Raw genomic sequence first — 121,896 nt, 5'->3', positions numbered from 1 at the left:
AATGTGTTTTACTCGCAACTGGGTTGTCACCTACTGCAGCAGCTGGACATATGTTAAATGGCACTGACTCAAGTGGACTCTTCTGTGTGTCTCTGCCCCTAGGCACAAAGCTTCTGCCCTACAAGGGGAAGATATGTTTCTTCACCACCTATCCCTAGTGGTGAAGAAAGTGGTATTTCAGGCTATGAGATGCAATATCATCTCACTGAAGTTATGGAGTGGTGGGAAAAATATCTGACACAGGTTAAAATTAATGTTTTTTTTTTTAATTTTCTTTATAAAGTTAACACATCTATCAAACTTAACTGGTAACAAAAAACAGTTACAAGACATCGCTAGTGTGCTGTCAGTAGAAAATAGGGTAAAAGCCAATGAGGTCACAAGCACAACAGCAGAGCAACAACACTGTCCTGATGAGTTATTTCCGCAAATATATACTCTTACTAATATATACATTTATTCATAAAATAAATAATCATAAAAAAATCATCAGACTTAACAAAATACTGAGAAAGAAAAAAAGGTGACAATCCTACTTTGTACAATAGCTTTGGAATTTCAGGTTGTATCATACATGCATTCTGTACAAAGGGGTATTCAGGTGGGGTGAGGGCAGGGACAGGCTGGGGAAGGGTTACAGACAGTGACGTAGCTTTGAACAAGGTGAAGTCATCAGGCAGAAAGCATGTGGGAAGGGAAGACAAGGGTGAAAAACCCACCCACAAGAAGATGCTTGTCCTTGACAGCTGGACAAGCATGTTTTGCCTCATGGGGGATTCCCTGGGGTTTTATGCGGCTGATTTTTATCCTTTCCATGCTGCTGGTGGGCTTGTCAGATAGTCCAAAGCAACGAGAGGTCCTGTTTGGGCAGGCCATGGTCTGGGAGCGACAGAAAGCAATGTCGTAAGACAGATCGAGTGAGGCTTCACCAAGAATAAGAGGTGAAAAGTTGAACTGTGATAAGTTGGGGACAGTCTGGTAGTGGAGTAACCAGGTCTGGAGGCATGCATGTCAGTGGGAACCAAGGTTTCACTGGGGAGGATTTCATCACATACGGAGGCTTTGGGACTCTGCCTTGGAAAGGTTTGGGCCTCTTGTGTTTCCAAGTGGTAGCAGCGGGTGACAAGAGTATGTTGGGAAGGAGCCCTGGCAAAGTGGTGCCTTCTCTGAAAAACATGGATGATAACTCGGCTGCTTGCTAGCCTATGTCTGTAGCAGATGTGCCTTCAGGCTTTTTGGTGGAGAGGAGTGAGTGGTAAGAAATAAATAAATACTAATAAATAAGGAGAAGAAACTTGGAAAAAGAAAGGAAAATGAGGAAAGCATCTCCTCACACCTCTCCCACTCTCCACTTTCACTTGGGGCTGTCCAACACCTTCCCTGATCCACAGAACTTGAATAAAGAGAGAAAAGTCTAGAGAGATAGAGCAGGGGACAAAGTCAGGTGGAAAAGACCTTGTGACTGTTGTGCCTCAGGAGATCTCTCTATCTGTATGGCATCTTCATAACAGCAGGATTTTGCCTGTGGATGAGCATGGTGGGACTTGTCCATTTTCATTATGTGCTCCAGTATCTGATGGAAAACTAGTCAACATAGTCAGTAGGGCCCAGAGTTTGGTTCAGCTTGCTCTATAGCACACACCTACATCTGGCCCCCTGAATTTCTCTCTAGCCTCCACTCCCTATTGACCAGCAGCTTGACTAAGATGTTCATGCACAGGCATTTAGTGCCACTTTGTGTGGGGCTGGCAGATATAGGGAACCCACTGACTTCCAGAGCAGCTACTAGAAGCCAGTGGGGTAACCTGGCGCATCGCAAATGGATATAGACACTTATGTTCGCTAATTCAATTCAGCCCTAGACACTATGTCTAGGCAAAGGGAGCCCATCGTCACTGATGGTATGGGAGTTTAGGCACATAGCTCACATGTAGATATCTACATTTAAGTGTCTCAGCCTGTGTCCTGAATCTCACCCTCAGGTACCACCGCTTGACTTCTCATTTATGCTTTAGAAAAATCTCCCCCTCCAAAGTGGAGATGCTGCAAGACAGTGGGAGTAAACTGTCTTGCCCAAGTTTATGCAGTCACCAGCAGCGTCAGGAACTAGGACCAAACACCCCTCTCCCCAAATGAAGGCCAAAGAGCCTCTGTTTCCAGTGAAATGGAAACACGTGCACCCTGCAGTGGCTAACAAAAGCTCCAGGCAGCAGACATGTCCCTTTGCCTGGCAAAGACAAAGCACAGATAAGTAGCTGGAGCATATGAGAGAGGGCAGGAAACATGAGCGTCGAGGGCTGAGCTATAAAGAAAATAACTCAGCAAGAAGCTAGCCAGATCCCACTGCTGCTGCCCAGGTAGAAAAAGGAAATCTAGATGAGATGTTCTCTAGTACTAAGAAGTGTCTACTATAAAAGCCAAGATTTAGCCTAGAGGGAGGTAGTGAATGAGAGAAATGCAGCTCAGCAGAGCAGAAAGGGCATCGTCCCACCCAACCCACCATCTCACCTTTGTCTAATGCTCTCTCTATAGCTCCTCTCACAGACAGCCACTTGGCTTTATAACCAAAGGATCTCAGTGAACCTCTTGTCTCCCTCACTACTGCACTGACTGAAGAGCATTGCCTTCTTGGCAGCCTCAGCTCTAGGGGTGTCTGGAAGAGCCAGGCATCATTTTCCTATAGGCAGCTGATAACTGCTTATCAGTTTTTTTGGGGGGTGCAATGGCTGGTGTCTGCAGGTCATTTTGACTTGGTGCTTTCTGGTGGCCCCTGTTTTTAATTCCTGAAGCATATCATTAAGGCATCAAGAGAAGCCCAGAGAAATTTTTATAGCACAAAAGCCAGGACAGCTTCTGCAGAGTGCTCATGCCATAATCTGAATATCCCCAGGAGCACCAAGTTCCAGGTTGTTAGTACTGAAAGCTCTCCTTGAAGCTAAAAATGTGACCTGCAGCTGATAAGATGAGTAAGTTGTTTTCCTGTATATGAATTGAAGGATGGGGACATGACAAGCATATGAGCACACGTGAAAAAGATATTGTACTCCATGGACATTTCTGTGGAATACGCAATGCACCAGCTGATAACTACATCTAGATCTGAATGAACTGTGCAGCACCAAAAAGACTTTAGATAGTGTGCCAAAGAAATTGCTCTTGGAGGATAACAGAGAAGTCCTGCAATGCACAGCTAAGACTATGGCACTTCTTTCTGCAGAGCTAATGTTGTTGGTGATATCAGTGACAGGAATTTCTGGTCAGGGATTTCTGCTTCATATTGCATTTTGTGATGTGGATGTCACTGCAGTCTCCTTCTGACTGTTGTAATTCTGCATATGAAGCTCCGTGTCAGGAGTGGAAACAATTCTGGAGACTTTAAAATGCTTTGGAGAGAACTCTCAGTGTGTGGCATAATACTCTCTGTTAAAAGAGGTACATTAGGGATCAAGTAATAGGAAATGTTAAGCATTTCCTTCCCTGTGTTTTTCTTTTTTTCTTAAAAATAAAAAACTCCAAATCCTAAAACTAAACCAAACCAACAATAAGAAACTCCTAACTTTCAATTTCTTTCACAGAAAGAAAAGAGATAGGGCCAAATTCGCCGCTTGCATATATCTCCACTGGCTTTAATGGGGTTGGATGTGGAAATGATGGGGCCCATCAAACACATGGTTCAGCTAAAGGAAAGGCTGGATAGCAGCATGTAAGAGGCAAGAAATTATATTCTTTCCTTCCTTATTTTCCTTTTTACATTTGTGTTGGCTGGATGATACCTTCTTCTTTCTCCTTGGTACTGCCAACCATGTGATACAAATCATCTGCCTGAGGACAATTCTAGTTGCAAGTGAAGACTCAAGTGGAGGGCATCAATGGCTCTTGGAGGTTGATAAACTGTGTCCCATTTATAGGAACTAGATGATCTTGTGTCTTTTTAGTAGAGAGTGATGCATTACTCAGCTAAACTGAGCTAGAGGGAAAGTTTTACAGCAAACCATTTCTAGACAGGGAGTGAACAATTCAACTGTCTACATACAAGCGTCTTGTGCCATTTTGGACACCCTACAGTCTCTGACATATCTGCCAGATTTAGTATGTCCGACACAGAATCTCTGGGAGCCCTAAGTCCTTGAAACAACAGCTAGATTCAAAAGGATATTATAGGTCAACTAAAAAGTCACTAGATACCTGCATGACTGAGTCAAATCCTAAGCAATGAATGTGTTCTCTCTGTGAAAAAGGTATTATTTTCACAGATTTGGAGAATCTGAGGCAGAGAAACGTTTTGGATTGTATTTAGACCACCTCCTAAATGATATGTAGGCATCATGATGTGTAGGGAGGGACAGCACCTTACTTGTCACCAACTTGATCTTTGATACCACTGTATTTGCAACCTTTCAGTGAGACACCTAGAGTAAGCATTGGAGTGGGTGGGACTCTAGTTTTCCACATACACTTCCTGATATCATGTTGATTAGTGATGGCCCAAGTGCCTTATCCAAAGCAATGGAGTCAGACTAAAGGCTCACACGTGCACTCAGGAGTCCTTTGCTCCCAGACCTCTAGCAGGATATCCTTCTCCTCTCCAGATGGATAGGAAGATCAGATGCAGGACTAGGACCCTCAGATACACTTGGTGTGAGTAACAGAATTCACACAGGTATTTTTCATTACCTTTAGTAGTAGTTGCTCAGCCCCTCACACTATATCATCATGGTGGATGACTAATTACATAACAATACCAACAAAGATGCATAGGCATCCTTTAAAGTCCCTTGAATGGGGTCTACCCAAGCAATGAGCTGTTTCAAATCTCACTCCAGCATTGAAGGAATATGGCTTCTAGCCCATCTTATCTGATGATCAGATTCTAGCTTCACCTCCTTGACTCATGGGAGACTTCACATCATCCAAGCGCACCCATCTAAAAGCTCAGCATCTAGTATGAACTCATCAGCAAAGGTCAGAGGAAACAGAACTACATCCAGAGGGTAGCTAAGATACCATCCTAGGCTACAATGAATCACCTTCTGGAGCTGCTTCTTTCTTGTAGTTGATCTTAGCAGAAAAAAATCAGATAAATAGACTAGATGCCTAACTTTGGCATAGTCAGGTGAAATAAGTTCCACTACTGCAGTCAAAATCTGTTCACCTTAATAAGCCATTGCTCAGCAAATGCCTTTTTTTTCCCTACTTTCTGAAAAATCACCTAGTAGTGATGTTGGCATTGATGCTGGTACAAAAGAAGAAATTGTTGATGCTAGCGAGCTGTGGAGTGGGCTGGGGCAAGAATCCGGCTTGCATGAAAGGAAGCCAAACCTTCAAATCATTTCTTTATATCATTGGTATGATATAAAAGAAGGAGTTTGAAACAACCTTGCTTAAAAGTATTAGGTTAAAACCAGTCGTAGGTGTGACCTTGCTGAAATCAAGGGGTCGATAGACAATGTGTCTTGTAAAGGTTTGCATCCTTACTGATGGGTCCATGCTGGGACTCATCTCACAGCTGGTGCTGTAACTGCTGGCACAGAATCATATTAAATAAAGTGGACTTATTTTCCCTTGTCCTGCCTTTTGCAATATATCAATGCCTTCCACCTCATATGTGGCTTTCTTCAGTGTTCTCTTTCTTAACAGCTTGTGATTGAATATTGGTTACTGAGGCAATTTCCCCCTGTAGTGGCTTCCTTCTCTATTTGCCAAAACGACCAAGTTTTCCCCTTCCCCTAGACTGTATTACAAAAATAGCTGTGAATCCACCCATTGGTGCATCTTCCTTTCAATTTTTAGTAATCTACTACTTTCTGGGTGGAGTTGTGTGTGTGGCCATTTATTGGGTGCAATGATAACACGTACAGATACTATTGTTTTTCTCCCCATTTCTTTCTTTTTCTCCCTTGGTCTCTCCCTCTCTCCTTCTTTCCCTTCTGTGTCTCTTCTCTCCTCTCATTACAGCCGTTTTGTAGAGTGTTGATAGAAGTGTCTCCATCAATAAGCAAAATTTGCTTGCACCCTTGGGCACAGCCCTGAGACAAATGATGATGCAGAGAGTGCACCAGTCTAGGAGTAGTCCTGGGAGACGCTGTGACTCAGAGTCAGCCCTTGGAGGCATCATTTCCTCCTGTTTTCTTGCTGATGAGATTAAGCTCTGGTTGTTCCCTGCCTCTTCTGCATACTCTTTCCTTTGGTTTCAGGGAATAAGATGACATGGACAAAAGAGCACTCTTATTTCTCCGCATTGATGTCCATATCAGTGCTAACACTGGCCCTGATCACATTGCCCTGCCACTCATGAAAGGACTCTTATGGGTTACTGGAGTTATATCATGCCCCCTTTCCCTTTCTGTGCTGAAGAGAAACAAAAAATGTCTATCCGTTATCCTAAGCAGATAATTGGGTTTCTGAGATGGGAACTCAAGGATATGGATCTGGCAAGGAGGACAAGAGGCAAGTGTGTCAGAGACTGGACAGGCTGAGACTCCATGCTGGAGTCACTACTCCTTTATGCCTGTATCATTCAGGAGTAACTCAAGCAAAGAGTAGCATTACAGTGCTGTAAATATCGAAGGAGACGGGCTGAGGTTCAGGCCTGGACACCCGTATAGCTGAAGGAAGCCCTAATTCCCACAGAGGAACTAAGATGTGTAAACTGGCAATCCTGATTTGAAATTGGAAGTAGAGCTGCATGCAAAGAAGGGGAGATAGAGGTGAACCGCAGATATGGGGCTGCACTGCAAAGTTGGGGTTTGGCTCTGTATCCAAACTCGCCTAAACTCAGCTGAGACAGCGTGTGGATTTTTGTGTATTTAAATCTGGGCCACTTTTATAGACTGGAATGGTTGTAGAAATTAGATGTGGATCCAAGTTGGACTAGAGTCTGAAACTGTTCCAACTTACGGGGGGGGGGAGGGGGGGCGGGGAGAGAGGTTGGTTCAAGGTCGTGTAAATTAATGGGTGACAGACAAACAGTCCTTCAGAGTCATATTCCTGTCAGACTTGTGGTCTAAGGGTTTTGCTAAGTGCCCAAGGGGAAGCCTGCATGAGGTGCAGAGAGCAGATGGAGTGGACTAAGTGCACTTTCCACTGTTAGTTTTGGTGTTCTCCAATGAGATGGGAGGGGTGGGCACTTTCCCTTTCCTCCTTTGCTGGAATGAGCTGGGATGCTGAGAAGCCAGGTGTCCTACTCCAAGCAGCGAGCGTTCATCTCCAGGAGACTTGTTTTGCACTGCATGTTTCAGAGGAAGGCTCATGGGCTGAGTCACCTACTGAGCCACAGCTGGAGCAATGTCTCTTGTCACGGGACTGTCTCCTTCTCATTGCATATGCTGAGTCCTCTTCACTTCACGTTATCAGGCATAGACCTTTTCGGTAGTGTGCACATCACTTGTGTGCCAATAGGTCATCTGCAGGAAGCCACCAGAACTTCTCTCTCTCCCTCTCCTTCTCTCTCCCTCCATTTCTACAGGTGTCACTGCATTTTATATCAAATCTGGCAGAAATTACTATGCTAAAAAGTTCATGCGAAAAGTCTGCCCACTCTACAGCTCTAGATTGTATCTGTAGACTTCTCTGGTTCCAGGGCAAAAGCAAAGGAGGATTTGTCATTTAAAAAAATTAATTTATCTGCTTGTATTTCTTTTGTTGTTGTTGCTCATATTATACACAGAATCTGGCCATTTGGGTATGTAGATAGATCTAAGAAAGCTTAGTGCTGTCATCCAACAAAACCTTTCCCTAGCTGAGGAAAAAGGAGATTTTAGGAAGATGCAAGTCTTTCAAAGGACACTTAATCACATGAGTCACTTCAGGTGGGTGAGAGCAGAGCAAATCCACACTCTTGCTGATGCTCTTCTTTCCAGTTCTGCATCGTCGACTAGTTAAAGAAACTGCTGTCTCCTTCAGGAGGCATAATTGGGGCATACCTTTATGACTGCCAGATGTACCTTGGGATAGACCAGAAGTCATTAGACCTATTCTATCCAACCAGTTTTAGCCTTTAATTTTTTTTTTATTCTTTAATATCAAAAATGTAGACTTCTCTCATGTCTGCAACCTCAGAGGAAGTAGGCTCAAATCTATTTCTCCACTTGGAGCCCAGGGAAGGATTTTGCCTGCTTTATTTGCATGTATGGACATCATAGACTCGTATGCATTCCTGGCAGCGGACGTAGCAGCACCAGTGGAAGATACAGTGGCACTTCTCTTTCCTTTTCTCAGTCCTTGTGTTGTGTCCACGGCCGCAGCACAAAAGGTCGCAACCATCAATCCCATGGGAAGTGACGTTACAGATCCTGTCACGGGTCCCAAAAGAACCTGTCTCAGGGTTGGGCTCACAAAAGTTTGGTGAGTTCTCATAGTAAACCAGGTCTTTCTCAGTTGGAGCCTTGAAGAAGTTGTATTTGGGCCTCAGGGTCTCAACCCAGCCACGGGATTCCCGGTGTTTTTCCACTACCATTTCAGAAGCGCTATCATACTTGTCCTTGAGGTAGTCACCGATGACCCGGAAGTCTGGCTGAGACCACCAGCAGGTCTTCACTTCGCAGCTGCCCGAGAGGCCATGACATTTGCACTTAAGGTGCATGAGTTCAATAATGGACTGAAAAAAAGGAGAGGAAAGGCAAAGAAGAACGAAATATTAGCCTGTAATCAAAACATATTTAATTCTGCTATTTACCAAAGATTTCCTGAAGAACGGTAGTGTTTTTATAGATATATTCACATAGCTATGAACAATAGCCAATGCACTACATGGATGCTGGGTCTGAGGCAGATATAAACTTCAGTAGCGTTGTTGTTTTCAGTGACTATTTCTTACTCCCACCCCAAGCTTAAGCATCTATAAGGTTTCACTGAGGGCTGAAGTGATTTCTATACATATTATTTTTTATCTTATCAATGCTCATGTGTGAATATTGCAGTATTTTCACCCAACAATGGCAATTCTGACACATCTAGGTAGAGAAGCAAAGAACAGAAAACCCAGCTAAAACAATGACAAAACTATAATAAGTGGAATATACAGCTATTCCATTGCAAATGAAAGAAATAAGAAATGTCCTAACCATCTAGCCCAGTATTCTATCCTTGACATATGTTTTCATGTTTATTTAAGCAAAGTTTTAGCATTGCTGGTGGCCCTGCTCAGAAGACAGAAAAATAGTGTATTTGTATTTTTAAGCCAAATTTACAATTTTTCTAAAATCGTTTCAAAGAAAAATTTAGAAGTTCAACTTTTAATTTTAAAAGGCTTAGGCTCCAAGATAAAATTCTGTCTTAGAATAAATGGAAACATGATAATTGATTCCAAAAGATGACTATTTGCTTTCACCTCTTGTTAAATTAGTCCGAAGTTTTCTGGAAGGGTTGCCCTCCAGTATTCTGAGATGGGAGACAGCCTTATGCAACTTACTCAATAATCTGCTTTTTCAGACTGATCAGCAAATTTTTGAGTACGTGAACAGACTAGTGCCAGCCTGAGTCCAAAAGATTTGCCATGAATCAGCACCTTGGTGTTCACCAGGTGCTTTCCTGTGTTATTTACGGAGTATCACACGCCGCAAAGGAGGTTGTAATTAACAATGAGAGAGAACCACAAAATGGTTGGTTCATGTAATCATGCTGAACTTAATCAAAGTTTCTGGCCTGGTGGTAGGATTTGAGTTCATATAGGAACTAATATGCAACATTGCCTGTGGCTTAGGGTTAGCTGGAAGCACTTGAGTATGGAGGCCTGAAACACCTGCCCCATGAGTACTGGCATGGGGAGAATGGAAAATACCACTATGTAAAACAGTAGGATTTCAGATAATGCTGTGACATTTATTCTCTAATCTTTGACATCTGCAAAATGTCCAAAAATAACTCAGTGCTAAGTGACAAGATTTGCAGCAAAAGGACCTCTGCAAGACTGACATCTCAGGGATGTTTACTCGCAGCTTGATTTTTCCAGGGAGTCTCAATCGAAGGCAAATCCTTCCTTCACACTTTATTCAGCTTCCCCACAGTACTCTTTATCTCAGCAGTCTTGCCCAGTAACTGCAACCAGAAATACAGAATACCCTGTGGGACCTGGGACAACATGGGCAAGTGTTTTAGGAAATCACATTATTTCTTGCATTTATCTTCATTGCAGACACTTCTTGTTTCTGGTGGTTTTTCATTTCAAAGGTTGGTATCCCCCCTTTCAGACCAGCTCTCCAGAGGTGTGAGATGGAAAAATTCCGTGGGGTTTTGACCATGCCCATCTGAGGAGCTCATGCTTAAATCCTAGCCTGTCTGTGGACAGTGGTCTCCCACACGGTTGCACTGTGCTGGCTTTGGTATGGCTCACTGCATAGTCATGTGTCCTCTTAGGCACATGTAAGGCCTGCTCCCAATGGAGTGAGACCATTTTAATCTCTTTTGATTGCAGTGAGGTACCTTTCTTTCACTGAGGGATAAAACATCTCTAGTTTACCACTGGCGAAAAAATGTTGTTATCTCACAGGAGCTGCAGCATGGTCTTCATTAGCAGGAGTTTTGTGATTGAATTTCACAAATTGTTTCCCAGCGAGTACATTCTGCTGGCATTTCTGGGCTATTCTTGTGAGTAAAATTCAATTTCCACCCCCTTATATGGATTATTCCACTTTACAGAAAAGATTCACTGTCTTATGAGGCAGTCATCATGATGCAGGTAAGGCTTTGTATTTTCAGTTCTTGCTTAAAGAGCTCTTTATCTATTTTGTCAAATGGTTGAAGTGAAAATACATTAACTAGCTTTAGGGCACGGATTTGAACCCAGGTTTAATCAGAAGGCACCAGACGCATTCCCTTTCATTTTCTTTAAATACACCCTGGGAATGGTGTCAAGAAGAGGAGTGGGAAATGTTCTCCTGCTCTTCATCACCTTTGAGCCTACAGAGCAGAGTGGTGTTTCACGGGGGATGGACCCCAGTCCACCAGGCTCTAAGGACAAGGGCAAGGCTGCAAGGCTGGCTATCGTATCATACTCTTCAGACACCACAACCTTCTCCATTCTGCACAGCCTCTCTGGACAACACGTAGCCAGAGAGTGATATGGACACCTAGGGACTTCTGAGGTAAAAGCTGAGAGGAACGCAGACTGTATGGGTTTATGGAACTAAGCAAGTAGACTGCAGCTGTACATGTGGGTACTTAAGTCCCACTTCAAGTAGCCAAGTCCTTCTATAGGTCTGGGCCCATGTCTCCTGCCTAGAGTCACAGAATCAGTAAGGTTGAAAGGAACCTCTGGAGATCATCTAGTCCAACCTCCCTGCTCAGCAGGGTCACCTAGAGCGTGTTAGAAGTTGCAGGAAACTCAAAGTAGGACTCAATTGCGCAAGGACAGGCATCCAGTGACATTTGTGAGCTCCAGGGGTGTCCAAGACTTCAGCTCACGGTTGGCAGAGTATCTACAGGAGACCCCTTTAGCAGCTGGAGGGCAGACTGGATACTTTAGGATACCTCATATTACACTATATACCTGTGTTGAAACTGCTGAATCTTGTCCATAAACGCCAGTCCAACTCTTTTAACTTCAGATGTCTACAGCACAGACATCTCTGGCTGTACGACTCACCTCCTTCTTACAGCCAAGGGAGAAGAACAGGCTCAGTTAGGGCTTCAGTCAACTGAGCTATTTCAAATGTCTACTTTAAGGTGAGATGAAACTCCACCCTACCACTGTCTGTTTTGATATATTTACTATAAAGGGGGCTGGGCAACTGACTCAGAGATATCCTTTTGCATCTGGGTGGGTGGATTTACTTTCAGGCTCCTTAGATCAGGCACAAAGAACCACTGATGGCCTCCCTGTCAAGAACTATCATAAAGCACATAACATATTGTTTTGTGATAGAAAACAGTCCAGATTTAGGTTTGGTTATTCACCTCAGGTCCCTCCCACTACTCATTACAAGTTTCTAAAGTGTCAGGGAGCAAATGAGTAAGAGGAGATTGAGTTAGGTAAAACTAAATGGCCTTACGGTCCTTCCAGCTTCGTTGTTGTGCCTGTTCATGGCTGATCGAGCATCTGGTCTGTTCTCCCGGGCATCAGCAAACTCCCGAGACACCATGCTCCCAAACTCCACATCCTCGCTGCAGCCTCCCCATTTCCAGCCTTCTCCGGGAGAGCCCTTGTGGCGTGTATCACAGCCACAGATGGTGGCCGAGCCCTCAGCACAGGACCTGGTCACCGCGAAAGCCACTCCAGCAGAGGCAATGGCATGGACAAAGGCTGATTCCCTGGTAGCTGTAAAAGAGAGAAACCATGAACAGCTGTCAGTGAAGGGACCATGTGTGGCTACAGTCAGCACTGTGAACATCTCTCAAGGACATGGCAGGAGGCCAGGAGACTCTTCTTCTTTGTGGTTTGACCCTCAATTATTTCAGGGACATTTTCTTATACTATGAAATAAGGCTTGAGTCAAGCCTACTGAGGTCAGCCAAGAAGTTTTGATTAAAGTCTTAGGATGAGGCCATGGCAAAACAAAAAACAGTGGAGAACTGGGTTCCATAGCGTTTATAGGTCGATGGTATATGGTACTTCGTAGGCAATCAGGACCTTGTCCTGGTTTTACCAAGCCATCCAGAAATAACGTAATCAAATCAAAATGGTGCTGAGATCAGCTGACTGCATCTTGCAGAGAGTCAGAGATTAATAGTTTGGGACAGCTAAGATTACACAGCCCCTAGGTAGGGTTACCTTCTGTCCAGCTGACTAGGCAGAAGGCAGCATCTGCATTTGCCTGAAATGCACCACTTAGCCGTTCCTAGAGTTGAAGTCTTTGCTTCAGATAACAGAAACTGGGCCACATTCATGTAACTTGGAAAGTGTAGATCTCCAGTGAATGCCAGTCTCCACCCTTGTTTGTATGACTGGCACCAGATAAAACACTTACTCCTCCTTGACTGGGAGAACTGCTGATGGCTGGAGGGTGGGAAAGTGTTAAGATGGCCATACACTCCCTGGTCCTCACTATGTAAAATAAACTTTGACCCCATCATCCATCCTAAAGCCACCTTCTTTTTCCTAGGCTGACTCACCTGGAGATAGTGTTCAATATATGGCATCCTGCATGTGCTTGGTTTGCTTGCCTGATTAAGGCCTCTGCCAAGGGGATTCAAAGCAAATTTTTCTTTTCTGCCGACTGCCCCGGAAGACTGGATAGGATCAGCCAAAAGATTTCATGATTAGGGAGTGAGACGGCTTCATTTCTGTGGAGACTCTCTTTCACACCCTTTCATCCTAGCTCAACCTTGGTAGGGAAGCACAGCTCCCTACCTGGTTTCCTGTGCTCTTTCTGCACAGTATTGAAATGAAACCAAACCTTTGAAAACACTCTGCAGATGGGAAATATATGAAAGCATCAGGCTTTTGTTTTCTGTTTCAGTCTCATTCTGTTTCTTCACTCACTGGAAATGGCTGCAGCATTCAACATCGTACTTCAGAAAGCACCAGCGTAATGCTTTTTGGGCTCAGCCAAATGGCATTTTTGTGACGAAAAGGGCTATTCTCAACCCCTAGAGGCATCTCTAAGAAGACAGAATGATTCTGATAACCTGCCTGCCTAAACCTCCTATTCCCTTCCCTTCACAAGCTCCCTTCTTGTCCATTTAGCTAAGAAAGCATGCTGTCTCTTTTGGCAATTGGGCTAGAACAGTGTACATGAACATTAGTCCACATAAAATGGAGCCATGAAGGTAGAGGGTCAGTTCTTCAGTTGATGCGACTTCATTGACTTCAGCTGAGCTTTGCATCAGCTCATGAAGTGACTCCACAAATCCTCTCAAACATTCTCTGCACTATATTTTGCTGATCTTAGCTTTCCCTGGGCATTTTGGCTTAATATTTACTTTCTAGATGCTTCCAGCTTTTGCTAACATGAAGAGAGTTTAATATGCCAAGCCAAAAAGCCGACACTGTCGTCACGGACAAATCAAAACTGCATGCTTGCAGAGCAGTCCTGGCTGGATTGAAGGTTTAAGCAAGAACTTGTGCCGCACAGCTTCATTTTGGGAAGACTACCAAATACAACAATATGCAAATCTAATAATGTGCATGAACTTACAAGCCGAAGGTATGAGCAATGTCCTGGAACACGATGTCAATGTGCATCGTGAGGTTAGTAAGTTACTGAGGGCTACAACCAAAAAAGGAAAATGTAAGAACCCTCCGTTCCACGACGTGATTTTGAAAAACCCTTGTTCAGCATCTGACCAGCCTGGAGGAACCCAGCTTCCTGCAACTGGTGACCATACAGTTCCTGAGTTTCCTGAAAGCTCAGCTTTTGAGCATGACCAGATATGCCCCAATTCTGAAAGAACTGGGGAGTTGGCACCTTGCTCTTGCTCAGGTGGGATCCACAATTGGTGATTTGGTACAGTGTTGTCCAAGGACATCTATGATCAGTCCTGGAGACTGTAAAAGGTGAAGGCTTTTCACAGAAACCAGTCAGGTAAGATGACGGGATGAATCACTTTGCCCTCTGTAGGGAGGTGGAGGGTATAGAGCCTACACAGGGAATTAGTGATTTGACATGAACCATTTGACATGGCTCTTTGTCATGAACAGGAGAGGAAGACAATGCTTCTTCCTCCTCCTCCCTCTTCTACCCAACAGCTGTGGTGGCTAACCCACATTGCTTGGGTAAGTTAGCTCCCATCACTGGGGTATCGTCCCCTCAAGAGGAGAGACCTGATCCCAGGCTACCTGGGTAGGTGTTGTAGCCACCGAAGCCCGTTTGCCAAGGCCAGGGAGAGCCTCAGTGCCTTGCCATGCTGTGAATGAAAAGAAAGCAGCTGCATCTACTGTGTTTTACAGAAACCCTTGTCCTGCGTGTGCATGAGAAAGGTGGCTCTGGGTTAGGATCCCCTTGGGCTTCAGCAAGACCCAGGAGTTCATGGTGGAGGTGTTTCAGCACTGAATCCCAGGGAGCTTTAGGGCTCTCAGCCAGAGGGTCTGCAGAATTTCAGTTTCCAGGACTTGGTAACAGCTGAACAGAGGATTACAGGATCACAGCTTGGCACATAGGTACCCAATTTCTCCCTAACTCCCAAGTCTGTTACTCAAATTCTCTACTGGCACTAGCCCACAGTGACAGCCTTAAGCTCCAGGAGGATTTTGATATGATTTTCCTTAAGAAGCACCGATTATACTTGGCGCTCTTCTTCCCAGAAAGAGCCCAATGGCTTTTACAGCCTGTATATGCAGTAATCACTCCACTTTTGAAATGCAGCCACCCCTGGGGTGGAGTGCAGCCACCACTTAACAGCACACAACAGGAAGCAAATAGCACTGTATCTGATTTTAACTACCTGGGGAATGCAGGCAGGCAGAGCGAAGCTGAAATCTGGCCTGCGGCACCGAGGTTAGGAGTTTGTCTCTTGAGAAAGTTGCCGCCGATCTCTTAATGACTTCATGAAATTAGGGCACTGGGTTTACATCTCCTACCCCTAACTTACGGCACCGAGTTCAATATTGACGCAGATGGAAGAGCGCCATCGCGTGAATCACGTCCTGCCACCGACTAAGTTATAGGACTGTCCTCTGATTACTAAGCAGACCTGACCCTGTTGAGCTCTGGAGTGCTCCCCAGGTTGTAGCTGGAGGCGGTGTGGCTGCAGGAATGGAGAAGGAGTGTATAGAGATACAGATAAGCAGAAGGAAAGCATGCACTTGTAATGGAAATGAGGGGTTATTAAGGTGCCATATAAAAATGCAAGAGACTTAGCAAAGATAACAGGAAAGTGCAGTATATTTGTCAGTTCACCTCATTCCTCTCTGGGTGGTTCTGGTAGCAGGAGACAAGCAGCTCATTACAACTTGAAGAGACCTTCTGGAAAGTCATCTGGCAAGAGAAGGTTAATGGAGACTAATACCTCATGGGGATGTTGACTTAAGAGCATTTTAACCACTTTGTTTTTAGTGCAGCACAAGGTCACCAAAACTCCGGCTTCAGCTTGTCTAATGCCTGCCTGCTCCCAAGTTTCCCTTAAGGCCTAGAGACCTGGGTAGCTGGCACTCTGAGGTATGCAATTTTGTACCCTTTTAGTGGGGTTGACTATCAGTGAAAAGGATGCTGAGATTTAAAGAGGGCCTTCTTCAATGCTTCGCAGATGTCCCCACAAGGAGATGTCTCCAAGTCACTAGTCACTTCTGGAAACTGGGAGTGTAGCTTCCTAAGCACCTGGTCTGCAAAGCTGGGAGCATGAACATCTCATGCAGAGCACCTCTATCCACCCTGTCTCAGCAGCAGAAACATCTCAGGATGTGCAAAAGCATGGCTGGGCAGTACCACAATGAGAATTTAGAGGCCAGAGCATGAGGCCCTAAAGTTTGAGTTCCTGTTTTTACAGAGATTTCTTATGTTACTTTGGGCAAATCTTTTAATCAGTCTATGCCTCTACTTCCTTATCCATATACCTGAAGACAATCCTGCTTATCTGCCCAGGAGTCTGCAATGCTAAATTCAGTGATGTCTTCAGAATTGTGGCTAGAAGGTGTTGGAGCAGAACAGTGGGTCATCAAGATGTGGAATGAGGAAGGCAAATGAGTAACTACATAAATACCTGGACTGTATAATATGCGAAATCTGTCTTCGTGGGTTCTGCAGCTCAGACAGTGACTTATTTTTCTTGACTCTTTCCCTGAATGACTAACCCTAGGTCAGATAGATGTCCTAAATACGAGGGAGGAAGGGCAATGGTGATGCAGAAGGATGAACATAATGGTATATTTTGGTATTAAAAACCTACAGTCCTTTTCTTACCACCTTTGTACCTTAGTTCTTAGTGCTATTCTCCCCACTCTTGGCCGCCAAAATCTTGCCTCTCTGCGCAGTGGCCTGGTGGTTACAACAGGCTCCTGGGACAGGGCAATGCAACCCACTCTCAGATGCATTGGGAGCTGAAGTTGTGGGTCTTTCATCCTGGACTGCAGCTCCAAGCACTAAGCAATTTTTTAGAAAGGGGTCACCACCGTTTCCACTGACCACACTTTAAAAGGAAGCAGCAAGAGCTGTGCTGTTTTAGAAAGAAAGGTGTCTTGCTTGAGGTGGTCTTGGGCTGTGGATCTTGCACGGAAATAAGCAGATCTCAGCAGCCTAGAGAACACACAGCCAAGGAGCATAGATGGGCTTTGCTCTAATGATTTCCCACTGGCCACAGAGCCAAATCTCTGATGCCAGCTACACTCCCAAACTGGCTAGAGCCTATATGGGCAGCCCTAATTTTCTTGATTTTGGTGGAACTCAGACTCCTATATGATATATAAGACTGGAGATTTTGACCTCTAGTCTTAAATTAAGGACTTCACCCATGGGAGAACCTGCCATGCCCCTTCAGTGGGTAAACATGGCTCTGCTAGCAATTTTCTTCTCCTCACATGGTTTTTGTTGATTACTTTGGTTTATCATTATCCTTTTTAAAACATGGCGCTTGGAGTGAAACACTGAGTTGGGGCCTTTTTGGGCTGGATGATGTATAAACACCATGAAAAAGAAAAGAATTGGCCCAGACTGTTTCTGGGGATGTGCGACAGTGAAGGAAAGAGTGAGAAAACAACTCATCATTGAATCCTCAGATCTTAACCACTCCACCTTGCCTTCATTAGCATCTTTAGTCTGAATAAAAGACCCACTCCTAGGCCTACAATAGGAAAGATACTGCAGTGGGATGACTGCAAGCCACCACAGAGGCTCTGTATTGAAAAAAACAGAAAAAGACACAAAAATAAATAAATTTTAAGAGGCAAGAAACTGGAAGCAAAGCTGGGGACAGACTATTGCTTGTGGTTCTGGAGTATCTGGCGGCAGTATGGCGTCCCAAACTCTAGATCTGTCCTAATGGCTCATTTCCCTCCTTATTAATGTGATCAGGGGTCCTTCTCGCAGGTTAGAGATCAGAGAGGAGCATTGTCTAGCAGAAGAAGACAATGAGGAATTAGCGAAGTGAGATTTGAGAGCCTGAGAAACAGAGTAACTCAAGCCAAGTCATTTCCTCGTGGGGAGCCCCACACATAAACACCTCCATGATAAAAACTAAATCAGAAGAGCCTGAATGAAAGGCCATGTTGCATCACTTTGGATGGAAAAAGAGGGTTCCAGGAGGGGTGAATACCAAATGCCCCTGACCATGGATGCAGGAGCTGAAGTACTGACGGATGTAAAAAAGTCGGTGACGCTTTTTCCTTGCAGCTGCACTGAACAAGGCTGAAGGAAAATCTCAGCTCTGGAGGACACCTTTCAGAGGTACCTTCAGCCAGATTCTCATTGGGAGTTCAGTAGACTGTGATACCCTGGTGAAGCAGGGTTTCTTTAGGCCCACACTGACAGCCTTGGAGGTGCAGATACTTTCTGAATGGCAGAAGTGAAATCCAGCAGGGCTGGTGAGTCAGAGATCACAGGAGCTGCAAAAATACACACAGCGATGGATATTGGCTTGCACTAACATGAACAGAATTGCCTGATGACCCCAGATTTTGTGTGCAGGATAGACAGATCTCATGTGCAGCAATGCAGCTTTGCTTGTCCCAGATATCGGGAGAAAGAGGATACTCTGGTCCTCCATCTCAGCTGGCTTCTTTGCTAAACCTGCCAACACACCTTTCCCTCAGAAGCAAGAATCAGGGATTCAGGACATAGGAATGATGTTCTGAATTATGGTGCTTTCACTAGGCCAATTCCCTCAGGAAAACCTGACAAAGAATGAAATTAGGGGTCATATCTCAGAGCGTAGGACATATTTCTCCTCGGGGAAGGGAGGAGGGATGGAGGAAAAAATGTTAAAGGCCTTTTTATGATCACAAAGAAGCAAATCATTTGCCAATCAGAACTATTAAACATTGGCACGGCACCAGGAAAAGATGGAGAACAGCCCAGAATGCTGTAGCAGACAGGGAACCCCTTGGTACATGCTGGCTGACAGATCCATCCATGCTACAGAGGCAGTGCCCAAGCGCTGGAGGGGAACAAGAGTCATTCCCATCATAAAAGAGGAGGAGGAGGATCACAAAGGTGTCACGGCTGCTGTGAGACTGACATTGCTCGTGGGGAAAATACTGGGAACGTTGGAAACAAAATATTGGCTCTTGCAGTCTTGGAGGCAGGCAAGCTTCAGTTTCACTACATTCCTCTGGATTGTAGCAACAGAGGATCCTATCTCAAATAAACCAACTGAAAGAGTTTTACATAAGCTGGCTGGCTCAGCTTCAACCTTACTTTAGCTCCACTCCAAAGACACTCTTATTTCCGGAGTTCATACTTCCCCTGACCTAGCTTTGCCAATGTGGACATGTTGGCCTCAGCGTCTCCTGTCCTGGCACCAAAGGATCCTCAAAATCCTTGGGGAGTTAAATTGGGGATTTTTGAGTAGGGCCTGTTCTTCATTTTTAAAGATGTACCTTCCAGCCACTAGAGAAGATGGACAGAAGGGACCTGTGGCCTTGAACATGTTCCACAGAAGGGCTACAGAAAGCAGGGGACAGGTCAGGCTTCCTGGTGCGAGGGTAAATACTGACTATAAAATTCTTCCCAGAGTGACAGTGGTAGGAAGAGAACATGAGCTTATTATGAACTTTCACTTTTTACTTGGTATCCCTCTAAGTCTAAACACAAAGTAGCTGAGTGCCCTGGCTCTGATTTTCTGCTCAGTCACAGCAGTGTCACTCAGGAAGGCGGCTAGTGAAGAGTGAGATGGTTCTGGGGGACTTAGGAAGTCTTTGGGAAGTGGCAACAGCCACTCTGCAAAGATATAGGCAACTCTGCAACTTTGCCTCAGTTTCCCACTTTGCAAAAATGCACTAAATTCATACAGCACGGAAAACTCATGGGTTCATTCAAATGGCAATTGCTGTAGGCTTTTCAGGCTCACAGTTCATCTACATCACTACTGGCTCACACCACAGACCAGAGTGGGCATACAGGAAAGAGGGAGAAAGTTCAATTTACTACCTATAGCCTGAGCTTTGAGTTTCCTTTCAGTCTACAACATTAAAAAGGAGGAGGACAAAGGGGAGGACATTTCTCTTCACCCAGTAGAGCATGGTGCCTTATTACCCCAGGAGTGATGCTCACTTTTGCTGAGTGAACCTTCCAGGAGAGTATCAGTACTTAAAATCTGCCTGCATGCTGTGCTATGTGCATAGGGTTATCGTCTTATCAGCTCCTCCTCTGGGACGATAGCCACGGCAGGTCTTGGCAGTAGGTCCAGGAGTTTCCAGAGTAGCTCTGCATTGCACATGGAAGATGTGCCCAGAGCTATGTAAGCACCCATTAGTCTCCTTCATATTAGTAAATGGTTGCACAGGATCCCTTGAGTGCAGAAAGAGCACTGAGTCTGTTCCACTAAGATTCCTTTGTAAGACTGAAATTTCTGCATAGTCTTACAGACTATGACTTGAATGTCTTGGAGTCATGCGCTGGTGAAACCCAAATACCTGCAACCTTTGTCTGGCAGGTACACTTGTCTCAGGTCCATCCCTTCACCTTTAGCAGCGTTCCTCAAGTGGGTTTATAAATCTGGGGAAGCCTGCTTTGCAAAACCCCAAGCCCTGCGGGCTGCAGGTAGTTGAAACTTTCAGGTCTAACCATGAAATGGGGTGGTGGAGGCTCTGAAGCAGTGGTAGTGGTGGTAGCGGTGGGGGGAGAAATAGTTCCCCCACGTTAGGATTCAGCACATATACACTGCAGCAAGTGATGTCAGCTGGGAGCTCCCCCAAAACCCCATGTCTGGCTGAGTGATACCGCAGTCTCTGTCCTCCTTAACCAAGAGCATTGCCAATTCCATGCCCAGCTGATTCTGTGCTCTTTCTCATCAAAATCCAGCTCCAGGGTTTGTGTGACTTTTTTATCCTTTTAAAAATCAGACCCGAAAATGCAAAGACTTATGCAAATGCAGAACATCATAACAAGAAGCTAACCACACTTTTGCATATCTTAAAGCAAAGGTTAGCTTTGGGTCCCATGTGTATTTTGAATGAAATTCTGATTGACTTCTTGTTTCCTCTAAACCAGCGTGCTAGTGTCAACACATCCCTGGGAAGATGAAAGACTCTGAAAAGACATTTGATCAGATTAGCTGTGATTCAGATCATCGGAGGGAAATTATTAAGTGGGCAATTCCTGTCAGGGAACATGAAGGCAATACAGATAAGAGGGAATGTTGGATTGAAGGAGGTTGGATTAGTATGGCTTATAAAATCCTGAAGGCCAAGTTCCCCTAAAACATCTGAGCAGCGAGTTTTCTGTTGTTGGAGGTAGTGGTGGTTGCTCGTTGCTTATTGCTATTGTTGCATGGAGTAGCTGTGCTGCAAACTCCAGCATGACACGGGCTCTTCCAAGCGTTCATGGCCCCCAGAACAGGTAGAGCCAGATTGTTCAACAGCCCGAGAGGAGCAGCCCGAGAGTCTAGTGTGCAGCGCTGGGAGCAGGACTTGGTGCGCGCAGCCGTGCAGCAAGCCGGCAGGGCCTGGCGGAGGCAGGGTGGGTTGAGGGATGGAATGCTCTCGCTAATTAGCTACTGTCAAAATAACCCCAGGTGATCGTAGGTAACCAGACACCTAAGATAGGCAAATCAGGAGGGACAGTCTGGTATCAGCAACCCAGGTCTGATACCTGCAAAGCAAACATTCTCACTCTCTATCACCCTATCTCTCTGTCTATCTGCTCATCACCATGTATGTCTCCTTACCTACCCTGCTTAATGCAAGCACGTTTTATCTGTCTTTCTGCTGGTTTGGTCGTGTGTGAAACACTCTCTGCCTGACCCCCCACTCTTCCTTCGGTGCCTTATTCTGAATATTGTGTCTCTGCCCCGAGTCCCGAAACAGTTCAGCTCTCTAAGCCCATCAAACTTCCCTGAATTATCCCGACCCCTGGTCTCCCCAATGGCCTGATGTCCCTGGAAGGCTTTAGACAAAAGGAAGCTGTGTGCCAATTGGAGGTTATTAGCCGAGATACAGCGTGCTCATTGTGGCAGACCCGATTCCTTAATGAAAGGGGAAGGCGGAAAAGGAGCGGGGAAGGACTGGGGTGAAATTCTCTGGGGCGTGTTCCAGAGGCGATCAGGTTAAAGGATCATCAGGGTCCCTTCTGCCTGTTAAAAAAAAGGCATTGGAAAGAAAAAGGCAAGTGCCAAAGACCGCTATGCAAAACAGCCCTGCCGGTCAATAGGATACGGGTAAGAAAAAAATAATTGTATTCTGTTATCAGAAGCAACATCGTCGAACAAAAGGATCGCCTTCGCCCACCTGAGAAAGGAATGCGAGGCTCCATTTCGCTGCTCTGATCGTATTTGACAGCCCCCCTCGAGACTGCCTGGTTGGTATGGCAAATCGTCCTTATTACCTGCTGGGGTGAATGAATCCCCCTTTGTGCTGGCACTGTCACGCTGCATTAGGTTGACAATGGCCCGAGATATTTTATATGAAATTTGCCCTCACTTGTGATTAGCCAGCACCAACTAAGTCATAGCAACCTAGAACTATGCATTGGTCGGGCCCCGTTGTCGGCCGAAAGGGAAATCCCTATTCAAATGGTTTAATAAAACAATCTAAAGGGCGTGTGAATCGTGAAAAGCATTTTCACTTTTCTCTTTAGCTTAATCTCATGGTCGCTGGGATATTGTGCTCTGAGCAGACCCCAGCAGGGTGTGGGCTAAGGTCCCCCATCAACTTCTTTTACAGCCTCCTTTTCTGCGAGTTAATGATATACCGGTGTGATTGCCTCCCGCAGCAAGAAGAAACACGCATTTGATGAAAAGGATGGACCTCCTAACACATCCTAAATGGCAACAATTTCTCATCCAAAGGTCACAGGTCATAACCTGGATTTTGAATCACCACCCAGATCTTTTTCAAAGCCCTGCTAAAGCTGGGGTATTCTGCAAGGCCGTTTTCCACACACACAGACACACAGACACACACCAAGTTATCTCCGGAGTTTCCCGCTCCGCTTGAGGCCTGAGTTTAGTGTTTGAAAACAATTGGATTTTCCCCTTGTTTTGGGGTATAATTTGCTGCCTTTCATATCCTCTCAACCCTAGACTCCCACCAGAACTGGGTTGCGACACAACGGGAAGCACAGCGGTTTGGCGGTACGAGGAAGCGCGTGTCTCTACGAGGTGCCTCCTGAGCAGCCCAGAGGGGCATCCAGAGCTCAGCAGTAGCTTGAGTGCAAGGAAGACCGTGAGTCATCCCAAAAATGCCGTGGTAGCCCTGGTGTCCATCTCCAGAAAAGCTAAAAAGGCCTCAAAACTCACCACATCCTGGCAGTGTGCAGTTGTGGGAAGGCTCCCCTAACTGGGACACCTCACGTTGCAAGGTTTCCTATGCAACTGCAGAGCTTTGGCTGTGGAGACAGGTAGTGGGAGGGCAAAAGGGAAGGGCAGGGTTTCCCTTTTGTATTTTTGCTCCTCTTTCGTGCCTTCACATGGAAGTGGAGGATGGCAGTGGCAGCAGGTGCGGGATCTCCAAGAGGTTGGTTTAAAGCTGTGTGCTCTTCTTAACACTTAGCTAAGCAGATGAATGCTTTGAGTCTGCAAAATGAATCTGGAAATCCCCACAGAAACACACTCCCTCATGAACCTCCCACAGCCCCTTCCAAGCTGAGTGCTCAGAGGTGCACGGAAGTGAAACATGAAGCGGAAAACAGCACATGAACATTTTTTTCCTTCTTTTCTTTCCTCTTCCCTGTTTTGCCTTGCCTATCCACCACAAAACCTTCCTGCACTGGTTATATGTCAATATTCTTCCTGGATTTTTCCCACCAGAGCTCAACAAAAAAAGATGAGCTGCAAGGAACAAGCACAATGAAAGCAGTCCAGACCCTCCTGAGAGTCTCTTTCGGGTTTCAAAATCCACAGTTGCCTTTCTGGAAGGGTGTTCACATGAGCGTTACAACTGTGGAATGTTTCCACTGCAGTTCTCCATATAATTGTAAGCTATCTGGGGCAAGGAGTGATTTTGTTATTATGTGCTTGTACAGTAGTTAGCTCAATGGGGCCCTGATCTCTGCTTGGGGCTTCAGAGTCTACTGTAAAACAAATAATTAACCATAATAGAGCTGGGTAAATATCTTAATAAAACCATGGAATCAATTTGAGGCAATTAAGCAATTTTTCTTCTTGCAAAAGTTTTTGTTTTACAGGCTCGATCTGGAAAAGGGAGTGGATTTTAGGTGCTGATGGAATTGCAGGCCAACTGTTCACCCTCCTGGAGTAGGCTTTGGCTTTTTTTGGAGGGACGGGAGGGTTCAGTTTCACCCAGTTGAGGAGGCAGAAAAGTTTATGCAACTCCCAGAGCACAAAAGCCACTTTATAAATAGCTCTTGAGAGCATAAATGTTTTGGAGGCTATATCTGTGGTTCCTGAGGGATAAGAGGCTCAATTCTGTGTTGGACTAATCAGCATGGCTTTGGAGCAGCTCATCTGCCCTGCCTCTGCCTCAGTTGCCACCTGTGAAATAGAGAGCAATCATCCTTTTCCTGCTGTCTGATCCCAAGTATTCAAGGATGCAGCCAGCTGGTGAAGCAATAGGGCCTGCAATCCTGCTTAGACAGAAAGGAATAAGAAATCTGAAAAGGACCAGACACAGACTGGATGATTTACAGGCAATTATATGTCAAGAGATAAACTTTGGATGACAGATATTCTGATTACGGTTGAAGCTCTCGTATAATTTGCAAGCGGAAAAGGGAGCTAAATGTATTGAGCGCTTGTCTAACGCCGTACTCAGCTGTGTCTTTGCCCATCATAAAATGGGTGTGTGTGAGGACATTACAGGATGGAGCATATCTTCTGGGTGTGGGCAACCTATCAAATCTATCAGCTGAACCAATCAGAAGAGTAACCACAAGAACTGTACTACACCATCCGTTCTAGAGGAGATAGCTATGGCCCTATGCCGCTCCAGGGATATTTATTCCCTTCCTCCTCCTTCTCCCCTCATAGATGCATCAAGGGGTCAAGTGGGAGCCGATCCCAAGCTTTGCAGTGCATAAAGCTCACAACCAAGCCTTTGCAGAATCTCTTAGGACCAAAAGTCATGTTCTGAGAAACTTTCCCTCAATTCTAGGGATTCAAATCAATTCTAGGAAGACAAAATCAGAATAGCAACACTAGCAACCACAAAGAGTTAGCCTGTCATCCTGTTGGACTGAAAATATGTCCTGTTAGACGTGGGAGGCTAAGAAAAAGCATGCCTGGTTAATGGTGAGGAGCCCACCTAGTGATGTGTTGCTCTAAGAACAAGGCAAAGAGCTCGAGCTTGTGGTGAATGTAAGACTACAGAAATTTGATAAATGGAAACATTTCCTTCGTCTTCATCTTCAAGTTATAAAGAGGAGTCAATATCAACACCACCACCACCTAACTTGTATCTAGTTGTGATCTAAAACACTGAAGCAAACTATTTTGGATCACAGGTGTGGAATGAAATCACACTCCGTATTTACCCAAATAATTATTTTTATATTAGTACAGTATCAAAACCTTCCTCTTTTCTTCTGATCCCTAACAATCACTCTGCTATTTAGCTATTCACCTGGTGTCTGCTTGTCTACTTTCCCCGCACTACTGTGGATGGGCTACTTGTTGTGGACAACTGTCCACCTGCGTGCCTGTGCCCACACTGTGCAGGTGACACACAGGTCTCATCTCATGATGCAGACAAGTGCCACATATTCTTAGTGATGGGACAAGGAACCATCTTTCAGCTTGGATTAGGAGAATGAGTTTGGAAGGGATCATATAGTAGGGGACAGAGGCTTGACAGTGCTGGCATCAATCACAATTTTGAAGTTGTTTTGGGAGTCACTGATTCAGAAATCTACATGGTTCAGCACGGAACAGAAAGTACTATGTCTGAGAGCTTCTTAGTGGTCATGAAAAACTCATTCTCCTAATCCAGGTTGAAAGATGGTTCCTTGTCCCGTCACTCAGAGCTAGAGCGTAGCTGTTGCAGCATAAGATAGCTACTTGACCTCAAAACAGAATTGCTGTAGAAGAAAAGGATACCAAATGCTTCCAGACAACTCTTGCTCAAGCAGTCATCATTTGTATTCATATAACGAGCCAATTTCATTAATCTTATGTTTACTATATTTTGCCCAGGATTCTTAAGTTCACATAACACCCACCTACTTAATTACAGAGATGCAGATTTCTTGCCCAGTCCCGTGTCATGGACTTGTCAGCCCTTATGCCTAGAGGAGTCATACACGTGCAGACTATGGAGGCTCTTTCCTAAGGAGACGATCTCTTCCACTCTGAACTGCACATAGGTCCAAGGCAAGGAAAATGAAGGGCACCCAGGATGTGAATAACTTCCAGGTGATGATCAAAGCTTCTCTGAAGGAAATGAGGGCCATGAACCAGTAGAAGAAGAGGCAGGTGTGGTGGAATTTGTTTCATAGGAGAAATGTAACATTCCTGTTTCTATCTCTGTCTCTGTGTTTGTCTATATTAACCCATCATAAACCAAATGATAACATTCGCTTTGATGAAGCTTTCCCTTCCTCCAGCTATATGCCATCAGGATTTTTTACTCCTTCTGCTTGGTTTTGTGAAGCTGTTCCAGAACCTCATCACTCCAATAGCAAGAAACCTTAAACTTGCCAAGCTGCACTTCTCATTCTTGCTGTTTTTAATTCACTAAATGCCTTCTTGCTTTTATGCCAGCCTTGCCTTCATATCTGACAACTGGACACAATGTTATGGTTGATTTTACACCCTAAATGTTGGTATAGTTCTGCTTCAGGTTGTTAAACAGCATCTACACCCCGTGGCTATGGGTGTGTGCTCTCCAGCTTTGGTGGGAATGATGCATGTCTCCTTATCCAACATATTAACTTGGGGTGGAGAGGGAAAGGTGATGACCTGTTCTGCATACACTGCTGTCAGTGACTTTAGTGGGAGTGGAAAGCATTCACCAAACTGCTGGAGGAACCAAGTACCTTAAGGGTTTACTAACAGTGCACATTGCTTTCATCCCTGCCTGTCTTAGAGCAACAAAATCAAAGCCTTGCATTCAGTGGTCTCCTGGGATGGGAGCTGCTAGAGATTCCTCTCTTGCTATTAAATGTAAGCTCCCATGGTGGTAACACTGTTGCTGCCCTATGTAACGAGCGGAGGTAGATGATAGCTAAAATGAAAAAAAAATAAAGAGAGCAACCAATAACTCTTAGGAAATGTCTTTGAAAATCAGTTTCTGAATAAATCAGGTAAAGTAAAAAATGTATTTTGGCCATCAGCAGAATGACATTGGGCCTGATTCTCCTCTTGGCCTGGTGTAAATCAGAAAAATCCTTTGTCTGATTCAGTGAAAATGGCAGAAAAATTAAACCATGATTATTAGGGATGCATCTAGGTATAGGCATATTTTTTTTCCATTAAAAGCAGCTTACTTTTTCTACTGAGATACTGTGCTTCTTGTTATGTTGTATGAAACTGATGTCTAGACTCCCCCTCTGAAGTTAGGATTTTGAGAGGGAGACACAGTGCTAACCTACACACAGGTTCAGTCCCTACTCCAGAAAAAAACTTCAAATCGCAAAAATGAGACAAGGACCTTGCACTCCTCTGCCCAAAGGCAGAATCCACTCTGCCTAAACTATCCCTGACAGACGTTTGTCTAATCTGTTCTTAAAAACCTCCCAGGTTGGTGCTTTCACCCCTTCCTGAGGGCAATCTATTCTCACGCTTCACTACCCTTACCGTTAGACCATTCTTCCAAAGGTCTAACCAAAAGCCGTCGACTGCAATTTAAACCTGTGTCTTCTTGCTCTGTCCCTAGTAGATGAAGAGAAAAACTTGTCCAATTAAGCTGGGCAAAGTAAAGAAGGAGGTGGAAAAGACAGAAAGATAGGAGAACAAAATAATGTTGTGAAGTTGCCCAACAGATCAGTGGCAGAGTTGGGAATGAAGCTCAGGTCCCTCGACTCTACGTCTTGTGCCTGAGTCATTGCATAAACGTGGGATCCCTTACCTTATTAATCCCACTGGGTACTCCTCTTTTCTCCTGGCCTCCTGTGCTCTCTCTTCTCACTCATTTCCATCTCTCCTGTTAATTTCCTTTGCCTTTCTGCCTCTCACGTGTGCCAGCGGAGGGAGAGGGTGTTGTAACATACGCAGACTTAGACTGATTCATCCTTCTGCTTATACATGACTAACACTCATGCTATTTGTCTAAGTATTTCGATTGATGTACATTTAATATGTAAAAATTTAATTAAAGTGTTATTCATAAAAAAATATCTGGGCCAATTTAATATATTTTTTTAAATACCCAAAGGGAATATTCCAATTAGGGACTAAATGCCAGAAAACACTGTCTGATTTTTCCTCCCCATCTCTAATCAAAGCAGCAGGTTTTGATATTGTAAATAAAAAGCCAGCAAACCCACAACAATATTTACAGGCATTTGCTCTGCAGGTGCAGAGATCAATCCTGAGAGAAGCTGAGAACTTCCAGCTCTTGGTGGAAACCAGTGGCAGTTACTCCACATCTCTGAGGAGAAGCCATTTATGTACCTAGAGCCAGCTCCTCACCTAGTGGATCTGAACTAATGCTCTGATTGGAGAATTTCCAATTGAATCTTTTGAATCAGCTTGATCCTGCAACCTTTAATCATGCAAATGTCTCACGTCTTCAGCGCAGTTTCAGACTTGCCAGCAAAAGGCTTGAAGGACTGAGTACGGAAACAGTGGGATTTATGCTGGCAGAATGAAATTTCTGATAGTTATGGGCCTGAAAGTGTATCCCCCATCCTAAATGGATGCCTTTTTGAAGTTAGCTGAGAGGTGTAGAAAGTCCAGGGTTTGCAAATTATAGGGCACAAGAAGTTTCTGTAATGGCAATCTGATTCAGGAGCTTAACAGATGCATTAGTTTTTCCTGCTTCCTGGTGGGTAGGGACTACCAAAATAAAGGAGGCACATGGAAATAGTGGCCAAAAAAGCAGAGTAAACATTATCTGGACTTTGTTTCTGCTAAGAGGACCAACTTGATTTGGGTCTTGGGAAAAGGTTGAGATCAGATCACCCAGTCTTTAGTTTGGCATCATCCAGATCTGATTCACAATCTGGGTCAGAAAGTCTGGTCTCCAGCAATTTCAAGTTACTATGTAATGGTGGTTTAGTTCAAAAGTCTGCCCAGAGCAACTCCCCACAACAAGGCAGGGTGTGTTGTGTGTAGTGGGTAGTTTAAGAGCAAGGACACAAAAGCATTGTGTGACTCAGAAGAGAGTGTCACACCAGTCAGTGCTGATGGTGGCCTTCCTGCACCTTTCTAGCCCTCCACTGTGCATTGCATTCCACAAAAGCACCTTCTAGTGCTCCCTAAGAAGTTTAAGACTGCTGCATGGAGCAGCAAAGCCTCAAGAACAGCAATGACCAAAATATTCATTCATCCACGTCCCAAGCAGACACCTTCACCCTGATTCTTCCGCTGCTCTGGGGGTGGCATCTGTCCACAAGGTTTTCTCATGAAAGTCTTGGAAGATTTCCGTATCATTCCAGTGCTGGCCCCAAGCAGTTGCAGAAATCTCAGGATTTTTCCTCAAACTAGAAACCTATTTCCTAGCCTCACCAAGGAACTCGTAGCTACCATGTAGTAAACAAGGCCAATGGATATATTGTGCATCACTACATTTAAGGAGGGGCCCCAAACTCCCTAGCCAGAGGCTGTCAATGACTCATGAGATTTGTTCTTAGGGGAGATCCTCAAGTCCATTTAACCCATGTCTTCATTTTAGGCATTTTATCCAGTCATTGCAAAGACTCCGTCATTTATGTCTTCAGGGAGAGATAGTAGGGTACCTGAAGAATGTGCTGGTACGTCATTTACCTCTATGGAGAAACAGCTCAGCACTTCACACGTAGGAGCTGTTATATATGCTAATATGCTAACACAGGCCTCATCTTGAAGTCTTAAGGGGGGATTACAGCAGATGAGTCCTTATTTACTTTTCCACAACAGCAACAGAGATAAATCTGGCTGCTCCTTTGCAGGGTGTTAAAGGGGGATTTCCTGGTGGGTGGGTCTCCTCAGTGGGATATTGTTGTATTGATAGTGGGGCAGGAAGGAATGGACTAAGCAACCGGCAATGGGAATGGCGTCTTTGCATTCACTTACAACGGATATGAGCTGGGCTGGGTGGCAAGCTGTCAGTGGGCTATATGAAATCAGGCTTGATTCCTGGCTTATGACTGACCACACCGTCACTCCTGAACTGAGCGTACTCTTCAGAAACTCAGGCGTGGCTTCTGCACTGGATCTGTCACCAGTGACCAGATCTTAGCTGTTGTGGAGGTTGCTGGATCTCCTGATGTGAGGAGAAGTCAGCCAGTTGGTGGTGCCACCCAGCACATCTTGCCCTATCCTATTCTGCAGTGGAGCGAGGCCAGTGCCAGAAAGAGTTGTTATCCCCTATCTGTACCTGTAAATCACTCCTGGGTTTCCACTTCCTCTTGGCTTTTCTGGAATGTTTCTCGACTCTGGTAAAGATTTTGGTATGCTCTTCTGGTCTGCATTTTTGGCCTGTTACTCTGGATGGGCTTAAGCATTACAGACATCAGCAGCACTAGGGCTAACTAGGGGGTTGGAGGAAGTTTTACCAGAGAGGTTAGGAACCAAGTGAAGCTCACACTGGGATTCTCCAGAGAGGAGAGAATTTGATGAGAAGCCATGGCTATTCTTCAAATTTCAGGGCTTGCATCTGCCCTTGTTTTAACGAAAACTGTAGCATGTCAGTTTTCGAAGGCCCAAGTCCAGTTTAATAAATGCATTTGATATAAGAAAAGCAAAGTGCCTGTCATCTATGGATTCTCACTGTCAGAAAAGTTGCTTAGAGACCATGCACAGAAATGAAGAGCTCCTGGACGGTAACCCCTACACAGAGAAGACACATTCTTCACCTAGCTTGGTTAACCTCGGCTAAGTTGGCTTAAAACAGCATGTAAGGCAAGGCAGTTTGGATATTAGCTTGGGTGAGCATTTTAATTTCTAGTCGGTAGGGCAGGAGTGGCCCCCAAGTGACTCCTGAATCACATTGGCTCTCCAATGTTTTCGTGCAGTACTTCACCCCTATGTGGTTAGCAGCAGGGTTATGTTGCATGGGGGCTAGAAAGCCCAGTATTGCTGTTACTCTGAGATGTAGCTTGCTTGCCTGAGCTGGTCCTGTGTAACAACTGGATATGGTGGCTCCAGGGGAGCCATCACCATCATCTGAGGTATTGTGGTAGGCTAGTACCCCTGGACTCTCTGATACACGTCATATGCAGCTTGTAGAGTCAAGAAGACCAGCAGTCTTGTACGAGGCTGTACCACGCTGTTTGATCCCAGTCAAGATCAAACTGAGCTCTTCTGCCATTTTAACTGAGGTTGCTTCATTCTGTTGTGCAATCTGAATTAAGGCCACCCTTCTCTTGGCAGTGTAGATGGAACCAAATGAAAATCTAAACATCAGCAGGTGCAACCATAACAAGAAAAGGTGCAGGCCTTGATTGACAAGCTAGCAGCCAGCCACACACATCTCAAAAATTCAGAAGATCCTACCCTAGCAAGACAAGCCTAATACACTTTCAGCTATTGGTCAAACAAGTTCGTGGCTGGCCCCATAAAAGAACTGAACTTACATAGTTAATAGTTCTGAGTGCTTAATGAGGTGATCTCGTTGATTTGCAACACTGATGATTACAAACACTTTTCCAGTGAGCTATAATGCTGATATATACATACATACATACATACATACATATATATATATACACACACACATATATATATGTATATATATACACATATATATAAAAATTGCATCTTTGCTCCATTGCAGACTTTGAGTCAGTATTTTTTAGTAGCCAGCCCTGGTGTATGAGGCTTGTGTCGGAGCTATAATGGTGACCATGGCTATTAGAGTAGAGTATCATCCATTTCTAAAATATCTACTTGGCAAGTCAGATCAAACATGGAGATATGTTTGGATTCTGTATTTTACTATTCCTTCTCTGTGCTTTGGGAAAAAATGGCCTTAAATTAGGTTGATTTAAAGATTTCAGGGAAGTCCACAATAGCCTTAACATGAATAATTAAGAAATGTATTGATGACTGATGGGACAGGAATTTTCTGAAGGCTAACAGTTGGCTTGGATAGAAGGTGAAACATTTTATGGAGCATTTTAAACTCTTTCATTTGATTATTAGTTCCTGATGCTTAGGACAAACTTTGGAAAAAGGAAACTGAAAACTGAAATGGTGCCTTTCTGTTAACTGTGAAGCTCAATAGGTACAGCATCCATCTGTCCTCTTCTGAATCAAAGCAAGAAGGTGGGCTCACATTGTGTTGCTCAATGGATGGATGAGGTATTTTATGATAAGACATCTGTAGTCTCTTCACCTCTTTCCTGGACAATGACATCAGTGTCACTGGATCAATGGCATCATATAGGGACATGTTTGGACCAGGGATGTTATTAATGAAGACATATGGAGAATTTTGAAAAATCTGATATTTGCCTGTGTCTTGCCTTCAGGAGCTCACCAGGTCATCTCTGATGTGTTCAGACACAAGTGATGTGCACTGTCACTTCTGATTGAGACAACACAGTGCTCAGGAGAGCTAAACATAGACAATATGCTTCATTTCAGATGCTGGACACAAATGCTACTTGCATTACAAAACTTGGCAGAGCCCTGCTGTGTGGGATGCTCATTGAATGTCCAACAGAGACTGCCCATGTTCCACAGAGCTCCCATCTGTCACTCTCTAGGTATACTTACGTATTCAACCTCTGCTGCTCAGAAGCAAAATGCAGTTAGGAAAGTTGTATGAACACAGACTCCTTTCCTCCACCAAAAGTCAATACTTTGCCACCTTTTGTTTCTTCTCTGAAAAGAGAAGTGCAGTTTCCTGTTGGAGTCTTTTCATGATGGGATTCAATGTTTTGCCATGGGGGAGAGTAAGTCATGGATTTGGGGGCTTGTCTGTCACAGTCCTCATTTTACAGAGCTGTAAGGCTGTTTTATTAATTTAGGGAGTCCTCATGAGAACATTTCTAATACTTTACCCTTAGTGAATCCAGATTTGGCCAGCTTGTCAGGATGAAGGAGTCATTTGGAGAGTACATCACGCCTAAGGCTAGCAAAGAGGTCCAGAAAATCCGATTTCTATATTATAGAAAATTATTTTTTTGAAAGAGTTGAAAATTAGACAAAAAACAAAGAGATTCTGATTTTTTCCATGTTATAAAAGACTGAATATCTATCTATATCAGGCTGTTGAAGCATTTTATCTTGTTAATGTTGGAATTTTATTTTTTACAAGATAAAAACATTCTATTTCAATAATATCAAAATAGGTCAATATTGTATAAAATATTAAAGATGCCGTGATGTGCTTCTTCAAAAGTTTAATGGCTTGCTATTTTGATATAAGATCCCATTCCAAATGAAAAAAATTAAAATGGATTTGAAGAGAATCTCTTTTCATGATTTCACATGAAATTTGTTGAAACATACAAAACAAGATAAGAAAGAGAAAGCATTTTTTAAACCATGTCCTGAACATTTTTTGCCTTGGAAGTGAGGGGTCCTGTAAAATGTCCCCAATTTGATGCAACTGTCTTTTCTGATGGAAAATTGGCCTGGAAAAATAAATAAATAAATGCATTTTTGACAAGATATGATATCTTCCAGGCTGGATCCTGCGTGCCTAGCCTAAAGGGTCTCTGACTTTTTTATGGCTCCGAGTGAACAAAAACATCTTCTCGTGCCCTCCCCACCCATTCACACTCCCACAACATCCCTGTGGCAACAGCTTCCCTGGGAAAGTAGCATGATTAGGAAAGGATAAACCATAATTATTAGCTATCATTTAATGTGATTTAGCACCTGGAAATAAAGGAGAGGAAACAGTGCCAGATGCTTAGTCAACAAACTGCAGCCTACCAGGTAGTGTTCCATGAAGCAGTACTACCTTGTCGATCAAATTTGAGAGCAACAGTCATAAATTAGCCAATAAAACTACTTAAGTTACATTGCAATGGCTGCAGGGCCCTACATATGACCTACTTTGGTATCACTGTCTTTGAAGTATCCAGTCATCTCTTTGGTGCACTCCATGGGAAACAGAGATACAGAAGAAAGAGGATTTGGTTCTCTGTCTTCACCGATGCCAACAGTAGAGCCAGAACCAGAACTGCTGCCTTGCCCCCCTCTCACTGGCCTAGGCTGGATCTGGAGAAGCCAGTCGAATAACAAGTATGCTTTCTATTTTCCTTTTCCAGGAGAGATGAAATGAGTTGAGATGAAATAAAAAGTGAAAGACCCTCTCCATTCCTCCTCTCATAACCTATACCTACTGCTGATTGTTCACCTCAAGGGCTGTGGATGGCTCCATGTTTCCCAAGGGGCTACAGCCAAAGCTCCAGAGCCTCTTTGATGTTCACCATGCCTTATCCTATTTCCTAAAAGAATATGACTGTGAAAGCCCCTCCCTCCCACCCCCGGAAAAAAAAAATAAATAAAAAAACAGAGCAAAGCCACCACATTCTCCTTCAAGTCCTTCCCTAAAGCATATCCATGCTATGATCTGTTTATAACTCTTATGGTGCCTTAATTTGAGGCCAGTTACTTTAGCCACCCTCTGTAGTCAGAGAGGCACCTCCGGAAGGTTGCTCAGACCTCAGATGAGGTGAAATGCACTCCAGAGGTGCTCCTTATAAAAGCCATCTATGAATAGGAGTACAGCATCTAGACTCTGAATTTAAAACGCCCATAGTACAGGGCAATAAGTGCGAGAGTGCTCTGCGATGGGGCTGTCTTTTCCTTCTGTGTTCTTGTACAGCAACCAGCATTGACTCCGACAAGCACCTATGGGGAGCTGCTGCTGTTCTCATGAGCCAGTGCATCGCTGTGCCTGGCAATACAACAGCAGCAGCAAATTTGGGCAAGAGAGTGTCCTGTGAACTGAAAAGTCAGAGGGGAACAGAGGTTCCCTCTTTTGGTGACCTGCTGCCAACTACACTCTCCAGAAATGTTTCAGTGACCCATGAGAGCATGATGAAGTTGAGCAGGAGAAGGCAAACCATAAACCTTCCTGCTTAATGTCCTGGGGCCCATTTCCAACAGTCCTCAGCTACTTTGGCTTCACCCATCTCTTGCTATTTGTTGAGCAAATGACTCTTCTGTTCAGCACCTCTGCCTACTCTGGCTATTTCTGCTGGGTGCTCCCTCTCGCAAGCCACTCTGATTCTGTGACTTTGGCTCTCCCAAGACTTTGGAGCCCTCCAAAGTCTACTTTCCTTTTCCAATCTTACTTTGTCTTCAGTACTCACAGTCTTCTGCCAGCTGTTTGTGCAGCACCCAGTGTAACAGGGCCCTAGTCAGTCCTATGAGCACGTCACTCAGATGTGCTATAGAAACCCAAACACAAAGCCGTAACAATCGTTTTTCACCGTTCCCTTTCCCTGATTTTTGGCCTCCATTTGTTAATCCCATGGATATCGTAGATGACAAGGGAGTCTTTCCTTTGAAGGGTGTGCTCCCAGAAAGATGGGGCTGAGGGAGCAGGGAATGAGAGAAGTTAATCTTCCTCGGCAGAGCACCTTTGCAGGGAGCAACCCGCAGCCTCAGCAAGAAGTGCCTTGTTTGTCTCTGCTCTGCAGCCCCTCATACCAGCCGCTTGTCCTGTCCTTATTTTTGCCAAGGAGGGGTGTACATGTGGGAGGCAGGCACAGTAACCACTGTGCTCCAAGAAACCCCATCAGGCAAATGTCAAATCCATTCCTCCACTACGTAGGCCAATAGTGCAGAAAGAACTACACAGGGAAGTCTTTACTGCTCTGTTTTTTGTTTTTCCTTTTCTTTTCTTGTATAACCCTTTCTGGCCTTAAAATCCGTGCACCTATTCACCACTGCCAGCTCACAACACATGTCACAGGCGAGAAAAGCCAGATGCATGGATTCGGATCCCTGGGCATCTTTGTCAGAAGGTTTGGGGTTTTTTTGTATGTATGAGTGTGGGCAAGTGCAGTGCTAGCTCCTCAGCTGGTGAAAAGCACCCTTGCAGACAACAGCCCCTTTTACCCCAGCTCGGGATCCAGCCCGCTGCGCCGGCGGTTACAGCGGTGCTCAGCAGCGCGATCTGCCGCGTCCCCTTCCCCCAGCGCCTGCTGCGGTCGCCGCCGCAGAGGGATGCGAGCAGGCCTCCTCCGTCCGTCCCCTCTTCCCTCTCTGGCTCCTGTCCATGCGTGTGTGTGTGCTTGTGCAGCCTGTTATGTGCAGAGGGCCCGTTTGGGGCCGGGATTCTCCCAGGACAAAGGGATGCTAATCAGCTCCCTCTACTGTTCCCTTTTGTCTAGGACTAGCTCCCACGCTTGGACTTGGCACTCTGGGATGCAGCAGAGGGAGCTCCTTGTTGCAACCAGCCTTAGCCCAGTTGGGGAATGTAATGTACCCAGCAGGGAAAGAAGGAGGCTGGGGTTGGGGAGGGGGAGGAAATAAATCTATAACCCTGCGCAGCTCGCTGCCTGCCAGCCCATCGCGTTGTGCAGGCTGCCTGAGGCCGAAGTTTCCAGTGCCTCCCGCCACCGGGAGGGACACCACTGGTTTTCTAGCCACGGGCTGTCTTGTTCTCTCTCCCCTCCCTGATCCCCCATCTAATGTTTTAGTTGCCAGAAAAATCTCCATGTCAGGGCTGGCAGCTGGGGGTTGATGGAGCGGAAGGCAGATGAAGCACAGAGAGCAAATAGGATCAACTCCTGGCTTGGCTGCCGTTTTTCCTCTTTGTCATCACTGCTTTCTCAGATTTGCAGCCTGTGGCTGGGGGTTGGTTACAAAAATTGCTGTTTACATGGGCTGTCTCATCTCCAGAGGACTCTACAGATGCACAAGAGCTAGGTCTTCTGGCCCAGGATCACTTTGCAAATGGACAGGTGATAAGGTCAAGACTTGCTAAGAAATACAGCCTTGTCCTTGCCCGCCAAGCACAGGCCAAAGGCAGCTTTCTGTCAACGCATCTAGTCATTTGAGTGGGAGAGCCAAACACAGCTGGATGCAACGCTAATCATATTCTTCTGAGAGCTGTGGGGCAGCCTGTCCTATCATCCAACCACAGAAGACTGCCTGACACTTGTCCTTGAACACCACTGAAGTCACAAGAGACCAGACTGATCTCTTTTGACAGTCACCTGGCCCTTATGCAGCCCATGCAGTAAAAGAAGGGAGCTCCTCTGCCATTTTGTTGGTTTCCCTCTCCCAGAGGCTGAAGGACCAACACATTGGCAAGTTTCCTCAGCATGATCTCTTTTCTGCTGTTGCAACTTTGCTCTTGCCAAGGCTCAGAAGAAGCTGCTAATCTCCCAGTCCTGATGTGGGCAACAAATCAGAGATGCAGCTGCAGCTCATACAACCCTCTACAAACCGTGTTTCCTCTCCACTGCTGCTGCCTGTACTGAGCTAGTTAGGGAAAAGGCAGTTCAAAAATGATGCAACCATGAATATGAGCTGTCCTGAACCTGTGGGCTAGAACATGGACTCGGGCAGTGCAGTAATATACTTGCACTTATTATTGTCTCATCTCCTGGAATAATCCTCAGCTCCAAATTCAGTTTACACTGATACTAAACACAATTGATGCTTCTATTTTGAGCTAAGAACTGCCAGTCTTTTTCTCAGCAGCACTGGCAAGTCTCTGGCCTACTGTATTTATGCATCTTGATGGCTGAGTGGAGCTTGCACAGTCACATTTTCAATGCTGATCCTTCCAGTTTCCTTCCCCATAGTTACAGGGTAGAGTTTGTAGATCTCCGTTGTTGATACCAGGGCAGCTGCCCAAATTGCCATTAGCGGAGAGGTAGACGGGGTGTGGTTGGAAATCAGATCCTCTTGGGAAGAGTTTCATGAGAGAGCAGAGAGTACCTCCTACATGTAACTAACCTCCTGGATGGATCAGTATCTTGTGGCTTTCTGTTCATGCCTTACTTTATTGCAGAAGTGCAAAAGTCTAATCTAGGGTGAGGGAAGAGGGGGGAAAACATTTGGCGCAGAGACAACTGAGATGCCAGAATGCCATCAGGAGAATACGATGAGATCTACTAAACATCTTAATTTTAAATCATGCAAGGAATTATGAGATGGGATTTTGCCTGAAATAGTAAGGAACTGGCTGTATTCAGTGGTCCAGGAGATCCTTTTTACGTTCCTAAAATGGCCTCTCCAACAGGGGACAGATGTCAGAATGGCTTTCAAACAGGAGGGTGGGTAATATTTGCCCCCAAACTGGGCCTCTGAGAAGCTCATGTTGAAGTCTGAGCCTGTAGCCCTAGGCTCCCTCTATAGTCAATGGAGAGAAATAAACATCTTGGTATGATTCATGTCATCCTGAGATAATGTCTAAGATAGGTCAGATGAATTGCTCTCTGGAGATGCCGATTGCTCTCCACCGACTACAAAGGGAACCTCGGATGACTAGCTCAGACTTCGACATCTAACTTTGGGTAGATGAGATCAGCCTTATCTGAGAGCCTATGGAGCAGTATTGTTACAACACAGCAAGAAAAAAATTATGGAGGAGATTGTGTCTCCCAGTTATTATAACTGAACTTAAAATCCTTGCTCTGTTCCTGCTAACCCAAAGGGAAAACTGACATAGATTTCACTAGGCATAAGATGTGCTTTCTCATCCACAGTGGTAACAGGCACAATAAAGTCTGAACCCATGAACACAGCTACATCTTGGCTTTGCTGTGAGAGAGAGAAGAGGCATGGAACTGGTTGCTGGAAGATAGAGCCCAAATTAAACATAACTTTGAAGGTAATAGTGCCTGGCATCACATATGAAACTAGATTTGACTTGAATCTTCTCACAAGCTAGGCTAATGTCTACTATGCTCCTTGTGTACTCTCAGTGAGCAGAAGCCCTCTCACCAAATGAGCCAGTGTCCCTGGATTCCCTCAAAAATTCATGGAGAGATGTGGAAACTTTACAGTATGTTCAATTTAATCCTAAATATCTAAATTACATTGGCCAAATCATGCTCCCAGGGGACCCCAGCACCAGATGAAACTCCCTCAACTTGTCTCACCATCTGACCTAATGGACCCAAACTTTTGCTGACCCACTGACAAACATACTGAGCAAGAATAGTGCTGCAGGCAGGATCACAGTTTGCTCTTCTATAGCCCTTAGTTTTAATTTTCTTTGGATGAGAACAATGTTGGATAATCTCCCAAGCAACATGTTTAGCTTATCAGAAAGATATTGAAGACTGCCTGTTTATAATGTGCAAGTACCTACTCACAAAGAAAGTAGTCTATTCTAGAAGATTTACTCTGAATCTAGCACAGAAGAGTATAAAAAGAGCCAGTGGCTAGTTATCAACACCAAAGCAGTGCCAAGTTAGAAATGAGGAGACTCCTAAGAGGAGTAGTAGATTCTCTGTCTCTTAGTGGTATTATTTCAAGAATGGATGTCCTTCGTGAAGAGATGCCCTAGACAAATCCAGATTTTGGTTTCATTCCAGAAGTCTTGAGGTGAAATCCTCCAGTCTGAATCATGAGAGAAGTCTGCTTGGATAATCTGAAAGTCCTGATAGGTCTTAACACATGCAGGAAGGAAAGAAATAGAGAGGAGGCCAGAGGCCTTTGAGATCCAGTGATCTGATAGCCATATCAGCATGTGTTATCATTGCTGCCTATATCCATTGCCAGGTGGCCCTCAAGAAGATCATTTGGTATCATTTTCTGAAGGGTACTCTGCCATATCTACAAAACAGTGTCCTTTGCAAAAACATCAGGAATGAAGCTTATTCTTTAGATTTCAGGATCTCACTAGATAAGATTACAATGGGATCATACCCCATCCCACTTTGATTTGTCCAAAGTCTTGGAAGAGAAGATTAATATGGAAGCAACTGTGTTGTCCCAAATCTGCTGTGTTTCATATCATGCCCATCCTGGAAACTGCACAACCAGAAGCTGTGTCTGAAAGGACATCTCTTTGCTGGGCAGGCATGAGGTTAGGTCCAGGGGTGCACGACCAGTAGGTGACACCACTGATTTCATGACTTTTGTCATTTGAATTCTAGCAGGGGCAACAACCAACAACTTATGCCACCAAGCCTTGGCATCACCTATTAGATTCTTATTTTTCCAGTGGGGAATTTGATATATGTCCTCAGAGGGCACATCCGATGGGTGCAGACGCTTGACAAAGCCACGAGACGCCCGTGCTCACGCCCCACCTCGTTCGAGCCCTCTCGCGCGTCGGCAAACACCCCAACCTAGAAAAAAAAAAGGACAGAGCGGCTTCCAAAGGTGGCATGAGTGTTAAACTCTAATCAACAAGCCCCATCCGGGAAAGCTGAAAGCATCTGAGCTCTTCTCAACAAAGCATTTAATCCAGTCTGGCGTAACCTTTGACATTATTAGGGATCGCGGTGACCCTAATCCAATCAGATTGATTAACTAAAGCAGAGACCCCATAAGCTGACCCCCCTCTGGCCTCTGCTATTTAGCCCTGGCCAAACAGTGGGAGAGACGTGCTGTATTTACACCACAATGGGTCGGCGCTGAGAACCTGTTTCATTACAGAGTGACTTAAACTCCCATTACTCCATCAATGTATCATTCTTCAATAGTTCATTAAAAGCTGCTCCTCCACAATAACTATTAACCATTTCTCAGTCCAGCTGGCAGGTTTAAAGCCCCATCCAGTCTTTAGCAGAAGGAGGCGGGAGTAAGTGAAAGAAATAGATAGACAAGGGCTCTCTTTTTAAATTTAAACGAACTAAGGGCTTAAATATTTTGAGGTAATTTACTTTTATTGAAATGGGGAGGAGAGGGAGGAAACTTTTATTTTGACTTAATTATGTGCTTAGGTCTTTTAAAGCGGCAGTGTCATGATAAGCTTTTATTATATTGCTTTTCTTAAGATCGGTTCATATTTTTGTCCAGAGAATCAAAGAGAGCTTGCACTGTGTTGTGAGGCTAGGAGACGCACCACAACTCAAATACATCTCGGTGCCAGTGTCTTCGGTCTGTAAGTGCTAGAGGCAGGGGGAAAACCCCGATTCCCAATCGAGTCACTGAAGTTCAAGATGGAAAATGCTTATTGGGTCACACAGTTCACTTTCTGTTGTCAATGTAGGCGTGTCCCTCTCCTGCATTCTCCAAAGTTTTACCTTGTATATGTTTCAAGATAACTCAGAAATCTTTCCTTGATTTCCTTTCAGTTTCCTTGAAACTGAAAGTTAAGGAAATTCCCTCACAAAAGGCCAGACCTCTTAGTCAAGCAGCTGGGCACAGACCGTGGCTATCTTGGTCGCTTAGCTAAAGCCATATTCTGCTCCAGCTCTTAACACAGTGTGGAAGAAATACCCCAAGCAATCCCAACAAAGCAAATGGGAACAGCGTTTTTGCCTATAAATCACTCTGTTAGAAAAGTTTACACGAAGAGTTCTTTTCTCTCAACAGCAGTTGAGATTTAGACTTCTCGGAGATTAGAAATTACATAAAGAGTAGTCCCTTATATATGATAGATAGACAGATAATGAGGTTTAGACAGCAAAGAAGGAGGTTAGACTCATTTCCTTGCCCATGCAGGTGTCCTGTTTGCATTCCCAATAGTTTTGGTTATCTAAGCCCCACATTTCCTAGTGTTTTATCCAACAGTGACACCTATTTGAATTTCTCTCCCCAGCTCTCTGTAGCTGCTCATACTTTCTCAACACCAAAAAGAAGGAACAGTCCATCTTCCCTTTAGTGACTTCATCTGCAGCTAACACCTGAATGTCCCTCCATGCAGGTAGCACAGCACAGCAGGGAACATGACTGCCTTTGGGCAGGGAACATTTCTTCCACTGCCACGGATAGACAAAACCATATAACCAAGCAGGATGGGATGGAGGACTTTATACTGCTTGGGTACTGCTAGAGGGACACGGAGCCAAGCCTGGCCAAGGGTTGTCTCCATACAGCAGCAGGCCTCAACCCTTTGAACATCACCATTCCCTAGCAGCCAGCCCCTGTTATGAAAACCATTGCTATTTAATATTTGACTTGTCCCAACTATGGATCTGTAAAATGTATATATATCTATATAAAAATAGAGTTGCAGCTAAATCAGGTGGGGTTTCTTGCTTGCATAGGGACACCAACACACTGGCTCACAGTGAAAATAAGAGTCCCATTTCAGGCAAGATATCAGAGTATGTCTCTTAACGGCACCAGTCTGGTGACTGTTTGGCACTGCTGAATCACAGTGAGAGACAGCCTAGCCCTGAATTAGCAACGAGCTACCAAAGCACTGAGCACAGCACAGGCACTGAGGCAGCTTCAGTGAGGTCTGGGCCTAGAAAGTGTTTCCTGAAGGCATTAAAATCAATCCCCTGCAATCTAGGAAGTTCAGATATGTTTGTGAGGCAAAGGGGAATTGCTTTAGTGACTGCAACTGGTTTGTGCCGAGGGTCTCTACTGACTCAGATGAGAAACTCCAATCTTAGGTGCCTGAAATTTTAAGCCACAAAAGAGTTTTACTTTCTTCCCCTCTTTTTATCCTTTCTTTCTGGGTAGTAGCTCAAATATGTTCCTACCCTGGGGGATCTGCCGCACAAGAATGTGACTGAGCTGTTTTTTTCTCCCCCTCCTGCTGTAGGTGAAACAAAACTGAAGGGTGGTTTGATTCTCCCTCAAGGAACAACATTCTTCAGTTATGAAATCGTCCCAGCCTCCTTTCCCTTGCTGAGCCAGGCTACCGAAAACCTGCAATCTCCGGGCCTCAAGCAAGGGACAGACCCTTCATGTCGATGCAGTTATGAGACAAGCACATTTGGCAGCTGGTTGGATGGGAGACCCTGTGGTCTGTGAGGAGGTGAGGATCATTTTCCTCCCATGTATGGTATAAACGCAGTCCTTCATGCTACAGGAGATGTGGAGCATCTGATCTGAGAGTATCCAGCAGCGCGAGATGCTCCACGTGTCGTTTATGAACGGTTTTGCGACAAGGTGAAGCCACCAGATTACCTGGGTTCATTTACTCACTGTGTCACAGACCCAGTGAATGCTCTTTGGGCAAGTTACTTGGGCTTGTGCCTATAGAAGTCCTCAATTTTGCTGCATCAGCCAAATTCAGGTGCTATAGACACCAGAGAGTGAGATATCCAAAACAGGTGCTTTAATTGCAAGCAAAGTACTTTGGTATGACACTTTGATACAGGTTTAACTGCTCCACACTGCAGACCTTTCAGCAGATTTCATTTTGGTGTGACCTCCCACTGATGCATCAAAATAGTGCTGCTACTGTCAGCACAGTGTCTCGGCTCCCCAGCTACAGCAGGATAACAGCATCAGCCCATCAGCTGAAATCACCAGTTCTCCTGCTGCGTGCATGTAAAATGCCTGTTTAGGCTGGTGGAGCCCCACCACAATAGGCCTTGCCATGATACAAATCAAGGCTTTGTTCTCCGTTGGCTGCCGCGATGCTCTCTGGCGTATTTTTTAAAATTCACGCAGGAGGAAATGTCCAAGTCTCTTCTGAGTAACACAGCAGGGGAAAAGCAAACAAAACCCCAGTAACAGCCCCAGTAACAGCCTGTCTGCTGACGGTGAGTGCTGGAAGAGTGCAGTGAGCATGGGAGATCAGCCGCACACAGGGATTCAGAAGGACTCCCTGAAATGCGTCCCAGACTTTCCCTCCTCTCCTCATATAAGGTCAAATGATGTTACTCTGCTATTCAAGACAAAGTGATTTCAAATGTCAGCTCTATCAGAAACTTGTCACTGTTTCTGGAGCTGTAACTGGAGCCAAAAGGGGAAAAAAAAAAAAAAAAAAAAAAAGAGAGAGAGAGAGAGAGAGGATTTCCAAGCCTCCTTTACTGATACTTTCTTAAGAGAAAGCAGCTATATTCCACTATAGATTTGCATAGGGCATCTGGACTTATTTCTTGGCTGGAATTAAAAGCAAAGCAAGTCCGTCTTTCAGATGGACTGATGTCAGATGACCCCACTTGTACTAGTGGGAAATGCAGAGCCTGACCTAGACCTTCTGAAGCCAGCAGGATCAGGCGAGATTTTAAAAGTTAGGCTCCAAAAGCAAAGCAGGATAAAACAGTACTTTGAGGCTAAAATAGGCTCCTGCTAACATATGGGAAAAAAGACTAGATGCTCACATTTAGCCAGGTGTTTAAATGCTACTGTATTCCACAACTTAGGAGAAAACATTACTAGTATCTCCTACTTAAGTTAATGGGGGCTGGACCAGAGGTGGTTGCCTGAATTCCCACCCTGTCTTAGTTTGCCACTTTCAAGACCAGTGAAAGCAGAGCTGTTAATTGAGGGGGATTTCCTCAAGCCTCTGATCTTCCTTGTATCCCACTATGGTATCAACACTGATATGTTGATGATCAACTTTAAGTCCAGTCCCTAGGAAACATCTCCAGCTGGGATAGAGTTTAGACCTGCAATGTAGTGTGTCACCACCTATCATTTCCCCTCTGCAATCACCGAGAGAGCCTAAAAAGGCAGCACAAAATGCCATGGAGTCAGAAAAGAAGTCAGACGTCCATCCTGACCACTGAAAACACAATCATCCCCTTCCTTTGTGTTCCTCACAATGAGCAGGTCATAGGATCACAGGATAATTCATGTTGAAAGGGACATTAGGAGGTCTCTTGTTCAACCTCCTGCTCCAAGCAGTGATGACCCATTTTTCCAGGTTACCCATATGATCCCAGCAGAGGTTTGGAGGTAGGAATAGTTGTTATCTGTGACTGAATATTCACCGTATAACAGAGGGGGTGGGTGGCCACCCTCCCAACATTGGGGCTTAATTACCTTGCCTTTATGACAGGCCCTCTAGATCAAGCTTGTATTGCTTGGATGGGGTCCTGGGAGGAACAAAATTTTCCCTGCCTATTTCTCCTTTATCAAGCTCAAGGCTTACCCTCATTAGTCCTTTTTACATGGCCCCTTATCATGAGTTATGAAAAGCAAACACATGTTCACAGCTGGCTTCAAGATCTCTGCTGCTACTCCTCTACGGACTTTGCTGCCACTAGACTTGTAGCGCTTTACTCACCTTTATCTAGCACAGGCCCAAAGATGGCTAAGCTGTCATTGACGGTTGTGCAGTTCCACCTCCTGCCTCGAAATTGGTGCTGGCACTCCTGGATCCCAATCTTCACCCCTTCTGCCACGCTGGGCATGATCTCCACATAGTTCCGACAGAAGCGCAGCTGCTTGGGGACCAGTCCTGGGATGCTCCCGCAGAGGATGGGCTGAGTCCCCAGGGATGAATACTGGTGACCAATTGCCAAGGACCTGGAAAAAAATACAAGGAGAAAGGGATGCTGTCAGGCTGACTTTGATCTTCATACTTGCTTCCCAGATATGAGGACAGAAATGTCACATTATTAGTTCCTTTGTGCTTCTCTTTTCTGCAGAGAGCATGCCTCTTATTATCATCTCACCTCAAAACAGAATCATCTGTCTTCAGAAATCTCCTATGGGCCTAGCAAGAAACTCTACCTTCAATGCCTTCCTTCCCTTTTCTTTGTCCTCTCAAAGCCCTGATCCATCATTGTACTCCTTCTTCTCAAAGATACTTAACTCACACAGTAAGTTTCTCTTGCAAACAGGTGGCAGAAATCATATATTATATACTTTTGAAAGCCAAGTCCATCTACAAGAGCAGATGGGTTTCACAAAAAAAAAAAAAAAGAAAAAAAAAAAGAAAAAAAGAAAAAAAGAAATTTGCAGCTAAGGAAGCCCAGGGATTAGAAAGTCAAAAATGCTTTCAGAGCTACACAAGGTAATAACATTAACAGTAGAAGAGACCAAGCTCCAGTCTTTGGATAGTGGAACACCAAGAAACAACCCTCTTACAATTCACCAACGTGCCCAATATGCCTGAAGCTTGCCAAGTAACTTCTGTGCACTGAAACTGCCCCTGAAGATTCAAGCAGTTTCAACCTCAGGAGCTTAAAAAGGCTGGCTCTGAGCCAGATACTGCAGGAGGGATATGTAAATTCACTACCCTGTGACACTTTCATAAGCGGTTAAATTTCCTGTACTATAGAGGAAAAGGGATGTAAATATAGTCTCACTGGAATGGAAATAATTTGAGAAAAGATTCTTCTATGACTCGATGCGGGTCCAATAGCAATACTCTTTCCCTGTGTGAGAAATGGTACTCAGGTTACTAGAAATGCTCATGCATGGGCACATGCAAGTTGGGGCCATGGCTGGCATGTTTGTAACCTCCCTGAAAGCAAGGTCTGGAAAAGATTTTCTGCTGTTTATCAACATATTTCCCCACATGTTTAATTTAGGCATGTGCTTTGAATGGCGTGTCCATGAACCACTATGTTGGTTGAAGCCTTAGAGACAGACCAGACAGCTGTGCAGAGAGATCAGCAGATATATAACTAATTAGATAGATTTTAAAGTGTTTTTCCTGCTGTTTCTAATTATAACCTTGTTTACTAAAACTGAAGGGATTTTTAAAATATAATTTCCTTTTCTTCTAATTAAATCTCTTGATGGACTTTTTTGCTCAGCATTAATGACAAACAAACCTGCTTGGGCAGTATGCATTTTGTTTACATTAATTTTTTGCTATGTGGTTTCCATTTGAGAGCACCTTAGTGTGTTTGAATTATCAACAGGGCAGTCAAAGGATATGTCTTTGCTCTGTCTTGCACAAACTTAAAAAAATTACTGGAGTTCTATCAGCGTTAGAATACATAAGAAAATTAATATGACTTTAGAACTTCTCTGGTTAAAAGCTGTTTGAAACTGTCAGTCCCTTTGTGGGAGAAAGGTACTTGTAGCCAGTTAGCTGCCTTCCTGGTGGGTACCCTGCCGTGAAGGTGCAGATGTGAAGAGGAGATCGACATTTAGATGTTCAGCTGCCAACATCACTGCAAAGATTTTTGGCTGAGCTCCATGGCTTTTCTAGGTGTGCATAGACTAGGCCTTGCAAATCAGTCCATTCCAGGCAGGTGAGACACAGGAATATCATGTCTTGGCTTCCGGATGATCCTAGGTAAGAGACTGACAGCCAGATAATCAGCTCTGCCACGATAGTGTTCTTCAAGACATTGCCCAGTAAATGAATTCTAGACAGATAAGATGCCTGGGAAACAAAAGGTTTTCAGCTCTTTTTCTAAACTTAGTCACCTACATTCCACATCAGCTGCACTTACGGGAAAAAATTAATCTCGTCTAAAATTAGAGGAAAATCCATCCCAATTTAGGGAATGAGTATGAGACAAGCAGCATGAACTGCCCTCTACAAGTGCCTCTCTTTTTTCCATTACATTAAAAAAGGAGCACAGGCAGCTCAGTGTGAGCTGACTAGGAATTTTGTTCGTGTTACCTACCTTCAGATGTCTGCAGCACAGACATCTCCAGCTGAACTCCTCACCCCAGGCTGCTTTTGTAATCAGTGGAGAGAAACAGGTACTTCTGGAGGGCGATTCATCTGCCCTATTTTAGATGTTTGCTGTACGATGAGGTGAATCATGCTCTTGACTTCACTGACCGTATTGACTAGACATCATTGACTATCGAGACAGCCTAGGTGACTGAGTAGGTTATGTCTTTACTGAAAAAATCTCCAGATGAATCATGCCATGATACCTAATATTTGGGGTGGCTAAGTTAGATGAAAAAAGTACTATCCAGGATAGCTAAGTGTTGTGTTGGATCCTATGCAAATAGCTCAGTTCTGTTGCAGGAAACAGGCAAGCTCCTGTAGGAGCCCACAAGAGAGGACAGTGGAGAGGACCCAACTAATTTGTTTTCCTTATGAATGTGGCTTGATGCAGGTCTTCTAGAACTTTGGATTAAGGGAACCACTAGTGACAGAAAACCATCTGTGAAATACACCCCATGCCAGGCCAAAAGGTGCTTCTGCTTTGACTTCACTGACTATATTTTTGTTTCACAGATAAGTTATATACAAAACATTCATGGATCAAGAGCACCTTCTAAAGTTCTGCTTTGACATTCAGAGGAACTGCTGTGTGTTGCCTCTGTGGTTTTGCTGGCTATGTGGAGTCTTAAGTCTCAGCCCATAAAACCCCCTGAGGATTTGGAGCAAGGAGCTATTCACTTAAGCTAAATTTAAGCTTGAGAAGTAGATTGTCCTACTCTCCTTCTATAAACAATGGGGATAAATAGATACCTTCAGTGAACCATCCACAGATAAGCACTAACTTAGAACAGTTCCTCCACTAGAAGGAGGGATGAGAGGGAGGCTAGGACAGCTACTTCCAATGCCTATTCTTACATCAACTAAAGCTGACAGCATCCTTTCCAAAAAAAGTCAGAAGAGTCTCACCCAGTTCTCTCTGAAAGCAAAGTTTCCTTGGAGGTAGAACTGGCCTGCTGTAGGCTCCATCCATCACGTTGTGAAGCCAGGAGGAATTTCTACACCTATTTCAGTAGGACCTGGATGAAGTTTTAGGATTCCAGTCTTACGTGAACAGTCATAGTCATGCCCATGTCTATGTTTTTCAGTGGCTATCAAAGGCACAGTAAAAAGATTCAGTCATAGGAAGAGGAGTTTATAGGTTAGAGCACTCAGCCATTCATTTCTGTTGATGGGAAGATCATCTAAGAGAAAAAAAAATGCAGGAATACTTCTAATTGCTTTTCACACAACTCCCTTCTCAATACATAGGGAAACAGTCACACCTTGCTTTGATCTGTATTACAGTCTGGAAAGTTTAATCTGCAAAAGACAATCTCCAGCAAGAGTCTTGTTCTCAAGGCGTCATCAGACACTAAAACAGTGTAATGTAAATTTGACATTTCATGGAGGAGTATGTAGTCACTTGACTTTCAGTTGAAGATACAGGGTGGAATCTCAAAATCTCTCTCCATGAACAGTGCCTCTGCTGTTAAACACGGCTAAGCACAGTCCTCTTCCTTCATTTTCAGACTCCAAAGTGCGATAATATCAATGAGAGCACCTTCGTTTTGTCTCTGCTTTGCTTCTAGCATCCATATGAAAACACCCTCTCTCTCTAAGATCAATTAATCTTTAGGAGCACCAAGTTCTTTCAGCCTTCTGTCATTTTTATTGATCATGATATGTGAAAAAAACACCCTAAAACAAAACTCAAACATTTGGAAAGGATTGAGAAAGCCTATAAAGATCAGAATCTCCTTTCACTGTTACTCAACTTTCTAGTAGCTCCCATCATTCATTTCTCTCACTGTTTCCATTGATCAAATCTGTCTTTTGCATCTTCCACTCTCCTGCAATGTGCTTCTAACTGTCTTCTGCATGTTGGTAATTTTGAAATTGTGTTGTACAGAAGTGGACCAAGTATCAAATATTGTGATGTAACCAGACATCACCTTCAAACTTCTTATGTACCAGCACTTCCTGCACACATTGCCATCACTTGTTTTTCACTGGGGATTCATGAAGAATTCAAGTTCTCAAAAACACTTATGCCCAATAGGTACAGTTTAAGTCTGAAGCAAGGCAAAGGGTCAAAGAGCTGCTTTTTTTTTAAACCGATTAGTCTTTTCTTACCATTAGCTCAAGAGGAACCATGAAAGTACTATTGTGCATGTCCACAGCCAAAGTTCTTGTCTTATCTTTAAGCCCTGCATGCCCTGAAGTGTTTAATTCAGCCTTCGGTGAGCCTTTTTCTTTGCCAACACACCTAGAGAGCTCTTCATTTCCTTTATCTCAATCTACCTGCTCCTTCAGCAAAGCAGTTGTAAATAAGAGCACAGTCAATTTCTTAATAAATTACATGTACTCTCACTCTTGGAATGGACATGACAGCCAGTTTATGATGAACAAATATGCAGGAAATATATGCTCATAGTTTCTTCAGGCAAAGGGAAGATTTCAGTTTTAGATGACTTTGCTATACAGCAGAATTTCTTGGCACCACTCTACCGACTTTACAAGGTTCCTACCTTCTCAATATGGTTGTCAAAAGTCCTTAACACATCCGTAGCAGCATGTAGAGGGGCATACACCTACTTGCTTCTTCCTGAACTCTATTATTCTTGAACTCTCTAGGAGGTCTATTTTGCTCTTCATCTTGGAGAGGCCCTTTGCCCGCTCCAAATATGACTGAGAGCTTCTTCAGTGGAGGTCTTTCTGGGGTCCCAGAAACAAGTAAAATAATAGCATTTATTAATTTTGTATGGCAAGGGTGAAACTTGAGGTACTTATGACCCAGCATAAGACTCAAGGAATACTTAAATTCCTTCTGAATATTGAGAACTGAGCGATAGCAGTGGCACTGCTCCTTTTGTCTTCTCACAAGAGAAGACACAGATGCAGTCAGTCCTGGTGCAGAAGCAGAGTTATGTTAAAAGATGTCCATCTTGTTATTCAAGGTTCGCCTGGATGCACCCTATCTAACATGCTCCAGGTGATCCTGCTGAGCAGGGAGGTTGGATGAGATGATCTCCAGAGGTCCCTTCCAACCTTACTGATTTTATGATTCTATGATTCTCCTGCTGCTCCCTTCGCATTGAGACCCCTTATAAGAGGATGTTGTGCCCTCTTCAAATCGTTTCCCATAATCCATTCAGATTTCAAGAGGCTCACTTCCCACTCCTCTCCTTTCTCTCTCATTTTTGCTGCCTACCCATGGTGCAACACCTAACTTCTGAAGATGCTTTCTACCCTTACTGTGAAGAAAGGGGCAAGTTTTGAAGAAAGCTATTGATCCAAAAGAAGTACCTTCACAACACACCCTTGCTATTATGGCACTCAATATGGGAAGAAGCCTCTGGGGTTGAAGAATGTGGCTTGGAGAAGTCTTCATAAGTCCTGCCAAACTATAAGCAAAACGCAGCAGCTATTGTCTCACATCTGGAACTAGGCCAGAAAGGCTCAGATGAAAGTTGCTTGCTGGTGGTGAGCAGGTAGCCTTTACTCTGCTCTAAAGCACCAGAATTAGGCCATTTGCGTTTCCCTGACCATGACCTCCTGTGAGCTGCTAGGATCCAGCAGAGTGAACTTCATGCATCTGAGGACATGCATAAGAACACACTTGGGGCAAACTGAAGCTACTGGAAGGCTGTGAAATTTCTCCAAATGGAAACTACTGTGAATGGCCAATGGCACCTGAATGTCTGAAAGACTCACAGGATAGGATCTATCTGTCAGTCTTGATTTCATCCCCTCACACCCAGGACACTGCACAGGGCTGGCATGCATGACAGAAGAGAGATGGTAGGCTGTGAGATGGTTTGACTATGGTCATGGTGGCTATGGTATGATGTGACAGTTGGAGCTGGGTATGATATCCCAGAGCATCTCAACCTCATTAGAGGTAGAGATCATGCTTAGAAGAGGTCATTGAACCTACTGTGTCTTCTTTTCCAGTAACATGCATCAATCTGTGATACTGTGAATCTCCATGAAACCTTCTTGCAGAGACTCAAACCACCAGCTCAGAGGGCAGGTTGGTGGACAGACTTAGAAAAATTAATAGATTTGCATTCACCTAATGGCATTTTTTTTTACCAGAAAACATAAATATTTTGGAATATATTGTGGTTATTTTTCTAGCTTCACAATAAAATGAAAATAAAACTTGGAGAAATGTTAGAAGGGAAGGGAAAGGGTGGAAAGGAAAGGGAAGAGATGTCAAACTCCTCTTTTTAGATGGAAAATTGAATCATTTTGCTAACTAATGTTCTTACTAAGTGGATTTTATTTTCTTCTATAACATTAAAACTATACCCCAAAAGCAAACAATCACAAAATGTGAGGAAAATGTGAAAATTTTAATTATTTAGTTCAAAATATTTTAACTGAAATCTTGAAGAACTGAAAACCACTTTAACATAGATCAATAAAATGATTGGATTAGCTCTAGAAAACATGAATCAAATAATCGATTGTCAGGAAAAATTATTTTTCAGTTTGGACTTTTTGTTTCTCTATTGCCCTGGAAAGGCCTTAGCTCTCTGACAGTAATCCCAGAAGTGGCGTATTGTAGTTCAGAAATGATAAGTGTCTGTACAACTGATTCTAGTGGAGTCTTCGATGTTTGGTCTTTGAGCTTTTAGCTATCCACAGATTATTTCTAAGAGGTCCACAAGAGGAATTAAGAAATCTAAGCCTCTTGTGAGTCAGCTCAAATTCACTGTGCAGGTGTCTGTCCTTCCCGATATTTCTTTTTAGTCTTGAAAAAAAAGACTGAAAATTATGGAATTTACTGTTCTTTTCACTTCTGTTCTCAGATATCTGTTCCTTCATTCTAAAGCTATAAGAGCTATATTTAAATTCTTTTTCTGTTCTAGCCCATAAAGTATGTACATAATTTTGTAGCTGGGTCTGATACTGCAATGACACAGGCATGGAAGTAACTCTTCTCACACAAATAATTCCCTCACCCTTGCCTGGCATTAATAATAATAATGCTGCTGCTGCTGCAGCGATATATTTCTCTATTACCTTTCATCAGAGGATCTCTAAGAATAGGATTCCTCTCACCTGACTTTGCCCATTTAAAAGTGAGGCATCTCGGCCAAGTTAGCTGCCTGCTAGAGTCCGTGGAGTGAGATCATCACCTCCAGAGGCCAATTCAGCCCATCCTAAGGTAGGTGCTTCAGATGGGTTGAATCAATGGAGATGCCTAGGAGGCTGCACTGGCTGTAGAGAAGCTTGGGTGATGAGCATAAACTAGACACATCATTGTTTTTAGCTAGCTAAAGTTAGGGATGAGTAATCTCACCTATTTTAGCTGAATCTCAGAAATACTTGCAAGGCTGGCAAGAAGGCACCAAGGGAAATCTTTGCTGGGCAGTAGATGACAGCTACCTTTAATGTGCAATATGGCAGCTTATTTACAACACACAACAACAGTTTGGGTCGAGAATCGGGAAACAGCAGACTTGATAGCAACTTCAAGTGGATACTAAGACATCTGTGTATAATTATTCGAATTGAGGTTTGGCCAGGACAGTGAATTCCCACAGGAACTAAAGCATACTACAACACGTAGCACCTTCCACTCTAAGTTTAAGATCAGTGTCTTTGACCTTGTCTTTCCTTAAGATCTACAAAATAGAATAGAACAGAGTAGAGTATGAGTATTAACAACACAGTTCCTTGCAGAGAGTCTCAGGAACTCTTTAATTACCCTAGGCAATTAACTCTTCTGTTATGCATGTCATCAGAAAAACAACCCATCTAGCAGAATAATGGCCCCTCAAACTATATTTTCAAGCCTGTCTTAAGAAGATAGTGACCCTGATATTTTTTCTACACCACATCCCACATCCAGATCTTCTCCATGGAGGTCTCCGTGCTGAAATCTGTCTCCATTTATCTCCATTTATCTTATATAATTTGCCAGGATCTCTGTACAGCATATTAAGGATGTATAAACCTTAACATTTTAATCTGCCACCTACACTGCAGTTTATGAGAGCTGTAAATCTCGTGGTTATAATGAACTCATCTAATGATATTGCTGATGGATAAATTTACCTGGGATGAGGAACAACAGTTACTTGCAAATGAAAGAAGAGTAATTTAAAGTTTCATGTAAACACCTTTGCTACCTTACTTGTGACTTCTCCCATCAGAGTTTCATGACAAATGGAAAGTATGTATGTACGTGTGTTTGCAATGCAAAGATTGGCTGGCCTGGAAGAGAATCTGCCTGTTAATACCCGGAATAATACTCATATATCTCCGGCGTTGGAAACATATTTTAGATTAAAATAGGCCAGAGTTGTTGTGTCAGTTATGCTAAATTGGAAGGATGCAAGGAAGAGAGAAGGCAATATATTAGGCAAATACGTCAAAAGTGCCTAATTGAGACAGAGTCCTATTTTCAAAAATGACTTTGCTGGCAGTCTTTAAAGATATTTAGACTCCTACTATGAATTTTAATAGTAATTAGGAGTGTGACTGGTCTTATCCATTATAATTTGCCCACGTCCCAGAACATTCAGACCTGAACCTGTTTTAAATGATCAGCAATATAAATTATGCATTGTGGTTTCAAACCTCTCATTAATGCTCATCCCCCAGAACTGAGGTCCGTTCTGAGCTAGGGCAGTGCTAAATATCTTTAAGGACTGGGCTCAAAGACCTAAGATGCTTGTGAAGATTGAATTTGGGCTTCTAAATTACTTAAATGCTTAAGTGCTTGGGGGAATTTTGTTTTGAAACTACTTAGCGTTGAAGCTAATTTTGAAATGGGAATCGTGGATGTGAAGGGCTGACATTTTTCTTTTTTAACAGTGTGTTTAGGTAACCCTAGATGAATAGCATGATTTTCAGGGTCCTTTCTACTCTTCTAGTACACAGAAGCACACATATTTCTTGCCTCTTTCCTCCAAAGATGTCTTTTGAAGATACATTTGGTCACGCTGAACACACACACACACACACACACACACACACACACGAACACGTCTGCAAGTTCCTTCTTTGGCTTTAACTGAGTCATCAGGCTCACCAAATGTGTGAACTCACGCTATAATGTTCTCCCAGAAAAATAACAAATTGATTTCATTTTTACAGGCTACAGCATGCTATATAATTGGAGACACTGCCTTGTCAACTCAGACCGGTCTGACCTGACCAGAGACATTGCTTACAGCTGTTTACAGAGCCATAAAGTTTCCTCCTCTTTGTTTTTCCTTCCTTTTGCACTCCCTCTCTCTTTCTTCTTTCCCCTTCTTCCCTTAATGAATCCTGCAGTCACTTTTCGTTCTGGTTGTAAAATACTGTTAAGGGAAATGCAAGAAGCCTTGATTTAGAATAAAGTGTTTGAGTCTATACTTCACGTTAACACTGCACATACTTAAAACTGAGTGTATGTGTAAGTACTTTCACCGCACCAAGGCATTCAGTGCGGAACTTTTTGTTACAGTTGCATGTGTTTTTTTTTAATTACCAATAATGAATTAGAGGTTTTGACTGAGCCATCTCAGGGATTGTTTCCTTTTCAGACTTGCAGAACAGCTCCAGTTGCAATAGGAATTTTGCCATTTTTCCCATATATTGTCACTGCATCTGAATCCTGATCATCTGTAGAAGAGCAGAAGACTGGTTCTCCCAGACTTGTTCATCTACTCTGCTGGAACTGCCAGTTAGAGCTAGGCACATTTTTTTTTTTGCATGAACCCATTTCCCAGAGAAAAAATATTTTTAGTTCACTTATACTTAAGTAAAATGAACTCTGACAACTCCTGAGTATTTTGCATGTGTGTATGAAATTTGCTACAATTACCAAGCTCTCAGAAAAAGGCATATTTTTTCTGAACATTCCCAAAATACAGTTTTGTGGGGGTTGTTTTGCATAAGGTTTTATTTTGGGTAAAAATTCTTTATATTTATTTTAAAATCCTCAAAAGCTCAAAATTGAAATGAAATGTTTTGATTCCTGTGGAAAAAAGAAGTTATGATCTACTTGGAATGATGTTCCCATAAATAAAACAAACATAAAAAGGTGCTTTCATTTTGAACTACTGAACTGACAAAAAAAAAAAAAAAAAAAAAAAAAAAAAAAAAAAAAGAAAGAAAAAAGAAAACCCACACAAAGCACTTTTAATCTAGTTGTACTATCCATCAAAATACCATTTAACTCCTTTGCAATAAATTATGGTTGTGCTTCCTTTCATATCATCCATTCATCATGGATTCATCACAGAGTCTGCTCTCTTCCAGTCTGAAATGTCACAATACTCCTTTCATCCAGTCCCTCGGAAAAGCTCCAGGACTGATTAATACTAAATCAACTCTGCACTGTCCCAGAGTCTCTGTGTATGTGTGAATACACCTTATGCCCTCTTTGAAGACTATTTCTGTGTGCAGGATGGATTTAGGATAAACAGGGATCTTCATTTGGATCTTGGTCCAAGCAAACATGGGAAAAAGGAGCATAAGAGTTGGTCAGGGAACAACGAACTTCTTTCCTCGAAAAAAATACATTGGACTTTCCTAGGATTGCATTTTTCTTCTAAGAAAAAAATGCAGCACCAAAATCACATGCTTAAAAGTACTACCTCAAGCAAGCAAGCAAACCCAATACTGTGTTCTCCATACAATTTATCTAGTTTTCCAGTAGGAGTAAGATATGCTACCATGTTTTGTACCTATGTGCTAGTCTAAGCATCTACTTATGGGTCTTTCTTTCAAATGTACTGGCACAGTTCATACATACTAGACACCAGGAGAGCTTCATGAGAAAATGACAGCAGTCAAGGGCAGAGATCTCCTAAGCTTCTCTTTCCCTCCTCTTTGAGAAAGCTGCAGCAAAAGATCACCCGTTGCTAGACAACAGAGAATCTACACCAGGGAAGGACACCAGGAATACATAAACCCCCAAAAAGCCTTAGTTAGAACTAAACCCTTGAAAGACTCCAGAGAATCTATCTATGGCACATAAATGCTCTCTCTCTCTCTCTCTCTTTTTTTTTTTCTACTCATGGAACTATTTTTTTAAATGGAACTGCAGTTCTTGGAGCACCCCTTCCCCTCTCCTGAACTAGGTATTTTTGCAAAGAAACTATTTTGCATTGGAAAAAAAAAAACTCATGGCTTTTTGACATGTTTCAGCTAGACCTAGGTAAAATTAAGAAGGTACAGACTGATGAGTTGCTCAAAGGTACAGGAAAAATGCCAGTGTATGTCCTGGCATTTGTGTATTCTCTGAGAGGGAAAAAAAAGTCTTTGTGGAGCTCATCTTTGACAACAAAAAGAATAGCAATGGCAATAAACATGATGCAGAGAAAGAAGAGAAGAATTCCATTCACTCTGCAGCTCTGACTTTTATCACTCTTTTAGATAAATATTGTCTGCTGAAATGCAAGTGCCAGGGCTCCCTTAGCTCCCCAAATTAATCTGGTGTGAATGGAACAGGCACAGATATCAGCTTAATTTCCTTGGGCTGCTAAGTGAAACGCCAAAACTTCCTAGGTTGACCCTGATCAGTGTCTAATAATCTCTTCTGAGATGGAAGCTCTGTGTAAGTAATACGGATCTGTTCGTAATCAGCTTGCTTTCTTTAGCTGTCTACTGTGGACTCTTAAGTAACAGGCTACCTACTCCAACAGTCTCCAGATCTCTTGTCAAAAGTGAGTGATTTGGGTGTAAAACTCCTCCAACAGGAGAGTTATGGCACCACGTTTACGGTGCGAGACCACACAGAGAAGGGCTGAGGTGTATTCTCTAGGCTCTTCTTCCCAAACCTGCTAGGGTTTGGCATCTGCACACCAGGAGCTGTGGCTCAAAGAGCTTCTTCTCCAAGTGACTCAGTGGATGTAGTGCCTTGATGTTCCTCAGAAAAACATAACTGTTCTCCAGCCTAGTAAATAGCGCAGTGGGTGACTCAGTGCCTGACTGAATAAAGATCGATGGTGGTCAGGCTGATGAATGAGGAAGAAACTCAGATGAGAGAGGAAGCGTGTAGGAGGGGTAGGAATTGGAGAAAAGCAAGAGGGCAAGGAGTTGTCCTTGGAGCAAGAGAAACTAACACAAACCTCTGATGCGGAGGATGAAATAAGATATTGGATGAAGAGCAATAGCCATAGCATTGGGCTTGTCTGCTATGGTTTATTAGGGTAACTCAGTGCTGGGGATCGGGAATTCCTGCAGAATAGCTTCTATGAGGCATCAGCAGCCAAGAGCCACACCTGCAGGCCTCTCCACATTGAATCGGAGCCTTAATGATTTCTTTCTGAAAGCGGCTGGGGAAATGCAGACAGCCTGCCAGATAGTGATCAGCTAGTAGAGGGGTGATCACTATTAGGCAAAGATACCAGCTTTGACATGCAGCGAGGGAAGCAGCCAAGTATTTGGGAACGCAATCCCAGCTTTCTGCTGTAGGTTCCTCTGCCAAGATATCTCCTGTGTTTACATTAGAAACCAGAGATGGGTCCTCCTCTTCTTCATAATAATAATAATAATAAAGCTGCAGGGTCACTCAGCTTAACAGATGGATTCCTTCCAGCTTGGATTTCTTCTTGTTACTCGCAGAACAAGGCACTGATGTATCTGGGAGATTATGCAATGCTAATAATTAGATTTCTCAGGAGATCTGAACAGTGACAACGGGAGCCTGTGGGAAGGAAGCTCCACTGGAGACAATCAAATCACCTCACGGATCTCGCATGGAAACTGTGGACATTGCTTGGCCCTAAAGAGCCTTAGTAGATGTAGTGAGCCTGAGTAGCCACAGAGCCTGAGCCACTCAGCCCTCTGCAGCAGGAGCTCTCTGCTTGCCAAGAAGCTGCTCTCATTCATAAAACAGGTTCCTGTGCTCTCTCTCGCTGGAGAGCTACAAGAGCAACGCACTGGACTGCTTGCTCTCCTCAGTTCATGACTTTCCTATGCTGAGGAAGTAGATCCTAATTGCTTCTTCCTAGTGGAACAACCTTCCACCTGAAAATATTTCCATGGTGAGGTTAAGACATCTGTTTTGCTAAAGTTTTATTTTTCAATTAAAAAAAAAAAAAAAAGATTTGTTGCAATGCAAGTAGTCTATTTTCTGCATTTTCCACTTTGAAACAACTTTTATCATTATGATTATTTACTATATTCTTGCATGCAACAGAACCTTAAAAAGTCGAAATCCAAAGGATTTGTTTTGACTGTCCTGAAATGTTTAATTGGGTCACTTAGAATTTTATCAGCTCATATATAAATAAAAAAAATTCCCACTCTCCACATTATCTGAAAAGAGAAAATTATTTTTTCATGGATTTCTACAAGAAGAACTTCCTCAGTGCTATTCAGAGGTTACAACGGCTACCTTAGAAGGCCCTATGCTGCTCTGGGTTTTACAATTTGCAAGAAATTATTCTGTACAATACTCAACTAATTAATTAATGGAATTAGTTTTCACAAATTATCATTAAGGTTCAGATCTTACTAGAAATTAAAAAGGATCAGATATTTTACACAAAATAAGAATGCCCGGAGATTTGAGAAGACAAGGTTGTCTGGCCTTTAAAAGTTCCTAAGCACTCCAGCTACAGGACATTACTCCATTTATTACTAGCTAAGAGGGCAAAGAGAACATTTTCTTTGGAGGGAACAAATTACTAAGGCCTTAACTACTGTGGCCTGTTGAACTGCAAGGCTGAACATGGCAATGCAAGTAAAACCATGAATACGGCAACACAAGCAAAGCCATGAACACAAGTACATATTTATCCTTGATCCCGCCATCAGATGCTGTCTTCTGTTCCGTTCCCTTTCTTTCTATGTGTACACACGCAGAGACACACCTATTGACACATCTCTGTCCGTGAAGATAAGATTTAAAATTTCTCCATTCTAGTGCACCCAAGCATTGATCAAAAACATTGAATGCCCTCAAGGGACTTCTTCTTACATCTTTTTTTCCTACTCATATTGACTAAGAATATTTGGAAATCAGAAGTTCAGAACTAGGTGGGCCAAATTTCCAAAACCTGGGGCAGTATTTCAAGACATGGGAGGCTTAGGGTGGTTGCCCACAAACAGGCGTCTCACACTCTTCCAGCTACCTTTGGGCTTCCTGCTGCTGCATTAGGTCTTCTGAAGGGCCTGTGTCACAGCTGCCATCCATTCTATATGGATGTCGCAGGTAGGGAATCAACAACACGAGCGGGTGCCTAAACATGGTCCACTGAACTGGTAGTCATCCCACCTAACTGTATAAATCTATCGTGTGGACTTGAACTAATCATCCTACATTTCCAAATAGCCAATGGAGAGAAAAGGGTGCAATTAAGACATGAGTCATCTGGCCTAGTTTAGATACCTATTTTGAGATGAGGTTAAGTCATGTGCTGGCCTCCATCTGCTACAAAAGAGTCATAGCTCAGATGTGAATTTCTGACATCGCAGACCTTTAATGACATGAACCCATCCTGAACGCAGGACTGTGATGTCAAGTGATAAACAGAAGGTTTGTATAGTAGTTCATCCATACCAAACCCTTCAGTCAAGCAAGGGCCCAGTTCTAGAGGAGCTCCAGAGAGAGTTGCTGAGAGGAGAAGGGAGATTGCTGTGGGGTAGAAGCCTCCTTCTGGGGAAATGCAGCAAACATACTAACGAAGACCCAAATACAGCAATTCCCACGGTAGTCTAGGCCAGGACAGATATTCATATCGTGTCACTCTGTGACACAAAGTTAGGAGCTGAAGATTCTGGACCTTTCCCTTTACCTGCCTCCTTTCAGCATAGCTTTTTAAAACTACAGCAGGAAAACTGGTGAGAGATAATCACAGACATCTAGGAACGTTTCAGAAACTGCTAAGGAACAGAATAGGCTCTTTCTTATGAGTTTCTCTTCAGCAGCATTTTAATCTTATTGGTTTAGCAGCTCATGTATTTCCAAGCGAGGCCACCCATTAGCTCTTCTTTTCTCTATCACTGGACATTGCATTCCACTGACTAGATTCACCTGCAGCAAATCCCATAGCTTTTGTTTGGCTGAGTCACCTCCTTCAGAAAGGTACCCAGTTTTGATCTGAAGATAGACAGAGACGGGGAATTTACCAGTTTCCCCCAGGAATGTGCTCCAACGGCTAACCACCATCAGTAGTAAGAGCTTCTACCTGTGCTGAAGCCAAATGGTTGTTGCAGTGGTGGAAGCCCTGGACTGCAGTGTGGAGGTTTGTGGAAATGGGACATGACCTGCAGGACACAGACCCTGTGCGTGCTAACGTGACTCCACTGAAATCATCTGGACCTGAAGCTCATCTAGAATAAGAGGCAAGAAGGTGAAGGCAATCAGCCTCCCCACCTCCCCAGTTTTAATCTGAGTTTTGTCTGATTCTGTAAAAAGAATAATAAGAGGCTTCACTTACTCCCTTCAAGAGATCATTTACTCTTTCTGTTGAAAATAATTTTGTAAGCAAATCTCTCCTGGAAGTACTTCTGCCGGGTGTTCACTTTAATGAGGGTGATCTCACCAACTGAAGAGCGAGTTCATGGTGGGGAGGAGGGGAAGATCTGCAGTGTTTAAGGTGGCTCGCGGAGTAGGACGGGGACCTTCTCCCCTGCTAATTCGGCTTTCCCCCGAGCTCCCCACAATGCTAACCTCCTTTTACTTTCTGAGCAGCGAGCTGCTGCTGCTTGTGTTATTGACACATATTTCAAACAAGCCCGTGCAAGGGACTTGAGACACATTACATTGCACATGGTGCCCCAGGCCACAGATTCGCCTCCTTACATCGACAGCACGTTTTGCTTCATAAAGAATGTGCAGGCCTTCACCTCGAGCTATTTATCTGGTGTGCTCAGAAGAAACAAGAGAGAGGGAGAAAGCCTTACATGCCCATGTTGGCTGTTAACCCCGTGCTACATACCAGTAAGTGGCCAAATGCTGACCTCCCTCTGCATGATGTCTAGGCCACCCTCTGCAGATGAACCTGGATGTACCCCTGCAGTCAGTTTCCTGGCTTTCTGTGGACCTGCATTTAGGTAAAGCAGCTCCTTGCACTTTTTTTTTTCCCTTGCACTACCTCATTGTCTGCACAGCACCTCGCACATGCTCCATCCTGGAGCACAGCTGGAGCTCCTCGTCTCTAATGACGCACTATGCTAGAAGAGTAAGGCTATCTGACAGATAAAAGTTACTGATACACACCTCTTTCCAGGATCAGGCTAATCTTTTCTTGCTGTTAGCAACATTTTTTTTCCTGGTTTCTCTAAATCTTTCCATCGTTATTATTATAATAACAATAATTATTACTATTACGTCTTGAACTTGAGTCTGAGATTAGGCTTCCATTGTGTTAAGAGCTTTGTGGAGAAATGTCAAGAACCTAGTTCCTACTGCAGAAAGCTAATTGTCTGCATGTCAGGCAGGGTATGAGGGGTGAACGAAGTAGAGAAGAGGGGCCAGGAATGAGGTAGGAGGAGAAATGAGTAGAAAATGAAGAGTAGTTTGCAGAAAAGCAAGAGTCAGCACTGGTGCCTTGCCTAAGCAAACCTCTCTCCTCGTCTATGTCCGCACATGTCAAATCTCAGGAGGAAGAAGGGAAATTCTCTTGACTTTCCCAGCTGTAGAAACGTGGATCTTTTGAAATAGCAGTGCAAGAACCTTCAACAGCCGCATTCAGATCCGATCACTGTCATTACCATTGCATAACTGCATTTCCTTTTCACCAATGGAGCTCTGCTCCAACTATGCCAAATATCCATAAAATCCCTCCTCAGTGGCAAAATCAGCATTCCAACACAAAACTGGCATTATTCTTGCCGCACTGGTGACCTTCAGAAGAGACATCTACAGTCATGTCCCTTTTGGGGTTGGGAAGTTGCCAAGGATCTGGGGTAAGGAGTTGCTAGCATAGTGCCATACTAATAATTCTTCATTTCACCCACCTCTTTTCCTGTCTCTTTAGATTAGGCTTGAAGTGCTTCAGGGCAGGGACTGTCTCTCACTATATGTGCATACGGTGCTCAGGACAATGAGTCTTTCCTCTTCCTTGGAACTGGTAACTGCTAATGTATCGCAATTAATAAATATTTGGAAAGATTTTGAAAGGTGAGATGTGAGATGACAAAAGGCTGACTGAAAGAGACTGGAAAAGTTCTAAATTTCTTTTAAAAGTGTTTTAGGGGAGCAGTTAAAAATGCATGGATTTTGTGTGGATGAAGGATTTCCAAACATAATGGGCTAAATTCTGTTATTAATGAAAGTGGAGAAAACCATTAGGATTTTATGGAATGACTCCAGTTTTGTGATGAATCTGATCCTAACTGTATATAGGAAAAATAATTTAATCTCCCTACTTTGACTGTGACACAGGACCACCAAACTAAAGTCTAGGACAGCATTTTTTTTCTTTTTCTTTTTTTCCAGAAAAGTCTATTCAGATAGAATGTCATGAGAAGTTTAGGTAAAATGAATGTAATTCCCTGAAGCGAACACCTCAGCTTTTATAAAAATGACAATACAGCTAAAATCCCATGGGATGGTTTTAAAGTTATCCATCAGTTCATAGAAAAGTGCCTGCAAATCTCTGTTGTTATGTGCACTCATAAGCAGTGTGAGGAGGGGGAAATTATGAATATAAATTAGAACTATGAAAGCAGAAAGCTGATCAGGGAAGCTAAAGTCACAGTGAAAAACCTACAGCTAGGGAATATATAGGGATACTTACCCCCACAAACATACACATGTAGTCTATATATGGTCTCTAACAATATATCAACCAGATAAAGGATGAAGGAAATCTAGGATTGTTCCTGATCACTGCTGTTAACATTCGTAATAAATCTTGAAATTATAGAGGAACAAAAGAGAATGCAAAATTGCTTAGGAAACTACTGGCATTGCTAAAGAACAAATGCATAACTGCAAATCTGTTATCTGTCCAAGAAGTGAAGTGAATGATACAAGACTGAACCACAGAGGATTAAAGATATGTAATATAATTGATGGTAGTAAACAGCTAAATGGCAAATTAGTTTCATACAAATTTTAAATGTTATTCTTAAACAGGAGTGAGAAAAGTGATTCTATTGCTATAACATTCTTGTCAGAATATAAATGATAATAGTGAATAGAGAATTCAAAGTGGTAGTATGTGGGATAAATACAGCACATAATAAATAGATGCAGAGCTGATAGTGCTCCAGTACCATTCTACTAAGGCATCATCATCAGGTGGGGCTGTTTCTAATGGAGATTCCCTAAGATCATCTCAGTGCTATTTAACTTTCTTGCCAATGGCCAAAATAAGTATAATATCACTACTGAAAGCCTGTAGGATACTCAAGCACCGAGGAGGTGGGAGTGACAGATATGAACATGGCAGCAATACCAAGTGAGGAATTAGATTTGTCCACGTAAAGCCACCTTTGTGCCCCAGATGCCAAGTCCGGCTTGGAGGGGTAACATAAGCTGTGTCCTGGCTCCAAGGGGATGCAAGAATTTGGGTGATGGACTCTCTGGATGTGAAACCAGCAACAGCAGTCTGACTAAGACAGTGAACACAGAAGAAGAGAATATAACTTCTGCACACAGCACTGGTGAGGACATTACTGAAATACCATATCCAGATGTTTGAAAAGTTGCAGAAGGCTCAGGCAAAGAGTTTAGTGAGGGACCATCCTCATTTTGCCTTATGAGGGAGAGAATTGTTAAAGGGTCAACTTGTTTAACTAATTAGAAAGACCTGATCACAGTCTAAAAGCACCAAAAAAGGAGAATTTCAGATGTCAGAGGTGTCTTTAATGTATCAGACAAAGTAGTAACATGATTCATCTACCAGTAGGAGTAAGAACTTGGAAAACCCACCCTTGGAGCTACTAAGCATATTTGTGCCAATAAAGGTCATTATAATTATTAAGGACAATTGCTAATGGATGTGGCAGAGTCTTCATTGCTTGACTTTCTTTCACAAGACAGAAGGAAAGTAGAAGCTTCGAAAACATCACACAAACCACAGTGAAAATTGTGGGACAGTGAAAATTGTATGTCCAAGTCACACGTGTTCTATTCAGATAATTTACTGCAGCTGCCTAAATGGACAGCAATATGTACTATGGCATCTAAATTTGGGAGAGCAATGAATGATTCACACCAGTCCAAAGCTGCTAAATCATTCCTCCCTTTACAGAGAGTGAAGAGAAGTGGACACAGGGTTGAAGCTGATCACATACGGGAGATGCTTTGAATATTACCAAAGCTTCTTTCCAGTGACTCATAGAGAGCTAGAGTGTTGACTTGAACTATTCATTACTTTCTTGATCTCAGATGCCATAGTATGCACCTACAAGGTCCTTTTAGGTCTAAGAATAGTCACCTGTATGTGGACTAAAGGACTTTCAGAAAATGCCACCTCAAACATCTTTCTAAACGCTGTAGCTCAAACACAAGTTATTAGATTTGATGAAGGAGTGACTGAGTGTAATTCTCAGAAATCACGATCGTAATGGTCCTAAAGATACTGAATTATACTTACATTTCCTTGAAGGCTTCCCACCCAGTGACTCAACCTCAACCTCATTATTGTTTTGGGCAAGGAATCTGACACGATCAGGCCCTAGATGGTCTATGGCTTGAGGCCATAAAATCTCCTATCACCAAGTGCTATAAAATTCTCTCATCCGAGGAGCATTCACCACAAGCTCTGGAAGGGTTGAGTACCAAGATCTATCTTACACAATGGGATGTAATATATCTGCCACCATATAAATAGCTGGATAGATGAGAGTTGGATAAGATCATGGCTTTACAATGCTGCCTCTCCTGTTTTAAGCGTAACCCATCCCAATATTGGTTGGAACTAGGATGTGGCAAGCCTCAAAGGGATTTATGTCTCGAAATTACTAGCTTTCTTCAGCCTTACAGGAATAAGGATGTTGATTCTCACCAGCAAATTGCAACCACTCAGCACTGATTTTGCTTGTTGATCCTTTTAGCACCAGCTTTTTGTTTAGAGCTTCTAATCACTTATCAGCAGAGGCCCTAAACTAAAATGCTGTTTGGAAACATCTCAGCTGTGGCTTCTCTGTTCCATTGTCCTGTGGCGTCCAGCTCAAAAAAGGTTTTTGCACCCAAGACTCTCCCCTTATGTGCTACTCTATTCAGTTTGGGTCTTCTTATGAAAGTTACCCTGTGTTAGCAGAAGAAAAGGAATTGCCCTGCTGCAATTTATATGCTGCTTGCTGTGACAGGAGAGAATTGTCTCTTCGGTACCCAGAATTTGGTTGGCGCCAGAGCTCTGGGAACAGACTGAAAGGCGTGGGTTGTTTTTGGATGAATCATGTTTTTAATCATCAAACACTACCAATCAGAACTGCAGCCGATTTTCCTCAGTTTTTGTTTTACCGTAAGAGTGATAATTTCAGGTTCCCACCTCTGGATTAAGCACAGACAGGAACTTCGCAAGCAGTGACTAATGAAGCTTCACAGCTCTCTTGCTTTAGATGGAGAACCTTCAACACCAAAAGACTGGTGATTTATGAACCTGTCCTTAATGGAGCTGACATTAGATAATAGATTAAGATAATAATGCTTCCAGTATGCACATGGATCAATTATATCTATGACTAACTTTAATTAGTAGAGAAAATGGTGTAGTCATTAAAGCATAAGTCTAGGACTTAAGGACTGTGGATTCAACACCTCATTGCACAGAAGATCTCCTGTTGGACTTGAGACAAATCATGTATTTTGGTTTGCCTCAATTTCCAATCATCCGCAGGCTGAGAAAAATATAACCATACATAATCATGAAAATAACCAGGTATTCAAGGAATTAAAGGCTGTGAACACATAGACACATGGATTATTAACAAATAAGTCATATTATAATGTTAAACTGAAGCTCATAAATAATCATTTCAACCACAGAAGCATAAGAATAGAAGGTAGCTGATGGATCATTGAACAAATGCTCTTCCAGGTGGGCCAGGAAGATGCACATCATATCTCAGCCTCTAATCCGCTGTTAAATGGAAGCTATGATACAGTATGCAAACCTGACTTCCAACTCCTGTGATGTCAGTGTGGCATCTAGGAGCCCTATTTTGTGTGGGAGAGGCTTTTATTTCTATATAAGAACCTCCCTACCCTATTCAAAGAGTTTTACCCAATAGCGTAACCAAGCTATGGATCAATGAGACCTAAACAAGTATGTAAGGACAGCACGGCCCAGGTGCTTAAATATGTGGTTAAGCGCTTGGCTGAACCAAAGCTTTCATGGAGAAGGGATTAGGTTTAGTGCAATAAAAGTGAGTAACTCTAGGCAAGCCCCAGGTTTTTGTGTGTTAGATGTTGTAATATTAGAGCTTACCCCAAAGAAATTGCCATGTTTTTTTAATCAAGGCTTCCATAATTTAAAAGTCTGGTGAAACATGAAAACCTCCAAATGTTAAAAAATAATTAAACATATTAAAAAAAAATCACTGGTTCAGGTAACACAATAAATCTATATTAAGCTTTACTTAACCAACAATAATCATCTCCTTAAAGATGTCTTTCATAATTTGCATACTGTTTCTTCTAAGTCAGCAAAGACCCTTAGGGATGTTTTAGCAATCATAAGCAAATGTGGGCACACCATGCACTTCTATTAAAGGAAGCCTGACCCATAGCCTGATCCACAGTGCTACAAAGACTACTGCTGACCTCTGATAATTTCTGCCTCTGCTGCTGGTTAAAGCTAGCTAAAAGGAGAGCCTCAGAAGAAGCATTATACAGAAGTCTGGGTTAGGAATTGAGAGTACAAGGTGACATGCTTATGTCTTTGCTGAAAGTATATTTTAACTGACATGTTTTCACTTATTCTTTCTGTTAGAGTGGTTTCTCCACTGATGACACACAGGCCAAATTCAGTCTGCAAAGAACAAATACATACCAGCTCAGGAAATTCAGACCAGAGGGGGCCCCTGGTTACCTAGTATCTAGTACTCCTATAGCTGAAGGCAAGAGTCCTGAGCACACACTAACCTTCAAGATACTCACACAAATGAGGCAAGGATAAGAGTCCTCAGCTTTCATATTCACTTAACTTTCTTTATCCATTGTTGCTTGTGGCCTACATACTCTTAATGTCTTTTCTTATTGAAACCGGTTGGTCAGTACTGTTTCTGTTTCTAAAGCATAGATGGAAAGGACCCACTGAGGTAGCTAATTCAAGCACCCTAATTTTTTTGGAAAGCCAGTCCTGAGGTTGCATTTCTATTATTCCTTCTCTTTTTCATGATTAGATACAGGTAGGGAATCATGTGGTCCAGCTGTCTCTTGGGAGAAACGCTGGATTCAGATGTCTACAACAGTCCCATCCACTGTCCCAGGAGAAATGAATCCAAAGCAAGCTGTCCTCATCTGACCCAAGGAGCCAGGAACTCAGCTTCTGAAGAGCGGAGATCAAAAGGTACTTTGCATGTTCCTCAGAAGGTGTTCCCTTCATTCTAATCGCTTCACTTCTAATCACTTCATTGTCATCACTTCAATCTGCTTACAAAGCATTATCTCCTGGCAAGATATGGCTTCAGAGCCTTACCAGGGCTTTGGCAAAAATAAAGTAGGATACTAGGCATGGATCCTTCCATCTTTTTACACACTGAGTCCCATGCTTAGATTCTGTTTGCTAACTACTGTTGGAGACCAATACAGTGCAGACAAGATCAACATAGCATGCTATCGAGATTCAGGGGGTTGATCAAAGTGAGGAGATAAGAATCACAAAGGCCAACTTTATGGCTCTGTTACTGATATGGTGACAGAGCAGGGACTAATCTAGATACTAGCATAATTGATAATAACCTTGGAACTTCTCAGAGCTATTTAATGACCCAAGAATCTGGGGAATGCTGGTGCATGTCAAAATTCCTGCCATGCTCCTAACACAATATCTACCTCAGGCTGCAAGAGGAGCTATTAGGTCAGCTAAATTGGATTGATGGGTCAATATTAAGCAAAAGGATTACTTCAGACCCAAATCTTGGGTGTCTGAGTGCTTGGCTCATAATGTTCCCCAATCCTGGAATACAACATCACTAAGGTGAATTAAAAATATGTATTTGTTGGATAACTCAGCAGCTGGGAGACAATCCAAATTCACCAGGCAGATTTGCTTATATGAGCTAAGAACCTGCATGTCGTGCCTCAGCCTGGAATCAATCATGTTTCAGTAGCTATGGTAAAATACGCAACCAGTGACTTCCAGCTGAGACAAGTTCAGCACAGCTTGGCCAACGGGGTGGAGGCTCCATTTTTGACTCACCTAATAGAGTTACTGCCTAAGGACCATGAGGGTCTCCATGCAACGCGCACATGAGCCATGCATGAAGTCCAGCCAATGCTGGGAGAAGGGGTGGGGAGGATTCTGTTCATGTTTTGGCCGCCAGCTGGATGGGAAGAGTGATATTCTGCTCCTGAGCTTGTCTCAGCTGGAAGGAACTCACTACAGACATAATTCATCTAGACTGTCCTCTGCAGCTTTCTGTATAAATCTCATCCCAAGGCATTTTGGAGCAGTACATAATGTAACATGACAACACTGCTGAAATCCAATGATCTCTATCAGCACTGAGAGAGGACAGATCCTCAGGTGGTGTCAAACAGCAGCACTCCATGAACTCTCAGAAAACTAGGACTGAGGTCCTTAAAGGCATTTAGCAGCCAGTCTGTCTCTTAAGACACACACATTTTAGCTGTGCTGACAAAACCATTCCTGCTTCCTACCAGCTGCATAATGTGTATTTACACAGTGATTTAAGCATTGATGGCAACTCCACAGCTAATAGGATATTCAGCACAGTCTTGGGAATGCCAAAGATGAATTTCCAAGTTACATATTCCCTTCCTCTTATCTGTCTCTAGCTAAATAGCCAGAGTTGCTCAGCTCTGACTCTTTGCCCCATATATGCATTCCATTGACCATTTCACATGTTCTGTGAGGATCCTGTCCTTTAATGCCAACCATTTCATGGCATGGGAACACTAGTTGCCGAACTTTTTAGTAGGATGCTAAAGAGAGCAGCTGCATACTGCTTAAACAGTATTGATATTAATAGTCTTTGCCTTTTCACATCTGATGTAGGTGCAGCCCTTACACCCTCTGTAGGCCTGGGAAGTGGAAAAAAATCACAGAATCTTAGAATCAGAAAGGTTGGAAGAGACATCTGTAGATCATCTAGTCCAACCTCCCTGCTCAGCAGGGTCACCTACAGCATGCTAGACAGGGTTGCATCCAGGCAGGCCTTGAAGATCTCCAGAGAAGGAGACTCCACAACCTCTCTGGGCAACCTGGTCCAGTGCTCCATCACTCTCACAAGGAAGAAATTCCCCCTCATGGTCAGGCAGAACTTCTTGTGCTTCAATTTCTGCCCATTGCCTCTTGTCCTGTCACACGGGACAACTGAAAAGAGTTTGTCCCCGTCCCCTTGACACCCTCCCTTCAGGTACTTGTACACATTGGTAAGATCCCCCCTCAGTCTTCTCTTCCCCAGGCTGAAGAAGCCCAGCTCTCACAGCCATTCCTCATAGGGCAGGTGCTCCAGCCCTCGGATCATCTTTGTAGCCCTATGCTGAACTCTCTCCAGTAGCTCCATGTCTCTCTTATACTGGGCAGCCCAGAACTGGACACAGTACTCAAGATGAGGCCTCCCCAGGGCTGAGTAGAGGGGCAGAAAATGACCATCTCACTGAGGGCGTGCCCAAAACAGGGGAATATCTAGGCCCTACTCTATCAAGGGGAAAAGATCACTTCATCTTCACTAATGAAAATCTAGAGTAAAGCATTGCCTGTAAGGTTTCTGAAAATTATAGTTTGTTGTCATATACTCTAATGCTTCTCAAATGATCATTTGAAGTTCAGGTAGGATCTGTCTCACCTAATGTCAGCCATCCAAAACACAGATATCTAGCCTCACCTGATCATCCAGCTTGCAAAACTGAATGGAAGGAAAGGTATTTCCAAGAGGCAATTCAACCCACTGCATCTAAGTTAATACAGCATGGATGATAAAAATTCTGTTTGTGGAATACTACTACTTATTGGGCTAGAAGATATATTTCATGATTAACACTGTGAAGACACATTGGCCTGGTCACAACAAATGTTTGGAGTCAACGGGAAATTACAAGTTTACATACTTTGTTATACCTAGTAGACAAAGTTAAGGATTGGCAGTTTCATCACATAATATATCAAAAGGTGAATGACCAGGTCCTCAAACTGAGTAAAAAGATTCATGTTTGTACAGCCAGATCCTCAATTCCAGCCCCTCAGCTCTTCTATGTCTTAGGGTATCTGCAACAGCACCACTGAAGTCAGTGGAGCCATAGTGATTTACAGCAGCTGAAGACAAGCCTGCACTGAATTCCATAAAAAATTGTTGATTTACCCTGGTTCCGCCTACCCTTTTCCTTAAATGGAGATCTTGGCACAAATTCTCCATGATATTGCCTGAGATCATGTTAAGTAAGTCAAATGATAGTGCTTCTACCATTTTCAAAACACTTCTCTACATTCAATTTTCAGGAAATTGAACAAGTTGCTTTCCCTGATATTAATCTTTGCTGAAGGGATCCCCACTTTCCCCTGATACTTAATTGATATTCCTCCTTCTTCTCTACTCCTAGTTATGTCCATTGGTACCATGTGGATTCCTCCTTGCTTTCCTTTACTATATACACCTGAAATATATCTGAGAACTGTTATCATATCCTTATTTGGTCCGGATTAGTACTTGTTAATCTTTGCTCATCAGCATCAGTCCTTCCATCCCTCTGGCTCTTTGAACACCCTCCAGACTGTCAAGATCTTCCTGGCATGAGCACCGGATGAAATATAGAGGTCCAGGTGCACTTTCTTTGGAACCATCACATCAATTCAATTCAAGGGCTCAGTGCACTGGATCATGCAAGTTCTTCTTTTCCGTCCTCTTACATTTCACATTTGGGCTTACAGATGCATGCCTGTGCATAGTCGATCTATTCACTTGTATCTATGTGAAGTTGTGCATGTTGACATGGCAACACTTTTCATAAATGTAGAGGCAGGGGCTCTACCTCCTTCTGTTTACTCACCAAGGTGACGAGAAGTGAGGTATTGGCACACAATGAATGAGATCAAGTAATTGACAAGTTTCTGCCTGCCAGTGGAGCTGCTCCAACTGTCCATGAGAAAGCTCTTAGCCTGTGCCAGCTGGGAGCGGAGACACATGTTTAAATCTCTTCCTTTCACCTCAAAATTAGATTGAGTTGAGGTCACGTATACTGGGAGATGTTGCGCTTCTGCTGGTGACTAGTGACTTGTCAAGCCACAGCGACCAGATTGCGTTCGGTCACCTGATGATGCATTTTTTGTCATAAGTAAAATTAAATGCTTTGATAACCCACTTGTCTTCAACTTCAGCTTAGTTGCTGTGGCAATAAAATCAAGATTATTCTATGTAACACAGTGCAACTATTCCTTCCAGGTAAGACTAACAGGATCTTAGTTTTATTCTCCTACAGTAATTAGGCACAGTTCTCAAACAGTAATACTGGATGACTCTTCAAAGTGAAAAGAATTTAAAGTCAATTTAAAATTAGTGACTGGTGCTAGACTACTAGTTCCTGGAAACTGTGGTCATCTTTCATCACCACACATCCACTGGCAAAGTAGACCTCTCCTTCCTGAACACAGGCTAAACCTAATCCAAATGAACAGAATCAAAACACAGGAAGACGGTTTCTTCTTTTTTTTCCCCCTATATTTGGTCCCACTCACTCCATGGTCAATAAGACTGCCAGGATGTTCTCTAACAGGCAAGGGTGCTACGTCCTACCTCTAAACTACCACCCCCAATATCAGGATAGATGTGCATTGCTCCACATACTTCAGATAACATTATTTTACCTAATGCCACCTTTTCCTGGGAAATATATGTTCTGAAACAAGCCTACCAACAACTGTTATTTTGTATAAATTGTATTGACCTGCATGAAGCTATTTTTTTCCCCTCAGTTTATCACATATTGAACTTTTAGGATGGGATTCAATTACTTAAGTATAAGTGTGTTGAATGCCATATGAGACACTTTGTGGTATCCACCTGGTTCCAGCCTGCCGTACAGATATCTCCTACAGGTCTTGTTTCATATCTGTCAAGCTCCTTTGGGTGTCTTGCATGCTATGAGATGTTAGAAGGGGCACTATATGTCTATGTAGATGTTAACATGCCCTAGAATATATCCTAGTTGCTCTTCTGTTACCACTCTAAGGGCCTGACTTTTCCATAAGTCCTGTGGCGTATAATACATGTGGATATCTCAGATATAACACAGAGCATCATAGAGCTGCTTAGAGCATAGAGCAAAAGGCACTATATATCTGCATGTAGGTGACTATACTGAACCTTAAATCTCCATAACTGTAGTGGGACTCTGATAACTATCTTAGGCATATATGCCTATATTGTAAAAACTCCAATTCAAATATTTGAATCTGAAGCCCAGGAGTCAATTGATTTGACTAAATATCTCCATGTAAGAGTATCAGAGACACAGTAGGTTTGTTGACCAACACAAGGCTTGTGGATATGATATGTGACTTATGGGATAACTGCTCCCTTCTGAAGCAGCATCTGGACTCTGTGGAGATCTCCAATAACTGTACCCCTTCTATGGTGCAGTTTGTATGTCCTCTTTTTAAAAAAACATCTTTAGGATGAGACAAATGACTCCCCAGAAAAATCAATTTCTCTTTTTTGTTGACTATTAAGGAGTCCGAAGTGGATGTCACTTGCAGATGTCTAAATGTGGACATTCTAGAGTGCCTCCTGAAGGAGTTAGCACACAGACATCATTGCACGAAAAATTCAAATCTCCATTTAGGGTTCAATCTCATGGTCAAGTTAGTGAAGCTTAAATTACTATGTGTCAGTTGACCTACAGCAATCCTACATATGTGGATTCCTAGCCTACAGCAAATACTAGTGAATGTGATTTAAATTAACCCTTTTTTATTGTGGGCAAGTAAAGTCTAATTACCTCACTGGCTGCAGGCTAAAAGTGAGCACACAGACAGTTACCAAGGGTCAGCTGATGTGTGGTAACTTGTTACACCACAGAAACTTGATCACGAGTTCAATTTGCTATAACTTCCACGCATGGGCAAACTCTTAGACTCAGATTCTAGTTTCTACTAAAGCCTCAAGTAGTACAGAAATGACTAAAAGTTGGATTAAGGAGAAGGAGCAGTCACACAGACACCCCTCTCTGCTGGGCGGTACTATGACATTTTTGGCATCATCCATATTTCTCTGAATACTTCTATTTTACACAAATGTCATAGTACCTAACAGTGGTAACAATCAAAAAACCTAAAATCCTGAATGCTTCTCCAGATTAAAACATTAACAGATACCCTGTGTTGAATAGCTACAAATTTAACTGTTAAGATCTGGAAGAGCCACATGTTTATTTTCTAGACGGTCCTAAAAGGTTACCAACTTTCTTAGCACCAAAGTTGTCAAAATTTCACCAGGGAACTTGCTCTTTAGCAAGTTTCTTTTTTGCTTTCAAATGCATTGAAATGACAGTTAGCTAATGCTAAGGTTTCCCAGGATAGGACCCAGTTCACAGACTGAGACATATGTATGTGGATGTCTACATATAAAAGAGTTGTCTAAATTTTGTAATGCAGTGCGACTGCCTAAACGTAGGTGTCTAGTGCCATTCAAGATCCCTTGGGGTATCCCAGTCGGTGACTGTTCCAAAAAGGCTTGGGTCTCTTGTAGGTCTCATATCATATCTGCCAGACTTGTGGTGATGCCTTGAATATCTCAGGGCATCCCAAATAGCTCTAGATTGCATATATGTGAGAAAAATTGATCAAAGCTTATACGCCTTAGTCTGTGAGCTGGAGTCTTCCTCAGTGTTCACTGTAATATGGGAATTACTACATACAACAGAGTCCATGTTCCTTCTGAAGAACATGATACATATTTTTGTGCCAAGTAAGTCACTTCTTAAGAAAAAAAATGGCTGCTTTTCAAGCATATAAAAGTGATATGACTAATAACTGTAATTCTGTCTTTACTGAACTCATTGCACACAAAGCATTTTGCAAGTACACCTTATCTATCCAGGACTGCAGGGTCCACAGTCACTTCTGGGACCAAACTCTTCAGCAACCATAAGAAAACCTTGGAAATCCACGTTACGTTAAAGGGCTGAGCTGGGTACCATCACCACTTCCTTGGACTTTGTAAGCAATGCATACATATGATTATACTGTATCAACAAATGAAAAGATTTCTTAAAAGCTAGGTGAAACACAATGCAAAGGGTGGGAAATAAGTGAAAGGAAAAGGATTTAGAGATCATTGAGTTATTGAAAAGTATATGAATATTTCTATTAGAGAAAAATGATGTTCATTCTGTTTAAATTTTGCAAAGCTGAAATTTTTAATTTACTTAGAAATGCGAGTGTTTTCACTTTGGTTGTAACAGTAAGAATAGGACAGTTATAAAGAAAATGCTGTGGTTCTGTAAAGGTCAGCGAAACCCAGGTCCATACGCTGAAAAGCCATGTTAGTTGCAATAACATCTCTCATTTGCTCAGGATGTTCTGAGGAAATCTCCCAGTTTCCAGGTTGCCTCATCCGAATGCACAACCACAACAGCCTAATGAAATGCCAAGGTTTATGCTTATGAAATCAGTTTGGAGGCAGAGACTTTCTCACTGTGGAGGCTTGAAGCAAAGCAAGAAAGAAGCTTCCAGAGATTCACAGCTTGGTTAGAAACTCCCCTAAAGTCAGGGTTGCTATAGTGTTGGCATGATTAGATTTTGAAAAGACGTGTAGATACTAGAAAACTTCTCAAGCCATAACACTTTGTAAGCAGCTTCCATAGCTTCCTCAGCCACAATGACCTCATATTTCATCTCTGCACTGTAATACTGTTGCAGTGATATTGTCAACCATAGTTCCCATCCTCTAGGCTATAAAGCCATGCCAGTTCACACCATTTCAGCTTTAAACAGGTGCTCCAGCCTGCAGGACTTCACTAGATTTGCCAAAACCTCTAGATTCACCAAAACCGAGGTCTCATGCGTTCTCATGGTAGAAGCCAATGCTCAAACCAAAGCTAGTCTCCTACAGTTGAATTCATCTCATCTCTCTTTAGTCATCTCAAAGCTATTCATACAGTTAAGGCTATGATCTAGGCCCCTTTTGTCATCATTAGAGAGAGAGATCAGCACTTCAGGAGGGTTTTGTCCTAAGGTAGGTGTCTAAGATAGGTGGGTTGAATTGCCTTTTGGAGAAGTTTGTCCCTACAAAGGGAGCCTACATGATAGTCATAAACTAGATGGTGGTCATAAACTAGATGTCTAATTTTTAGATGGCAAAGATTTGACAAGATGAGATAAGATGACAAGAATCCTACACCTCTTGTGAGCCACAAAAAAATTCAACAGAGAGTTGAGAGAGGATTAAAAATCACCTTTCTGCTTGATTAGCACTCACTGATGGCAACTCAGCTCAATAATTCATGAAAATATTGTCAAAGTTTTACCGGGCCATTTGCTAGTTGCAAACTGTCATCAGCCTTCTGAATGGTGCAATGATGAATATTGCTTCTCTCTCCACTGCAACAATCTCACTGCCCTCATGCAACCATGAATGAGTGACACATGGGGCTGGTAACAATGCTCCAGGTCTATAGAAAGAGAGGAATTACTGGACCTCAGATGAGTACTGCTTTCCTTGATTTACTGTAACTAGTTGCTCTAGAAGACAATGTAAGTGCCCTGCACAAGGTATGTGGAATATTATTTCCTTGCATGTCTCCCATTTTGGTCTCCAATAGCCAGAAATTGCCTTGAGCCCTGAAATAAGAGGTTTTAGTTTACTCTCAAAATACTTACTACTATTAATTAAGATAGTCCTGAATATTTGTAATCTTGCTGTAAATATTCTCTTGAATATTTACAATTCTCTTGACAAATTCTCTTGAATCTTCTTAATTTCTTGGCCTGATTAACAACCTGTTGTTCAACCCCAAGCTAAAGCCTGTCAGGTTCTGTTTCTTCCTCAAGACAGAAGACAAAACTCAGGTGACTTGGGAGGAAAAGTAATTTTCATTTCTTTCTGAGGACTGTTTGGCATTTGAAGTAGACCTGCCTTCCCATTCAATTATCATTTTTTAGTTTTTCTTTTCATGAAATAACTCTGCAAAGTAGTATCATCCTTAGCTTCTGTACATGCCCAAGTTGGAAGAACTGTGCTATTTGCACCACAGAGGATTAGGGTCTTTTACTTTATGTCTCCTGGAACTATCACTAAGAAAGGTCAAGGATCTGACAGACACATAAGACCTCTGGGAGTAGTCACTGATCAGGTACTCTTAAAATAGGGGTAAAAACTTCCCAGACACCAACTGGCATCACATCAATGACCTCTGTTGGGTGTTCAAGCACTTGGTCATACCCCTCAACTTTATCTGCCTAAAACCTAGGTGCCTAGGCTGTTTCTAGAGTTGATGGAGAAAGATAAGCGACTCCAGACAATGATTCATCCACATCCAGCAAAGATACCTATCTTAGGAAGGATGAATCGCCTACAGAAGATGCCCATCTCTTTCTAGAGGGAGGTAAGATGATTGGCCTAGATATTTAAGCATTATATGGCTAAAATTAAGTGAGATGAATTCTATCCACAAAGGTCTGTAAGGGAGTGTGCTGTCACCCAATAGAACGTAAGGATACAACTCTTTGTATACTTGGAAACATAAGATTTCCTCATACTTTCTGAGCAAGCCTTGTTTTCAAACAGGGGCATCCTACGTTGGTGGAATTCTACCTCATGGATGAGTTGAGTCTTCCCAATTTAACTTGCAAGGAGATGCCTAAACAAGATAGCATGTGTTAGCCAACCTTTGGGATGATGAGAAAACGTCCCACCCCAAAAGCAAGTGCTTTTTTGACTGGAACATTGGATCTACTTCCTGGAATATTTTAAAGACTTTTTTCCTCATTCAGTCACTTGTGCCCATGCATAGTTACACTCAGTCTGCTCCCAGACACAGTTGTCTATCTTTTTAACCCTAAAAGGCTCTCAGACCAAGTGTACCAAATAGCAAAACCAAGGGCTTCTCTTTGGAGTTGCTATCGTTCTTTGTGAGCATTTTCCAGACCTATGGGACATATGTGAAAGAGCCACCAGGCACTGGCTGACCTCAATGCACCCACAAGCACTGCTCATCTCACAACCAGGCCTCCTTTTCTCCCCATGGCTAAATATTGTTTCATGTGCCTAACTTCATATCTCCACATGTTTAGACTTCTTCAAGGCTCGGAGGCTGACTGTGAGAAACAGTGATATTAATATTATATCAGTGCCCAGAAGGTCTCTCATTATGAGGCAGGCAATGCCTGTGAAGCGTCAGTAGACTATCTGCCCATGTTGGCAAAAACCGGCTGCAAGGCTCTCAGATTGAGCTGTTCTCTGCAAAAACAGCGCAGTTGAGTCAAACCTGGCAAATCATTTTTGGAAAGCTGAAAATGCATTAAAATAATTATAACTGGAAATGTGGAAAGGGAAGATTTGTGGCTTTTCTAAAACAGAAGAGTTTGATTTTTTTTTTCTTCAGGATGGATTCTCCAGGGTTCTGAGGTTAGAGGCACAGACCCAAGTTACTACGAGTTAAACCAGGGTGTGAGCCATGTGAACACCCTTGTGAACGTTCTTACCCCCTGGTATATATGAACCATCCACTATTTATTGCAGGGTAAGAGCATTCACACGGGCAGTTACCACAGAAAAACTGGCATCTTATTAGTTCACACCCTAACTTACCTCATGGTAATTTGTTCATGTGCCCATCCCCTCAGGTATCATTCCCAAAGTGAAGTTAGAGGACGCAATGTCCCCTTTATCCTTGTAGTCAGCAGCTTAGTGGTTTAGGGCACTCACCCACTCTATGGGAAAATGAGCTTCATAAGCTTCCTCCGCTTGATTTGAAGCAGGGTTTTGAACCCAAGTTTCTTAAATCTCAGTAGCACACCCTAGCCAGCAGATTATTCTGTTTCGCAGAACTACCAAATCAATTATTCACATTGATTGAGTCTTCGCCAACACTGGGGACTCAGCCAGAAACCTCTGGAGCTCTGAGCAGAAGCTCTTGACTTAACACTCATAGACCTAGATGCAGGTGGTACATGGATGGATTTTGCAAATGCTGAAGCCCATTAGGGTATACACAAAAGTTCTGCAATTCTGCCTTTGCATGCCCCAAAACCCCATCTTGCTCCTAGCCAAATTTTGCTACATGTTGTCAGATATATACAAGCCTTAACTGGGTTCCTTCTCTCTCCTGCAATGGGATAGGAGATGGGACTGAGAGATAGGTCTGTAATTTACATTCATTATTACTATATGTCCCTGATAGCATGTATAATAATGTGCTATGTATCAGCCCAACACAGGAAAGACTCTCCCTGCTCTCAGGCTTGATCTCAAACTGTTTGACCCAGCTTGGTGCCTGTGCGTACAAAATGAGCAGAATGGCCCAGATATTTAAGGATAAACACAAGGCTAAGCAGCACATCCCTGGCCCAGAGTCAAAGTATGAAGGAGCTTGCAGGATCAAGACCTAAAGGAGCTCAGAGTCTCAGACACGAGATAAAGAGATTGCTCCAAAGTTTGTTAGAGTTCAGGGAAGATTTCAACCTGTCTCCTTAGCCAAAGCTAAGGAGAGGGGTGTATGCATGTACCTATCTATACACATACATACATATACATACACATATAAATTATATATGTACACAATTGTTTTCCAGAGTAATAGATATTTATTTTCTCCAAAGAATCCTCAAAGTAGTTAACCGGACTTTTCTGGGAGGTGTCACTGGGAGCTGCTAATACTGCTCCAACAGAGAGGTGGGTGCACTTCTGCAACTGTCTTGCTCCTGCACTCACAAAACGTGAACTGACCTGTTGCCTTCAGCACAGTCTTGGTGAGCCTCACTCACTCTGTCTCATGACCCTCTACCCAAATGCCTGCGATGCTGAGCTGTGCTGTCGAGTATCTCCCATATGAGAGACACATGCAGTATGTCTTGTCCTGATGTGGAAGACAAGCTGTGTCTAGAAAGCAAGCATCTTCCAAAAAGTGAAAATCTCCACCCTCTTCAAGCCTTACAAGAAGGTCCATTCACTTATCTCCTCTTCAGCTCAACGATGTAATATGTCTATCAGGAGATTTGTGGTGTGTCCCACTCCTGTCCTCCTTCCTCTCACAAATTGTATATCCAAGTGCCAAGAGTGATGCACTGAAATGCCCTGAGTCAAGAAATAACCAGAAGTCCTATACAATAACTACCTTCAGACCCTGTCCTGATGTCCTTCCCCCAGTTTCTGCAACTGCCCCTTTCATTACAGAAGAAACCCAATGGCGACAATTGCTGCCCAGCTTTTGTGAGGCTTGTGGGTATCAAATATCCCTGAGAACCTCTACCAAACATTTGTTCACTTGGCCAACGGGTTCAAACATCACTAGAGGGATCAGCCAGCAGGATTGCTTAAGCCTTGGTTCCTGCAGACACACGTCTGTAAGAGATAGAGCAGTGGAGTAGCATGTCTGAGAGCCCTTCTGCAAATCCTTCCCTACCCCCAGCCCAGCGAACCCTCTGGGGCTCTCCTGCCTAATCCCCACCAGACACATGCTCTGAAGGACATCAGTCCCTCAGCACAAGCTGTCCCCCTACAACTACACATCTGCATTTAAAACACACTTTAGAAGAGCATGAATTTCACAGAGGAGTCCAGCACTGACTGAAAATTACATCTAAAGTGTCTCCATTTAATATTCTATCGATCTGCTAATATTAATAATAATGTCCAAGTTAGCACGTAGTACCCAAGGCTAAGTTCATGCGTATCTTAGCACCTAAACAGTTTTAATAGCAAAGCACTATGTACAGACCTGAAATTTAGGTAATTTAGAAAATATTTCCTGACCTCTTTAAGATGAAGGAAATTTAAGATAAGTCAAACTCAATGGAATTCACAGTAACAGCTACCGTTCAGGAATTTTAGAACTAGACAGCACAAGTGTGTGAAGAAATTTTTACAGATCTTTTTGTAAAAACAAGATCAGTGGAACCCTAGAAATGCCAAGACTAGCTTAAAAGGCACATGATCTCTTTTTTTTTTCCTAAAAAAATAAAACCTTCTTATTTGCCTTCCATCTTCTCAAAAAAAAGAGGATTATGTGTTTAAGCTCTTACTCACAAACATGACACTCATTTATTTATTTAAAAGAGAAAAGATATAGAAAAAAAATCAAAGCTACTTTCTAATCACCAGCTACCAACAGGCTCAGGAGAAGACAATATGAGGACTCTTGTTACAGTGATTTCAAAATTGTGATTGGCCTTGAAGGTGAGTTGTGTCACTGCACCTCTGCTTGGTAGTTCTTTATTGTTTCCAAATATTAGTCCAAATGACTTTATTTTTCATGAGTAATGTCTCCCCAAGAGCTCTTTTCTTGAATGAGCCCTTGTGTGGTAGACCAGCACCATAGAAAAAACACTATAGGACAGACTTTGCCAGAAATGTAAATTCGTTACCCATGGAGTCCCACAGCTCTGCTCAGAATTGGCCTCGGGATTTGGCCATCAAGTGATGGTACTTGAGCATTTGACCTAACCTCATTCATCTAGAAGTCAGGCATCTAACTAGTCATCTAGGTTCTCCTGATCAGAAAAACAGGGAGATCAGCTCCTATGGAGAGAGAGTCATTGCATCCTAAGATTGGCATCAAAGACAGACCTGATGAATCACGGTAAAGAAGTGTCAGTCTTCATTCATTGACTAGAAAGGGCACTTAGATGACTAGCTCAGATGAGATGTCCAGCTCTGAGATGGACTATGATGAATCCTGCTCAGCATGGCTGCTGTGCGTAGGCATTATGTACATCTCTGCAACAGAGTGAATGAACCAAAACTCATCACGCACGCTTTTCGTGGTACTGAGTCACAAGAGTCCAGATGCCCTACCTAATATCCTCACCCCCGTGTTTTTAGAAACAATGAGTCAAAGGTAACTCCAGTATAGCCTTTCCTGCTATACCTCAGGCTCTGCTTAGTGACCTCATGCTGCACATTGAAATGGTATGTGACCAGCCCACTTGTGCCATAGACCATAGAAGATTACCATTCCTGGGTTTTCAGTTGTCTGATTCCCATCTGTGCAGATCACTAAGGTGACCTTTTTTAGTACTTTTTTTTAGCCTTATTGGCCATCTATACTTGAATTCTTCATGGTATTTAATGAAATTACAGCCCCTGTGTGATGCAGGACAATGTTTTTTATCTCAGTTTTATAGATCAAAAATAGAGGCATAGAGAGGAACCTCTGCTGAAGGTTATCAGAATAGTGGAGGGCAGAGAGAGGATATGAGCTAGAGGACTCATGCCCTAAGCATGTGCTTTAGCCACTGGGTATCTTTTTTTTGCCCTGGTTTTAACAAGGAGTTTGCAATTCATTAGATAGTCAAGATTTTGCATGTTGTCTTACCCCTCTTATACTAAAAATGGACAAGACTGGGCTCTTCCATGCACAAATCTACAAAAGCATAGATCACCTTGTTTTCTGGAGCTTGTGTGTTGGCCAGTAGTTCTCAAATTATTCTGGCTGAGTACCACTATCAGAGGCAAGAGATACCACCACTACCAGCAGTGTTGGTGGCAGTTACCACCATTCCTGGCTGTAAATACATGCTGGACTACATAACCCTTGAAGTAGTTTCCACATCACAGTTTGGAAAATCTTCTGGTAGCCATCACAGTTAAGTTATAATTTTATTAGAGCTGTAGGAAAGCTGTGCTGACAACACACTGCCTTGTGTTATGACTGAGCTTCACCCTTTCCTTCAGGAGGGGACCAAGACCACACATTGCATCAGCAGGACTCAGTGTCTATCACAGACTTCCCGCGTGCCTATGGGCAAGTTGCACCAAGGTTTTCAGTGGCCACTGAATTAACATTTCTCTGTCTGATTCCCAATCTTCTGCTAATGTCTCTTATCTAGTCTCTTTCAAGTCAGTCGTTTGCCATATCTGTCTGGGCTGTATACTCCTTCAGCCAAAAACTTGATCCCACTGTACCGTTGCTCTTCTGTCATTAGTGACTTTTAGGTTTTTCCATCATTCTACTAATATCCATGACCTGTCCTGTTAGAAAAGGACTGAGATCCAATAAGTTCCTTTCATCTCCAGTTTCTATTATTGTTAGTAATGACTCGGTGCTAAGTACCTTGTATATCTATTCTTTCTTCATAACTGAGATTTAGGTATATTTAATCCAGCCTGGGTACATGAGGTCGGATGAGATGATCTCTGGATTGAATAATTTAATGACAGTAGAAGTTGTCATGCTTATTATTGCAAACCCACAGTGGGATTCACCTCAACTAACCTAAGATGCCTAATAGTCAGACAGCTAAATCTGTGCTGCTCATTTTATGTTCTCTTTGCGGCATGTACAGAGAAATAAGCACTTCAATAAATAAACTAAGCAAATCCACTTTCTCTCCTGTTCAGAATGAACTAAGAGTATTGCAATACAAGGGGCAGCTCAGTAAAACCAGTTGATTGATCAGATTGCAGCAATGAAATCAGTTAATGAGTCTGTGACACATCAATAAGAGTTATAAGTCTAAATATCCTTGTACTTTTCTTCTCTGTCTGTCCTTTTCTACTTAGACTCTTATCGTGTTGTCTGACCACTTCCACCAACAAATCTCTGCAGATGGTAACTAAACCATGCTTCTGTTAACATTGCATCAAAATTGCTCTCAGGCCCTGGAGGTAAGGGTGGCACCTTCCTCCTCCATAGATTCACACTGTTTGTGAATGACAGCATAACAAAGCCTTTAAAAATATCAGCACACTGTTCAAATGAGACCATTTCTGTGGCTAGGCTGGACTGAGCCTTCCACCCAAACGCTCCCTCAGAAGACAGAATCCCTCACTACAAAAAAACCCTACATCAACACACACTTCATAACATCCCTAGCCCATATTCTCAGTATCTGTGTACTTTCAGAAGAACCACTCTCCTGTTCCCCAGGGCCTCCAGAATGTCTCTTCACCAGCATCACAAATCAAACTCATAAGGAGCGGCAGCAACCCCATGGTACATAGAATCAGGTGAGTTATCCAGCTCACCTGGTAAGGCAAGTTGTTTCATAGCAAATGCAGTGAGTCTGCTCTTCTCATGGAAAAAGCACACAGAAAGCCATAAGGAATCCCATCGACCACCCTTCTGGGATACAGGATTTTTTGCTCATCTCCTTTATACAAATGTGGAGTCAAACACCAGGAATCCGAATGACAGATTTTTAAATGTAATTCATTGCCTAATGATGTAGAGCAATTCCCTCTGGGATTTTCAATTCCTAAATCCTTTTCAAAAGGATCTTCCAATGGAAGCCTCCTATTTTAGTTTTCTACATTTCTAGGTGGATCATTAAATGCCTAGATGCATTAAGGTGCATTAGGTGCACTTTGCCTTTAGGATCTTATTCAAAGTGAGAAAAGGAGTTGGGTTCTTCTATTTAAATTGAGATATCTTTTTCTGACCTAGTCATACAGAATCGTATTGCAGGCAATGGTGAGAAAACTGGTACAGCTGTGATTCACTTCATCCAAAAATAAATCTCTAATATATATCAGTATAATTGTATCTTTTTTCTGGCCAATATCTCTAAAGGAAATCTGGATAGAGACTGCTAAAGTTAAGAGATAATTCTTCCTCCAAAAGCGACATGAGTCAAACGTAGATCTCCCAAATCCCAGTATTAGCCAGATTTTTCTGCCTTTATGAAACACCAGTCTCCCAGTTAATTTTACAAATCTTATCTGATGCCTAGTAGTCTCTTCCCAGTCATCAGCTGGCTTTGGAGGGAGCCTTACCTGTCCAGCAAGAGCTTAGATCGCCCCATTTCTTCTCAGTTTCTGCAATCTTGGGAAAAAAATGGAAATGTTCCCTTAAGTGTGTCCCTCAGGCTGCAAGGAATTAGAGTTGCTTTCTGTCATGCTGCACAACACTGTCTAGCAACAGGCACTATTGTTGTTATTCTGGGGGCAGAGGGACAAACTGAATAGTAGGCTTGGCAACTGTTCAAGGAGTTTTATTCCCTCCCCTTAGTAAATATCTCTATTAGCCAAGATGCACCCTTTTGGAAGCAGGAGAAACTCCTGCTCTGTTTAGTGCCATGTGACTTCATTTCACAGGCTTGGCTGTAGCAGAGATTTCTCTGTTCTCATATTCCCTTGCTATAGGGAAGCAAGAAAGCCCATTTATAATTTTAAGTTTAGAGATGAAGCCTTATTACAAGCTTGAGTCAATGATGGGTGGATGTGGTTGGAGGATGTTGGGAGACAGTGGCTGTGTTTGGAAACTGAGGGTGGTAAGCATGAGGAAGATGCATCTATGCTCCAGAGCACATTGGTTTAGAGGCAGGACTAAGTACCTTACAGAGAAAGCTGCAAAATATTCAGGTTCCAAAATATTTAGGTTCCTCAGGTTTTATGCAAGTATGCTAAAACATGACAAAATCTAAGCTCGTGTGGATCTGCTGACTAGAGAGGTGGTCTGGAGGCTACAGCTATCTTTTAGCCTGGGTGGCATGCGTGTCCTGCAATAGCACAGCATCACTCACACCACATCTGCACCCATGCTGGTACACAAATGAGCACTGTGCACTAAAGAACTCTCTAAAATACAAGAAGAGGACAGAGCAAAAGTCCATGACTTGATTTTAACCACATGAAATGATGCCAGTCAATGGGAATTAGAAATTAAGCTCATATTTTAACAGCTAGTTATTAGGCAACAGAACAAATTTTCAAAGGGAAATCTCTGTCTTGGGTACACTTTGACTAAATTTGTATGCCTATAGTGGTGGTGCTTCAACTTCTCCACAGTCACAGCGAGTTTAACCAGCCAAGCTCAGTAAAAGGAGTGAAGGGCCCTGTTTCATCTAAATGTAGACATCTAAAATAGTACACATGAATCACACTGTATGAAAGTGTCCATTTCTCCCGATGGATTACAAAAGAGCCAAGTATGACTGCCTTGGATGGAGACACCTAAACTGCAGACATAATGGGTAAAATTAATCCCACCTGGAGGTTTCGCCCACTTGCCTGCAGATAGGCATCTAGAGCCACTGTGACGCTGTGGGGTTTTTTTGATTGGCCTCCAGCTACCTCTCCTGAAAGGGACTTATCATCAGTGGATCCTGCACCATATCTGCTAGCCCTGTGAGGACAACTAGGATGGCATATTAGATGGAAGCAGACCCCTATGTGTGGGCACCTGACTGTCTTCGTTTTGAGATTAGATGAATTTCTGGAAGACGCACTTAATCCAAACACCAGGATAGAGATATGGGGATAAGGGAGCTTCCATAACCTGTGATAGACATAAGGCCAAGGTAGAAATAGGAGGGTCTCCCATGCTTCAAGTTCAAGGCACCCCTGAGGCACTTTCTGAGTATCTGAGGCAAACTTCCTCCAACACACCTGAACACTACAGAGACGTCCTCCATGGAAAGAGGAAATAGCTCTGCTACGCCTTGCAAAATACAGGTCTGAGATCTTGAGGGGAACCACTTCACACGCTATGATATGACCTTGCTAGTACAGTGTAAGAGAGGGCTTTAATCCTATTGCAATAGGATTAAAGCCTCTCAACAATATGATATAGGAAAGGGAATAAGCACGTTGGAGAAAAGTAACAGCATCTCTGCTGAGAATTACCATTCTCCCGATATAAAGCATCATTGACTATTATTTACACCAGGACAGAAACTGTGAGGAGGAAACCAAAGGCACCTTGAACCCCTTTGATGGCATAGGCTCTACAAATGCAAAACACTCTCTGGGTATCAGAAACATCCAAGCGGATAGGGGACTTTGAATATGCAGGTGACAAGGAAAAGAGACAAATAACATCTTTGTGATGCATAATGCTCTCCTCTGGTTTAAAGGCTGTTTTTAAAAGCGGTGCCTATGTTTGGAGTTCAAAACAAGGTAGTTAATGTATTGGTCCTTCTCCTCTCTCTCTCTCCTTTTTTTTTTTTTTTTTTGTTTTTTTTTGTTTTTTTTTTTTGTTTTTGCAAGCACTAGTAGAATTTGGAGAGAACTGACGATCAGCTGAATTTTTACATGTTGAGCTAAGTCGTAAGAGGACTTGAAACCAGCCTTGCCACTTTGAAAGGGACAGCAGGGATGAAAAACATGACAAATGACCCAGACTATTTTAAAATGTTTTGAGCAGACAGTCCAGGTATGGCTTTTCTATAAGACAAAATCTGGGCCCAATCTAGCAAACTCCTGAAAATTATGAATGTCATGGGAGGATTCCTACCCTTACAGACTTTCCTGAGTATTCATCTCCCTTCAATATTTAGACCCACTGAACTGCATTAGCTCTCATGGACCTCATTGGGTACCTATTTTATGCCTAAAGGCCCTTCTCCTTCTCTGCAGTGATGATCTCCAGATCTTCGAGAGCTTCACCTCCCTCTTCCAGCCTGCACTCTTTGGCCTTGTGAAGTTTCATTCAGGATTGCAAAAAAGGACGTAAGCCCAGCCCTGCTCCAGCAAGGGGATTTTGACATCAGCTTTGGTCAGAGTAGGACCAGTCCTGCTTGCAGGAGGCCCTGGGGATGAGACTGTGGGCTCAGCGTGTTAAACACACTGCTTAAAACTCAGCTGTCCAAACGGAGCGCCTGTGACTCAGAGCCCAGAGGATTCCTCCTGTGACATACTTGTGCAATGTTTGTTAAGTGCTATCATTATGCTCAATAAAGTCCTTTGAAATGCAGCCGGGTTATTTGAATCACACACTTGAGGAATACGAGCGTGGGCACCTTTCGCGGAGGAACGTTGATGCTAAGTGAGGGGGAAGCAGGCGTATTGACATATGCTTGTCACGATCAGCTTTTCTTGCACTACTGTAAACACAAAGCAAAACCATCTGCTCCTCATGAGGACTTGGGCAGGACACCGGAACCAAAGAGCAGCTTGGTGCACAGCTCAGAACAGCCTGCCTTATGCTAATGCTAAGTGCCAGAGATGCCATATGGAAGTGAGACTGGCAGTCCCTGTCTGGAAGAGCAGAAGCGATGTAGAAGTGTGGGCTGCAGCAGTGTTGGCCTCCACTGGAGCGGAGTTGGCCCACTCGATGTGGGGATGTGAAGGGAAAGCGGATGCCCTAGATCTGGGATGGAGAGAGCAGCAAGTTGGGCTCGCTCCTCCTGGCGTCTCCTTGGCTTTCCTTATCTAGGAGGGGCCACAGAATCGCGTGCCAATGATGTTACCTGTGGCAGGCCTAGCTGTGGAGCTAAGTCTCTGAAAAAGATGACCGTGCACAAGCTAAATGGGTCATCAAGGAGGCACAGGAGTTCAGAGAGGAGGACAGGATCTACCTATTTCATTAATATTGCTGCCCCTGAAGCAGTTACCATGCTCTCGCACTGTACATTGCACCAGCACTTGGGAAATAAACCTGGAGCATGGGACTGATGTAGAAAAGTTTTAGAAAGCAGGACAAACTACCTCTCCTCCGTGAACCTGACGTCCAAGCATCTCAATGCTGCACTCAACCCTGCCACAGGCTCATCGCAAGGCCTTGGGCAGGGCCTTTGAATTCCTCCGTCTCTGCCTATCTAGCTGCATAACGGGAATAAAAACCATCCTCTTCATCCCTGGGCACATATCAGACCTCAAGCTACATTAGTAAGACATCCTGCTAGAAAAACTTGGAGCACTCAAAGATGTTCAAGCATCTGTAAAGGACATATTTTGCCTCTGGGGCTACCTGAAAAGGGGTTGCCTTTGGGAGCAAAATAGTTTACATTTTTTAATCTTGGTTTGAAAACGCTTGCTTTGTGTCTTTCTTCAATGCTCTGAATACCAAGTTTCTGGCTTTCAGTTTAGTTAGTTCATTTTTTCAAGTTATCTTAAATTCGAAAGGAAAAAATCTGTGAATAAGCAGTGAGGCAACACAGTTTGCAGGCTAAAATCTCAGGGAGTAGATGACTTTTGTCTAACACACACTATTTTGTGTGGGAGAGTCCAAGTCCTCCTCATGTTTGAAAGAAGAGTTGCAGTCTTCCTAATGCCTTGGAAAATTGTCAAGGCCTGCCATGACAGAGGAGTCTCATGTGACTTTGGTCCAGTCACTTAATCTCGCTGGCACAGCTTCTCCATACCTGGACTATGTTAGGAGCAGCATAAATACCATTACACACTACTTCTGCAACCTCACCATGAGAAATGGAGATGGGATCATATTTTCTTTACCCTTTGCACATTGCACTCTAAGCATGGACCAGGGTATGGCTGTTTCTTACTGTTTACATCTACACAGCAAGATCCCTTCAGCTCCAGTTGCCTTCTATTCCTGTTGCTTCTTGGATGTAAATCATTCATGTTGCGCTCAAGAAAATCCAGGCTGGTGGAAAAGTTGGTGCCTGAAAATAGGCTAAAACATCAGCTTCTCTAACAGCTGGATATCTCATTCTTGTTTAGGCAATGCCTGGTAAAATAGGACCATGGAAGATAGGGTTGTAATATACATATTATATATATGTATATATATATATATATATATATATATATATATATATATAGCACCTATATAAAAGCAATTCCTAACCCTTGGGGCAAGGATGGGAGAGGGGTGAATGCAGAGGAATTGCACCATACCCGGCTGAAATGCTGCCGTCTCTAGAGAGGAACATCACAACTGCAAACCACTGCAGCAGTAGAGGAAATGTAGATGAATGCCACCAGCTCTGACACATCAAATCCTCAGCTCTGGCTAAGGGAGCAGAGGAGCGGGTAGATGAAATACGTATTTCAGAGCTCTGGAGATTGCTGTGGGAGCTCCGATGCCAACACATGCAGCTCACGCTGTCCCTTGGGTGACCTTCCACAGCTTTGCCTCCCTCCTGGCTAACAAGGGATCATCATCTCTCACTTAACACGCTTGTTCTCTGCCAAACCTAAATGGAGCTTTTTTTAAGCGAGGAGCCTGCCAAGACTCAACTCGGTTCTCTTGGATTTGCAACAGAGGAGCATCGCGTTTCTCATGAGATCGAGAGCCCATCTTGGAGTTCACCGCCGCCAGTGTGAATTGGGAGCTGTTCCAGCAGCCCTGAGGGGGTCAGATCCTGGGGAGACCTCAGGCTTCACCCATGCGCCCTTCTTCTTGTGTGATGTGGGGTACACACACATGTTGCACCTGCGGATACCTAGAGTGATGCCACAGGCTCCCTTCTCTTTCTCTTGGCAAGACTGCCCTCCCATCCCACTCCCACGTACCTGCCTTCCCCAAATCACAAGAAATAGGATGGAAAGAGCTATTAGATTACATCAGCCAGTCCTCAAGGGCTGTGAGTGCCTACTGCAGGACATCAAGGGCTTTGCCCAAACTTATGGATGATTCAACCATTACAGCTTCTGTGACCAGTCTTGGGGGAAAAACAATAAAGAGCTAAAATCTCCTGCAGCATGACACAGGCCACAGCTAGGAAAATATTCCTAAAACACATTCTTCATGTCCACTTTCCAAATGCAGCCTGGCATCTCCAGGTCCACTCCTTCCTTTCTGTTGCTCCCTATCTGTTATTGCCCATCTCGTTACTCAGTGCATTTGGGGCTGATTCTGCCCCAATCCACCTGTTATGTGACAGCAGGAACTGTGCTTCTTGTGTGGGGCATCCAGAAACACCTTTGCTGGCCCACAGCCAGACTGGCCCGTGCCTTCTGCATCTACCAAGCCTTCAGGCGTGAGTTTGGAGCAGGGCATGCCCAAACCTTGCACTTGTACATCAGCCACCTGCAGCCAGGGTTGACTGCAAGGATCCCCTTGGTACCCAAGGGGACCAGCCAGGCACATGCTGTCACACGAGGACCTCCCCAACCGGGAGCCTCCTGCAGCTCCTCTGCAATCCCACACTTTGGGATTTGGCTCAACAGCTCCCTCTCATATGGACCATCTCCCCTAGCACCAGCCTCCTGGGCCTCTGCACATTAAGACTCGCAGTGATGGAGCTCTGTCTCTGTCTGCTGCTTTTTCCTCCTAAATCAAACCCTCTGAATAATTTCTGATCTCTCTGGCTATGCTCGAATCAAGTCAGGCCTCAAACCACTGATTATAAAATAAAATAAAATGAGTTTTCCATTGCACGTGCAACCAAGCAGCCTCCCATTCAAGGCAACACGAGGAAGCCGGAAAGTTTTATTTCTGTTCATACTATAACTATGACACCGCCTGGGCCAAAAATCCCGATAACACGGGGGACTGCTTAAACCTAACCCTCTTCACTCACAAAATTGTCAGTTTTCCTTCTGAAGTTTCCTAGTTTTTCCCTCATCATCAAAAAAAAAAAAAAAAAAAAAAAAAAAACCCAACCCCCAAACTTTTTGCTGCTGGTCTTCAGCAGCTGAAGCCCACGGTGCATAACGGCCTACTGGTGCTGCCAGCAGCTCCCTTAGGTCACACAGCACAACGCTGCGCCGGAGAAGGTCCCGTTGGGTTATTAAATCACAATAAATCACACCAGCATGTTCTTAGAAACTTGTCACCTCGGTCCCAAAGGCTACCGGTGCCTTCTCCATTTATTACTTTTAAACAGCTATTTTAAAGCCTATTTTGCCCCTTTCTAAAAATACATAACCTAAGGATTTTCTTTCTTTTGAGAAGTTTATAAGAACTTTTTTTTTTCCCCATTATTGCCGGGCAGTGGAAAGTCTACGGACACAGCGAGAGAGCACAGCTGCCCCATGGGAATTTTTTCCTTTTTCTTTCCTGAACTTCTCACTACCCGGCCACGCATCTGTGTCTGTGCCGAGGCCACCCAGCACCGCGGTGTGCATGTGTGTCCTAATTTTAAGCAGGTGCCCCTATGCTCTGGTGGGAATAACAACCAAAATACCCTGCTCGGACAAGAAAAGAGCTCTATTTAGAGGCAGATAGAAATCACAGTAGCAGATACATGCCCACCGGCCTGCTTCTCCGAATACACAGTATATGTTTCCCTTCATTTCTCTCTTTTTGGAGAAAAAATAACCAAACTCTAACTTTTCTCAGCCCCCTGCTTTTTCTGGGTGATCGAACTGTCTGGAAGCCGAGAGCAATGCAAGCATCTGTAGCTCTGCTTGCATTAGGATGGGCTTATGTTTTAATTAGAAACTGTTATTTGGGGCGGGAGGGGACCAGGAACAAAACAGTTTTGGGAAGGTTAATTACAGATTTTCTGCTGTAAGTGGTCAAGTACCAGCTAACATTGGGGGGGGGGGGAGTTTTAAACAGAGATGGTTGAAATGATATGTTTGTCGCCTGCATTATCAGACTAAATAAATCTCTGGCCCTCTCTCCCTCTCTCCAGTCCTATTCAAAAAAAAAAAAAAAAAAAAAAAAAAAACCAAAAACAAAAACAAAAATGAAAACAAACAAACAAGAAGCAAGGTATAAAATAAAGCAGTGCAATCAGTTTGCTTAATCAATTATTTTGCAAGCAGCCTCTCCCTCCAGAGCACGGTTTCGATTTAGAAAAACGTAAAACGCACTCTGAATTTTCGGATTTTGCGCCCCGCAGGGCGGTAGGACCCCCGCGCTAGCCCCGGGCTCGCCGGGGCTGCCCGCCCTGCCGGCCCCTGGGCCCGGCTGGCACCCCGCTCCCAGGTCTGCCCCGCCGCCTTGGGGGGTGGCGATGGGTTTATATCTTGCTGGAGGATAAATGAAGAGTGAAAGGGGTGTGTGTGGCGGGGAAGGATTTAGAGGGCCAGTGTAGGAGCACTGGGCATCTCCCCCACCCCAGCCAAAATCTCCTTTGCATTTCCATGGCCTAAGGGGGCTCGCGCTCTTTGCAGGAGAAACATCTAAACCGCTGCTCGCTGCTCGGCGCAAGGCTGGAGAAAGACCAAGGAAAAGCAAGAGTCGCCCTGCAATCTCCCTGCGCACACCTGATGCCCAGGACCGGTGGTGGGAGAGCTCTGGTCCCATTTCTACCACCTCCTCTCCCTGCCCTTCCACCCGGCACCGGCCGGAGCGGGACAAGGGGGCTCCAGGTGCCGGGCGGCTTTCGGCTGCGGATGGCTGGGCTTCTCCTTCGCTCGCCCCTCTGCCGGTGACAAGGGAATATTTATGTCGGTATCGGTGGAATGCATTTCCTTCTCCGATCAGGAATGCAACCGGAGTTTCTAATTATAAGTTAGATCGGGGCTGTGAATAAAAGATTGCTTTTTAATGACTCCCAGTCCAGGTGCTCTTTCTGCCTGTCTTCCCGAGAACGCATTTGCATTTTATTACCTTTCTCCCATCCCAACGCATTCCCTGCTTTCAGACATACCTGACATAGCTGAGGAGCCTGCCTTCAACACCCTCACCCCTGCACCGCCGGGGAGGGGAGCGCGCACCCGGGCGCCCGGCCCTGCAAACGCGGCCCCGTCGTCCCGCTGCCGATGCCCGACCCGCTGCGCCCGCCGCCTCCGACCACCCGAAACCCACAGCCCGGCTGCTCTCGTTAGCCGAGGCGAAACAGATACTCGATGCCCCTTTTGTTCATGATGATGATGATAAATATATATATATATTATATACATATATATATTTTTTTTTGTTGGAGGGATTTACAGCGTCCGCAGCCCGGGGCGACTCGCTGCGCCGCCGGAGCCGGGTCGGAGCACCTGGATCCCTAAGCCCCGCGGGGCGCCCGGCGGCAGCCGCTGCCCCGGCGCCGCGGCGGGGGCTGCGCTGCGCCGCCCGCGGCTCCTGCGCGCCGGCCCGCGCCGCGCAGCCGCGCGCGGAGCAGGAGCAGGAGCCTCGCTGCGCGCGGGCTTCCCGCAGCCCAATTACCAGCCCGCGGTAATTACAGCAGATCTTGCAGTTACATGCCTTCCCCAGCACCATTTGCTCTTTTTTTTTTTCTTTTTTTCTTTTCTTTTCTTTCTTTTTTTTTTTTTTTTTTTTTTTTTTGTGGGGGAGAGCGAAAAGGCTCTTAAAGGCGTAGGGTGCAGCGCGGAAAGGAGCCTCAGACCGCGCAAAAAAACACGCGGGGGGGATGCGAGGGGGAGGGGAGCGGGGGCAGGAGGGGGAGCGCAGGTCCCCGCCGCCCTGCGCGGCCGCTGCGCGCTGCCCTGCGCCGCTCCCCGCTCTGCCTTTACATAACCCGCCCGGGTTGCTCCGTCTCGTCTCACCTCCTTTTCCTCCCGTCTCTCCCCCCCCCCCCATTTTTTTTTAAAAAAACTAATATTCCTTAAAGCAAAGAGAGAGAGAGAAAAAAAGTTTTCATCCTTCTTCCCCCTCCCTCCTTCCTCCCCGCTTCCTTCCACCTGACTTGCTCGAAATCACCTTGAAATGCTCATGTCAACTTGTATCATTATCTCTTTAATTCAGGCAGCGCCTTTTGTTCTTCCCGGGAGAGGATCAAAGCACTTTGAGAACAAACAAACAAATAAATAAATAATAAACAGAGAGATAAATAAATAAATAAATAAATATAGTACAACTTTCCGATCGCTCTCCGCCGCGCTCGTGCTCTCTCCTTTACAGTAGGAGAAGGCGAGCGCAGGTATAACCCAGTCAAAATAAACAAACCGAATGCATAAATAAAAGAGGTGAAATGCAGGTTCTAAGAACTTGCTGGCGCTGGAAGGATCCCACCTCTTTAGCTGAGTGGCAACGAAAGGAGAATTTCGAGTCATCTTAAGCGCAGGGGTTGCAGAGAAAACAGAGGAGGGGAAAAAAATAAATGAAAACGAGAGGAAAAAAAAACGTAGAAGAATAAAACTTACCACCAGATTGGGTAACTTGACAGAGCCTGACTCAACCCACAGAGAAACAGGAAATATCCAAAAGAGGCCATTGATGAAAAGTTGTCTTTCTTTTTTTTTTTTTTTTTTAACCAGAGTTGCCAAAACCTTCCTTTCTTCTGAGGCAGGATGATTATTTTAATAATAATAATAACAACAATAATTTAAAAAAAAAAAAGAAAAAAGCCAAATGAAGTGAACTCAATCCGACCAGGTAAATCCTCTCTTGCTTCCTCTACTACTCTCAAGGAAAAAAAAAATCTCAGAGAGGTAAAAAACTCTTCTCTCAGCCAAGACACTGAAGGCAAATATTAAAAAAAAAAAAAAAAAAAAAAAAAAAAAAGTTTGAAGTAGCTCTCTTAAAAAGGACCCAATCAGCACTTATTGCCAAAGGGAGAATTCTGATGCTTTGGCTTGTTCTGTCAATCAGGAGCGCGAAGTCAGGAATGAGCTAATTGCAAGGAGATAGTGTTTTAATACTCATTAGGGGGCACGTTGGCCCACAAGCCAAGGGATAAAATGTAGTTTTAAAAAGGGGAAGGAAGATTTAGGGGGTTTAAATAGACAGGGGGGACCCCTGTGGATTTGGGTAGCTATAACAACCTGCCCGGATTTCACTCCCTGGGTCGAAGCTACTAAAATGCAAAAAAAAAAAAAAAAAAAAAAAAAAAAAAAAAGGGGGGAAAAAAGTGTGAAGGTTTTTTTAAATTATTATTTTGTCAACCCACTCCTTTTCGCTGTTCTGTCTTCTTCTAAAATCCCCTTTTCCTCATGATGATGGCTGGGATGCATTCAAACTAACTTTCTAGAAACTTTCTGTGGAGTCTTTTTTTTTTCCCCTCTCTTTTTTTCATTTAAAAAAGCGGATTTTTACATATACACACGCACGCATGCACACAGAGCCATGTACAGACATACGGCCATGCACACCCTTTTCCCACCAGTCCGACCAGCCAGAGAGCCAAGAGCTCCAGTGAAGACATCTGCGAAGAAATCACCCTCTTCCAGGCAAATTTCAATAAGGCTCATCCAGCTCATCACAATTTGCAGGAGTCACAGCCCGGCGTTTGCGACCGCACCGCTGCAAACGACTTCATCCACCAGATCCACCCCACAGGGCACTAGTAATTGATCTCTTCTTTAATTTCTCTCCCTACATATTGCAACAATTTCTCTCCTTTCAGCAGTGGTGGTGGGGGGTGAGCCGGGTTGGATCGCACGCGTTTCCAAAAACTGCGGGTTTGCTGCGGGGCGGAGGTCCTAAAAGCAATCATAATTAGAATTATTATAAAGATGTAGCTCCTTGAGCCTGCTCCTCTGCAACATATTGTTTAAAGCTTGCTATATCTGTAGGCGAGTGTCACCCAGCTGACAGGCTTTCCCTTGCCTTGGGTAGCTTGAAAGGGTCCAGAGAGGAGGAAACGAGGCGTTGGAGGCACTGGACTAGCTAAGAGATATTTTCTCCCTGGAATAATAGCAACGACTCTCTTTGCCATGATTTTTTTTTTTTCGTTGCAGCTGCTGCCTGTTGGATTTTTGCTGCTTTTTGACTTTTCTTTTTTTTTAAAAAAAAAGCAAAGAGAACAGGGTGCAACTTATTTTATTTATTTATTTACTTTCTTTTATTTTGTCTCTGAATGGGAAAATTTTTGTAGCTCCCGTGGGACAAAGAGAGGTACAATTTTTAATGATTTTGTTGGAGGAAAGCTCGTAACTTTTTGCATTAACTCAAATCAAAATGCGTTTTCTTTCTCATCACGAATTGCCTGTCTGTTTTCCCTGAGCAGGGAATACGTCTGTTTACACATCTCCACGCTGCTTTCTACGCATGTATATGAAGAGAGAGATGCGTTTGTGCTTAGCTAGATGGAGAGATATATTCATTCTAGCAAAATTATACTGGAAATGCAGTTCATTCGGGGATATTTAAATCAGTGGGAATTTGGCAGGGGTCGGGCCCTGATTATTTTCTTTAGGGTTGGATGACAAGTGATTGCAAATGCAAGCGCTGGCAAGGACTCTGAGATGTAATCGCCCTGTGTAGCCAAGCTCGAGTCGATCCAAGCGGCTGCTCGCTGCTTCCAGGGAAGGGACCGATGCTCCTTCTGGTTCTCCGAGCGAATCCCTGTGGTATCGGTGCTGCAATTGCTTCGAGGGCATTAATGCCAACCCCACTTTATGGGCTTCTCTCCCCGGGGGAGCCAAAGGGGCCGGAGAGTTTCATCGTCTAAGGTAGGACGAGAGGAGGGCGGTGGTGGTGGTGGCGGCGGTGTGTGAAAAATCATCCTAAGGACTTTCCCTCTGTATTAGAGAAAATCCCATCCAATTATAGCATTACTGGAAAGAACCAAACGCTGAGACTTTCAAAAGGAGGGGATTTCTTCTGTCTTTTCAAGTGCAGTTGCTCACACGGCAGACGGGAACACACACGCGTGCACGCAGCCCCCGACACGCCAGCGCCGGGGTCCCGGGGCTGCTCCGACTGGAGGCGGAGGGGGAGGAAGGGGCCGAACACACATCCCTCCCCGGCGTCCGGCTCATCTTCCATCCTTTTGTCTCGGGACAGAGCTTTAAACATCCCCCAGAGCCTCTGCCCCTCCCAGCAGGAAGCACCAGGCAACTTCACCTGGAGGTACAAATTCAGCCACTCTCCCTTTTCCTCTGAGCTCTGCAGCTGCTCTTCGGGGAGGACGGAGATAATCCACTTTGTCGTAGGTGCACACGCACAAGCGGGATCGTATTGATTGCTCCAGCAGGCAGCACTGCTGCTTATTCTAACGCCGACCGCTTTTAATTACGCTGACAAAAAGGTAGTCGGGAGTACAATAGACATTTGCAGAGTTAGGAATACTACTGTAGATTAGTTATCCATAGGCAATGTCACCTTTGAACCGGAGCCTCTCAAGGGTCAGATTTTGCAGTCCATAAGAGTCAATAAAAGGGCTTCCCTGGGCTTTACAGATCTGGGACTGTTTATATTCAACTGGTCAAATCAGCAGTGTTTTCTCCTGACAGTTGGGTTTAGGACCTGATATTAAAATCTGACTAAGTCTGTCCATGCTGGTCCATTGGTTTCCACAGGGCTCATTCCTTCCTCAACTCTCCCAAACTTCCATGCATGCATGCATATATCCTTTGCAGTGGGCAGGATCTGGCCCTTGGTGGGCTGAGCTCTACCTCTCCTCGGCTTCTTTGCTCTTGGCATTGCTCTTTTTTCTTTTTTTTAACAGCACCCAAGTAGAAGTTTTGAGAAAAGTTCAGCTTCCAGTGTTGTGGATCTTTGGCTGGTAGAAAGCAAATCTCAGTTCTGGTGGACCCACAGGCTACCTTGTACAGACTTTCTACTAGGCCCAGTATTATGCTAGCAAAGCAACTGCCGGTTTTGGCTCATGACTTTCCTGGGAGCTGAACGTCCCAGCTGTCAAAGGGGAGAGTAAACTCTCACAGCTATGAGGACAGGCTCCTCAGCCCTCTGAGCCTGCTGCAAAAGGATGCGGGTAGCTTCAGTTGTCAAGCTGGCATGGGGAAAGGGGACGGAGAAGACATGGAGCAGATCTCAGTCATGGGGTTGGAGTGCCTTACTAAGGCATTGCAAACTGGTCCTCTCTTGCTTACTTATAGGGATAGCTCAGCTGGCATCTTCAGGGCCCCCTCGATTGAGCGAATAGAGCTGGATTTAGAAACATGACTGCTTCACTGTGCAGTTAGTCACAAGAGGGAACAGCTGTGCTCCTCCATATTCAAAAAATGACATGTCCAGGGCGCTTCCACTCCAGAAAAGTCTATGTAAAGAAATTAGAAGCAAGGAAAGAAGGTTTATAGGGCTCCAGACAGACAGGAAGGTGGGCAGATGGGTGCAGCACAGACTGTCACACATCTCAAATATTCTGTATGTCACTTCTCTTGTTCATCTCCCCCCCTCTTCCCTACATGGAGAACATTTGATATGGCAGCACGATGGGAAAGACCATCCTTACTGACAACAAACACAGAGCCAAGGAAAGCTCCCCTCAGGGCAAAACCCTTTGCTTATTCTTTAGGGGAGGACAAAAGTGCAATTCTGCCCCTTTCCTCTTTAATATTTGAAATTCCACTAGGCAAAATTAAGTCATTATCTGCTTTTGGCAATGGCCCCTGGGAACAGTTCTTGCTGGAAGATGATGAACCTTCCCTGTTTGAAACTTTATTCACTGGCTGCTTTGAATATGCCTTTTTGGACATAGTGGTCTACATGGTTGGATTCAGCCACCATGCAGCATGAAGAAGTCACAGCCTGTTTTTCATTCTATGACAAGAAGTCCCTAGTCCAACACTTTGTGCTAATGAGAGGACCAGTAAACACCCACTAGGCAGCTGTGTATTCCACCTACCCTAAAGCCATCTCTGCTGAGGAACCCCAATAGCATTTAGAAGTTGCTTTCTCTCAAACCCATTCTGTTCACTATGATAGAGACTGGGAACCAACCTGTTCAACCACTTCCTTCCCTTGCACTTCTCAGCCCAGATTCCAAAAAAACATTGTGAGCACTAAATCTCCCCTCCTCACTGATGGTCAGAAAAGCTCACACTTCTGGTAAGATCCTGGAGGGTTTGGATGCACACCCCTAGGTTTACCATGTGCCTGTTGACTTGTGGCATGCCGTTCTACCTCCCTATTTCATTCTATGTCTGTGACTTTTAAAGTCTCTAAGGACTGGGTTCTTCCATTATCTATGTCATCCATGCATCCTGACTGGGTGTTGCAGCAGTATAAATAGTGACTAAACAGGTAAATATTGATCTCTATGATTTATAGATGTGGAGGATGAAGCAGAAGATGGGTAACAACTAGCCCTTGACGTAATTCTGTAGTAGAACTGGGAAAGGGTGGATCTTACTGCTGGATTACCGTCTTCTCTTCTCTATGACTAGCTGGTTTTACTGTACAAAATCGAGGTCACTGCCATCTGGATGTAGAGGTTGGTCCAGTTAATATTTGAGGTGAAGAGAGTTTTAGAAGTGTGTCAAATACACTAACAGCGTGAGTTTCACCTGCCCTGACTCTAGCTGCCTAAATCCTAGTTATGAAACCTTGGCTCCCTTTGTGGTCAATGGAGCAACGGAGAGAGGAGCAACTCAGCCCACCTGAAGATGGTTGTCTGCGGTAGGTGGGATGGATTTCTTTGGAGTTGCACTTCTCTCTATTAGGTGTCTAATTTAGACTTGGTGGTTAATCTTCAGGTGGCTGAAGTTAGGTGAGAGGCCTACAGGCCTTGCCTGTCCTGTGGGCTCTAAAGAGGCACTGAGAGCAATGAATAAGTCAGGAGCACATTCAGGGCAGGAGTCTCAACCCTGTAAGTCGAGATATTTCTAATGTTCCTTAAGTTCCACCTGCAAAGAGGTGGAATATATCTGACACTGGCTAAAACATTTTTGGATATCGCTGCCCCTGGCCAGGTTATTCTATGCCAATGGTAGACTGGGATTTTGGTTGCTTCTGGCTTCCCATCAAAACATTTCTACAAAAGAGAATGGCAAAGCTTTCTTCTGATCACAGTGCTCATAAGAGAAATGTGGCATGGCTGAGTGCAGAAGATCCAGAACTGGTATCTCCTCAAGGGGAGGAGAAGAATTAGGTACAGAGCATGGCTATTCCGTTTAAAGGCGGCTGAGCATCCAAAGAACTGTAATGCAATGAACTAGACCTTTTGCAGGCCAGTGCACAGTCATGAGTGATGCTTGGGTCCTCTGGAGTTTTATACACAGGAGCTTCTGTCACCTCAAGAAAAATATTCTTGTGAGGTGGGTTCCCCTTTCAGGTTGTTTTTGTCTTCAGTCATACCTGCTGGTACTGTGCTGAATAGGTTTCTTCCACGTTAGGTTTTGAAGAGCGTGCTCTGGCCAATAATATGATAATTTAGACAGGCAGTAAGTGGTAAGGCCAGGCCTTGAACTGGTGATTGGGCTCTGCTCTTGGCTTTGCCACTGAGCTGTGATGTGACTTTGTGTTTGCTACTTTACTGTCATATGTAACTTCCTAGCTGGGTTATGCTTCCTGAGATGGTCACTTCATTAGGACAGGAGACTTCTCCTGCCACCACTTGAATGACTGCATGGTTCAGGCTAAGCTCATCTCTTTCTGACACCTCTCTCTCTGTTTTCTCCCTCCTTCTTCTGGTCCTCAGTTGGCTGGCTGTCTCCTGGCTGGCTGGGATCAGCCAGGTACCTGTGTGGCCTCTCTTCTGTAGGTGAGGTAGGACTCTCACTGGTGTAACTTTGGCCCACCTAGTGGTACAGCAGGAGAACAAATCTGGAGAGAAGAAAACCATGGACCAGAAATTCAGCCAGTGCACAGAGATCTGCAGTGCTGGGGCTCTTGTCTCCTTTCCTCGCCTGAGAATAGTCAGCGGAGCCTAAAGTGGGGATGAGGCTTGTCCCTATATTCACAGCTGGGTATTAGGGAGGCCTGGTGGGCAGAAGGATGGCACAGTCTTGCCTGGGAAGGTAAGCAGATGAACTGTGTGCTATGTCTTTTCTTGCCTTCTCCATACAATGCTCAGGAGGGATCAATGCTCTGGGACTATGCAGCTGTGTTGCTGTTTTCTTATCATCTGCACACTCAAAAGCAATGGGTAAGTGGAGACTCCAGCATCTCTTGTCCCCTGTCCTTTGCCCTGCTAAACACTCCTGGAGGAGAATAGGTACCTACGTTGGGACATTGTCTTCTGAGAGTGAAGGTACTGCTTAGAAATAACAGGAGGTTCACCCAGATCTCTCCTCATTGCAAAAGGCATCAGAAGAGAACTGTACATACAGAGCCAGGTCTCTATCAATAACACCCACTTTATTTATTGAATAGCAGCAGCAGCCAAGAAGTGAGCATCAAATTCATCCATGATGGGGAGGAAGCTGTTACCTGTCTGCTTTCAGGTAAACATCACTGTCACTTCTTCCTCAGCAAGAGGTATTAGTGCTTTATTCAGTAGGTCTATTTACTGACAGCGAGGAAGACTTTTCCGGGTGACCTCCATCGACATTTGCTTACTCATTCCAAAACCTCTTGGTAGAGACTGTTCTCTGACAAATGACTATCATGAAGGACGAGGGGAGTTCTTTCTCACTGGAAGACGCTTGGGAAAAAACAATTTGTTATTCCAGAAAGTGTATGCATTAATGACACCAACTCAATTCTGCTTGTTTTGACAGTAAGGCAGGTTCAGGATATGTGTGGTGCCTCTGGAACTGGTGGGGCAAGGGACTGTCCAAGAGCAGTGAGACTCTGTGGTTTTTCACTTGACAAGGTGATCAAAGAGATTTTGCAATTAGATCTGACCACTTGAAGGCAAACTTAACGTCCTTGTGCACCTAAGGACCAGTTCTGCTTTTCCAAGCAGACTGAGTACTGCAGGTTCACAGAGGAAATAACTCCAAATGAGAACTGAAGGACCTGAGCAATGTAAATTTGCCCCTGAGGACTCTGACTCCAATTCAATAAATGCATAAATAACCTGAGCCCTATGTGTATAATGAGTGTTTGCTTGTGTGGAATTTCTCCAGGCCTGACTCCGATAAAACCCTATTAATCAGTAGTGGAAACTGATAATCTCTAAGGACCCAAACCTGCTATTATGTGTATAAATAATCATTCACAGGACATAACAGAGTTAAATGCTAACAACTGAGTACAAAGATACTTGTCTAAGAGAGTAATAAAAATCAGATGTTCTCTTTGAGAGAAACCTTTCAGGGTCTGGTATTTCTGCTTGTGGAGCCAAATCCTGCAGTTCTTTCTGGACACATCTATCTCCTGACCTTTCAGTGTCTAAAAGTGAGACTATATATCTTCAACATCCTAATGGTTCACAGAGAATGGGAACTCATGCTCTTGGAAGTGACTTCTTTGACTGGAGGAATTAAATGTCCTTTGGGATTCCTTGTTTTCCACCTCCCACCCCTCTTTCATTTACTGCAGAGAAAGCCTAGAGAGCTACCTTCAGCGAGTTGCCCAAATCCAGAAAGTTGAAGTCGAGCAAAATGTCAAAAATCAAGCTGTTTGGGAAGAGTCCCTCCAAATCCATACTCAGAATGGCTTTAAAATTACAATTTCTTTTCTCTGCTCCATCCGATCCCGTTTTATACAAACAATAATTTAGGGATATACATTGGATTAAGGAAAAACAATAGAGGAAAAACAGTGGCCGTGGAACATAAATAGCTACAACAGTTATTTACGGAACTGCCGAGATAGCAATTTTAGAATTTTCTAATCTAGTTCTAAAATATCATTCAAATCAGCCCATTTCAAAGGGTTAGCCACACTCCTGTTGTAGGTGAAAATAAAAGAAAAAAATAAGACTGAAAACAGATTCAGGTTGTATCCCTTTGTGCATTCAGCCATAATACCACTCTTTGAAAACCAAGTGATGCTATCTCTCTAGATGAATGTTGGGATTCAGTCTTATGCTTGCAAATCAATATGCATTTTAAACAGGGATTTCTCTACACTGCTGACAGGCTCTGTTCTGAAAAAAACATTGCACTGGAGTGTCTTCTCTTCAGGCACAGAACAAGGGTAATTAAGATACACAAAAAACACGTAACTGAGAATGTAGGGTACAATTTGACAACATAGGAGCATCTCCCAGACTGGCCCTCCCATTACTGCCTACTATTGCAATAGCGCCCTAGTTGAGGTCCCTAAATTCTTTTTTTAGGTGCTTTAAAAGTGAAGAGCAGCAAGATTTCTAGATTATCTGCTTAATTGGCACCCAGTTAGTTTTATCAGTTTTATATTATATATCACAGAGGCAAAGTTGTCATGCAATCTATTAGCTTTGGGTGCCAGTCCTTGGGGGCTGATGAACCGACTCAGAGTTTTGCTGTGCGGTGGGTGATAATGAAATAGGACAGTGATATCTCTCATGCACTCCAAAAATCACTCTCAGTGGAAAGCGGATGGATAGGGCTGGGTGACTGCTATTTTGGCTGTGTGAAACACTGAAACTGGGGAAAAATGCCTTCTTCCAAAAGCAATGGGAAGAAAAGATGTGCTGGCTCTCAGAGAAAAGAAAAGAAAAGAATAGACAGATTTGGCTGGGAAAGTTAAGTGGGGGGAAAAAAAAACAGGAGGAGAGAACAAAACAAAACTTCACCAAGGTGTGAAAACCTCAGCCAAGTGAGGTGTTGACAAGAGATGCAAGTTGATAAATAAACAGACAGGAGCTCTCCCTTGCAAAGCCTGAATGACAAAGAGAGAGAACAGGGGCTCTGGAAGATCAGCAGTGGCTGTTCCTTGCTATTTTCATCACAAAAGCTGGTGGTGGTGAAGGGAGATTTTAACAAGGCAGCAAGTCTGACTTTCTCTCTCTTTTTCCCTCCTTTCTTTCTCTCTTTTTCTCTCTCTTTCTCCTTTCCCCCCCCCTTTTCCTTCTTATAAACAGAGAGGACAAGAGGTCATATCCCAAGGGTTTAAAGAGATAGTTCTCCCCCTTCGAGGGAGGGTGGATGTTCTTTCAGACTGTTTACGATTTAGTCAGTTATGATGTCTTAATGTAGTTGCCGGGTGGCCACCTGTCCCGGACTTTCTTCGATTGCATTGTGCAGGAGTGACACCTGCACATGGTTTCTCACCCAGCATCAAAATGGGTTAAAATCATGCAAAACGCTGTGTGTTTGAGCTGTGGTGGGCTCTTTGCACCTGTTTTACAATGCCAAAGACCATGCACAAGTATAAAATCAGAGCATGGGTCTGAAGATGCTCCCACAAAGCATGTGGGATGCTTCATGTAAGGAAAGGCTGTGGTGGAGGTCAGGGCCTGGTTGCATTAAGTGTGGTGCAGACACCCTCAGGAGGGATTTCTCCTGACGGCTTTGGAGTATGGCCATATCAGGGACCAGACAGCTGCATCACTTTGGCTTGTTGACATCCTTGTGTCTGCAGGACCAAAACCCCCTCCCGTTCTTCAAACTGGTTTAAAAAGTCATTTCCAAGATTAGGGCACTTGGACAAGATGCCAAGTAAAGTGGCTTAAATGGCAAGTAGTTCAGTGGGAAATGGGAGTCAATGATGCTTGGCGCTCCCCATGCCTCTCTCCTTCCTATGTGAGCTCTCTAGTGTCTAATAAATTTTGAGCTCACATTGCAGCCCTTCTCTCCAGGGAGAAAGGAGGGAAAATGCACTAATGAAGTCTATATCATCTTCCCTACCTGTACACTTATTTTCATACAACTTAATCTCTTCAAAACTTTTATCCGTCTGCCAAGCTTGGCTGGGATTGGCCAAGGGGTTCAGAAGTTGGAGAGGAGGAAATGAGTGGATAGACACACACACCATAATCAACTAAACCAAGTTTCCCAAAGAAACCAGACTTCAAATACATTACAGCCCTTTGTAAGTCTTGTAGGAACGCTTACAAACCCCAGGCATGAGCCAGAACCTCCCAGTGCCAGGCACTGCATGAACATATTCCTCAACACAATCCTTTCCCCAGGCCAGTGCTCAGGAGTTTAATACAACAAGTTTAAGGCACACAACATTGGCAAGCACCAGCTTTTCAATATGAATGTAGAGCAGCTCCCTTAATGTGGGTTGTATTTGGCTGGATTCAGCAAGAGTGCAGAGCCTGGCTCTGCTGGAGTTGGTTTGTTCATGGGAATGGCAAGGAAATGACAGGACTTGAAGAACTTTGCCTCCAAACAGCCCTGCTTGGCTTCGATCCTCCCAGAAATCCCATTGGCTTCAGTGGAGTAAGAAGGGAGTAGCAACTGCAGGGCTTGGCCCAATTGGCAGCTCTGAAACTCCTCTCCTCTCCTCTCCTCTCCTCTCCTCTCCTCTCCTCTCCTCTCCTCTCCTCTCCTCTCCTCTCCTCTCCTCTCCTCTCCTCTCCTCTCCTCTCCTCTCCTCTCCTCTCCTCTCCTCTCCTCTCCTCTCCTCTCCTCTCCTCTCCTCTCCTCTCCTCTCCTCTCTTTACAAGAAAAAGGGGTTATAATCTCCTCTGCAGCCACTTAAAGGAGGAAAAGTGCTGAGGTCTCCACTGGATCATGAGTCACTCATATGCTATTGTCCTGTTGGTGTCCCACCAGGGATGAGCTGGCCTAGTGTCTCAAAAAACAGCCTGGCCTAATGTCTCAAAAAATGACTCTATCATCCAAAGGCAAAATCTGGGGCCTGCGGTGGGTCCCACTAAACAGCTTATTTCTTGCTTATGGGAACCGCTGAGCTCCCAGCAGTTCTTCTTGGTCCTGACACACGGACTTCAGGCAGGACTTCCCAGAGGGGAGACATACCTTGTGGTCATGGCCCTGTGATAGGAAAGAGATCTGCTTGGGCGATATTTGGATGTGACCTGGTTTTTATAGAGATGAGATCTGGTCTGTCATTCCCAAGCCTGCGATTTCTGGAAAAGAAAGTGCTCTGGTCACAATCCTGGGACACTGCTGCAATCCCACCTAGCAGTGTTGCCTGCTTGGAGAGGCAGCAGAGAGGTAACCAGCTCAGAAAACCCTGCAGACAGCTCATGACCAGCAGGCTCCTAAGTCCTCTCTTGAGATGCCTCCTCATCCTCTCCTCATCCTGCTTCCTCCCTCTGTGGACTCCTTGGGGCTAAAGCCACACAAGTCTGAACCTGAAAATTCAGAAGACATCGAACAATAAACCACCAGTACTCCAGACATCAGGAGTCAGCTCTTTCTGCCTCTGTTTCCTTTTCCCAGAACTCTAAGGTGTTAAGAAAGCAAATATATTTGGAGTCACGAGTTACCTTCTAGTTTCTGAACTTTTAAAATAGTCCAGGATAGTTTCAAAATATTTTGTACACCATGTAATTTGCTATACATTTGCACAAAGTAGCTCGACTCCAGAGCTGGTGTGTCAAGAAGAAAAAAAACAAATCTCCATTAAATATTGAGATATTTGCTAACTTAAGTTGGGGAAATATTCAGAAGTAGTGCATGAAATGCAGCAAGTAGTAGCTATATTCAGAAGCAGTAGACAGGACCGGTCAGAAAGAAAACAAAATTTTGTGTATTAACATCCTTATTTTGAACACAAATTTATTTTCGCGTGAAATGCTCTGGAGTGCAAGTGAGGCCCCATGCTGTTGTGCTGTCAGCTGCAGCTCCCATCATTTATTTGTAATCCTAGTACCTTCTTGAAGCTCTTTTGCAGAGTGGAAGGTGGGTGGCAATTGGAATATGGTTCCAGTAGGTCTGTGCAGCCAGTTAAGGGAAGATGGGGAAGGAGCTGCCAGTGAGATAGGACAAATAATCACATTATCCAGCCTGCCTTTTCTTCACACCTCCGTGGCCAAAATCTATCTGACACTTTCTGCACAGTCTTCAAACATAACAAACTCTGAAGCTCCCTTGGATACAAGGGGCCATGAGTTTTAGGATGTTTGACACAAGGAAGCTCTCCTCTCAATTAAACAGTTGGAAAATGCCCTGAAGCAATGGCCCCAATGATCTTGTTTAAAGCTACCACGGGTATTTCCCAGCGTAAGGTTACAACTGAGGAAAGGGCATGGTAGGTATTTAAGGAAGGGAGAGATAGGTGACTATTCCTCTGATTTCAGTATGGAGTTTGCAGGAAGTGAGAGGTGTCTTGGACCTGTGTGGGGTCTGAAATGTAGCGTTAGCTTGGACAGTTGGAGGAAACATGCTCACATAAGCTTTGCACCGTCATTCAAACATCACAGCAATTCATGTGAACCTACTTTAAATGCGACCTTTTGGGTTCTCCTGCCAACTTTTCACAATGCTCTTGTCCATCATGGACCTGTCAGGGGCCTGTAGAGTGGGGCCAGCATTGCTCTTTCCCTGCAGTTAGTCACTGATGGGATGCCTGAACTGATGCAACATCATATCTCCTCCCGGGGACCCCGGGATAATTTCAGCCAACAAAGGCTAGAAAAAGCTCCTTGAACATTTCCAAGGTTTCTACATCATCTAGCATGCAAGGTGGTTGTCTGCCATCTCCCTTTGGCTGAGGGTTACTGCAATGCCATGGACCAAGACACATAGGATAGACTTCTCAGAGCCCAGAGAAAGCACAGTTCTTGGAAGAAGTGTTGGACCCCTGTTGCAGAGGAGGAGCTCAGTCCATGAGAAAAGACTACCAAAATCAAAAACTACATGTTGATCTCTGCTGAAGGAGATGGAAAAATGAAGAGATTAGAAGAACATAGAAGAGGAAAGGTAAAAATGTCTCAGCAGGAGAAAAAAAAGACTGTCTCCTGCTAAAGGAGATGGAAGAAGAAGGAACCATCCAAGTCAAACATTGAATATATTAGTTCAATGTTATGTTAGAAGTTATGCTTCTTTCCCTGAGTGTTCTCCACATTGCATTGGCCACTGCCATGTGTTTGCCGGGCTTACAGAGCTCCTCTGGCAGAGGAGAGGGCAGTACCGTCCATGGAGAGTAGCCTTCTTCCTTCTCACCTCCCCTCCATCCCCCAGGGCCCTTTGGACAACATTGTGGACAACATCCTCTCTTCTAGTCCTTTGTACTTTCACAGGCACCATGATGCCTATTTGTGGCTGCTGAGGAAAGCCACTCCTTGTAGAGCTGGAAGGACCTATGACAGCCGAGTGCCAGAGGACAAACTCAGGAGACGACATACACAGTCTCCACCAATGCTTGATATTCAAACAGAAAGGCAAAGCCCCATGATCTGATGTTGCTTTAGCAGCTGAGCCCCAGCTCTTCAAAGATGTCAAAGTGGTGGTTAACCAAGGAGAGATAGGTACTTCTATGTCCTGAGACCCAGATTCTCAAAGGTTTCCTTGCATCACCAGAGGCTTTTACATGTCAGGAGACAAACATAAGTGGCGAGAATGTAACTATCAGACCAACCATAACTGATCAGATTAGTTGCCTATCTCGCTTCAAAGCCAGCTGCAAACTGTGCTCAGTTGAGGTCTCTCCTAGGGAACGATTTTGTGGGAGAACACTGCAGGATTCCTTGAAGATTGCTTTCTGCTATGGAAGGAGAGTACTTCTCTCCTTGTCAAAATGCTTTTCCCCCCCTTTCTTTTGTGGCTTTTTTTGTTACATTTCCCATACTGTTGTTCTGAGGAGAAATGTGTAACTCATTTTGGTACTGAATTAAATTATTGCCAGTTGTACTGCCTCAGTATCTTGCAGCAGTGAGTTCCATTGGTGACTGTTGTATTGTAAACCTTGCCCTTGAGCTTCAGAAGTTTGAGATTATCTTACACTTAGTGCCTAGAACAGTACTGCAATATTTTAGTCAGTGTGTATAGGTATGAGTTTTACACATCTGTAGCTCTGGATATGATTCCTGTACTGGAGAGAGGCCAGTTAAGAGATTAGACCTCCATGTTAGGGATTTGAACCTGTGACCCTCAAAGAAACAGGATTGCTAAGCCTGTGTCTCCTGTGCCATAGACAGTGAACAAGCTTGAGCCATTCCATTTCATCTGCTGTCAGACCTTCTGAGTCAGACAGGGAGATCTAAATGTCTACATCCAAGGTCTAAAGTACTAATAGGATCCCAGTGTCCTGTGTTGAAGCAAAATGAAATCCATCTAGACCATAGTGACTCCTAATACAAGTACGAAGTGGGCCAGCAGTCCGGCATTACTATTTCTATTGGTGGTATCTGTGGTCAGAGATGAGGAAGAAGAGCAAAGCCTCCAGCTCTAACTTGCACTGATATGTTGATACAACTTTGCTCTTAACCATCAAAGAAGGAGTTTTTTTGTCTCAAGTGGTAGCTTGTCCTGGTGTGTCACTAATTCGTGTCTGTCCCCACAGCCCACCTAAATGTCCTCACCCAGTGGTCTTTCCTTCAAGCTGCACTGATTTCTTCTTACCCCTGGATGTCCCTTGCCTGTTGAGAGCTGCCAAATGTAAACAGTCACTGCCATCTAGTGACCAAGAAGCAGCTCACAACTCCAGGAAAACTTCCTTCAGGGGCGACTGCAAGGTGTCACGAGAATGGGGAAAACCAGTCAAACTCTGCAAAGTCCCTAAGTCTATGCATGTGAAGCTCAGATCTGGTTGCATTGAAGAAATGTTTGACTGTGCACTGATTTGCCATTTCTTGTGCAGATGGGAAGGGAATAAGGGCTTCACTAAACATCTCTAAGTAGCTACCATCTAAGGGGGCCTGAACCAGTAGCTCATAGCCAGCAAAAGCTGGATTGAGATTTATCTCCTTTAATTTCAGGTGTAACAGCACAGGCACATATATCTGAATGGCCCCCTCGACTCTCCTTGTAAAGAGAAATGTGCCTTTTTGAGACGATATTTACCTCACTGGTTGTAGTTGTCTGCCTAGAGATAACTGAACCATGCCTTAGACTCCTATGGTTGCATGGGCTCACTCCCCACTGATGTTCAGGCTAACCTAATTGTAGATTTTTACACAGTAGCTATCTGCACCCAATCAAAGGTGTCTCACTCCACAGAGATGGTGAATTAAGGGCTCTATGTACATAGCACTTTTGCAGCTCCTACAGTTGTCCCTTTGGATCATGCTAGAGCTGAGCCTGATAGGTGCATCCAAAGGTTTCACTGACCAGACATTTCAAGTCATTAAATGCATTTAAAGTGATGCCTTCGGGATTGTAAGTGGGAACAGCTGCTAGGAGGGGTTGCGATTTAAGAGATTTATTGCCCAGATATTCATCCTCAGGATCCCATGAGATGAGTTGCTTTCCTATGGTCCCAGCCACTTCTCTACCTCCACATTTCAGAGTCACTGACAAACCCCTGTGGGGAAGTGGATTAGCAAGATGAGACCAAAGTTCTTATTACACCATCTTGCCTGTATAATTCATCCAGAAAACATGAAACTTGAGTGTGTTATTTGTCTGCATCATATCATCTCTGAGAAGCCAAAACTTGAGATAAAGCAATATAGCATAATCACATAATATGGTGAGGATTTAGAAAAGGGGTGGATTTCCAGCTCTTCCAGGTAGGGACAGCCTTTTATTCTATATTTGCACAGAGCCTAGCAAAATATAGCTGCAATTCAGGGCCGGGTGTTGCAAACAATCTTGGTGCATCTTCTGGAGGCTCTTGCCACCTCTTTGCCAGAAACAACCTTAAAACTGCTGCCACAAATGGATCAGCCCAAGATCTGCATGCCTTGTGGTGCTGCTTTACAGAGCTGGAGGAGGCCAGAGCATTCATTCTCAGGCTTGGGAAAGTCCTTCTTTGCCAGAAGATGGCACTGGTTCTCCACAAAAGCGCCGAATAGCAACAGGTGCATCCCACAATGTCTCATGAAGCTTCCAGACTCCTGAGCTTGGGATAAAGCTGCTCCTGAAGACGCTCCCAGTGGCCCTGTGGGTTGCTGGCTTATTGAAAACACAAGTGTAGCTTTATCCTCAGCTGGCTGGAGCCCAGGTCCTGGAGACTCACATCTCTTCCTATGTAAGGAATGCCTCTCTTCCCAGATCCCATTCCTGCAAACACCATCCTGGTCTAGATGGACTAAAGGACACTTAATGTTGAGGAGAGGGGCTGGGCTACCCAGGCTATGCCAAAAGCTCCAGCTAGGAAGAGAGGGAGGAGACGGGTGGCTTTTCTGGCCTGCCTGATTGCTGGCAGCTTCCCGAGCTGTGCTGACAAAACAGACCCTGTGTGCCAACAGCTAGGGTGGCTGGCAAGAGCGACAGACAGGAACAGACCAGCCCTTCAGCCGGCACTCGGCTCCCTGGCCCCCAGGCGCGAGGCATTCCTACTGATTTCCACGTGCTTGCAAGCTTTCAGCTGTTTCAGACACTCCCCGCTGCTCCGTTCCCCTTTCCTCAGCTCTTGCCAAACAGATCCTCTCCAGGCCTTTCCGGTGCTACGCCTTGTCGGCAGTGTGCTAATTCCAGGCCCTACAGGGATCAGTAGCACTGCTGTTATGGCTGGGATGGATTTAACCCTGTCCTCTTCCCCACAGCTTGTAGAGTCCACACAGATGTTGCAGGGTGGATTCCTTGCTTGCGGATATATTAAAAAGCCATCTCTTTTTTTCTCCTCACATTCCCCAGTCACAAAGGCCTGCTTTCTTAAGGAGAAAAGCATCTGACGTAAGTATATGCAACATGGCATAACAAGGCCAGTTCTAGGGTTGATTGCTATTTGTCTTCGTGCTGACAATTAACTACTGGATATGTACAGCACAGATGTGCTTATTCGCACACATGATGGGGGTCATGCTTGGAAAAGCCCACAGAGAGCACAGGAGAAGCAGGAGACTAAGAACTATCGAATGATAGATGAGCAGTTTTGCATGATTCCAGCATGGTTTGAAGGTCACTGTGCTCAGGACCAGTTCTGTGGCCAATAGATGGGGCCATTTCCACACCTACTTCAAGTCCTCCAGAGCAGGTTTTCCCAGTGCCCACAGGGAGTTGGTTCCTGTGTGCTTAGGATGAAGGTTTCCTATGTACATAGTTACGAAGAGTATGTAGTTATGAAATGTATATAGTTATGAAATGAATTATGAGATGCTGTAGTTACCTGTGCCCTGAGAAACTTAAGCTATCAATCATTTAGTGATTCAAGGTTCTTTGAAGTGGTCAGATGCTCTTTATCAATGCAACAAGCAATCACAGGACTCTCCAGCTGGCATCTAGGACCAGCCGTGAATCCATCACTATGGTGGAAAATGACAGTTTTCCTATATCTGGAGAAATGGGGAAAATGGAGAAGCACTAACTAGAGAGGAAGATATGAGCTTCCCTTTTATCCCAGCTTCAAAAGACATTTTCACTCCCATGTGCACAAAGACCTCAACATGCTTCATGTAAGAATCAGAAATAAAGACACTCACAGCAGAATTTTCCTGCTGTTGAATTGTCCTTAGACGCAATGTGACGGCTGAGTGGAATAGAGTAGTGCTCTAGCTTGCTCTGGGCCTTTGAATTGTTGCTTATTTCTTGTAAAAAAACACCAAAGAATAGCCCAGTCAACTTCAGTTTTAATCTAGGGCATGTCTGAGTCACCTTGCCATAGTGCAGTACAGGTGAGTGCTAGTACTATATTTTTATAAGGATACTGCTAGTCATGCTTGCAAAAGTGTTTTTATTTCCAGTCTTGAGTCAATTCACAGCATAGACCTCACACTCACCTTTGTTATTTGGAAATCACAGTAAGACAGAGGAGTATGGAGGAAGAGCTTTTACCCATGATGTCCATCAGAAAGGGGAATTCCGCTGGACAAGATGGCCTAAGAGCCCTCTCCATTGCCTATAGAGAGATGGAGTGGTGTGGCCAGAGGGCTAACACCAGCCGTTGTCAGAAAGCCATTCCTTAAGTGCAGGGATGACTTTAAATTGCTAGCCCATGTAATTTAACTCTCACTAGTAGCACTGGCAAGGTGGCATTGGTCAGACCTTTATGGGGTCCCGCACAGACACATTCAGAGGCATGAGTCCTGCCCAAGAACACACAAATACATACAGAGAAGAGGAGAAAAGACATACACTGTTTTTATATCCATGCAGGAATGGGTCCCTCCTAGGCCAGGCAACATATCAGTACCATAAGACTCTGCAAACTTCAGCGCGCTAGCAATTTAGTTTAATTTTCAGCTGAAGAAACCCTCTCTTCTTACAGGAACAAACTGCATTTTCTCTTTCAGTCAGAGAAAGGTGAAGTTTCAGAGAATCCCTTTCATCATCTAGAGATAACAGTCTTCCTGGCTGCTAAAAATAAGAAGAGACCTATTCCCACTCTTTCTCTGGAAATCCCAGTATGGGGCTGCTCAGGGAGAAAACACTCAAACTTTGCACCACAGTGGATATCGTATTATCTTAGTTCTCTTCATCACTCCCCTTGTCCTGCTTCTTGACTAAAGGCCAACCAATTCTCCCCTCAGCACCTTCACAGGCTCTTTTAGTGGTTAAAGGCTCCTATTATTGCTTCTGGCCAAGGCTACAAGGCTAGACACTTTCAGCATCAAGACTCCCTTCTGCAGCTACACGTTCATTCATTATAACAGCATTGATCCTTGTGGGCCTATTTCAGTGCTTTTCAGCTTAGGCTGCTGGTCTCAAACTCTGCTGCAACTTGCAATTGCATGAGCCCTCCCAAATTTCAGAATGGCGTTGCTTAAAGACAGGACCTGAAGGAAGGATGGACTAGGTCCAGCCTGTACTAAAAGTGCCAGCAAACCTTGCCAACTCATACATACTTTTGAGGATTTAAAGCAAGTGGGTAAGATAGATGAGAATTACTTTTACCTGCCTGACAGCATAGGCCAGCAGAAACATGCCCTTGCCTTTGCACATGCCTTTGGCTTTTTAACATGCTGCAGTGAAGGGAGCGAAGGGCACACAGACTCCTCTCTGCAGCAAGCCTAACTGCTGCACTGATCCTGGGAACATGGGAAGACACAGACCTAGGGAGACATCCAGTCTAGTCTTTTTCTTCCACTATCACAATGTTGTGGAAACCCTGCTGTAACCCTGTCTTCTAATCACAGAATAATTCAGGCTGGGAGGGATCTCAGGAGGTCTCGAGTGGAGTATGGGGGTGAGAACAGATGTGGGGAGATGGATGGAAGACACTTATTTTGCCTGGAGGCGCGATGCAGAAAGAATGCAGGGACAGAGGAGAGACAAGACCTAGGCTGATAAAAAGGTTAAGAAGGGGATTAAGAGAGGCTTATGAAAGGTGAACATGGTGATCTTTGTGTTTTCCATCCACATTGCTGTTTTCCTGGCTCCAGCTCTCATTAAAGAATCAACACTGTGCTTAAGAAATGCAAAGTCTCTTGGCAGATAACCCAAACAAGACTCTTGGCATACGGCTGATGAACTGTGGTGCACTGTGTTTTACCATGTCTTACCCACACTAATGACAAGAATGTGAGCACAGTCACGTAGTGGTCAAGTGGGTGCTGAGCAACATTTTGGACTTGCTCTTTGCAGACACTGCAGGTGCACACTAGAATTTCTTTGATGGTCATGCCATCATACTGACTACAAGTAAGTCACATCCAGGTCTCCTCTGCCCTGTGGGTCCACAGTGATACCAGAACATGACTAAGATAACAAAAACTAATGAGGAAAGGTATGGAGAGAGTAGATCTAGTAGTAGATAGTCCTAACCCCAACAACAGCACACTACCTAACCATGGCCATTTCTCTCATGTTTCCACCCATCTTGTCTATGAAGGTCTTGAAGGTCTGAGGGGCAAGTCCCCAAAGAGAAGCAGATACTTGTCCCCACTCCCCCTGTCACTGCTGGTGAAATCAGCATCTTCCCTGTTTAAGGCATGCATCCAAATGTGAAAAAGCTGCATTTTCTCCCTCCCATGGGAGCACCTGAAGATGTCTGGTCCCCCATAGCCTGATGCACCCCTGAGACTGCAGTAGGAAAAGTCCTGGGATCGTTGTGCAGTGATTGCTCGTAAATCAGGGGTGCAATGGTATGTCGAAGAGTGGATGCTTCATTGGTTAGTCCCTGAACTATGGCCTGATACGTGTGAGCACTGACAATGATTTACAGGCCAGGAGCAGTTTGCATGCTCATACACACACACGCACACACTTGCAGGTGCCAAAATGCCCTTGAGAGCTGGCAGCTATGCCTTCTCTTCCACCCACCAGGCATCCATGTGGGCTCCCAACAGGGTGCCCTGACACCAGGGAGGCAGGCTCTACAAGGTGAGGGTGAAGAGTAGATAGCTTCCTATCTGTTTAGCATTTGGGTATAGCAACAACTGAAAAAAGAGCAGAAAAAAGAGAAGGGGGCAATAAGGAAGAGGAATTTAGGGTGAACTCTGCACCCAGGAGGTCTGAGAGGGTCTGAGAAAACTCATCTCTACTGTCTGTGTACCCATGAGGCCTTGTGCACAGGGACAGCACAACACAGAGCTGAAATATCAACATCACATGAAAACTCCGGCAGTGACTGAAAGATGCCATGCCTCATTTTGAATTTACATATGCCAGGTTGGCCATAATGCTGCCCTGACTCGTGACAGGCCCAACAACTTGAGCCTGAGCTGAGACCCCTGGCAATATCTGTGCTACTATATGAAACAAGCCGGAACATGTTATCCTCCTCTGAGACAAGCAGCACGACACAAAGTGTGTTCATACACCTGAATGGTCTCCCCACTCTAAACAGGATGGCTGCCAGGTTAGCTCCTGGTCCAGATAGTCTCTTGGCATGTGTGTTCCAGCACAGGCTAAATCTATCTGGGGGAGGTACTAACATGGACAATGTGGGTGGTTGTGGAACAGCACTTGAACCTGGACTCTGACTCTATTTTATTTCCTAGTCTAGGTGTAGTTTACATGTATTGTAGCTGTATACATACAGCTGAAGATCTCTCCGCACCCAAAAGGTCTTGCCTTCAGGAAAGGTGTTCTAGATTCATGCCAACATCTGTGTGTCCTGGATTCTCCACATTTTGAGAGCACACTGGTACCAGAACTGAAATATAAGGGGAGCCCAGTCATTACTGGCCAGACTCAACACTTGAGGATCTGGGGCAGGTTTGCAGATCGATGTCTGTTTACTGAAGGCCGAATCTGCTTTTGACCACAGTAGAGAGTGTGGGTAGGAGATTACACAGCTGCAGGTGCATTTCTTCATCCATTTTGTCTCCTATTGCTGTCTTGGGCCGCTTGAGGGCTGCTGCAAGGGGCAAAGCCGGGGCAGCCGTCCGGGCTGCTCCAACAAGTGCAGCTGCTGGCAGAACGCACCAATGGCTTCGCAAGGCAACGCATCCTAACGCTACAAGCACCGACCAGGCAGTAGGGCGACGTACAGTCCAGGGAGGTGTGACTCAGTAAGCAGTGTGGCCTTTGTGAAACATTCAGAGGTGCCCGTGTGGGAAGTCAGGCACTGCTGATAATCAAAGACAGAAGAGAACTATATTATTTTCTCAATAATTATTCTGTTTTCCTCAGAACTGAGTTGGAAGAGACCAATCCCTAGCAAATAATTGCATACTTATATATATACATGCATATACACACACAAACATATATATAAATATAAATACATGTACATATACATATAGACTGATTGCTTTCTCCAGGCATCAACACACACATTCACTGAGCTAGTTCCACGTAAAAATGAGAAGCTTGGACAAATGTTCCCAAGCAAACTACTCAGCCTGTGACTGCACACGATCTGCTGTTGTGGTATGACTCTGTTTCTGAGCAACGCAAAGAAACAGGCCCTAGTGTCCAGCGTCTGCAGTCCACATGCCAGAACGTGTTCCTGACAGCTCACCCTCAGAAACCCGGCACCAAGCCACACAAGCCAGAAGATGAAGGACAGGCCTGAAGGAAAACTGGAAATTAGTGATCAGGACTCCCATAACCTCCCTGGCAGGCAGGGAAGGATGCCAAGGCAGAACACACAGCGAGCCTGTTTTGTGGCTCCTTCCAATGTCAAAATTGGCTTCTCCGTTCCTGGTCAAAGCTCGGAGCTTCAGACAAGGATGTATAAGTTAGCCTGCCACTTGTGGACTTACCCACGTGCTCTGTGACTGCTGCAAACACCACGGTAGCCAAGCCCCATTCCCTGACATCAGTCCGGGTTGCTCTACCCCACTGCTGATGTGAGCAGGAGACAGGCATAGACTGTACCCACAGCTCAGCTGGCATGCAGTAACTCACTGAGAAATCTGCAGTTCGGCTCACTCATAGACACCTGTCCATGGTTGGCTGAACAGATCCACAGTCACCATGGACCACATTGCCATTGATTATAATGGGAACTCTGACGTTCACTCACATGGAGACCCTGATGCTCAACTCAGTTCCCTAAGTGAAGGTCTCAAGCGCTATTTGAGACATGCCTGGGTCATTCAAGACAACCAGGTGAGCCTGAGGGGGACCTGCATTCACATGGGATGGCAGCTGGAGGCCAGTGGGGGATCCCATAGAGCATTTCAGATGGTACTAGGTGCTTATATTTAAGTGACTGAATTGTGCCTCTACATGCAGATACCTAAATTTAGTTGCTGTAATGTGCAAGCTGAATCTCGCTCCTTGTGATAGGTGAAATGAATCATCTGCCAAGGAGATCACTAGCTTGCCCAAAGTCATGCAGAAAGCCTGTGGCACAAACAGAATGTGAACCCAAAGTTTCTACACCCTCGCCAAAGCCCTGAACCACGTGAGTGCTTTTCATCTCCACAGAATTGTGATTTTCCCTTTCTTCTGTGGCATTTCCCAGGGCATGTCAAAGCAAAGTTTGGCTTTGCACAGCAATAGGGTGGACTTACAAAGAGAAGAAAACAACTGGGGCCTGGAGCTGGATCTCCACCTCTGCATTGCTTTCTTGGGTATGAGTTTAGTCTGAGCTTTAGCATGCTACAGACAGGAAAAGGCCAAGCATGAGCACTGCAGGACTAGCCTGTATGGCTCAGGCAGAAGTATGGCCAAGCGATTTGCAAACTAGCCAAGCTGCAAAGCATCAAACAGACATACTGAACTGGCACAGTAACAGCCAGCCACTGGTGTGGAAAACATCCCATTTGCAAGTTTCCTGCCATTTTGGTCTCTCACTTTACCGTACGCTGCGTGTGTGGCTACAGCTGCTGGAGTAAATCACCAAATGCGCTGCAAGCTGGATAGCCTTGGATAATCATTGCAAGGTTTCAATGGTGCAGCTTCTTCAGCTGGCTGCAGGCGAGCAGAGCTGCCACTGTCTCAGAGCACATGTTTACCAGCCAGGCAGGTAGGAATCCAGCAAATACGGCCATTTGCTATAGGCAAGCAGCAGGCCTTCAGAAGGGAAATTACCGAGAATTGATACCCACGGACCTTCACCCAATGACCGATGCATGGCTCAATTTCATAATTTTTTTGTTACCTTTCAGACTTCATCATTAGGAAATGAAATAAGATGTGAATTTGAACTGAACTTTGTGAGTTAGGGTCTCTGTGAAAAGGCAAGGGTGGCTCTTACAAAGCTGTAACCTGAGCAGGCTGCAAAGGGGCCTTGGGCATTTCACAAACCCTTTTGCCCTGCCCTAAGACAGGATCACATCTGCCTAAAGCACCATGGGCAGCAACATGGTTGCCTTACTCTTAAATGCTTCTAGAAACAGATTGTTTCCAGGCTTTCACTGACTTTCCAGTTAAAAATCATTTCCTAGTGTAAACCTGGTAGCCAGGTGTCCTCCATGAGGAGAAGGTCCAAAAGGCTGTGCTGGTATCAGATGAAGAGGAGCAGGGCTAAAATGGGGAGGGGCACCAACAGAAAGACCTAAGCCATGTTTATTTTATATAGGTTATCTCTTTGTGTTTGGGAGGCATTTTGTGTGTTCCTCTGCTTTTCTGTCTTTCCAGCTTTGTCTTTTCTCCCCTTGAATACTGTATTGTTTGTTGAACTAATTTATTCACCTTGGTGAGTGGGGAAGTTTTAGCTCATTCGGCACCAGGACATTTGGCTGGATGTCCTCAGGTGTCTGAGGTCAGAGCCCAGACTGGTGTTTTATGAGTGACTCCTTCACGTTTGAGCCTGGTCCGTGTGGCTGCCAGTCTAGCCCTGCAGACGGGTTGCACTAATGTTTAACTTCAGCCTGTGTCACCGCATTCACAGTCGGCTGTTTCTTTTCCTCTAGATGAGCAGATTATTCCCTGCCTTTGCGTGCAGTGGATATGCTGACCCCATCTCCTCTCAGTCTCCCCTACACCAAGAAAGCCTATTCCTCCATTGCCCCTCGTGGGTCCTTTTTTAAGAGATCTTTTCATCTTGGTTGCAGTCCTGTGACCTTCTCTAGAGGGGTCACCTCCTTCTTTGAAGCAGCTGAAAGCCTGAGAGTTGTTTTCACTGGGAAGGACATAGGGGTTCTTGCCATGGGATGAGGAGATGATTCTGAGGTCAAACAGGCCAAATTCAAGAGTATAAGGGCTAGGGCTCTGCCTCATGGCTAGAGAGGAAGAGGGAGGATGAATTAGGAGAAGGAAGACATAAAGTTACCCCCCTAATCCCTTAGTTACCTGGAGTAACTGGACTCTCCTCTCTGAGTCCACCACGCAGCATGTGCTAGGACCTGGACTCATGTCTGAACCCAGTGCAGAAATACCACATCAGCTCAGGCTGTCAGCTCCCTTTGTGATTATCTCAACCTACTCCCCCCTGAGGAAATGACAGACTGTCTCATGCCCCCCATCATTAGGATGCAAGTTAAATGCATTTTATTCCTGGTAAAGAGGACTAATTTCTACTGCTGATCACCTGCCCCAGCCTTGCCACTGTGACCTTGCCCCATCGTCCAGTGGAACATTCACAGCCTGATGAAGAAGAAAGCTGTTGATGCTGAAGTGTTGGCGTGCCTCTCCGGATGCGAAAGGGACCCTTACTTCAAAGGTTGCACATCCATGTCCTGGACGGCTGGAAGTAACTCCAAAGTGACAAGTATCCGCAGGGCAGGAACAAACACTCCAAGTGTTTGTAGACCCTTCTGCTATTACCTCTTACCATCCTGGAGATGATGACATGAAGCCAAGGCTGTTGTTCCTAAGTGGACTTGAAGTGTATTGACCACACTGAGTCACAAGTATTTCAAGACTGCCTTTGGAAGTCCTTTGTCTGAGTTGTTAGCCTTTTTTGTCTGAGATGTGTCTTTTTTCATCTAATGGCTGGGTTTTCCCGGTGGTAGGTTGACAGGCTATGTACTTTAGTAGATAGGAAAATCATTGCATCCCACCAAAGGAGATGGAAATATATTGAAGGCAGTTCTAAAGAGTATGTTCTGGGCATACTGGGGGTTGGTGACTCTTAGAGTCCTTTTTTAGGAATTCACTTCCAGACTGTGCTCTGGAAGTGGCCATCTTGAGAGAGTGGGGCTTGGTGCCTTGTTTATACTACACACACAATTAAACTGCTGTCAAATTAGGGCAGAGGGCTGTGAATCACCATTATCCTCAACCAGCTAAGGTCCATACTTGTCACTGTCACATAAAGATAGAAATTTTAAAGTCAAGAAGTAATTATGCAGTTTGACAGCCTGAACCACAGCAAATCAGAAAATTGTACTTGGTGATGCATGCCTTGATTCTGACAACCTCTGACATGTCATCTGGGTTACTGAGCATTAGCATCAGATGCTTAAATTAACTAAAAGTACCTGTGTATTCATTGTATTAAAAATGTCCAAGAAAGTGACACCTCCAAAACGACACAAGCAAATCAAGTATACTTGGGATTAGGACTTGGCCACCTGACTCTAAGGTCTACAACATCTGTGCTGGATCTGTTCAGACAGCACACGGTGGAGGGATGCGATGAGTCTGGAATCCAAAACTCTAGAGCTGTTTCAATAACTATAGTAAGAGATACTACTGGAGACTCTGAAATCCTAAATAGTTGTGGCTCTCTGCCTGTCTTGCTGCTTAGAAGAGGCTGGAGTGAGTTTTGCGTGTCAGCTTCCAGTCATTTGTGTGCTAGCTGATAGTTTGTGGTGAGTTTAATTGTTGGAAAATGGTTTGGAGTTGAGACATTTATTTTTTGTAGATCTCGCTGTGCATGTGTTTCTGTCCACACACACTTTTTTGCATGTGCGTGCGTCTATGATTATGTGCATGTATACATTATTGTTCCAAATGTTTCCACAAATTTGAAGTCAGAGCCTCAGAGCCTCATATTTTTCTTCCCTCTCATTCTCCCAGCGTCAAATACTTTCCCTGCTCCCAGCTGGGAAGTCGGCCTGTCACATGAACTGCAGGTAAAAGAGCATTATCTGAGTGGGTTTACTTGTTGAACAATGTAAGTAGATGATTAACCATTAAAGCAACAGAGTTTGCTGACCCATTAACCAAATAGGAAGGACCTCTCGTTTGCTGAACAATGGGTCCCATACAGAAAGCACCCCGACTTGTCCATCTCCTCCGTGCCGCTGCCGACAGACCTCTGTGCTTGTTGTTATGTAATGACTCGGTTCGGGCTGGTGCTCCCCACATTTTCTTGTGCGCTCTGTTGACTTTGGATACAAATCCTGCCAGAATCCGTACGTTGAATCAAGCCCCAGGAGGCTTAATAACTGCCATTCATTTTTCACCCTTGCATTTGCTGACCATGGGAGAGGGTGCGTCTGTTGGCACGCAGCATGTCCCCATGTCGCTCTGCGGGGGATGCAGAATGCTATGGCTGAAATCAGTAGTCTTTGAAGTACACAGATCTACTCATCAGGCGGAATTGGCCAAACACCCGTCAGTCCTTCCACAGGGTAGGATCAACCATTCTTTTCTGGCTTATCATTACTAGCTAATCCCTGCGTTGCATGCCATCATTGCCTTGCCTTTCAGGTGCATTCCCAGCCAAACCATCACTCTTGTGTTTTTGTTGTACACATGTTCAGTTGTCCAGCACTTTTCACCTGCCATTCTCCTTGGAGCTGGTGCTGGAAATTAGGAGAACTGAGTTTGCTCCCTCTCTAGTTTCAAAGGAGAAGACAAAACTAGTGATGTGATGATATGATGAGGGAATCTCTTCTACCAGGATGTCATCAACACCACAGTGTGACATGAAGTCTATATATTGGGATGGGGAGATACTTTTTTTTTCTTTCTTTTTCTTTCAGGTTGGTAAATAGTTGGGTATGTGGTATACTCTTTAGTACATCACCAGATTTCAGGGAATATTGAAATATGGGAAGTTCCCCAAAGGTGGAACTCAG

At 44.1% G+C, this 121,896-nt stretch overlaps 1 protein-coding gene across 1 annotated transcript; it reads right to left on the bottom strand.

The window, feature by feature from the left end:
• Window positions 1-8,116: 8,116 nt before the first annotated feature.
• Window positions 8,117-94,347, bottom strand: WNT3A (Wnt family member 3A). The gene is made up of 4 exons (XM_062567636.1): window positions 94,277-94,347; window positions 45,071-45,312; window positions 11,988-12,253; window positions 8,117-8,596 (listed from the first exon to the last, which is right to left on the bottom strand). The coding sequence occupies exons 1-4, from the start codon at window positions 94,345-94,347 to the stop codon at window positions 8,117-8,119; spliced, it is 1,059 nt and encodes a 352-aa protein (XP_062423620.1).
• Between the last annotated feature and the right edge of the window lie 27,549 nt (window positions 94,348-121,896).

This window comes from Rhea pennata, chromosome 2 (assembly GCF_028389875.1).
Source record: "Rhea pennata isolate bPtePen1 chromosome 2, bPtePen1.pri, whole genome shotgun sequence".
Classification (NCBI taxonomy): Eukaryota; Metazoa; Chordata; class Aves; order Rheiformes; family Rheidae; genus Rhea; species Rhea pennata.
The sequence above is the reverse complement of the archived record's forward strand: the minus strand, read 5'-3'. Positions and strand labels throughout refer to the sequence as shown.

Coding starts and splice junctions, on each gene's coding strand:
- WNT3A (XM_062567636.1), bottom strand. CDS start 94,347: ATGGCCTCTTTTGGATATTTCCTGTTTCTCTGTGGGTTGAGTCAGGCT. Junction 45,313..94,276: donor TCAAGTTACCCAATCTGGTG/GTAAGTTTTATT, acceptor ATTTTTTTCCAG/GTCCTTGGCAATTGGTCACC. Junction 12,254..45,070: donor TGGGCCTGTGCTAGATAAAG/GTGAGTAAAGCG, acceptor TCTCTTTTACAG/CTACCAGGGAATCAGCCTTT.